Source organism: Colias eurytheme, chromosome 2, assembly GCF_061535395.1.
Source record: "Colias eurytheme isolate Ceu_HAF_F1 chromosome 2, ilColEury1 Martin Lab GWU primary, whole genome shotgun sequence".
Taxonomy (NCBI): domain Eukaryota; kingdom Metazoa; phylum Arthropoda; class Insecta; order Lepidoptera; family Pieridae; genus Colias; species Colias eurytheme.
This window is the reverse complement of record NC_142981.1, coordinates 2143728-2267189: the sequence shown is the minus strand read 5'-3', so window position 1 is coordinate 2267189 and position 123462 is coordinate 2143728. Positions and strand designations below refer to the sequence as shown.

The window sequence follows — 123462 nt, the reverse complement described above, 5'->3', positions numbered from 1 at the left end:
AGAACAACAAAACACACTAATTATTATCTAATAAAAAAAACAGTTACTTCACATTAATAATAATATAATAATTATGACCATAATAAAATACCACGAGATTTCCAAAAAAGAATATGTGTACCCATAAGCTATAAATTAGCTTCTTTACAATACAACACTAACACTTCTTACCCAAAATCATGTATAAACAAATCCCCATATTAACAAACATACAAAAACGAATATAATAGCGCAACTGCAGCGAAGAAGTAGCCTGTAGATCCGGCTGTAAATTACGAGCTCGTAACAGAACGGATGTGGTCGCGCCTGGACCTCGGCTCATGATTCAATAGAACAATGATACTGTCTTATTGTTTTTTGGTAGCGATTCGTATTCAGTGTAGCTGGGTTGAAAACTTGTGAGACTGAAAATTGCGAATTAAAGTTGTGGGTTTCTATGTTTTATGTGTGATTTTATGACATTTTGACTGCATTGGGCCTATATATATCTGATAACTAGCCGCTCGTTTCGGTCTCGCCCTGGATAAATCTATACAATATACATATAATAAATCTGTAGAAGGGTTAATTCTGTACATTGAAAATATTGAAAAAATAAATAGTAGGGGGTGTTACTGGATCGATACCAAACCCAAATATGTGATAAAAAAAATTTTTGTCTGTCTGTCTGTCTGTATGTGAAGGCATCACGTGAAAACTAACGGTTCGATTTCGATGAAACTTGGTATAATTATACCTTATTATCCTGGGCATAAAATAGGATACTTTTAATCCCGGAAAAATACGTAGAAAAAAAAAATCTTAATTTTTCCGCGCGGACGGAGTCGCGGGCGGAAGCTAGTACGAAATAAATATAGACTTTGGAAAATATAACTTTCTGTTTATGAAAGAATTTTTAAAATCGGTGCAATCAGTATGTAGTTTGTGTGTACAAACATAGATGCAAGAACACAAATGTTTCCCGTTTATAATATTAGTTTGGATAAATAATAGACCTCGATCTTGCTTAAAAGATCAATACGGTATGAGCAGTGAAATTGCTGCTTTTTTAATTTTCATTTTTAGGGTTCCGTAGCCAAAATGGCAAAAACGGAACCCTTATAGTTTCGTCATGTCCGTCTGTCCGTCTGTCCGTCTGTCACAGCCGATTTACTCGGAAACTATAAGTACTACAGTGATGAAATTTGATGGGAATATGTGTTGTATGAACCGCTACAAAAATATGACACTAAATAGTAAAAAAAAGAATTGGGGGTGGGGCCCCCCATACATGTAACTGAGGGATGAAATTTTTTTTTTCGATGTACATACCCGTGTGGGGTATCAATGGAAAGGTCTTTTAAAATGATATAAAGTTTTCTAAAAAACATTTTTCTTAAAGTGAACGGTTTTTGAGATATCAGCTCTCAAAGTCGTAAAAAGTATGTCCCCCCCCCTCTATTTTTATAACTACGGGGTATAAAATTCTAAAAAAAATAGAGGTGATGCATGCTAATTAACTCTTTCAACGATTTTTGGTTTGATCAAAGTATCTCTTATAGTTTTTGAGATAGGTTGATTTAACTGTAATTTATTATATTTGCTGCTACGGAACCCTTTGTGCGCGAGCCCGACTCGCACTTGGCCGGTTTATTAAATACTACTCTACTCTCGTTTTCTTACGGAAACCTTGTGAAATAGGCAGAAGGCCATTTTTACAAGTTATTTTTTTTTGTAAGTGGAGACTGCTAGAGATTGTAAGCCTACTTCTTACTTTTCCTCGTTGTAATTTTGTAAGTGAAGGCCTTTAGGCAGGTTAAGCAGCAATCATAATATTTTCCATTTGTTTTCGCTTTTATTTTCCAAATACCAGGAAAATTTTATATGCGTCCAAAATAGACTGGATCTATTGGAATAACAGAATACGAGTCATTAAATTGGGTGAAAAGGGTTTTTAAATAAGACAAAATATTTCCAAGACAACCTTTAATCTCGTCCAAAATAAATAACAGTAGGGCGAACTCTTTGAGTTTTAAACTTTATATTAACAAATCACTTATAATTATAGCTACCTAAATTATGTCTAAGCTAAGTTTCTGAGACCAATCGTTCGATGATAAAATAAGTTCGATAGATACAATTTGTTTTGTGTACAACTAACTAGTAATAAATAAAATAATTTGAAATAATCAATATATAATTATTATGATGATCATTATCGTTTTGTTGATATTCATTCAAAATATTAGCATCGGCACATTTACTAAATTTATATAAGCATAGGTACATATTATAATTTGTGTCATATAATTTTTCAAAGAAAAGAAGTAAACAAAACCGAATACCACATAATACAATTATTTATCTAATTTCTATGAATCCTGAAACAATGACACATAATAGCCATACGTAATTTTGTTAATTATTTTAGAGATATGAAAAGCAAGTTCTTCATTGAATAATATCTGGAATAATAGAGCAAATATATAACAAATATAATAAAACATTTTTCTGATGTAATAATTTACTTATTAACTTTAGTAATTTGTGAACACAAAGATAGTGTGACAGGATATGTAAAAAGTGATATGTCCTATTTAAAATTCACTCATTTTAAACTACTCTTTGTCATTTCTAAAAATGATATGTTTTCAAACAAAAAGTATATCTATATACATGAGTCGAGTTATTTTACCGTCGAACCGAATACGAAATTCAAATCTATACAAGATACATACAACACGCCATGTTCCAAAGACCGGATCTTTCCAGATTATTTACAACTGTCACACACGAGTCCAATTAATTATTATTATCTTTTACATTTATTCTAAGTCGTAGACATGTAAAAAAGTGGCAAAGACTCAGTCACTTACAACCTACTATGTACATCACAGTAACGAAACGTTTAAGAGAACTATCGACTTAGGAAGGTTCTTGAATATCCGATTTTTCGTGAATTGGCAAAAATTAAAAATTGCAAATTCGCCGTTCAAATGCACTCGATAAATGAAACGTAAAATCGGTTTTCGGTTTAACTTAATTAAAGCTGTTTGAAAGTTTACTGTTTCACTTCTGATTCGTTTGTATGACATGAAATTAGTCATTGGTTCTTTCAAAATCGGATATTCGGCTTATTGACGAAAATTTTTCATTAACTACTATTTTTATTATTGGAGAGCAAATCATATTTGACACATTACGCTTTGAACAAAGTTTGGATTATGAAAATGGAGAAAATAAAAGAAGGCGATTATTTTTGAAGGAGATATTTCATTCAAGCTTTGCACTATATACATTGCATTTATACATTATGTGTCGAATATTGAAATATTAATTTTGTATTCAGTCTGGTTTTTATATATTATTTTATATAGTGCTATATTCTATTGACTCTATGGATATTTTGAAGCGAGTAATCGATTTAGTGGCTGTCGTAGAAAGTAGTAAATTTAGTGTACAAAGTACCTTTTTGAAATATCTCCTTTGGTAAATAATAATTATTATCAATGACATTTTACAGAGAAAATGAAAATAATAATCTAATTAAATTGTTACTTTGAAAATTTATTTCATTACCACATTCATAATTTAGATTTTTCCGTTATCATGTGCTGACTGGAAATAAGTTTTTAAGAAAATCCTTTTTGTAACAATTTTAATAATATAAAAAAGATATAAATTTATAATTGAATGCCATAAAACCAAAAATATCAAATTCAATTTTAATATTGTTGTTACATCAAACTTAATTATAGAGTTCACACAAATTTGATTACATTTCCGAATTAACAATAAAACAGTCTGAAGAATCGCATTGAATATTACATAACATTTCACTAGTCACAAAGAACACAATATACAAAAAACATAACATTTCCACGTGTCACATTAAAAAACAACTAAACAATCATAAAAAAAAAACATGTGTCAATAATCAAGTCCAACGCCAGAAACAAGAGAAGTTAGGCCATATTGCGTCACAGAGTATATTCTGGACAACCGCGATCTAACCTGATGTTAAGGCTACACGGTACAGTTAAGGCTGATTTACGCCACACCGTGTTACGAACGGGCCGTGCCCTGTCCGGCACTCGATCAAACATTATTGTATACTTAGTATTTTCTTGTGTTTGATTTTACGCTTGTATACATTTAGAAATTAAAGATTTTAACGGATTCTTAGTCTCCCCGTGACCACACTCGCTGCAAAGCGAAACTTCGGGATAATATTACCATGAATAAATCCCGCTTAAAATCCGTTAAAATCTTTAATTTCTAAATTATTGTATAGTTTTTTATATGAAGTGATCTATGTGGCCCGGACGAGTCCCAGCGTTGAAATGTATATGTATATTGTTTCATTTGTCGGCACGATGTAGCGTGAATCATGCTTTTCTCCAATTCTAAACACAAGACTCCGGGATACGGTTATCTAGCAGCTTCTCCTTAATGGCGTCCACATTGAGGTCGGTCGCCGGTGTGACGCGGAGGGACGCGGAGGCGCTTCTACCGAGCGTGACTCCGGGAGTCGTGGCTCGCGCGCCCCACGTCCACGACGCGCCCGGGCCGTTGCAGGCCTGTGGACAGAGATACATCTATACTAACATTATACAAAAGAAAGCTTTGTAATTATATATATATGTATGTATGGTGTTCACGCATAAACTACTGGACTGATTTTGATGAAATTTGGCACAGACAATCTTTAGACCCTGAGAAAGATCATAGGCTACTTTTTAATGCGAAATATGTACCACGGGCGAAGCCGGGGCGGACAGCTAGTTTTAAATAATAGTGATAAATCTGCTATTAATCCACTGTTTAGACTTGTTTATTAAACGACAATTTTAATAAAGAGGGTAGGCTTGAAAAGCTCAGTTAATTGGCTGCGATAAATGCATAAAAACTTTCAATTTATTGTGCTATTGAAACATTTTGATGTTTCTTATGATATCAGACAATACGTAATCTAATAATACTAGCAGGAGAAGTTATATAATAAACTTCATCTGCTACGTAAGTAGATGAAGTTTATTATATGTGTAAAATTGTTGCTACCTCGATTATTACGGGAAAAATTTATTGTCAACACCCACAATTTCAAAAATTTTACACTCAAGTCTTTTTTTGCTCTACAAACGAGGCTCAAGTTCTACAAATAAAGTTATTGCGACCAGAAGTAAATATGTTGAAACAGCAGGTATCATTGTTCCAGTGATAAATGGCCAATGAATTAGTTACCTTAACTATCATTTATCAACCGCACTTGGCTACGAAACGAGCGAACTTTCAGCGTGTTACATTACATCTGTAATTCTGTTGGCAGATGTGGGACGTACAGCTAGTTTCCATGTTCTTCGGCAACTTATATATTCTCTCTTAAATGAATTTAACAGTTTGGATTTCAATTATTTAAAACTGAGGATAATGTTAATTTTGCTGTCATGTTAATATCTAAATTACTTTGGTAAACCAAATCATCCATCAAAAAATTAAGGATATTTTTCCAAAATAACGCATCAATTTAGCTCTAGTCTAGTATCGCCGAATAAAATCCCCAAGACCTATTTAAAAATTGATAATTCTAAATTACTCTCAATCCTCACGGTGCAATTAATAAGAAAATTGGATCAAATTAATCATGGAGATCGGATTTCGCCCGTTTGCAGGTCGTACTTCTACCTCAAGGGGTGTGGACAAAGGAACAGTCTGATAAAACTATCGCGTTAATTAAAAAGCGCCCTCGAGCCGTCGAGGCGACACGGTTAATCAGCAGACAGGTGGATTTATCGCACTTACTCGAATCCGGCTTAATGCTCTATTTGAGACGTCCGATGGTACTTATGAAACGATCATGTGAGTTCTTTTGTTTTATTATATGGATACAATTATAATTTGATAGTATCGCAAAAAGTGGCTAAAGGTAATTACATTAATTACTGTATGTTTCTGAAATACTTATCTCCTCATAATAAGGTTTAGGAAATATTATTATTATTAGAATAAAATGTCCAAGGCTTCAGATAAAATTTGAGCAAAGCTAGTTAATGTTGAATGAATAATTGACTTTTAACAAACAATTTGTCGTTCTTCATCAGTCTATCGCTAAACTTACAAGCCTGCTTTTGTAAAAACTATTTACTGTTCACTTGAACTATAGCTGCAATAAAGGGAGCATGCAGATAAAGCTATCAAGGAATAAAATCGCAATATCCACTAATATATGTTGGAAAATTGTAATAATGGATGCGATATCGACGTAACAGATGCATTTTAGCGATTCTGTGCGTGATCTGCGAGGCGGGTGTAAAATACCCAGTTGAAAATTAAAGGCACAAATCAATTGGACATCTTGTTCCATTCCTGAATTTAGAACACTCGGCACCAGAGTTATGTCGTGACCCTCACAAGTTTATGTAGTGTCCAAGAAGAGAGGGTAATAATCGAAAATATCTGGATATATGCGTTTGATATAGCTTTATGGAATGAATCTGTAAATGTGTTCCAATTTATAAGATTTCGTTTTTAGTAAACGTAGATTGAATTAGAATAAAGTTGGAATCTGACCAAACTATATTCCAGTTTTTATGCAGATATATTTTGATGCCAGTAGCTTTATTAAAAATAGTAAAAAATACGCTCGTGATAATCACACTTCTTGCTGCTTTTCGAGAATTTGCTTAGTTTTCAGCATTGCCTTTGCATTAAAGTGTTAGTTCATTTAAAATTTTAATAACTACAACATAAAAGTACAAATAACTAGATATGGACAACATTCGATCAATTTAGTTTTTTACGAGAACAGTCAATAATAAAACCTAGGGCTGTGACAATCACTCTGCGTAGATTAGATTTGCCTGAAAAATGCGCAGTCAGTTATACCCCACATTTGATATAGGTCTTTGTTTTACGACCACGATTGAGTCCGTCAGTGGGCAGTCCGCGGTATCTTTACGGTTGACGGCCAATAACTTCTTTTTACGAGCCATTCTTGATACGAGCTCTTAAGATCTTCGCGAATGCGAACATTTAATATAGAAATGTGTGTCTTTGTAAATGCTAACGTAGATGTTGACATAGGTGATTTGTTGAAACCAAATGATTTTTATTGGGTAGTGTTTATCATAATTTTTTTATTATATCGGGTTTCTAGTAGTGTTTAATGATATTTGAAACTGTAATGAAAATTGATAATTATTGGAAATATAACTTTTTTTGAAACATTGAAATAAACAGATATCACAACTGATAGCTTTTACAAGCTTTTATTATCCTTATAAACAGTGTAATAACAATTTACAAAACATAAATTAATTCAAAAAACCTTTGATAGCAAATATCACATCAATTAGAAATTACCAAGAAACACCCAACATTTGGATTTAATAATGATACAACAAGTCAAACAAGTCAACTCAAGCCTAAAACTAATTTCGAGTTACTAATTTCCTACAAGAAAACTCCATACCTGCTCGCGTCAAAGTTCTGCTATTTGTACTGTGAATCATTTACTTTAGCAAGTCCTCATCAAACAGAACTGTTAACCGAGTTACTAAACGATAAAGCAAAACGAGAGGAATTTTAATACGAACTCGTCAAAAGTCTGATCGCGAAGGTTAATTCGGTCGCAGTATAAATTTGCTGATACTTTTGCAATTTTGGCGGCAAGCACTTGGATTCTAATGACGTTGCTTTTATTTTAATTAGTGGAATAAAACTAATTTAATATTATGAAACTAAGTTAAAATCAAATTTGACAATAGGAGGTTTGGTTTGATTGAAATCTTGCTTCAAATTTCTTCAAAGAAGTTATATGATATAAAATAACTATTGTTAGTTTATACAAATATTGTTCTCTGTATTTCGTAATATTTGGAAGGTAAAAGCTCAAACATTTAGCCTCAAAATTATTTAGTTCTATACAGACCCAGATCAGTCTTTGAGCCTATAGAAATCACTAGTAACTTTTACTGTACTGATTCGGGATTCACAATTACGGTACAATTTCCTCCAAGACATTGCGAAAAATGAAATGTTATTACGGAGTGATAAAAACGTTTCACTGAGCCTATAATCCTTTTGATCTTACAAATCCTCTTACGTTTTTAATATAACGCGCTATTTATTCTGTCTTGACCGATTTCGAGATTTCACTCCATTTTATTAAAGCCTGCATGAGAAATGTTTTATTTCGATAGGCTTGTTTATTTCGATCTTGAATAGGTAATTGTTTAAAAGAATTTATTATAATAACGTAAACTATAGCAGGTACCTATTTATCAAAAATTTAATGAATCAAAAATCTAAATTCATATTTATAATATCCCTTTGAAGTAAAAGCTACTGCAGACACATTAAAATGATAGTTAATAATTGTAGTTCAACTAAAGAATGCATCAAAAAGTCATTGAATATGCAAATAATTTACATTCCATCGTCCGTGCAAATACTTCAAAGACATACAATTTCCAATACCATTTCTGAGATCACCTTACAAGATTAGTAAACATAAACCACAGTTACACATCCAAAGCAACATTACCAAGGAAATGTGCCCAAGACAGTGGTAGCATTGCCACAGTTAATAGCCGTGCTAATGCGGCCATAATGCAGGCCAGACCTTGTATTACCTCTGCACTAAACTAAGCGAAATTAACAGATGCAACTATGTATCTATTAGGTCGCTAATTGCAAGTACTGCAGTGTGCTTTAAGTATAGATAAGTTATAAGGAGGTGGTAAAAATTGTAATCCCTTTAAAGTGTTCTTTGCCAATCTCCATATCTTTCGTGTTTAAATATATTTCTTTGAACCGAACAGACCGGTATTAGAATTAAAGATATTCTCAACTTTTAAAACAGTATAATAAATAACTTATATCCAAGAAAACACGTGAACGCACTTCACAGGGCATTTAGCTCCAGAGCATAGACTTTTTAACTAAATTACCATAAGAACTAGTACCAAAATCTAATAAATAAAGCATACTAACTGGTGTGGAAATCGGCACCGGTCCAGATCTGCTCGGAGACGATACAGCCAAACACGGCGCACTCGATGTTTCACCTGTCAGGAACAAAATAAATTGGATAAGCAGGTGGACTTAGACAAAGATATTACGCGCCATTTTGGTTTGGCATTTGTGCACAATGTGTAATTAGATTTAAGAGACAATTTATATTTCTTCACTTGCTTTTAACTATGACACCATAGACAATGGTAAATTAGACTATAATATATATAACCTTTATTGCAAGAAAATTTACAAGTAACAATAATTTAATAGCTTAACTAGGTTTCTTCTGGGTATCTTGCTTGCCTTTCGACAAAAGCCTCCTCCAAACTCTTCCACGATTGCCTTTGAAGTGCTGTTCTTCTCCAAATTAGACTATAATATCAGTTAAATAATATTTATGAAGTCTAGGTTTACTACGAGAAAACATATTCTTGGCCATAAACATACTTCAGAAATCTGTATTATTTACAGCTTCAAATTAAGGCGATACGTAGCACCATAATTAATAAAACTTTAAAAGTAAAATTGCAGCAGTAAAGCCCCGTCGCAAAAACTAGATCCGCTGACAAAACTGAACGTTTCGCTCATTAGTTCCCGTTCCCAGCAGTCTTGAAGCGTTTTTAACATTTAAAACAGCCAGATGAAGTTCCGCGGTCAACAATTAACCGTCAAATTTATTACTGTTTGCTGTCGGAATGGACTGCATAAATCTTACCCGGTTTCCTTGCAGCACGCGGGATTTGCCCATCCCGGAGAAAAAAGATTGATTAACGAGCAAGGCCAAAGCGACAGATTAAGCTGTGAGCTCGGATATACGTAATTGAACATTTTGATCTAGGGTTGTTCTCATAAATATCTGGCATCATTTGGCCTAGCCTAATTTAGCTTCTGCTCCTGGACACTACGTTTGTTACTGTGACATGTGCTTTATGTGGAATTCTTCGAAGATTAATGTCTCTTAGACGAAATTGAAACAACCTGTTTGGATTAAGCAATATTTGAAATCTTATTTTCACAGAAATTTCTCAGAAACAACGAAGCAATAAAAAGTAGAAAGTGTAGAAGAACTTAAGGAAGATTATTTAAATTATGTCTACAGTTATAAAGAAAACATAAATAGGTTTCTACGTAAAATAATCTTGTTAATATTATTATCACCAAGAGCAAATAAAGCTAACTTTTAGGAAAAAACATCGATTTCCACGTATGATAAATGATTGCTACGGCAAATGTCACCCAAAAAAGCTGCGAATTTATTCATTAATAACCTCGAGCAACTAATTTTGAAAATGAAATATATACTAACAAAATAAAAAGCTTTGCTAGGCTAGAGGAAAACCTTGATTGATCAGGGAAATGGGGGTGTGTGACAAATAATTAATTGGAGTCCTGCTTCGTCACACCCTCCTTCATTAGACTCACAATCTTTCTGATAAAACCCTTGAGAACTTTCCTTTTTGCAATCAGGGAGGTGAAACCCTATGTAATAGAACTAGGCTCGAACCTATCTAATTTCCAATTGAAGCTACAGATTTTTGCTATCGAAGGATTATGTGAGCACTCCGAGGATTAGCAATTATTGGATAAAAGCTAATGCTCGTCTTCACGTTATATTACGTATTAATCAAATGATGCTGATATTTTAAACAAGAGTTATTGAATATTTTTTATTTTAGTATAAAATAGGTACATCAAATAATCTCTCTGTTAACAAAACCCCTCCTCTTTTAAATATAAAATATAAGTGAGTAGTCCAAAATTGAATATCGTATTTCAAATATTAATTTATGTAGTTAAATATTAGGTTATAAAAATAAATAAATGATTATATATTTCAAAAAGTGTAATAAACACATTCCGCAATAAAGAGGAACATTAAAATTTAATATTGATGCAACACTTGAGCTGTTTTAGTTTAACAAATAAATAATTAAGATTCATGACGGTAGGCACACAGCACGGCAAAGTAGAGCTATTAATGAAAGCAATTTGAATAAAGTTGGGCACATTAGTGAAGCTACCCGCTCTGCGCTGCGTCGATTCATTATTTCTTGTAGTCTTAGTTGTTTTCCTCCTTCGTGCGGTCTACGACCACCTGATTCGTTGCAGGAATAATTTTCTATTTTATTGTAGATTATTTCGCTAATGACCGGCCATTATTTCGGCTTCTTGATTATTTTCAGTGAGATACAGACTGGAATAGCGTTGAAGCCATTTTTAGGGCAATTTCTTTTCGCGATTCACTGCCAAATATACTTTTTAGAGAAGCGATTTATGGAGAACGCTGACATAAATATTATTTATTGGTATAGGTATTCATTTAGTTCGGCACTGACGACAGTAACGTTCATTTAAATTTTTAATCTTATGGTATATGTTCAAGCTTTAAGTAGTGCACAAAATCAGAGAACACAATAATTATTAAAACCATAACACGACCTTACTATAACACAGTGCGACAGAGTTACAACTGGTTCAAGCCCTATAAGCTTTTTTGTGCACATTTTAACGAGGTAACGCAAAAACTGCCAAATGAAGATGATAACGGCTCACAACGGGGACAAGATCTGCGATCAATCGGCTGACTTTTAAATGCTGATTCCGTATTGGAATATTTGGCGGGATTCGGACTGCGGTTGCGGGCGACGCGACAATCGGAGCCCTCCAGCATGTTTTCAATTGCTAGTGTCGTCCCTGAATATTCAACACGACATAAATATTCATGAATACGGTCGGCGTCGAGCTTTATGAAAATATTTTTCAATAAACTCCTTCGACGCCTGTCGCAATGGATTTATCCTCCAATCAGCCCGGCGCGGCTTAGAAATAGAAACTATTGTATCGGCAAGCTTATCTAATTATCTCCGGCTCTGATTAAATATACGATTTAGTGCTGTCGCACTGAAGTATAAATAAATTAACATTTCTTTTAATTAAATTCAGTGAAGGGTTTTATATGGAAAATTTTGTATTTGTAATTGTATTGTCAATGCTACGCAATGTGACCTTTTTACGTATTACCATAAAATATTTTAATTTTTATGAGACAATAGAAATCTAATTATTTAGTCATTAGTGTGTCTTACACATATTATCAAACATAAGAAAATTATCGCAACCTACATTCAGCATTCACTATTAAACGCTATAAAATTTTCCCGTTGGTAAACTAATATTTTACCGCACTAAACCATTTGGCAAACACGCATAGTGTAAGAGACACTGGTCATGTTCTGCGTCAAATAATAGTCCACACTTCGGCGTCCAAAACCGCGAATTACGCGTCATTCGCACGGCAACGTTAAAATTTCCAGGAGGCGATGCGGCGCCATAAATCCCCCTGTATCATATAATGTGGGAGTTTTTATTGGCGGGAACATTCATTACTGAACAATTTATAGCCCGCTCCGGCGTTATGAATATGAGATGGCCTTTTATTCATCGGTTGTTAAGTTTCGAAACTGGTATACTAAATGCTGATACGGCATGCGTTGTGTTAGTTAGAAGTATGGGTTTTCTGTTCTTTTTGTTTGGTTGAAAGAAATTTAACAACGAAGACTTTGATCTTAGAATCATTTTCTTTTCAACATGCTATATTAGGTTATGACGTCGTTGATTTTACTCATACAAAAATAAATTCTAAAGTGGTTAGAATATATTTTCAACATGCCAACGAATGCTATGATGAAAGTCTTACCAGGCCTTTTGTTATGTATTTTGAATTTCACAAAGAAACCTAACAAATTACAAAAATAATTATTCATTCAGACTTCCATGTCCAATATAAATATTACAACGAGGGCTCCTTTCACTCATTGCTTTTTCTGCAAATTAGTCCACGTTCGCGCAATTCGTCACACGTAAGTAGGACGATTTTTTCATTTATATTTTGGAGCCTGTGTCCGCGGGGTACACCGAGTTATGACAGATATATTTCAACCCACGCATTATAATAAAGGGAATTTAAAAGCGTCAGTTGAAATGGCGGATTTAGCCTGGGAAATTACAATTGTCCCACAGAATGTGACAATTATAATCATTTTACAGGACTCTGGATTTCATCTGTTCGCTGGAGTGATAAAGGACTAATTATATTCCATTCAACTGTGTACGACTAGATTTTTAAAAAGCTTTAAAAACAATCACATTTTTTTTTCTCATCTTTTGTAGACTACATTATAATTAGGTACATCGTGATCGTGATTTCGTATTTTTAGTTGTTATAGGATGATAATTTTCACATTTTTGTTGCTGGTAGTTAATATTCCTTGTGGCTCTAAAAGCAGAACTTTTTTCATTTTAATTGCGCCGGCTACTGAACTACTTAGTACCCTCTAGACCTCTCGGATCTACGCATAAAGAATTAAAGATTAAGAATACAAAAAAAATATGAAATGTGACGTCAATAAGACCCAACCAAGATTTTGAATAGAATAGAAGGCAAGAGTCATCTCTATAATAAATAGTATTGTGTGTAATTTTTTAAATACCAACGATATTGTAATTTAAGCTTTAAAAACATAAAAGTCAGAATATCGGTAAAATTCCAATACGTTGGATACGCTCCCCCAACATTAATTTGATTTACAGGCCTCTTTAATTGTTAACTCGTTTTTGCGATATCGATAGATAAATATCCTGATAATGGCATGCCATTTTAATTAAAATGTATGTTGACTTAAAATAAATGAACACATGTGAAATTTCGCGGAAAAGCTTTTGTAATAACATTTAGATTGTAGAATGATTTTGCAAATAATTCTGTGTATTCATCACATAATTATTAATTATGTGAAATTAATAATTTGAAAACTAAATTTTATATGTTTGTTGCTATATTTGTAAAAAAAGCTTACGTAAATTTTTCTACGAGATAGTTTTGTGCTACGAATATTGATACCATTATTATGTAAGAAATTATTACGTAAGACTCCCTTTTTAACAAAGTATATAAAGATTTTGAAGACTTTCGAGGTTACTACTTCAGAGTTAAGCAGCTCTTAAGCTACCTCTCTCTATTTAACGCATCGCTTAGACTATGACGTCATTTTCCTATGCGTGTGATCTAATCATAGACGTAGGTCTAAAGAAATTGCAAGTATTAATAGTATCGAGTAGATACTATTAATACTTGCAATTTCTTTAGAAAAATAATCATTTAATACGTTTGTAAGAAGGTTGAACGTTTATTCATCGATCGAGCGGTTTGCTGGCAGCGAGTGAGCACCGGAGATGCACTTTAGCGTTTAATTATCGCGCATCGTTAGTACGTTGTGGCTCTGAAAAAAGCGTTTATTGAAGGACATGCAATATTTTTAGGTTTATGGTACCGGCTGGAAAAAGGGACGCCTTGTTACATGTTTGTAGTGACTGATAATATTCTATCGTATTTTTGATAGTATTGGAAGGCAAACGAGCAGATGGCCGATGTTGATGGCAAAGTGCGTCGCCCATAGACGTCCATAACATACGTTATGGGTGTTGTCTACCATAGAGGGGAATGGGATGGGATAAAAACGGTCTTATGGAGAAAGGTGGAGCTAACCGTGAATTAGGTAGCGATGTGCTTTTGGCCTTTAAGAAACACATATGCTTTTTTCTTAAATATATTCGATTTTTTGAGGAAATATTATAATTAAAACAAATAGTACAAGGAATAGGCTATCTTTTCAGAGATTGCTCTCTGAAAAGATTCTTTCCATCACTCTCACGAAAAATCCTGTTTTAAATACTTTTCTCATTATGTTTTTGTAGTAGCGTGAGCACTGAGCATTGAATTCAAGAGTTTTTCGATCCCAGTGGGAACTAACAAAATAAAAATTTTCTGTCCACAGGACACAAAAGGTTAACTTCTCTTGGCTGTGTTGTATGCACAATAAATAATAGTAATAGTCATTCATTCACTTGTTCAATAAATAAATGAACCAATCCGCTCATTCCCTAGCCTAACCCGCGACCGCGTGTCGCGTGCCGCACACCACACCTCTTTTCACTTACAGTCGCGTGAACGGCCACCCGTCGATGATTGACAAATTATTGTGTGACGTACATTGATTTTAATTAGGGCTATATTTGCTTGAAGTTTGACACGCTTGCCGTGGAGTAAGAGCGTGTTTTATTAATTTTATTTATTTATTTATTACTCTTCAATAAAACTATACATATAAAACTTATTGCTAATATAAGTATACAAAACAAAAAAAAACAGTATAGTTTATTAGGCGGCCTTATCACTTAGAAGTGATCTCTTCCAGGCAACCTGGGCAAAAGGTAACAAGCTTACTGAAATGACAATGGTAGGTGGTAGAAAAAAAAAGAAAGGATAAAAAAATCAAAACAAAAAAAGAATTAAATAAAATAAAATTAATAATTAAAATAGATTTACGGATAGATATATAAATAAAGATACTTAAGGATAAATATACTGCACTCGAATATACACAATTATATTATACATTAATAATATATATACATCATACAAATTACACATATACTTATATGACTATGATTTATATATATATATATACATGATACTATATAATATTATTAAATACATACATACTACATATAACAAAATATAAAATACTATAAATACATACATACATACATATCTGTGTATAAATACATATATTTAAAAACATAGTTAATGTGCCGAGTTGAAAGCAGTGGTGAGAAAGTGTCGTCGCAAAAGGTTTTTAAAGGAAGATACATTTTTAGCTTTTCTAATAGGTAGTGGCAAAGAATTCCAAAGATTGACAGCAATGGCAACAAATGATTTAGCGAAGAAGTGAGTACGTCGAACTGGAACACTCAAGGTGAGTCTATCAGCCGAGCGAAGAGTATAGTTTTCATTGTGCAGGAAGGAAAAATTGTTTTTGAGATAAATAGGAGTAGAAGGATCAAAAAGGATACGGAACAGTAATTGCAACAAATGAAGATTCCGGCGAAAACGGATGGGGAGCCACTTGAGCTTTTTTCTGTAAATAGAAACGTGATCGTATTTTCGAAGGCCGAAAATAAATCTAATACAAAAATTTTGGAGTCGCTCAAGTTTATCAGTTAGCTCTACTGATAAATCAGGAAAGCATGCATCAGCGTAGTCAAGAATAGGGAGTAGAAGGGATTGTGCTAGCATAATTTTTGTGGGAATGGGCAAAAAGTTACGGAGTCTTCGGAGCGTAGCGGAAGCGGCATAAATCCTACGGCTCAATTCCTGGATATGATTAGACCAGGACAACGTTTGATCAAACAGAACACCTAAGTTTTTGACTACCTTTTGGTAAGGCAAGACTACGCCACCGATTTTGACGCTAGGCAAAATACCCCAGTCGATTTCAGAAATAAGATAAGGACTACCGATTATGATGACATTGCTTTTAGAAGGATTTAGTTTAAGTCCAAAATCATCGCACCAACTAAGTATAGAAGCTAATTCAATATTACAAAAATCTATTGCCTTAGGTAAGTCATTGATAGTAGAACGGGTGTAAATCTGTAAATCGTCTGCATACATATGGTACAGAGCCGTCAATCGGGAACATAAGGAATTGATAAAAATGGAGAAGAGGAGAGGAGACAGGACACCGCCTTGCGGAACACCAGCAGAGACTGCGCGCCAAGACGAGTGTTTAGAACCTATCATGATACGCTGCCTCCGACCGGTAAGGTAGGAACGAAACCAGTCAGTTACCGAAGGAGATATGTTAATTAAACGCAGCAAACCCAACAGTATGTCGAAGTCAACGGTGGTAAAGGCATTGCTGAAATCCAGCAGAGTCAGTACTGTGAGCTGCTTATTGTCAATACCAGCACGAATGTCGTCAGTAACCTTGATAAGAGCTGTAGTCGTACTATGACCAGGACGGAAACCAGATTGGAAATCACTAAGGATATTGTGTGTATTAAGGAAAGAGGTGAGTTGGTTATGAAGAAGACGTTCAAGGACTTTGGAGAGGAAAGGTAATATAGAGATGGGACGGTAATCAGAAAAGGAATTAGGATTAGATTTTTTAGGCAATGGAATAACTTGTGCATCTCTCCAAACACTTGGAAAGACGCTAGTGGAAATGGAGGTATTGAATATGTGAGTGATAATGGGTACAATGAGGTCAAGGATAGGAATGATCATATTACGGCTAACAAGGTCACAGCCAACTGCGTTTGATGATATTGACAATATCGCTTTACCAACATTCCGTTATTATTTTCGTAAGAGTTAAATAAAATTATTAAAGGCACATAAAACTTTCATACATAAAAAAAAAAAGAAATATACTATGCACAAAGGGCAGCCTTATTGATAGCTAGTTAGTGATCTCTTTCATACAGTTTCATGATGAATGAAGCGCTTTTCATTCCTTAAGCATTGTTTGTAAGCAGTCATTTGGAAAATCAATTTATTTAATTTCTAGGAACTACTGCGGTTAGAATAAGAATGCAATGGCCATTAGACAGTAGGTACGTAGCCGTTGTACAATATTGTGTTTAGCTATAATCGTAGTCGAACTCTATTTTTGTAGTCATTCTTGATTATCTTAAACATATTTGCGAGTTTGAGAAAGCTGCAATTTTAGCACTTATTTGGCTTGCGTAGCGGTCTAGCAAAATGTGTCCATATCACAGTATTATTCGTATTAACCTTAGATCAAACAAGTGTGTTTTCTAAAATGTTTTAAGCACTTTGCAATATACAACACAATATAAATATATCTAATTGAAAAGATTAATTTAAATTGATATAAGGGACATTTGGTAAAAAGGGTGACTGGTCACTAAAAGTCGTTTAATATAAATCCATCACCAATAATAATTACAAAAGGAGTCACAAAATGTAAAAAGGGATATTTTATATTATTATTTCGACAAATTGAAAAGAACAGAATGAAAGCGATAAAAGAATATATTTACTAAATATCTTATTATCTTTGTTACGTATTCAATATTTTAATGTCTATATCGTTTGTAGGTACAATTACGTAAAGAAACAAATCAAAACGTAGCGACTCAGCGACTATATTTATTAATAAATCGTGGCCTTTCTGCTACGCACTTGATACGCACTTGCCCGACATTCGAGTTAAAATCGAAAATAATATAGATTGTTTTCACTCCGTATAAATAACAAAATATTTTCATTCACGAGCAACTTTGTCTCCGCAACTATTTTGTCTCTCCCAAATTTGTATGGGGAGTTGCGTCGCTACGTGCGCGCACTTTCATACTAGCCCATGGGTGGAGAGACAAAATAGTTGCGGAGACAAAGTTGCTCGTGAGCACTAGCTCTTAAAAAGGAAAATCGACTTTTTAACTGACTGTCACCATAGTTTACCATGCTGTCACAGTATATTACAAACTAGAGAAATTTAAATTTTGTAAGATAATTAATATCTTCTCTAATTGATAAAGTAAGGTCGATTTTCCAAAAAAATCTTTCTTAGGACTCTTCCAGTTTCCTAGGAAATTTTAATGAGTGTGCGGCTGTTGGTCAATATAATATTATGTGTTTAGGACACTTTTTTCTAAATTCCAATACGACAATAATTAAAATTAAACAGAAATTATTTCACGACTATTCAGTCAAATTAGCAAAAAATTAGACTAAGACAGTGCGCGCACGAGCAACTTTGTCTCCGCAACTATTTTGTCTCTCCCATCTATGGGCTAGTATGAAAGTGCGCGCACGTAGCGACGCAACTCCCCATACAAATTGATGGGAGAGACTTAAAATAGTTGCGGAGACAAAGTTGCTCGTGCGCGCTAGCTCTTAATAATAATGAATTGAAATGTCTAATGTGTTCCTAGAATTTATTTTATTCTATTGTTTGTATTGAAATCAATCTCAATAATCTTCATGGAAAAACGAAACGTGAGAACTAATAATGGGGAAGCAAATACCTAAACATTTAATTGTACGAAATACATTTTAGTATGTTTTATATTTTAATTTTTAGACATATAATACTTTGGAATAGATTTCAAAGGATTTTTGTATAAATAACGTAATTAACAAGACAATATAGCCTATTAAATTAAAGTTTTATTTTCAACGTAGGTATGAGTTTTAAGTTGTAAAATCTTATTACTAGTTCTACGTCATTACTATAAATTGTTATGAAAAGCTCATAGAGTGTTTACCTAATATAGGTAAGTAATAACTTTGCAAAAAGAAAATCTTGTCCATTTCAGTAATTTCATACATGATACCGACATTCATGAGAATTGTATGTCTATTCTTATATCACCCATTTAACGATAACATAACAAAAGACAGGTAGGTTTCTAAAGAGATTACAGGCTCCATAGAGCTTCGTAAAGTCTGAAACGATAAAGACGGCATTCGATAACTTCCCGTTAACAGACGGATTAAAACTTGAATATGCTCAATGTGATTATCTTTATACTGCTTTAGTTCTGACTGAAATTATTGTATGCAGCTTCTTCTATTTTCAACCGACTGCAAAAAAGGAGGAGGTTCGCAATTTGACTGTTTTCTCTTTTGGGTTTGTTATCTAAGAAATTTAGACTGCGCGAACCGATTTTGATGATTCTTGTTTTTTAAATTAATGCCTTCAAGGTTGTCCCATTCAATTTTGTATAGTTCAGACCATTTGAAAGCATTTTAGTTATTTGTTAAAAAATAATGATAGTTCAATAAATTTTTACAACAAATTTACAATTGATCCAGTAGTATTTTATTGAAAGCACTTCACTGTTTTGTGATACAAACATTTCAATAGAATTAATGTAAATTGGATTAATTGTTCGCTTCATAATTCGTAAATATTTCCAAATACACTTGTAATCATAATAATTATTAAACTGCTGAATTTTCTCCTCGTCTACCTATTACGCATTTACAAAATATTATAATGCACAGAATATTCACCATACCAGTGAACTCACAATAAACACAAAAAATGATTTGGAAAATCCAAAAGTGCACGCCTCATAATTTTTTTTTAATAATTATTTATTAATTATTATTTTTGTTTATTTAATAACAATTAAACCACATCGAATCAGACCCTGAAAAATGAAAGGGTTCTATTCCTGAGCATACTCAAGCGTAAGAGAAAAAAAAAGTTTGAAAAATCAGATGTTTTGCGCGAAGCGACAGTAGTACCCACCTCAACGCTTCGCTTATGAGGCGTGCAAAAGACTCGATTAGTAAAGTATTTCGGTCGCTATCGTGTTAACAAGAAAATCCTCCGCACATACAGACACACGGACGTCCAAGACAGAACTTTTTTAAACTGTTTTTTAACTAGTTTATATAACAAAAATGACATCAAAAATATCATGAATGTTAAAAATAGTGTTTTTTCTTAAGATGTGTGTGTATGTATTATCTTACAAGTGCAATGTATGATACATAAAGACATTTTAAGTTTGAAAAATCAGATGTTTTGCGCGAAGTGACAGTAGTACCCACCTCAACGCTTCGCTTATGAGGCGTGCAAAAGTTGAATAATTATAAACACTACTATTTGAATATTTTTTTAATATCGTACTACAAGGAAGCGACACTTTGCTGACACGATATTTTTTCCCATTGCGTTTCACTTATTCATTAAAAAACGCAAAAATATTTCACTATAAAAGTGCCCGAGGCGTTTGTTTTCAATCCCACAAATAATTTCTCAAAAAAAGTTGCTGGCTTTCATCGGTCATAATATGAATATTTGAAAGGGGATACCAGTTAGTATTGGCGCGGCCTGAAATTTTATTTTTAAAAGGAAATGTATTTTAGCCGATTGCGATGGCCGTTCGATTTTTACGAGTCAAAGATAATGCTGGAGTTAAGCCCTGTTTCCTCTTGTGGGTAGGGCGGATGGAACGTGTAATTCGTTGTTATGTGGGGTTTTCTTTTGTATTTTATTAGCATGTACCTAACAGGATTATTATTCCATAGGTACTAAAAACTAAATTAAACGTCACGTTTTCTGACTAGTTAAAATCTTTAATTGAACTTGAACACTTCGTAAAGTCTTCTAAGTTATGGAAGTGTGGTCTCTAGTTAGGTATCTAGTTAGGTTCTCTCTCGACAGAACAATTTTATAAGATGCGATCTTCAAAAACAATTCGAGAAATAGCAGCCTGGCGTATTGCCCGCACATTGCAATTTAATTAAATGTCAACATCAATGTCAATGGCTTTTAAATAATGTCAGTGAAGTTAATCTTAATGGCTTAAATTTTAACGTTTACGTATTATTTATATCATTTACCTTCATATACGAATACATTAAAATGAATTCAAATATATTATTGATATATTAAGAACTAGCTTTCCACCCGCGTCTTCGCCCGCGTTTTAAAGAAAAATCCGTATAGTTCACGTTCCTGTGGGATTGCCAGGATAAAACTATCCTATGTGTTAATCCAAGTTATTCTCTATGTGTGTGTCAAGTTTCATGAAAATCAATTCAGCAGTTTTGCGTGAAGGAGCAACAAATAAACAAACATACAAACCTACGTAGCATCTTTTCCCTCCCCTTTATTTATAAAAGTTTTATAAAAAATCTCGAGTTTACAAAAAAATATCAGACGTTTTCGGTCGACATGTAAAGTGCTCTAATAAAACTTATCAGGAGTCGGTCTGTATTATCAAATACGAAGCCATGTGGATGAAATTGTGATTTGGATTATAAATGAACGCAACTTGTGAAAGGGACAAATTTTCCAACAAACACGTACAAATGTTTTACTAAAAAGGTCTACCTTTCCTTAATAGAATATTAAACAACTTTTGTTTTCACAGTTTACGCGTGAATATTTTATTTACACGAAACCAAGCTTAAAACATTTTATCAATTTGTGCCTATACGACCCGTGTTCATATATCTACGGCGCGACATTCGTTTTTGTTTCATTCTTTTTAATGAGGGACCTTATTACCAACTCTAGCTTACGCAATTTACAAGTTTACAAGTAAGGTATAGCTAATGAAAATAAAATATAAAAGCTTACCAGTATAACTACTAAAATAAATCCAACTTCCACATGAAAATGCTTATCACTAATTAAAATATTTTTTACGTGACCGTGAGTAGATCTAAAATATCAACTTGCTGATATTTCCTCAAGTTTAAGAGCTGATGGAGTTAATGTTAGCTTTAATGTAAATTCTATAATTCTAAATTCTAATTTACATATTACCTACCTTTTCATACCTTCTATCTTTGTTACAACAGTTACAATATTAGCGAAAGTATATTACCTTAGGGCTGCTACAACAGTTTTATACCCATAAAGCTACCGAATTGCACGACCCTATATCTAGTAAATACAGAAACTATCTTCGCCATTCTCAGTCGCCCGTTGAAAGAATAATGCTCTAAACTGCAAAGAGGACTCGACAGCTCCACGTATCCTCTATTTAAATCTTTAATACCCTCTGTTTATATCCCTTACGTACGAGTATAAATTGGCTTAACAACTTATAGTGCATGCTTGACAAAATACGATGCTACGCTTGGTACGATTTTGTTCTTTGGATTGTTACTTCGTTGTGTTTATCTCTTTGTGGAGGACGAATTTTTAGTGTTGGTTTGCGTAATATGTGAATATGAAAATAAAAACATCACCAATTATGAATCATCAGTAAGTTTATAGTCAAGTTGGTCAAGTCTAAAAAAACTTCTATTCTTTACTTGACTTGGAATGTTTTTTATTTTCAGTAAAATGAAACCACGAACTTTCGGTGCTACGATAATTAAGTAACATAACTTAAATAACAAAAACGATACGATAAATACTACGAGAAATTTCTAATGTTAGACTTAAATGATCAAAGTCTCAGAATGTTTGATAAGACCGCTTGGGTCGTACAAAAAGTGTATCTTAATAGAACAATAAATTTCGATCTTATCTTAATGCAAAAAATTATAATAATATCGCATATTTTTAGACGTTCCCGTATTTCATGACACAACACGATAGGACCACATTTTTATGTTAGCCAGCACGGATTTTCTGTCCGAATTTTCAAGGCTCGTTTCGAAGCATTTTATGGGCGTTATTTTTTTTTGAAAAACTTTATTAAAACAATAGTAGCGACAGCTATACGACTAGATGGCTTCAAATTTTCAACTATATTTTCGTTTGAAAAATAATATACCTAGTGGAATTTTGATAGGCGACTAGTCAAGTTTTAATTTCGGCCATATTGAATTATGATCCACTAACCTGTCCTATTGACGTCACTCAGGTAGAAAAAAGCGTTTACCGGTGAAAATTCTGCTTTTAATTAATTTAGTAAAAACTAGAATTTTACTGAAATTAAGCGTATTTAAGTGTAAAACTTTACACAACTTTCCCTTACGTACCTACAATAAAGTTAATTAGGTTTTTCTCCTGTATTTGAAATCCTATATCATATTGAACGTTATAAATAAGCTATAGGAAAAAAAAACTATTTATATGCGTTATATATTTTATACTAAAGGTATATATAATTATATAATATACTAGCGGTCCGCCCCGGCTTCGCCCGTGGTACATATTTACGTTTTCTCTACATAAAAACCATCCTCGTACTTCAAGGAATATAATAAAAAAAGAATTATCGAAATCGGTTCAGCTGTTCTCGAGTTATGCGCTTACCAACACATTTTGCGATTCATTTTTATATATAAGAAGATAAAGAAGAAGATAATTTACTTTTTATAACCCTCTGATTGCAGTCGAATCAAAACATTTTCCTTATTAGTTTAATTGCAAGACAATATCAAATTAAATCTAATCTAATAATAATGCTATTTTAGTTTTAATAAAAAATTGGTTGTTTGTAAAGTAGGCTTCGATCGAGATGTTTACATGATAACGTCTTATTGGTGGCAGCGCTCGAGATGAGACGGGAGATCGGTCTGTCTCTCTCTCGTTATACCTGCGATCGCGCTCGTGAGGTTTTGGTGTGACACCAGTTTCTGAACATGTCACCCGACTAAAACGATTTTAAAAACGTTATCACGTTAAAAAGGTAATCTCAGCAATTAAAAGAAACAGAAAACACTAACTAAAAGTTACATATACGTTAAACCTTTATCCGATGGTATAATACGGTAAAATCTATTCAGAACACTTATTTCTTACGCTTGCTATCATAGTAAATTACGTTAGCGCGGTCTGTGTCCGGGATAATACCTATTCCCTCGGATTTCGTTCACATTCCTTGAACTGTGTTTATTTTATGTATTCTTATTCTGATTCAATCCCAATGTGTATGATGAAATTGGCTGTCGCGGTGTTAGCGAATTATTTTCAGAATATATCCGCGGTAAATCTGTATTTAATATCGTTTGCGTAATTTTAACGTACACCAATCTTAGGGTTTTATTATGTTCGTGGTATTTAGGAAAATTGTTTATAGTGAAATGAATTTTTTCATTTTCTTTGTAATAATGTTTTAGCTAGCAGACTAATCCACAAGGATTTCTTCAATAATATAAAAACATATTAGGTACTTTTGAATGTTATACATTGTGTTGAAACGAAATCTAATATAATATTTATAGGTAACTTTGAGACTAAAAAATTCTTTTGCTACATTACCTATATTATATTAATTTAGTTTAGATAAATAGTTCAATATATTTGTATTTTTTTAATAATTTCTCAACACAAGTGAATTTACATGAATTAAACGTAGTATCTTAATCTTCTTAACTAAACTATCACTATGTTCTTCACGAGATTCGTTAAAATAAAACGAGATTCTTCATGATGATGGTTCGCTCTATCATTCACCATCATCACAAAGAACCATAATATTATTCGTCGTATCAGCCATGAGAAGTCCACTGCTGCACAAAGGCCTTTCTATTTTTTAGAACTTAATATTAGTACTTATACTCACAATAATTATTAGGTATAAGGTCAGGCTCCGCGTCATCATGCTCCACAGGCTTATCAAGTTGAGCGGACGGCGGGGCCTTCCTCGGTGCCCGTCGCCGGCGCGCCGCCCGCCACGCGGCCACCGCGAGTGCGAGCGCTGCCCCCGCGCCGATGACGGTCGCACCGGCAGCGCCCGCGGCACCCGCGCCGAGAGATGTTTCTGATGCTGCAATAGGGAGTTCGTGTGAGTAGTGCTGTAGATTATCACAATTAGGTACTATGTAATAATGGTACGTGATTGATGAGTAAGTTTTTTGCTTATCTTTGACAAAAGTGCTTCTAGAAGAAGTCAAATTGAATAAATAGATGAATTAGTTCTGAATTTTGTTTTTCTAGATTTTTTTTAAACATTGAAAGTATGTTAAACCAATGTATTGGGAGAGTACGGATATGAAACGCTTAATATTAAATGGTAAATCTTGTAGAAATTTTATATCTAAATACGATTAAGGCTAACCTAACCTAAACCATATTTCGCAAATTCGAAATAATAATAACACATTAATTAGCTTAGCGAAAACACAACACAACACTGCTTTAAAAATTATAAATATAAAGACGTGTGGCACTCGGGGACTGCCGTGGTAAAGCTATTGCATAGCATGCCTTCAAGCCACACCTCCGTGTCCGTCGGAGTGGGGAGCGTGAGGTTTTTTCGTTACGGAATTTCTCGATTCGGTCCCCGCGCTCAAGGCCCGCGATAGAAGCAATGCAATAGCTTAAAAATATATTTACGTTCATACACCAAATAAAACTAAAACAATAAATCAAGAAAGGAAAATAATATAAAACCCAACTTCTTGATTGCACACGTCATATTCCGGTAATGGTGGAAGAAATGGTATAACATCTGGATTTCAAAATGAAACCAACACCGCAGCGGGCAATAAAAATATAATAAACGTTAATATCATAAAACATGCCATTTGAATAAAAATACGCTCGCTGCACTATAATTTAGTGATCCAATTACGGGTTAAGCTTATCGAGCGCATAATTACGTCTGCGAGAGGTTAATTTATGTTATAAGGAATAAATAATATTATTTTCATACTCAAAAGAACGTAACGTTTTCTTTTACAGTGGACGATATAGTTAAAGAGCAGGAAGTCGGGTCGCTAACATAAAATACATTTATATTGTAATAACTGTCAAGTAAAAACACAAACAACTTCATATTTTACCGGTATTAGTATAGAAGATAAAATTAATAAATCAAATATAGATGCTAGATGTTTCCCTTTATCAGTCCAGTACGGACTTTAAGAAAAAATCTTAACTTGTAACCCTACAATCATATTATGGAGTATAGTTATCAGTTATCAACGATACTATCATTATTGTCAGTTACTTAAAAAACAATACCCTAATACAATGTACACTTTAACCGCTCACCCCGACCTATAAAGTCCAAAACCAAGCACTCGCAAAACTGCAGCGGAATTATTAATAGCCTTTAACTTCGACGGCGATATACAAAAACAGGCGAAACTTTGCAGATGATGCTTGCCAGAATATAATCGGCAGATGGATCGTTAAATAAACAGAAGGACGAATGCAGCAGAGCGGCAACTTTGTGCCGGCATTCTGGTAACTTCCAACTTATGAAATTGCCAGAACTCTGCACTTGCTTAAATTTCGGACGACATTCTTCGACTGTTTAAATATTAATTAGCTGGGCTCTAATAGGGTCCGTAATAGAGGGGGTTATTCTGAGCGTGGTTGTGGAATGTGGTTTGATTTGTTGCTTTTGTGAGGTGCGTTTGCTCTTAGAAGCTTGATTAGAAGTTTAGTTAACTAGACGTAGATTACGCTTTTGATTTTGTCATTAATAGGTACATATTCATTTTCTATATTTCTTGTTACAGTTTACTTGCAAAGTAAAAAGCATTGCAATTCATAATATATACCTTCTAACCTGAAAGAGAAGACAGAGAAGAGAACCTGAAAGAGAACTTAATATTATTGTATACTTAACAAATAGGGCAACACTGAACTGTTTCTTCTTATCATTTTTATTTCAATGGAATAGCAATATTAATCTACCACAAAATTGACTTGTTAAGCCATATTCATTTCACATATTTTTTCGGGGATTAAAGTATTCGATTACAAGCCGATACACCGGTCTCTATAGAATTGTTTCGATATTTTATTACAAAATAATGTCGAAGGCTATTACACTGAAAAACTTAATAATTTATTATAATAACAAATGTTTGTTTCCTGATCACTTTACTATAATAGCGAGAGGGCAACTTATCTTCAAGTCTAGGAATTCTCGGCAATGAGCTATCAACTTAGCATGCTCTAAAGTTGCAGATAATATGAGGCCCTATCGAATAGTGTTTATTATTTAGTTACATGCAAAATCATCTACACACGTGCAATTTAGCAAGTAACAAACGAAGTAAAATGTAATAATTTGCATCTCTTAATCGAATATTCGGGCCAATAATTTAACTAAAGCGTCTGTGGCATTGGACGTGATCATATTGACCACTTTTCCCGATATATTGTGTGCGAATTTCATCCAGGCATGAATGCATGTTGCGACCGCACCGCACCCACGCGGTCCTACGCGGACGCCTGCGATGCGTCACGGAACGTTGGAATTATTTATGTGAATAGGCTAGTTCTAAATTATATTTGATTGAATTAAATGGTGCTATAATTTTGGGCAGATAGAGATAGACGGATAAGTAATTGATACTTTATAAAAACGATACGAATAGTTTTAGTGATAATAAATAAGTGATTTTTGGTATAAAATTACAACTTCACAATTGCTTAGTTCTGTGTGATTCTAATTAGCTTATATTTTTTTAAGCTCTATGTGTAGGGAGCTTTTAAAAACACTGTTGTTTATAATATGATTATTTAAATTAGAAAATTGATTAAGTACACAATTTCTTTACTTTATTAAAATAGTTAACCATAGATAAATTTTCTTCAATTATTCATCCTTTTGTGACACCGTATGCATAATTTTGCTAAATACCACACATAGTTTTAAAACTACAATTTGACGAATAATATTTCAAAGGGTTTAAACGGTTCACTAGCACTCATTAGGGTTCGGATTGGAGTTGTGAACTTTTAATTGTAAAACTGCTTTTGTTTCCTGCATGTAATTATAACTTATATTTTATATTAAATTGGCATGTTAATGGAAAGGGCTTCTTTAAGTACTTTGAGTTGTATAAAGTTTCTTTTAAATGCTGTAATTTTGTTTTATATTCAAATTGTATGAATAAGTGACATCAGTATAATAGTTTGACCTTAAAAACATTCAGCAAACAAATTATTTGTCGTCAAAAACGTGTAAGTATAAACCGACCAAATCATAAACCACACTTCCAAATGAGGTATAACCTGCCCAAATTGAGAGTGACATATACAGGTGTCTTGAAGCACTCTGTCAGAATGGGCACTTCAATAATTAATCCTGTGCGCAGGTGCGTTCAGCCTATGCAAATTTCATTGCTCCAGGCATCATGTCTTTACTGTTCTCATTTGAATTATTTCAAACCCGCCAGGTATTCGGTGTTATTTATTGAAAAAATTAACATCATTTGTCTTGACTTTTGATGTAATTTAATATTTTTCTTATTTTATAATTGTATAATTTCATTATAACAAGTAACTACATAGTTATTATATTTCTTTAGATAATGACCAGTGGCTCAAATACTATATATGAAAAACATACCTTAAACTAATTAAAAAAATAAAGTAGATATTGCTCTGCATTATTGTTCTAACTATGGGTCTAAAAAAATGAACTAGTCAATTCCAGATTCAAGATAATTAATTGTTACTACAAAACACAGCTCCACCTTACACTTATTGATTATAATAATTTTTAGTGCTACGAAATTATGTTTCTTGCACAGAACAACAATCCATATAAAAATGAGCAAACCCTTCTATTTCTATTTCAAACTATAGCTGAACTGAAGAGCTAAGCAAAATGGCTTCGAGAAATTTTCCCACCTTCACCATTCAAACTTCAATTAATATTAGAGCATCCCTTAGGCGCTGCGAAGGCATTGAAATACGAATCCTTTTTAATAAACCAGTACATCGGAAGAAAAAAATACTACTCGAATTTCTTTTTCTAAATACATCCCGTTAAATAATACAGAATAAAAGATAATATTTAACTTGTGGAAATGACTGTTATTTTTTGGTAATGCAAATAGACGTTTCACCTTTGTAGTAATAGATTGTTATATTTAGTACTATTAAAATAGTGAGGGTAAGTGATGTGGATTTGGGATACTCGACCGCGATAAACCTTCTAGCATTTGACACATGTAAGTTCTATGAAGAATTTTTTTACACAACAATACCCAACGCCGCTTGCAAATGCTGAATATGTTAAGACCATTTATCGTTATTAAAAAATAAAATTTATAGCTTAGTAAATGAATAATTTGATTGCTAAAATATCTTTGTCTTGTTTATCATATTAAAAAGAAAAAAAAATACATTTAAAAGATATATCAACATAATAATTTGTCTTGTAAAAGCAGTTCCAATTAAAAAAACCGCGGGAGCGGAAGCCAAGTAATTGGTAACAACTCAAAAATTAAAAATATCCTAAAAATAATAAGGTACAATATGAAATTACTTTGCCGCTGTTAAAACAGGAAAAAGGTTGCTAATAAAAATGTTTTATAATTAAATCAAATCAGAATCATGGTTTTTTGACGCGAATTTTTGTGTACATTTTTTATTTAAGTGGCTTTCACGAAAAAGCTCTCTGTTTGTGAAAGATTACTCAAAAGAAAATGGATCGATTCCAGGTTGTTAATTTTATACAAAATTCTGGGTACATTCTGGCAAATTTTTCTATCAATAACTTTATTACTAAATTGTGATCAGTAACATATTATAAAACAAAGCCCTCGTGCATATCTGTTTGTTCCCGATAAACTCAAAAATTACTGCATCGACTATCATTTTGTTAACCATCGGACAGCGTGATTTTCGCGGAACGATTTAGTGTATAACTTGTGTATATTAAGACTACGCTACGTTACCAAGTTTTTATAAAATAATTAAAAGTGGCCACAACTGTCGAAGTTTAAACAGCCAGGCACGTTCGGCCCGCAGTAATTTGTTCCTTATCAGTTGAAGCAGTTCTTTTCCGAAGCTCCCATTTGTACAACAAAGCGCTTTTACGAGGCCGTTTAGTTCTCAAACAACTAACAATCAGCGCTTAAGTTTCGCTAGTTTATATAATTATATTGTGATGTTATATTTTGACTTGGGGCTCATGGTATAGGAAAATTATGCCTTGCTGTGTTAGTAGCAGGGTGAAACGTGTGAAGAGGATATTTTTATATTGGTAATGTCATGTATAAACATTAGTTCTATCCAGATCTGTTCAGCGGTTTACACACAGTTTCAAAGTTTCGAAATTATAATATAAGCTATTAAACTAGTTTATTGATTTCATATTGAAAAGTTATCATAATCTAAAATTTCGTAGAAATGGAAGCGTCAGACATTCAAAGTTGTATATTATAAAGCTGTAAAGTGCTAAACGATTGAAATATGTATGAAATTAATAACCTTTTATAATAATTATCATCTCTATCGGCACTTAATCGTAATTGCTTTAAGAAAGGCTCGGTCTAGCAAGTCACAGAAGGGCACCTACATACTTTCCCATAAAGCATTAAATATTTAACAAGTAATGGTATTAAAAATAGTATTTTTAGATACACCATGTATCTATGTCAAGCGGCTGCGAGTGGAGCGTGCGTAGCTCGCAAATTGCCACAAATTAACGTCGAACCGGCAGTTTGCATGAAATTATTATAAATATTAATCATGAGCGCGTATTAATGATTGAAGTTGCCCGCGGCTTAAAGCCAGTGTCGGGCTACGAAAGGCGAGATTCGGTGAAGAGGTAGCGGGATAGAGAACATTAATGGATACTGTACTGGTATCTCAAATAGATCTATTTGATACCTAATAAACTGCTATTTTTTTAAATACCGTATATAATTACATAGTGTAAAAAGTCTATGGCGTTTTACGTATGTTGTATTTTTAGATTTATTTCAGCATTAAGCATAAGTGGTCATTTTGCGTGTACTGAATGTGTCAGTCTTTGTTATTTAACTAATTTTTCACAAAATTCAAATAAACTTGGTCACAGATACTATGAATTAACACAGTAAAAAATAAAAAAATACCCGTATTAACATAACAAGTTAGGTTTTTCCCAAAGTAATTGTATAATGTTTAGAGGCGTCAGTAGATTATATTATAATGCGCTTGCTTCATAGCCACACAGTATAATGTATTCATTCAGTAGCACACGCACACCTTGCAAACGAGCGTTTCGTACCGTAGACGGACAGCTTTGACAACGAAATGAATATATTTACTGTGTCACGAAAGAGATGGAATTGAATTAGATCGCTCAGAATATATTACTGTCGTGAAATATTCGGTTGAACGCGGTTTAGGAGTCAGAAACAAACACCTGGAAACGTCATATCCATTATTTTGATTAACTAAGGCCCGATATTTCAAAGCTTGTATAAAACTTATTCGTCGAATAATGTATAAAACTACCATTTTAAAAACGTATTCTAATTGCCCGTATTTGACAGTTTACGTGACATTTTAATATTATTGTGTAATACTTTATTGGACGGATAAGTTTTTCCAAGCATTGAAAAAACGGCCCTAAAAGCGCGAAATTCCGTGTTCCTGTGATATGTATGAGGTTGATGCATTGTATATGTTCCTATATTCGATACCTGATATGAGAATTTCAAATGGTCTATTTTTTATAATATTCTGATAGAATAAATAAGATTAGATATGTTTGAAGATAGAGTTTGGCGTAAGATTAAGCATTCTTTTAGATTATAAAACAAGCAATTTCTGATCCCGACTTCTGTAAAAATAATGAAACATGATTAATATATTTTTTCTCTTCACATCTTTATCTTATACACATCCCCTGGGACAGAATGTCATAAGATTATACCCCAAAAGCTCAGAGCATACATAATAATCGTATCACTTTACGAAATATATCCAATTTGTATGTAAGAGTACATGTCACCTGATTAGTAGAGGGGTGCGGTTAATGAATATATTAGTGCAATCAACAAACACATCTTGTTACACCTCTCATTAATAATAATAACATCTCTTGACTATATTATTAAATTAATTAACAATATTAGGTAAATAGATGTAAATGTTTTGGTGTAATTATATTACTATTCAAAACTGAATATTGCTATTAGGCGTAAGTTTGCAAATCTTGAATAAATAGAAATAATTAATATATTCATTATTTCAATAAATTATAGGTATAGTATAGTAATAATTGTAAATTATAACCAAGTAGTATTAGGTATGCTTGTTGTCAGAAGTACGTACTTGATGCTCAACGTAGAGCATACGTAGACACGTCGTAGACATCTACATTAGCGTAGCTTGTGCTACGATATCAATAAAATTTGCTATGAACAAACGATAAAATCGAATAATATTTGGATAAATTTTAATAAAATTAAACTAGTTATGTAAATTATTACATCTAGAAAATTTTATACAAATACACATGAATTAACCCCGTAAAATCTAACACTTATTCTACGTTCTTGACAATTAATAACAATGTTGTTACAGAACTAGGCTACTCGTTTCTAACTTACACTGATACAGTTAACCTTAACATCACACGGCCCTTGTCTTCATACAACATACACTGTAATTAAAGGTCAACCCGAAATCTTGTAAAATTACTTCCAACAGACTTATTCATAGCCTTGTCTTGTACAAGCCCAACGTGTACATATGTTTATCAATTCATTATTATTCACATGGTAGGTTCTAGATATTTCGTGTACAAATCAATCAATCTATGTGGATGTATACAGTATGTTAATTGAGATGAAAATTTATCCTCGAATGCGCTGCCTTGAAATAATTGTGAGCTAGCTTTGCGCCCGTGGTTATGTTCTCTTGCATTTTGCTTAATTCCGTATTACAAGAAGTGTTGTGAATTTCTTATATTCGCGGCTGTTTTATTTTTGTTGTGGTTTATTTTGATTGACGTATTTTATTGTTAAAATGTTTGCATTTAATAATCAGGGAAAAAAACGCACTAAATCTTAGTTTTCAGTTACTTTTATACACTTCCTTCAGCAATTCGAATGATAAAACATTCACTAACTGGACAAACATCAAATAATTATTATAATAGCATTGTTGTGATTTCATTACTCAATGTGTCGAAAACATAAACGAAATCGAATCATTCAATTACTTGGTGACGTCAACATTAAATAATCATCCACATGAATTATGTAGTAACCAAAACCGAAGCTTGAAGATAAAACCTCCGAACTTACAGCGGATCGATATAATACCACCGCTAACGTCGACACCTTTTTATATGATAATTTAGCAAGCAATAACGATCATGATCCAAAGTTTAAAGCGATTGAAAGCTGATGAATATTCCATCAATATCACGTCATATAACCGTAAAGCGCTGCAGCGCTGAATTATAAATGCCATATTTCCGTGGATCTGTCGGATTAATTACTGCGCGGAAAAATACAATGGCCCGAAATAAATCATCGATGAAGCTCAATAAGCTGTGATCGTTTCACCATTTTTTCTTGTTTTTATTTTTGACATGCACGCTACGTACGGCTCGGCATTTCCAGATAACGGAATAGAAACGTCTGGTTTATTCGTAGTGTATGGCAGACGTATTCTGTGCGTTTATTTAGTAGAGTTATACTTTGAAAATATGTAAAGCGTGGCGTAATATTCATTGCAATTTGGGATGAAAATGTCTTAAAGATTTATAAGCATTATAAGCATATATTTCAATACGTTAGATATTACAGCGAACGGGATCAATATCTTTAAAATAAAATCATGATCGCTTTGCTATATTGTCAAATACATTATAATGGAAAAACACTAATTCTAAAATTTTACTCAGAATACCTAAGAAATACAAATTTGTATGAAAAGATTTACCTATACGAAAGCTAATAATTTATTATTGTCTCTTAGGCATTTAGAAATAGAATTTAAAAAAAAATTCCAAGCGTAACAAAATCGTCTCTTTCACAGTAATATAAAAAAGAATTAGATGTTTATTTTCCTTACGCTGTTTAAAAATTTTCCACTGAATCCGGTTTTAGTTTCTCTTAAATATTTTTCATCTTATAATTCTTTATCTTAGTGCGATAACTCATAATTACGTGTATACGCTAAAATATTTTATATTTAGTGAGTGTACATAGTGTGCTCTTATCTCACTAGTTAAGGCTCGTTCACACGTAATCCAACTAAGCCTCAATAAACTGTTCATACAAATAATATTTACTTGATCTTATAATCATTGTAGTAAAGCTTCTTACTCAAACTATAATTCCCATATTTGCATTATAAAAGGAACTTAATTGCTACGAAGTAAATAAATAAATATTATATTATTCAAACTAGCTAGAAGAAACTACAGAAACAGCTTTAAGTCTCGGAGCTGCATGATTATGTTAAATTTCATTAACTAAACGATAAGCATTATGTTAAATCGCTTGTTCCATCAAGAAAAAATAAACCGTGCGGCTCCACACATTCTAAACTTGGTGTACTATAAAATCGTGCGACTCCGCACGTTTCTGTTCGACTAGCCTTAACTAGAACAGCGCTTCTCATTTGGCTCTAATGTAGTGCACCGGTTGTTTATTAGTCCAGCCATTAACACGGTATGTTTTAAAGAATTAAAACTCCCGAATACGGAATTTTCTGACGTAAGCTGCTGGTTTTATTATACGTATAATTTTATATATAATATCATTAACAGGTTTATTAAATAGTATATTTTGGTTAATTAAATAATAAATAGGTTTTACATATAATAATAATCACTACATGCAGTCGCTTTCTCTGTCCCTATGTCCCTATGTATGCTTAAATCTTTAAAACTACGCAACTGATTTTGATGCGGTTTTTACTAATAGATAGAGTGATTCAAGAGGAAGGTTTTAGTATATAATTTATTATGTTTTAGACAAAGCGGGCGAAGCCGCGGGCGGAAAGCTAGTTAATAATAATATACTATGGAAAACTTTAAATTTATAAGATTTGTTATTGGGAAGACTAAAAAATTAAATATATAAGCTAATCAATAAATTATATCGTTATAGAGCGTTCGTTTAAAATGATTTGATCGCTATTATCAATATTTTTAGTTTAAGTTTTCATTAATATAAAACATCGCTATCAATTTACATTTGAAAATCTATTTCCATTTAGAATGATTAACAAATTGAAATGAAAATGCATTTTCATTATAGTTTTATTAGCAAAGTGCTATAAAACAATAACTCCATTAAAAATGTGATATTTCAATGTAACAAAGAATTTTGATAATATATTCAATATTTAGCTGATTTGTTTTCACAGTTATAATAAAATAATTGACATTAATGAAAAAGCAATCGATACCAATATTTTAGGAAGAGTAGGCAAAGGAGTAGACGTGTCAACTAACATCATTTCAACGATATTTAGTCACTTATGGCATCATTTAGTATTGATAGCGCGTAGTAAAAGGAAACTCTCATGTGATAACTGATAACTGATGTGCTACCGCGGAAAAAGTAAAATTTATCTAGCTTCGTAACTAAATCCAGTGTCCAAAATATAATCCATCCTACTAATATTATAAATGCGAAAGTTTGTGAGGATGTGTGTGTGTTTGTTACTCTTTCACGCAAATATTACTGAACCGATTACAATGAAATTAAGCACACATATAGAGGGTAACTTGGATTAACACATAGGATAGGTTTTATCCCGGAAATCCCACGGGAACGGGAACTATGAGGGTTTTTCTTTGAAAACGCGGGCGAAGCCGCGGGCGGAAAGCTAGTATCATATAATCGCTCCCTTGCTTCGTTAATGAAAGATAAACAAAGAATCCTTCCGCATTTATAATATTAGTAAGGGCGTATTGCACCCTCATAGTAGATTTAAGCTCTCGAGACAGATGGACAGTTACTCATATAATTTATCTCAGGTGGATAATAAAAGCAAAGTACAAGTAAATTTACTCGCATGGCCCTCATTAGGGACTGTTACCGTTGTATTGTGTATATGAAATAACTAGATTTCCGCCCGCGGCTTCGCCCGCGTTTTCAAAGGAAAACCCGCATAGTTACCGTTCCCGTGGGATTTCCGGGATAAAACCTATCCTATGTGTTAATCCAAGTTACCCTCTATATGTGTGCTAAATTTCATTGTAATCGGTTCAGTAGTATTTGCGTGAAAGAGTAACAAACACACACACATCCTCACAAACTTTCGCATTTATAATATTAGTAGGATAGTATTAACTGGCAAAACTCAGTATTATCACTTGATATTATAATAGCTCTTATAAATTAATATATTTTGCATTGAGAACCTAGCAGACAGTTTTTATAAGTAAACACTACTTATTAAATGTCAACTGATCGTTTTGTAGTATAATTTATTATTTTACAAAATGTAAAAGATAAATTTGGATGATTGAAATACTTTTTATAAACAGCTTGACTCAACTAATGCTGAGATCAAAGGCCACAAACATCAATTGATATTTAACAAGATTTGATAAAAAATATGAACAATAGAGTGTACTCTACTGTAAATTAAATATGTATTTAATTTACAATAGAAATTGCGTCGCTTATACCGTTATATACCATTGCTTTCGATCTAATTTATGTAAATAAGATTTATATATTTTTAATTGTCTACTTTTAAATATTTTAACGGGCAAAAATGTGTTAATAGGCTTCTGTTACTTTATATAGGGGCTTTACTTTTGTACTTTTAAATTAATTATGTATCTTAATTTTCATAAATCGAAAATACAAAAAGAACAAGGAGCTATATAATAAGTCTTTCATAAATAATTAATTAAATACATAATATTAATGTTTGTGAATAAATTACAAACCACGGTTATTTAATAAGCAATCATTTGGAAAGAGATCAAAGATTCCATTCAAATGGATGATACGGAAATTAAATGGTAAATTGATGAAAATTCATTGTTAAATAGGCAAATAAGCTACAAGATGAAAAGGTATCTGACATCTTTTTCATGTTGTTAATATTAAATGGCTTTGAACAAATACCATTTGTACTATATTATTCTCATTAGCAAATGCCACACTTTAAACATTAAAAATACTAACATTATTGTAATTTAGGAAAACTAATTTGACGCAGATGCGGCGATCTAAAAGAGTTAAGAGTAGAATGTCAGAAGAATAAGAATATGTATTATATTAACTATAGTTGTTAAAAAATATTGTTTCAAATTAAATAAAAATACACTAATCAATAAGAACTTAATCACCCATTATTATTGAATGTTCAGTTTCAAATATGTTCCCCTTGTATTTTTAAAACAATGTACCTCATAGAAGATGTCTTCATAAATAATAGAACTATTTACCAGCCTCCGATTCTCTATCACGCGGTTAGAGGTTACCCACAAGGGGATCGGCGTAATATTCATTCAAAGACCTTCAACATAGTTTACGACGTTACCCATAAGGGTTTATAGATCAACACCTTGATATATTTTGTAAGAACTAAGCCACTGTTAGCTGTCTTCAACTATTTTGAGAAGCCTAATGTTTCGGCTTGTTTCAATCCTTGGATAAATCTTACCCGTCCAATAAAGTATTACACGATAATATTAAAATGTCACCTGTAAACTGTCAAATATGGGCAATTAGAATACCTTTCATAAATGGTAGTTTAATACGTTATTCGACGAATAAGTTTTAACCAAGGATTGAAAAATCGGCCCTTAAAAGTTTATTCACTTCTATTAAGACCAGATAAATTATCCAGATATTAGATGATTTGACAATAAAAATTACTTAGTTTAATAGATGCTATAATGTGTGTTTACAAAATATTATTTTCTAAACATGGTACGATGGTGATATTGTTACAGTTTAATTATGTTAAACCATACCGAACAAAAAGCAATGGGGCCTATGGCGGTCGACTTGACCCATGGGTTTTTGTGTGACTTAGAACCCTTTCTTCTTCGTCAAACCATTATAATATCTTATTGTTCAAAATTCCCATCTTAAGTCAGCAAAATGTGAAGTCCTTGTTGCGGCAACACCTAGGCTTAACTTGCTTGCCGAAGGATCACGTGTTTATATCATAAATAGACAATATATAATTATGAGTTTAAACTATAATATAATACAAAAATGTTATTACTGTATTAAGGACTATATTAATGATAAATCACTCGCTGATGTGTAATAACGACTTATTAATGTATATTTATTTTATTAATGTATTTGACTCAAATTTAAAATAATTTTGGACCTTAAAGATAAAATTATTATTTGTTTAGCTGTAAGATTATGTATTTGTAATTTCATATGCCTAACAGGCAGATTATGGCGGGACTTATGTTTGTATAAGATCTGAATTGTACCCATATTCATGAATAAAAATATTTGAATTTGAATTTGAATTTGAATTAGACTTCAGATACATACTATACACTAAAGTATTTTATTTCCATTCATATTGTCATCCTACGCTTCAACTTACAATTTAAAAGTCGTCTACAAATATCAATTATGTGATGTTGTTATCATAAACATCACTCGCGAAATTTACGTTTGAAACGAATGCTCTCCGAAGTACATTTCACTCAGCGCTCGAATACCTGGATCGAACTGTTTGTTTTCAATTTCCTTCAAAAATTATTGGCGTCTGTTTATTTGTGCCCTGTACAAGTGTAGATAGAGACTCGCCCGAGCGACGTAATCCTTTGGGTTCTTACGAAAATTGGTTTTAACGAAATTGAACAAAAGTCACGGAGCCATTTTTCATTTATATTTAATGTCTTGAGTACTTTCGCGATTGATTAAGTAAATATACATATAGGTAACGACCTATCGCAACGGCTAATACTCGATAGATAAACTGAGTTTATTTGGGAATTCATCGGGATAGGAAATAATTAATCATCGTTGTACAAAGGTACGAGAAATTATCTGTAATAAGAGTACAATAGTGTAATTTATCATGAAAGAGCTACTGAGGTTTTCTTAGAAATATAAGGGAGTTGATTTGATTTATATTATTAAGTATGTGAACAGATTTGCGGTTCGTCTAGTGAGGTGGTTGTTTGTTGTGGCAAAGGGGTTTGAAAAACTTTACCCTAGTAAAGACATCTTGAAATACCACAAACCATTATGGGATAAGACTGTGGTAGACAGGTTTAAGGCATTAAGGTAGGTATACTATTAACGAATGTGACAGTTGTAGGTAAAGAACAGGAGCAGACAGAACATTAATTTAACAACGAATACATTACATTGACTTTCACGTCAAATTTTTTGTACGAACAACAATTCCGATCTAAATCAATCCTGGCCTTCTGTGCCCAATATTTATCGAAGCCTAACGGTCCGATGGGCCACCCAAAATCCATGAGCCAGCTAAACGAGATCAAACGTGCGATATTAAAACCTTCCAAACAAGTTCTGTAAGGAGTTTTGGCGGCTGTCAGGCGAGAAATTAAAGGTCCGATATCTTAAAGGCTGGTCATGTGACTGATAGCCTATTTTTCGGGATCACTTGCGAATTTCGCTTCAACGAATGCGAAGTAATAAGTGCTAATGTTATGTTTGATTTTCGTTTGCTGTGATGGATTGAAACAATTTATTTTTATATATGAAACCTTTGTACCTTTTTCACTTCCTTGAATGTTTTGTAAAAAAGGAATAATGAATTTTTAAAAAATGTTGTTTTTATATTGGAAATAGTAATTATTTACCACAAACCAATTTCTGGAATCTAATTTTCTTTTGGTTTTAAGTTATGTTTTCTGTTAGATGTATGGTATAATATTTGAACATATTTTATGATATAGGTCTATTGCTTCTTCGGCATATAACGCTTTCAGTAACATGCCGTGTTGACGCAAAAATCAACTTGTAAAATGTACACATTGATAGTTTGGCTAGAAGTTAGAACTACACGCTCTTTATATCAATACATAACCTCACGACATTCCATTACTCCAGTATATAAGTCCATAATTGGTGAATGTATTGCCGCAAGCATACAACGCTTCAATAGATATTGTTGCTGCCAATTTAGCTAAAGCTTAAGGTCAAATTCGGTAAGCAAACAAGTCTCATCCAAGGCATCCTGAGAGGCTCTTGATTAATCTCGCCGCTGGATTGAGGGAGTTTAATTAAAAAGGGATTATACGGAGGTTGCACTCGGCCTACATGTGCCGTGCTATCTGAGTGGCTTTAGAGGAAGAATTAATCCTTAACTTGAGCTGTGCGCTCCTTGGACTTTTAACGTTTTTGCGTTTACGACGTTTTGCTCGTGGCTTATATGTGGCGTAAGAGATGACCTCGTTACTGTACAGCAAGTTTATTTATGAATTTTGTAATTTATTTTGTGTTTTAGGTTGAACTGGGCCATCAACTATTTAGACAATCAAAATAAATATTATGAATCTTAGGCCGCAATGGCAATTAATATTAAAACAACTATAATCGATTAACTCCATTAGCCTGCAAATTTGTAGGACTAGGCCGGTCTCATTTTATTTCAAAAAAGGCTCGGCTAAAAAATACAAGGCTCGTTGGCGCAAATGTTTGCGGAGCATAAAGAAAATCACGGTTCCACGAAGGCATCAAATCTTCGGAACATTTTAGCCGCCACTTTTCTCGTAACTTATATTCTCCCGGCGAGCCTAATGTTTTTCCTTGGGCTAATAATTGTAAGGATAAGGGAGTAAGCGCCAACCATCACTTAGTGTGGCCCGCTATCCCAAGAGACGGCCATGCTATAAATTGAGTTGTGCAAATTGAATCGAGAGTATTCACGGGCTGTTTTAAATTGTAATACGACTGACTAGACATTTGTAAATAGGTTTCGGATAAATCGCCGCGAAATGGTTCTGCGAAAAACGAATTCGTGGAAACAATATGTGATAAAATCATTTACATATTATAGCGTATTCAAATCCCATTAAATGAAACATTCCACACGTCTAATATATCGTGGGTGTTTGTGACAGCGATATTAAATGTAAGTGAAGTCCTGCGTCAACAAGTGGGGCATGGGACAGGCATTTCAAATGTGTTTCACAGAGGGATTGCAAAAAGCTTACAAGCATGGTCGTTATATAATTTCTCTTTTTTTATATCAAAACGTATATAGAAACTTGAAACTCTCGTTGGAGTGTAATCAATTAAATTTAGAGAGTACCTAAAAGAATCTGTACCTGACCAAATTAACTTATGCGTCATGATTTGCTTCTTATTGCAGGATCAATATGACTTAAACCTAGCCAGATGTCACGAAATAAACTCACAGAAATTGACCTTCACACGCTATTTCAATGTATCTTAACCCTAACTCAAACATTTATTTATTCAATTAGACTTCTTCTGGAAGCACTTTTGAATCGTCATTACACATTTTTAACATTTAGGTACCACCGATTCGGAAAGCAGTATATAGATACTTCGTTACTTGCCGGCAAGAAACTCCGTAGTTGCTCTTTTAAAATCATGTCAATATACAATTTAATTTTACATAATATGTAACTACATAATATATCATAATATGCCAAAGAAATGTCATGTAGTTCTTACGCGACAAAACTCCATGGATTTTCATCTCCCATATAATTATATAACTTCTAAACACTATTACATACCTGTTCGTTTCTCAGGATCCCTAAAGAGGATATCTTCTAAGGGCGTGGGGGGAGACCTCCCCTTACTGTTCACGGCTACAGCTGTCAGTCGGAACCGAACGTCCCACTCCAGGCCCCGGACTGTCCATATGGGCTCTTCTGATGTTAGGTTTATCCTGGAGACAAAATTTAGTTATGGTAATTCAATTTTAATTATGGATGTAATAGTTTCAATAGACATGCCTAAAAGATCGGGTAGTAGAAATTTCAGCAGTGAATGATTAAATAATTATAGGAAGTACAAATAAATGATAACCTAAAATTGAAAAATTAAATTTGTCTACATTTGTTAATTGTGAAAATATACGAAGAAAACATAATTTTCTGTATGACAGTTTATTTGAAAGGCCCTGCAAGATATAAAAAAATAGACCAATAAAATAAAATGATCGTGTAAAAGATCTAAAATTACGAAGTTATGACACATAAAACTGTAACAAATCGTTTATAATGTTACCCAAGAAGAATTACTGCTAATTACAGGCTTTAATTAAAACGTTGAATAAAGATGTCCCAGTATATTAGATATTCCGTTAGTCAGAGGCATTTTGAAATAATTAGTTTATAATGACGATGTCGCAGGAACCTACTGTTACCTGGAAGTTTGTAAAATTAATTCATATTTTATTATAATAATATTAAAATTAAATTGCGTAATTTTCACTGGTCAGGATATAATATTACAATTATGAAACGTGCTCAATTTAAGTTGTATTTTTTACTTTTGTTTATTGCTTCACTTATATAAAATTATTGATTGATTGATACAATTAAATATTGTTTTGACCTTAAAAAAATAAATATTACTTTCTGCTTTTTTTATCATTACTTAAAATAAATGCATTATATTTGTTCAAATCTCAAAATATCGACACCCGTTTGACAGTTGATTAATGACTGAGATCGGAACCGGAGGGTGTGGGTTCGATCCTTCGTCTAGGAAAAAACAGTGTTGAAAATATATTTTTCTTCCCTGTATAAAAATATATGAGTATGATTAATATGAGTTTAGTTTTCATATTATAATTGTAATTGAGCCTATAAAGTGAAAAATATCAATCAACTTTCTAAAAAGTCCTTCGTAGCGACTGTTTGTATTTAAACGACAAATTCAAAAACAACTTACCGATTTTAATTTTTTTTTATCAATGAATCTCTTTGAATATTTTAGTATATACATATATAATAATAATATGTTAAGTTTCATTCCCTGCAGGCGAAACCGCAGTAAACTAGTAACAACTGCAACGTCCCATAATATATTTAACTATGAAAAATATTAAGTCAATATTAACACATTAATTAATTCACATTACAAGTAAATCAGCGTTTTAATCTTTAATAATTAAACCACAGAAAGTTTTCCTTCCAAGACGTCTTTTTCGGTGCGGTAAAATATTATTATTAATGAGATTCAGCCTGTCTCTTTAGTGTACTTTTGGGTATTGTTCTAAAACATTGTAACGAGCCTTGAAATCTAGTTCGTATAAGTAATATTTGATTTTTAACATTAAACAAAAAAAAAACTTACATTAATTCACCGCCAACAGTATTAAAAAACTTAAATTAAAAATCACATTATAAAATTAACTAATCGATTGTCTTCTGTTTTTAAACGCGCGCGTTCGATTTTTGTTTTTTTTTTCTTACAACTGGCCAGTACCAAAAATAAATCATTCATATGAAAACTTTTTCGTTGAGTGCCAAGGAGTTCGTATATGTTTTAATTTTGTTCCGTCAGCAGCCATTTTGTAGAATACGCTCGCAAATAAACATAAAGTAGCTGATTACTATCGTTTATTGCTGCAAATGTTATTACGTATACATTTCTCCTCAATAGGCAATTTCACTCCATTACTGTTTTTATGATCGCAATAGAGACATATTCCCGTCTCCACTCTGTACATAATGTATGTGTTTCAATTTATAGTAGTTTTTGTAAAGGCAAATGTGGTTTAGGATGTTATAACAATTTGCGGTAAGTAGATATTATAGTCATATTTTCTTATTATTTGACATTTACTTAACATGTAGATATAGTCATATTTTATTATTATTTGACATTTACTTAACATGCAAATTACCATTTTTGTGTTTGACAGTTAATATTTATTATTTTTTATACTAGCAATAATTCACATATTTACATAGGATACCCATGTATAATTATTAGTTGATGTTTTGTTAGAATATGACCATTTAATTAAAACTATGTAAGTAGTATATTATTAATTCATATTATGTTGCTTTAAAATAATCTATTTGTTTATTGAAAACTTAATTGTTAATAACGTTAATACAGCTAATCACATTGCGAGAAAATTCGACAAAAATAAAGATTTTCTACATTATAATAACCTCTACATTAATTTATTTAATTTTTTAACAAAAGATAAAAACAAACATTTCCCACATAGGACGAGAGATCTTATAAGATACAAAGGGTGTCCAAATATACAGCCATACAATATGTAGTCTTGTTAACTGCGATTGTCCGAGCCCCTCTCCATTGTTCCCTTCCCTAACACCCTGTAGCTAAACCCTTTTTTGGGTCATTACCTTTAATGAATTATTTTTTATATTGTACGTCGGTGTACGTTTACATTGACATAGATTGAAATGTGTGCTATTTTGGGTTTTTAGGTTACTATTTTTGTATACAGATGTTCATAATGTCACGCGGCGTTTGTCAAAAATTTTCCTCTTTTTCGCGTTTTAATTTTACAAGTAAAAATAGCTTGTTTGTAAAAAATCTAATATGCCTTTTAGCTAAAGTTCATTAAATTTGGTTTAAATATTTTACTCTGTATACGGACCAGCAAAGGGACCAGCAGTATGTTTTTTACATGATTGTGAAGTGTGTATCGAGTTAGCAAGGTTTTAATTTTAAGTCAAAATTATCAAAATAAAATAATAATAAATAAATATTTCGGGACAATTTTCACACACGGCACGATCTGATCCCATACTAAGCTTTCGCTTGTGATATGGAAACCAGATGGCTGATAAACATACATATATAATTTTAAATAAATACTTATATAGATAATTAACACCCAGACACAGCGCAATTACTATGTTCATCACACAAATATTTGCCCCGGGTGGGAATCGAACCCACGACCTCTGGCTTGGAAGGCAGGGCCACTACCAACCAAGCCAAGCGGCCAGTCTAAAGAAAAAGATAATAAAGTCCAAAATAAATACGACAAAAGCAGATATTTCCACGAATTTTAACGGGAAACGTTCCCGAATTTCCTATAATATTGTTTCACATTCCGCATTCTGCTGACTCCTTCATGTTATTACATTATGCTGGGTTTTAATGTATAATGAACGTACGTTGTTCAGCGCTTAATGAGTGTACCGTGTTTACAGCTCATCTCACTTTCTGATATTTGGTGACGAACCTACAGCTATTATATTATTCGCGAAGTTCGATAATGGTGAAACAGTCTTTTCAAAAGACTTGAGCTATTTTTAAATGCGTGAACATAATCTCAAAAAAGTGTAACGGTATGCTTGATATTATCCATACTAATATTATAAAGGCGAAAGTAATTCTGTCTGTCTGTCTGTTACTCAATCACGCCTAAACTACTGAACCAATTTTCATGAAATTTGGTATGCAGATATTTTGATACCCGAGGAAGGACATAGGCTACTTTTTATCTCGAGAAAATGACGCAATCCCGGAAATCCCACGGGAACGGGAACTATGCGGGATTTTCTTTGACTGCGCGGGCGGAGCCGCGGGCGAAAACCTAGTATTCTATATCTTATCTGGATATAAAATTTATAGTGAATAAAAACGGATAGCCAATTAATTATATTAAATGGAAATGAAACATCCTAGTTTCTAGCAATTTTTGTTGTTAATTTTTGATACTAAACCTAACCTAAAAAGAAGAGTAAATAATTTTTCTATACGAGTATTGGATGTAATTTTCTTTATTCACCATGTATCTTAATACAACCAAAAGCCACATAAAAGAAACTTACTCACTTTATAGGATTTTCTAACCATTTCGAAGATTACCAAACGTGCTCTAGTAATCTGTTTACTGTTAAATCGCATTTGTTATGCTCAAACTAGTATAAGAATAGGCTTTAGTGAAAATTTGTTTGTATGAAGACACAAATCCCCTGTCTATGTGAAGATCAGGATAACTTCAAAGATTTTGACTGTAGTGTTTTTTGAAGTGAAACTTCTTTATCGGGGTTGGACAAAAATTTAGTGTAACATTTTTGCGTTACGCCGTACGCGTAACATTTTTGCGTTACGCCGTACGCGTGACATTTTTGCGTTACGCTATACTCGTGACATTTTTAAGGTCATAAAGAAGTTTCACTTATTACGTGTGTAGTACAAGCATACATTTTTTTATTCACAGCTATTGTTCCAGTGAATTAAATTCTATTGTTTTTATGTAGTACAAGCTTAAGGGCTTGGTCTAGTAGTGCAAACAAATGCATCCTGTCATCCTATATGTAAATAATACAAATGTACTAAGGGAAAGTTGCTCCACATAATTTTTAAAAATTAAATCATTCGTATGTATAATTTAATATTCGTATTAAGTACCAAAAATGACAATTTGAAACAATTTTCGTGAAAATTACACCGGGTGATTTTTTTTTATCAGTACACAAAATTTGCGAATACTTTCTATTGATATCTTTAACTTCATGTTTATATAACTGATCAACTTTTACAAAGAAATTTGGACGAAATATAAAAAAAAATAAGCTTTCCATACAAAATGCATAACTCTATACATTTTTTTCGACCTAAGTTTCTTAGTGAAAGTTGTTCAGTTTAACTAATAAAACGGATAAACAAATTTTGTATATAATAAAAAAATGTAATGTTTGTGTTAAAAAATTATAAAATAGAAAAATACGCAAATGAAAACAAAAGATATTTATTTCTGACTAGCTTCCGCCCGCGACTCCGTCCGCGCGGATGTCAGTCTTCGCGTCTTCTACAGATTTATTATATTATGTGTAATATATAGATTTATATTGATAAAACTAATAAATCTTTTGCTAGCATTCTGATGCTTTATCGGTTGCACTGGATTTATCTCTTTTTTTTCAATCGCTTGAATGATATAGGATGGGTCCTTGATGGGCATCGAATGCTGAAGTCTCGAATCAATCAATTCTGACAGTAGGCAATTTATGTAAAATCTTGATAATGGTCCATCATTTTATTTTGCCTAAACGTTACATACTTTTTTATAATTATATTCTATTTTTAACGAATTATTCACTCCAGTCCAAACAGCAAATAAGCAGACTTCTGCTTCTGCAACGTTTAGTTGTCCCTGAATTTAGAAAAAATAGTCATGATTCTTATCTATGACAAAAGTGTTATTTTTTGCATTGTATTTCAAATATTAAATTTTTTTTTAACCGCATCTTCCGCATTCATGTCTTGCCGGAATTAGACATTTAACTTCTACTAGTCCCATTTTCCCTTTTTGATATGGGAGTGTATAAAGTAAATTTTTTAGATATTTCTCGTTATACTTTTAAAAAGTTATTATTGTCATTTTGCTCATTAGGTAAAGTAATTTCGATATCAGTTTTAAGTTTTTTGATACCTGCAATAATAACGTCATAATCGCCTGCACATACTTATCGATTACACCCTGTATACAATCCACCATCCACATTCATAATGTTTTCCTGTCCTCCTCTCTTTTACGCTGTTCACCGATACATTTGAAATGAGTAAATCTGCTACAACTGAAGGATGTTTCATTATGATCAGCAAATTTTCACCACTGTTGTCGATTATTTGTTTTTCATTTTTAATCAGCAATTGGGAATCATCAGTTTTGTTTTTTGCAGATTGGTGATGTACCCTAACAATACGTCGAAAAGGGAAAGTATCAACGAATTATCGTTTTCGTCCTCTTTTTTTATTCTTCGCGTCTCTGTTACTTCTGTTTGTTTAGTTCTCAACACCCACTGAATTTTCTATGTTATTGTGATCTTCCATTACATCTGAGTTTTGATGATGTGATGATAATCCATTCGTTTTAATATTGGTACTTAGAGTAGGTAGACTAAACTAGAAATGGCGGACTAAATTTGTCAGCGCGTCTGTAAGATCAGAATATAAAACCAACATCCTGTATTTAAGTTACAAAATTAATAATCAAACAACATGCCGCTACGTTGAAAATGACTAGAAGAAAAAATTTAAAAACCTCGGATGAATTTTGGAGTAAACAAATCATTTTCCCCGTATGGGGATTTCCCCGGATGAACTTGGGAAGTTCAAGTTCTCAATACAAGTTTATATTATATTTCGTATTTCTCAAACGAAAAATAAACATTTTTGGAACTTCAAAAAAAAATATATTATAAGAAAATGTATGAGCTTACTTTAGTTTTAAAGAAATATACATCCCTTTACTGACACCCCGTAAAATAAAGAAATTGTTGCCAATTACCTTTGCAATCTATTTGGTTTCATTAACTTTATGTTCGAAGATAATTTTTTTTCTAGTAGTTACACGCGTATTTTTTTCGTTTATTTCCATATCGAAATCAAATGTTTAAAAATACGAATATTTGCACAAAACTAAGATAAAAATAATCAATTAACAAAAATATTAAATTTAATGAAGTAGAGCAACTTTCACTTCGGTATGAAGGAAAATCGAGCGTAGAGCACACGTCAGAACGCTCCGGCCCAAGGAGCGCGACAAGAAATTCGCTAGGATTTTTCCTAATTATTTTAAATATATTTTAATATTTAAATAATTATAAAAATTCAAAAAAAAAATTTTTTAAACGATTAATACTCATTGGTCTTCAACCAACTCGAATAAATTAATGGAAAAAATAACTTTTAGCAGTATTTATCAATAGATTTTGTAAGGCAAAAAATGGGAAATTTAATGAATTTATAACGTTCTAATTAAGAAAATCATAAGTTTTTCGGCAATTGTATTCAGCAGTTTTTAATAACGACTATATAAGGATAATAATGCGCTGATCAGATTGTGTAAATTGTAATCGGTTGCAACGTAGTGAGTGCACAAACTTAGCTTATGTCTTTGGGGGAAAGAGACTTATCTTGAAGGCCTGATTAAGGTAACATAAAGTAACTTTACAAATGTGAAAAAATTCACGCGCATTGCGTATATAACACTTATTGATAACAAGAAAAAAAAATTCAGTTTATCATTTCATTAGCCGGGAAAAAATTGTCAAATAACTTGTTCAAAACGCAATTTTGCTAGACTGCAGCCTTAAGTCTGCTGCTTTGTAGAATGTAAAATCATGACTCTACGTTTGTGTTAAATTCCATCCAGATCTGGTAAGCCTATTTTGCGTTATTGAATTATATTTCATACATACATATTACACATTTCTTATTATTTTATATTTTCAGATGATCAAGTTTGTTGTTGGAGATGAAAATATTCACACAATTACGTTTATTTTTTTATGAAATCTATGTAATAACAATTCATATCAATTACAAAAAAGTAAAACGGGTGGAGAAAGCGAAAACATCGCTTTGTCACAGAGCAACAGCATGCGCAACCAAAAAATGCGCGATATTAAAAACTCCCCCAGCTCTTGACAAACGCTGCTTATTAGTCAAATCTTGTTTTAGAGTTCCGTAGTTCAAAGGCCCTTACAACTGTTCGTCCATATAGCTGATGTGATGTCATTTGAGTTACTTCCAATGTTATAAATAATTTCAGATACATGGTAATTAATCTAAATAAATAATAACTAGTTACTACCCCAATTACTTCTCCTATTTTTAATTCGCTAGGAAAACAATTTATTGTTCTCTAAACTTGTTTTATTGTTCTCTATTTCTTAATTAAATTGTAATCTAAATACATAATAACTATATGGAGTAGTAACTCCAATTACTTCTCCAATTTTTTATATCGCTGGGAAAACAATTTATTGTTTACTAAAGTTCTATTCTACTCTCATTCTTAATAAGAATTCCTTTCTACGGAACCCTGTGCTATAGTTCCGAAACGTTCTTATTAGATTTTATTGCGCACAAGAAGTATGATTAGAGTCTTCATTAGCTTACTTTGAGCTCACGTAATTAAGTGGACGTAATGTCTATTTAACGCTGCTGTTATTAATATTTTATAATTAAGGCGAGGCATTTTTAATTTTTGTCTTGTTGAATATGTTCGATGTTCCGAAGAGTTTACTGTTGGAGAATGGATCTATAGTTCGTATAAGAGTGATAGTCAAAAATAGTATAGGTCCAAAGTTTCGCTTATTCGGTACGGTTATTTTTTTATATTAAGAAGAATCTATTTATTCTTCTTTATACACATAAAGGAGGTTCTTAATTGGACTGTATTTTTGACAACAAACACTCACGTGTTGTTAGATTTTTGTACTTCTGTTCGTAATGGATAAACAAAAACGGATTTGCAAAAAGTACCATCACGATTTTTACAGAACGATTAATTTAATTTTATTATTTCTTACCGAGGTTTCCTATCATCCCCAGAGTAGACTTCCAATAGGAAATGCTGCGGCAGGCCACCGTCGAAGCCAGCGACGCAGGACACCTCCACTGAGTCGGAGGTTTGATTCCATAATGTGCAGTTGCGGAGCGCGTGTGGCTTACCTATCAAACAAAAATGAAGGTATTTTTTTAATATGATAATAATAAAAAGGCCATTTGATTTTACATAAAAAAAATAAATTATTAGCTTAATTCAGATACCAAGATAAGATACATATAAGCCATTACGAGGGTGCTAAAAGTATTATCATCATGATTGTGTGAACATTTAGATCCAGTATCAGTCATAAATGTTCACACAATAATTTTCCATCCTCGTAGGTGATCATTGTAAAAGCTTTGCTTAGGTTTAAAATAAGTTGTTTGTTTTACAAGACGTTAGTGATTATTACTGATGACTCATTACTTTAGTAGACCTCTGTTTATTCTTGATTCATGCTAAAATATTTCTAGAAGATTTATTTTTATCCGTTAAATAATATAACTTACCAGCTGCCACCATTTGGAAGACGCACGGCGTGATCTGACTACCTACTTCATTAGACGCTGAACACGATAATGTGCCGTAGTCCAAATCTGCTACCGGCGTGTATCTAAAAAAAAATTATAACTGAGCAACTTATAAAAATTCAAAGAAGTATAAACAAATATATTAAGAAGTTGATTATTGTAAAAGATTGTTTTTATAAAATAGGATTCGATTACTTAAAATACAAAAAATACTTATGATGTAGAGCTACGTATTTATTATTTAATATCACTTCATGTTCGTCTCAATTAGTTACCCTTAGCCGAAACACGGCTCGAACAGCTTAAGGTGCAGTCAACATAACCACGTGGACACCGCTTAAATATTTTAGGTGTCTGCATACGGTAAGATAAACGGAGACCAACTTGTAGGCTGTTATTAGTCAAATTCATATGGGCCTTAATTTATTTCAACGATTTTTTTACGTTTATTTAGTTAATTATTGTGTATTTCTGTTAATCATCATTAAAAATGAATGTTTATTTCTTTTCTTTCTCTTTTTATATTTAAAAAATACTTTCTGTATTTTAAAATGTTCCGTAAAATAAGTATTTCCCCTTCTTATTTCATAGCATACAACTATAAATTTAATATGCTATAAAACAAGTATTCCCCTACTTATATCTACTAGTATTTCGACCAGTTTTGATTCCAGCATACCCCACACTTACTTCAAACTAGACGCGCTGCCATTCGACGTATACCGGTCAGCTGGAACGTCGAGGGTCTCTCCGGAGTTGTTGAACTTCCACTTGAAGACTGCGGCTGGTGGGTCCGCGTCCACCTCGCACACGATCACCACGGACTCCCCCCGCGCTGCGCCCACCACGGATACCCCCGTGGCACTACCACTGCGACAGGAGGGGGCATCTGTGAAGCAAGAAATAGGAGTTATATCTGTATTATTTTGAATAGGTACGAAATATCCTTTAAAATTTTTAAATACGATGGTACCACGTATTTTTACACGTTATAACATAAATAATTATATTGTTAATTAAGTACATAACTGTACGAAATGTTTTCTGTGGTGTTAACTAAAATTATAACAGACTAGCTGTGCCCTGCGATTTTACCCGCAGTGCTCCACTCCTGATGGTCGTAGCGTGATGATAATATTATATAATAGCCTTCCTCGATAAATGGGCTATCTAACACCGAAAGAATTTTTCAAATCAGACCTGAGATTAGCGCGTTCAAACAAACAAACTCATCAGCTTTATAATATTAGTATAGATATTAAAAATTGGGCTTTAAATTATACGCTCTAACGTTGTTTTTTACTTGTAAGAGGAAGGTAAAATCCATTACATGATTCATAATGGATGTAGGAAGCAACTACATATGTACGCTTACATAATTAAAGAGAAACTGAAAGCAGACTCTTTTTAATTCATTTTGATATTTTAAAGTACCTAACTGCAGAATAATTTAATTTAATGGTAATAGTTGTTTATCTACGGTAATGTCAGTTATTGCTTTTTCTTGATTGGATCCTCTTGACTTCACAATTTTGAAAACTTAAATATAAGTTTTATTTACGACAATTTACTATAAATAATATTGTGATGTTACCTAGAAATATTCAGTTAGGTATTTGTATTTATTGCAATACAGCTGTGCAAATGAGAAAACATTATCGTATTCCAATCTCGCAATGGAACTGTCTCTGTAATAGTTCATTCGTTGTGAAGATTGAAACGGAGACATCACGATTTAGGTGGGCCAGATAGTATCGAAAAGGAATCACTGGGTACAATAGTTGTACGCAATTCCGACCTCTCAGGTGTGGTGGCATGGTTTATTTTAGCGTATACGTATACGTTTGATATAATTTGTGGTGTTTCGGAGGGCTGTAGAGCAATTTGATAGAAATGAGTACGGTTGGAGTGGAATCGAAGGTGAAATGCATTAAGTGGAGCCGACCCGGTGACACGCGATGCTTGAGATATTGGTCAACGGTTTTATGATGTTACTAGAAGGACCGTGGCTTTGTCCGTCTTAAATGAGTAACTTCTTATATGATTAGCTCTATCTCGAAGAGTACTATCAAAATAGCTGTAAATAAATAAAATAGGCCGACATAATTTATGCATATGACGGCGCGCCGATAATTATACTGTACTAAATAATAATTATCTAGCATAGTTGATTTCACGTAGTTAAATTGTTTGTTTTGATTGTCAATGTCAAAGTATTATGTTGTGTTGCCAGTAATGAAAATATTGTGAAGTAAGGTAGACACATGACATGATAAAAATAAGAGCGGGTAGTCCCGAATAGGGTAGTGGGTTGGCACGATGGTGACAGCTGACATTCTACTGTCAGTTGTGCACAGAGGCGCACGCGTACTAACCTATTGGCTCTTAATCTGTTTCCATCTTGATTGTTACGCAAAATTGTGAAGTACTGTAAACTTTAATAAACTATCTGATTGGCGTTTGAGAAAATAGTGAGTTTATTTCGGTGTTCCCATCACTACTAAACCACCGCTATGTCTGATAACGGAGATCATACCGCCGAGCCTTCCGACGTTCCGTTACATATTAAAAGTATTACAACTTGTCGACTTGCTTGATTGTAAAGTTGATAGAAAACTGTCGAGTTTACTATATAGTTTTATCAAATATCAAAATTATACACTGTTTTACTTGGTTTCTCTTTTTGAGGTCTTTTCTAATCGTTTATCATACATTTTATTTCGCTCTACATTATATTAATTATTATATACTATACAGAAATACAACAATCGTATAACTTCATCGAAGTATTAGAAAAATTAAACGTTAATAACTACCTACCAATAAGCTTTCCAGTAAATTGTTAGCACAATTTTCTTCGAACTAAGAAAGACGAAAGCGTTAAAATTAAAAGCGTTTTCATTGAGTTTAATCTTGTAGAAATATTTTATTATTGAGCTTTATATAGATAGAAACACCTATTTAATTCTTGGAAAGGTGGAGAGCTTTCGAAATGAGAGCTATTCTCTAATAAAATTTCATTGTTCTTCGTAAAATACTTTTCTTTACTTTTATTTAGGAAATACAAGGAAATGCACTCCGTTGATTGTACTTGTAGCACGTTTGTATTGTAATTTGAAAGTATTGCGTGGGTATAAAGTTCGGATAAATGGATTCAACGCATCGAATGTTCGCGAAGGATGTCGTCTAAATCCTGGTACTATACGCAGTATAGGTGATACTTAGTAACTTGGATGTAGGAAGAAATTTAAAAATATACGAATCGTCTAAAACATATTAACGATACGCCTATCATTTGTGAACATAATTTTATCAGTATCTGTAACATCAATACTATAAAAATAAAGACTTATTGAGTGCAGCCAGAAAATGAAAATGTGCAATCTTGTATCAAGCCTAATAATTATTATAATATACCATAATATTATATTCTATCATCTATTTTACCAAGTATCTATGTACCTGAATACCTACACATTATTATTAAATTTTACCTTGTAATTTTATAAAATATTAAACATTTGAATGTTTTCCCCCGAAAAAAGTTGCACAAATTTTAAACCTAGAAAAAAAGCAATGTGAAAAGGACAGCTGTTGGGATCATGCGCTTTTTTATTCCAGTGTAAGCTGTGAGTTTCGGCGCAAATATTGGTTCCGATTCCGAAACATTGCCATTGTTTATTAGGACAAACCGGAGCCTTGTTCGGACATACATACGGATTTTTAAACGAAATATCGCTAGTTGAGATTGCGCTTGATATCAAATGTGTGGCACAGTTGTGAATTAATTTATGAATTAGATATGATTGCAATAATGTACTAGATTATCCATTATGTGAATTGCAGATACGTCTTTTTATAAAAAGCATACAAATTTAATGCAGAATTGTGTAAAGTAGAAGTAAAATACATTCTTTCTAGAATTGTAAATTCATCTCTGTATTAAAAGCATATTATATAAATTTAAAACAGAATTGATAATAAATAGTAAAGGAAATCTGAAACTCTATTCTATATTGGAAAATCGTAGGGGTTTTGGTGTTGTTGTTTGAGGTGCATTACTAATTTTACTTTTATACTGATCCTTTGTTCAAATATAAACTAGTTTAAAATTCCAAGTTAATCTTATGTTATCCATACTAATATTATAAATGCGAAAGTAACTCTGTCTGTCTGTCTGTTACTCAATCACGCCTTAACTACTGAACCAATTTGCATGAAATTTGGTATAGAGATATTTTGATACCCGAGAAAGGACATAGGCTACTTTTTACCCCGGGACATAGGATAGGTTTTATCCCGGAAATCCCACGGGAACGGGAACTATGCGGGTTTTTCTTTGACTGCGCAGGCGAAGCCGCGGGTGGAAAGCTAGTCGTATATAAATAAAATAGCTCATAAAAACGGGAGAATACATAGCAAGTCATCCAAACACCACGAATAATTTAAAGATTAATTTAAACCCTTTAATACTAGATAATAAACCATCATGTCGTATGGCCGTATAAAATTAGAATTTCGCAAATGGGTACAGTAATTACGCACGTGGTCGTGTCGTGATTAATAATAGACCAGGTATAGTACTGAATGAGCACCTGCGGATTCGGAGACTAAAATCCTATCCTACTAATATTATAAATGCGAAAGTTTGTGAGAATTGATGTGTGTGTGTGTATGTTTGTTACTCTTTCACGCAAATATAACTGAACCGATTACAATGAAATTTAGCACACATAGAGAGGGTAACGTGGATTACTTAACACATAGGATAGGTTTTATCCCGGAAATACCACGGGAACGGAACTATGCGGATTTTTCTTTGAAAAAGCGGGCAAAGCCGCGGGCGGAAAGCTAGTTATGTTATAAATAGCGTATGAGGTTAAATATAAACACTGTTCGAGATTAAAGTTTCGTTCGAGAGTAATTTGGTTGTATCTGGCTATAAGTAGTATTTTTATTGAAAGTATATAATAGAAGTAAGACAGTTCTAGAAGGGACGTAAAAAATGTTGGTTGATCATACCTATATATAGTGTATAGCTGATAATATACTGCAGTGGTGATAAAATGAACATTTTGTAAAAATTATAATTATTAATAGGTGAACAATTATTTGTACGATAATATAAATTACATATTTCCGTAACGACTAACTTACTGCTGAAAGAAGCCAAATAGTATTAAATATCAATATAAAATATCACGTTTCCATCTGGAACAATCGATCCAACAATCCAATAGAACACATCTTAAGTTATCTTAAGTGTGCACTTAACCCTCACTAACATTACAATTTAAGCGACATTTTAAATTGAAACAAAAGCTACGGAGTCGCAAGTCGCAACTTCATTCCGAAACAATTTTCTTTCGGAGCAGAAATTTATTGCAACATTTCCCGCTATGGGTCCATTAAAAATTCCTGTCTTGTTTCGTCTTGGGACGCGGGTGTGACGTCACCAGGCACCTGGGGCCTGCAGTCAATAGTTAATTTACGTTAGATATAACTGTGTCAGTTTAATTAAGATGAAAGTTGAGAAAAGTATTGCATGTGCTCTTTGTGTTATGAGGTATTCGAGAATAAGTTTGTTTAGAAACTTATTTGGTAAATATATATTTGACTGTATGTTTTACACACGGAACGCTGTTTTCTTTGCATCATTATTACTTGGTATTAAAGTAACATGACTCGAATAGAGAAAGTATCTCGTCGGATTTTCTTTGTAGAAACTTTCTGATCTATACTTAGGTAATATTATAAAGCTGATGAGTTTGTTTGTTTGAACGCGCTAATCTCAGGAAATACTGGTCCGATTTGAAAAATTCTTTCGGTGTTATTATCGAGGAAGGCTATAGGCTATATATTATTACGCTAAGACCAATAGGAGCCACGCAGATGAATTCAAAAATTCTATGGCTTTTCAAAATTTCCAGTTGTAAAAGTTTTGCTGAATATTTGGTTTGAATTAAAAAAAATGGCATTGAAATTATATAGGTCGAAACTAAACCATTAATTAGAAAATTATCACGTTTCCATCTGAAATAATCGATTATTATCTGAAATAATCGAATATTTGGTTTGAATTTAAAAAAATGGCATTGAAATTATATAGGTCGAATGTTCGAGAACTCTACACGCACTAACAAAAACCTTCAAAGTTAACGAAGTGAAATTTGCGTTAGTTGCGATAAACGATACAAGTTTCATCGACAAGTTTTAATGATCGTCTTCAAGGTAGTTAGTTTATCTAAGAATTTAAATTTTGCAGATTTATTACGGTTTTCGTAAACATTAATAATTCACGTTTAGTATTTCGAAAATTATAACGAAAGTGGTAAATTAATACTAACTATTAAATTCAGTCAAAGTCAGTAAAGATTAATCACGAAATCATTAAATAATTTTGAATTTAAATAGAGAAATAGTTAAATTAAAGAAGGATAATTCGAATCTTCACATATAAAGGACGTACAAAATGTTAAAAAGACTATCAGAAAAATGTATGCCGGAGCCGGGACAAATAGTTAGTTTATATTAAAATTGAATTTTTATCCGATTTACAAGTATGATAATAACTAGCTTTTTGCCCGCGGCTTCGCCCGCGTTTTGAAAGAAAAATGCGCATAGTTCCCGTTCCCGTGGCATATCCGAGATAAAATCTATTCTATGTGTTAATCCAAGTTACTCTCTTTATGTGTGCTAAATGCTGTATAATCGATTCAGTAGTATTTGCGTGAAGAGTAACATACATACACATAGACATCCATCCTCACAAACTTTCGCATTTATAATCTTAGTAGGATTAGTAGGATAGGACATGTACCTCATAAATATCGAATAAGGATAAAAAAAAAACATTATCCTAAACGCGCCTTCTTGAATGTCAGTAAAATATAAACGTGCAGTGAGAAATTCTACATCATCATTATTCACATGAAGGCGCCTGTAATCACATTTTATTAATATTTCAATAAATCGAGAGCTAAAAGATGAACTTCTGAGAAATGTGTATTTGTACCGTTCGAGTTATCATTTCAGAGTAATATTTTATAATTTATGTTGCTTTTGAGATTAACACACATTAATATTTCTGTTAATTTATATTACTTAAACAAATACCTATACTTAATATATGAATCCCTTATTCTCTTAGGCTCGCCATAACATTGAGAATCTAATACAAAACCAATCATACAAGAAAGTTTTAATATTGACATCTACATTTTAAATTCTACAAAAAATAAAATTTTCAGAAAACTATTACAATAGATATGTACATATAAAGAATTGGATTAGCTTGTATGTATCTTCAGGACCTTTACTACAGATTATTAAAAAGTTACTACATGACTTATAACTGTTTTAAATCTATTTTTTTTGCCCATCCTATTAACCAACAGAAAGTAAGTCGATGTAAAGCTTCTAGAAGTTTCTCACATATAAATATCTCTATTCAAATCTATTTCTAGATACTTCTACCATATTTGAATATATTGAAATCTATTTCAAAGATTGCAGGACGTATTTCTCATCAGCTTAATTAGTGCATTACGAACTGAAATTCCAATCAAATTCAATACCGTTCTGTTTACAATACTGCAGTTCAATTAAATCTAAATTCAGCTGGAAACATTTATTGGACTGAATATTTGTATGTATTTGAAGGTAAAGGGAAGATTCCACAATTTTGGGATAGTAGGTATATTAATAAACACCCGTATGGACAAAATATAGTTTTTCAGAAGTTGTAGAAGAAGGCAAATTGTATCACTTTATTATTTTTCGAGTAGGTTATATGTTTAAAATTGCATTCACATACTATACAAAAACATGTACTTTGATGTTAGGCGTACTGTGTGACTATACTGAGCTAAATGGGGAACATTGGTATAGGATAGGTAATAATAGTAATAAAATTTTTGGTGTATAATATTTGCATTGAAATAAATAATATGTGTTCTAGGTTCGAATTTATTATTAGTTTGTGCGAAGATAGCGTCGTTTATGCGGTTAGTATCCTCCTTTTAGGTTCCTTAAAATAATTTTGAAATCCACCATCCATTGCACACAAATATAACAATATTTCACCAACAATATAATTTTTTATAATTATAAATTAGCAGGGATGACTCCGCGTTTATAATAATTATAATTTATATGTCCGTGCCTTAATTATTAATCCTGAGGCGCCATTGTTGGTTCCAACTGATTGTTTCGAATGAGCTCCAAGTTTAAATGAACCGGGCTTTTTCAAAACAGGCCTCCACGCGAATGAAATTCTATGATTGTGTTCGCGATTTGGGCGGAACAAGCCGTATTCAGATATTTTCGGAATTTAGACGTTTAAGGCGGGTGCATTCGTATAGTGACCAATGGGCGACGGGATTTGTCTTGTTTTGGGAGAATATTCGATTGAAAAGTGAATTAAATTCGCTTTGCATAGGATGAGTGTTAATTTTTTATGTATACCAGATATGCAGTTGGTTCTACATTTATGATATTAAAGCTAAAAATACATAATATGTATATAAATAAATGCACATAACATATGACATGAAACAAACATAATGTATCAATTAGAATATCATCAAAAATCAGAGTCAAAATTAAATATTTTCCTTCCCCAAAATGACACCAACATTAGCACAACAAAGTTGTAGTAACTTACCAAATAGTCACATAAAATTCAACATATTAACTACAACGAAATATTATAATAACATCACGTTGTAAGAAGCTTTGTATTATTATTTTGTACCATTTATTTGCACATCAACATCTTAGTAAACCCTAAAATGCAGTCGTATATCTATCTATTATTATATTTCAATACTCACATTTAACTCTAAAATGCAGTTCGTTGGACACGGTCTCGCCCTCCCCATTGAGCGCGGAGCAGGCGTACCTGCCGCTGCTTTGCCTCGTCACCTTCTGCAGCACCAGGCTCTGGTTGCTGTGGAACACGCGAGCTGTCGCGTTGTGCGCGAGCGGTCGGTCCTGGAGGGTTAAGTGGTTAGAGATTTATATGTATGTACTATTATAAAACTGAAGAGTTTGTTTTGATGTATGAGGTAATAAGAAAAACTACAAATACGAATTGAAGAATGTAATTCATATCGGAGAAGGCTTCTAGGCTGTAAACCTTGTATTACAAGCAGTGCAGTAAGGAAAGTGTTTCAAAATTATTCCTTTTTAGTGGAATATTCAGCAATCAATAAAGGCTGTTCAGTTGATATAAAAATTGTTGAGTTGTTTCATCTTAGATACTTGATTTATTTTTATATACATTAGAATTTTATATTAATTCCTATACTTATATTATGTTGTTATCATCCTGGTTGAAACTTGGCTGTCTACTTCCATCTTTGACTCAGAGTTACAGACTGACACTTATTTTACATTTCGTAGGGACCGAATTTTGAGCTCAACTGGTAAGAAAAGGGGCGGAGGCATATTAGTATTTGTAAAAAAGTCCATAGACGTCTTGAGACGACTCGATTTAGAGGCTCACGATCTTGAGGAGATATTTCTACACTTTCCTTCATATTCTAACTTACTTTTATGTGCTTGTTACATTCCCCCGGCTTCCAAAGCTTCAATATATGACAAATATTTTTATAAACTGCATGATATTTATATGAATGGTATATTCTCAGATGTTGTTTTACTTGGCGATTTTAATTTACCTTATCTTAGCTGGTTGCCTAATCTCCCCTCTTTACACCCAATCACTTCTGATACAGATGTGTCTAAATTATTAACTTATACCATGGCTTTTCTGAACATGAAACAATTCAACATAATTTTAAATGAAAACAATAGAATACTTGATCTCATTCTCTGTACTCTTGATGAAACTAGTGTTAGTATTGCAGATGATCCTTTACTAAACCCAGTTCCACATCACCCTCCCTTGGAGGTAACATTATGCTTTTCATATCATGTGGACTATATGTGTAGTTCTCCTAAAATAAAAAGAAATTTTTATAGTGCTAATTATGATTTAATTAACAAAGAATTGTCAAACATAGATTGGAAATCTCAAATTGGTCAACTTAACTCCGAGGCTGCAGTTGAATATTTCTATAAAGTTTTAAATAACCTTATTGAAACACATGTTCCGGTCATTAAACCAAAATCAACTCACTACCCTATATGGTTTTCCAGACCTTTAATCTCTACTCTCAGGCGTAAAATAAAAATATGGACACGCTGGAAAACCTATAGTTCGTTACGGGACTATCAAGAGTTTAGTTTACTTAGAAACAGAGTTAAATTACTGATTAAGAAGTGTTATACAAAATATATAGAAAGCGTGGAGAATTCACTTCGGGACAATATCAAACACTTTTGGAAATATACATCAGACTTAAAGGAAACCAATTCTGGATATCCTAAAGTTATGAAACTATATGAAAACACATCTAATGACCCCATTATAATATGTAATATGTTCTCTACATACTTCAAGTCAGTATTTGAACCGTTGACTCCTGGAGCATACAACATTGATAATCACTTGCATTCAGACAATGCCCACAGCTCACTATGTTTAAATCACATAACACTTTCACAGTTTGATATATATAAAGCACTAACAGACCTTGACCCTAACAAAGGCCCTGGTCCTGACAACTTAAGCCCTATTTTCTTGAAAAAACTCAGTAAAACTTTATCGGTACCTCTCGAGATTATCTTCAATAAATGCCTCATAAATGGTGAATTCCCTAGTCACTGGAAAAAAGCCTACATAACACCTGTATTTAAATCTGGCTCAAAAGATGATATAACAAATTACCGTCCTATTTCAATTCTTTCAGTTATCTCAAAAGTGTTTGAAAAATTGGTCCACCACCACATATCTACCAGCCTTAAGCACACTATTATTGAAGAACAACATGGCTTCGTTAAGGATAGGTCTACACTTTCTAATCTTCTTGTCTTCACCAACTTTCTTTTCAATGGTTTGGATAAAAAGGCTCAAATAGAGACTATCTATACAGACTTTCAAAAAGCTTTTGACAAGGTGGATCATCTTTTACTATTAAAAAAGCTGTCCTATAATGGCATCAAGGGCAATCTTTTTCGATGGTTCTCCTCATACTTACAGAGTAGAGTCCAAGTTGTTGTTATGAACGGTTATATGTCGTCGTCTGTAGTTGTTTCATCTGGTATTCCACAAGGGTCCATCCTTGGGCCCTTATTATTTGTCCTATTCATAAACGACATTTCGTCATGTTTTCAAAACACAAAATTTCTCTTGTACGCAGATGACTTAAAAATTTACTCCTCTGTGTCAAGTGAAAGTGACATATGTCTAATTCAGGAGGATCTCGATAGACTGTCAAATTATTGCCAGAATAATAAATTATTTCTTTCACATAACAAATGTAAACATATGCGTTTTACAAAAAACATTAAAATTATACCGTCAACATTTAAATTGGGGGATCACACACTTGACACCGATACATGCATACGTGATTTAGGTGTTTTCCTAGACACTAAACTAACATTAGATAATCACATAGACTACATTATAAAAAAAGCTTACCGTATGTTGGGCTTTATCAGCCGTATAACAAAAAAATTCAGGCATAAAGAAACATTCATTTATCTATTTCAAAGTTTAGTAAGATCGCAACTTGAGTACGTTTCGCCCATATGGAATCCCTTCTATGACATTTACAAAAGTAAATTAGAAATGGTTCAAAAAAAATTCTTACGGTCTCTTAACTTCCGTCTACATTTGCCTCGTTGTTCTTATGATAATCTGTTGGTCAGGTACAATATGATGTCCCTGTCTGACAGGCGCTCATTAAGTGACGCACTTACTCTCAGAAAAATTTGCTTGGGTGAAATCGATTCTCCATATCTACTCGAGTCATTGTACTTTCGGGCCCCAACAAGACCTTGTCGTTCCAAAAATCTTTTTCACGTAGGGCACACAAGAACTAATGCCGGTCAACGAGCGCCACTCCATAGAATGTGTAATTTGCATAATTCTCTACTTAATGACACTGATATGTTTTCATGCTCTAAAATTAGTTTTAAGAATAATTTAAAGAAGTTGTTTATTTAATTAATAGCAGGAGTTGTTAAGATAACTGTTTGCTGTAGATTCTGATTTGTTTTGTTATTTTATGTATTTAATATGTACACAGTGAGACGTTGAGGGTGCAATTTAGATTTAATAGCCGAATGTTACAATAATGTTATCTTATTATGTTTGTAATTGTACCTGTGTGTTCTCCAAATAAATAAATAAATAAATAAATAAATATTCCTTGGTAAAGAGTATCCCAAGCAACAATAGAACGTATACATCGATTTGTTCATGGAAAATTTCCTAATAGGTTAGTTCTCGTAGCGACTGAAACATTTGCCAGTCTCATTTAAAAACATACATTTTAAGCTGAGTAAGTAGTCTTGTATTGAGTACTACAATCGTAAACCGGGATGTAAACTAAAAACGCTTAAACCGAAACGATCTTACGTGAACTTAGCATAATTTTGCTGACACGAAAAGCTTTTTAGCGCAAAAATAGAACAGCGGTACAATTATTGCAATTTCATACATTTATATGATATTGAAAACGGGTCTAATTAGTCTGAGAGAGAAAGTTTCATATATTTTCAATATATCACATATTGTACCCATAAAATATGTTAAACTAATAACTAGAAGCTGGTAACTATATTAATAATTGTTGAATAAGATAGATGAATCTTTAACGAGATTTTATTAATTAATTTGTTATTTAAGCTATTCTTCTACGAAATAGAAGGTGATTGTAATTTTGAACTTTTTACGAATATGGTTTATATATTATATCGAGATTGATTATACAATTATATCGAGGAAATAAAAATTACTGTACGTTAAGTAACCTTTTATGTACTTGATTGTACAAGAAGGATATAAAATATACAATTATTAACACCTAGATCGAGGATAAAGATGAATAATAATAATTTTTTGTAAATTCAGAGCTAGAGGAAACATCAAAATAACTATGAATTAGTATTAACTTCCCCGTCTTCTAACAAATAAAGCGCAAACCTTTTTAAAACAAGTACCAAGCTAAGGGCCCTGTTTAGGGGAATATGATTATATACACAAAGGGATGCCCATTAACTGCGTTCTATAAAAGATCCTCGTTGGACAAAGGCTGGTGCTCTGAAGGCTGGGTTATTTCTTTTAACAAAAGCCTGTCTAATTATTAAAGATAAGTGGTGGAGATTTAGAAGCAGTGACGGTGTGATGCTGTGTGATTAGAGTTGTCTTTATTAAGATAACTGTGTATGCTTGGGAATTGTAATATAGTATGTAAAAGAGGAAGTATTTTGCTGTTTTAGCTTATATGCCGAATTTTGTGTGCAAATAGGCAAGAGTAACAGATATTTATTTATTTATTTATTTATTTATTTTACAAGGATAGCCAACAATTGTTAACACTAATTATAGATATACAAGGAGAATGCAATTTAACAAATCAAGTGCAACAAATTAATTATAGGCTAACACCACATGCCTTCAAAAACGGTTATGATTTAAGAACAAAAAAAAAAACCTGATAGGTACACAAAATAACGTTTAACAATTATCAATAAAATATCTACCTATTTAAAAAAAAATAATAATGTCAGTCATATTAAAATAAAATCGGAATACAAAATTACAATTTTAAAATATTAAATTAAAATACATAAAAACCAACTTAAAAATTCATTTTTTTTTTTATATAAATAATATCTAGTTACATAAAAATAAAGTTCGACAGACATAATTAATTAACAATGTAAACATTCATATTAAAAATAAAATCGGCATTCAGAAACAATTTTAAAGTATAAAATTAAAATACATAAAAACCAAGACAAAAATTGAAATTTTTTTTATATAACTATAATAATCTCTAAAATTGTTTTATTTCAGGACAAATGTGTGTGTTCCCATATGCAAGTTACAATGTAATAGAATTGTACAAAATTAAAATTAAAGACAATTAGAACATCATTTATATTTTTCTTGGCTTCATAGTTTTATCCCTAACATAATATGAGGCGTGAACATTGCACCAGTACAGAAAGTAAAGGATTGTCACAATAGTTAGAGAGAGCCACCAGAATACCATTACTGGAGCGTCTTAAAGCTTCAAATTTTCTTCATATTATGTCTATTCACTTATTTACCAATACCTAAGGTTGCATACATCTGCCTAAAAATTATAGTGGGTAATTTAAATAATATTCCAAAACATCTATTCAGTCCTGAAATTCAACGTCAAACTGTGTGTTATGTTCTTGCTACTGATGAGTATGATTCTTATTACTCAATTATTTAAAGAATATTCAACTCATAATCATAAAGCAGAAAAGTGGATCTACCTTAATATCACCCGTTTGCAAAAAGAAATTCGCATCGAATTCTATTTCCTCAGTCCGAATGTATCTAAAATTAAAAGGACATTTTAAACCGGCAATACGAAAGAAGCTTTGTGAGAATTGAAAATACAAAATTTCCCGTGACTATTGTCAGCCCGTCGCTTTGTCAGTCCGTTTAAAAACAGTTACATTATGGTCTTGTTTTTTTTTTGTTTTTCAATTTTTTTTGACGCGAATTTTAGCTGCCACATTTATAGTTCTTCGTTTTGTATTACTAATACGATTGCTAGAAAATAATAAGTTAATCTATACTTTAAGGGCCGATTTTTCAATGCTTGGATAAAACTTATCCGTCCAATATAGTATTACACGATAACATTCAAATGTCACGTAAACTGTCAAATCCGGGCAATTAGAATACGTTTTTAAAATGGTAGTTTAATACATTATTCGATGAATAAGTTTTATCCAAGCATTGAAAAATCGGCCCTAAGTGAAATTAATCTTTGCATCTTTTTTTTCTTTAGTAGTTTGGTGTTTAGTAGTTGAGGAACAACATCAATATAATATTTCGAATTGAACAAAATAACGTTTGTGTGAGTTTGTGATATAAACATAATCCTACCTCATAAAGATATAATTTAAACATCAAAATTAAACATTAATGAATAAATAATTTAAGACGTTTTGTACCAAATAATAATATGAGTTGAAGCGTTATTAAATGTGCGAATGGAATTTAATTTGATAAAGTATTGCGTCTGAATACTTAGACTGTGTTTATAGAGGTAGTAACGATAAAATTATTAATATATTATGTACTTAGGTACTCTAAGCAATAAACTACATTAATTTTATATTATTGTATTATTAATTCAAATTCCATGTCGACATATTTATGAGAACATTGAAAAAGTATGAAAAAATTACATTATTATCTATTCAAAGGTGATAAAGATTATAGTTTAGTAGAACCTTTTTTTAACTCGGGTCTCGAATAATATTATATAAAATATGTTTCATAACACTACTTCGTAATATCATTAATATTTTGAAATGAATGAAAAGTATACTTCTAAGTTCTTTACGTAGCTGTAGTAATGAGTATGCGTAGTGTTTACAATAGTTTTTAATCACGTAATTTTGATGACAGTTCACAGTACAATACAGTACAGTATAGAACATATTGTTATCTATAAGCTAAAACTCAAGAGTTGCAATCCTGTCCTACCTCACATTAAGACACTGCCAGGATACATAACCATTAGTATATTATCATTATAAAAGTTTTTGTATCTAATCGCTTGCTCTCACACCATAACCGCAACCTTACAAACGACCTTGTTTCTCTCTGCAGACGACTTCAAAGTTAAAACGTTCCGGCTTAGTTTGAACATGGAAATAGGCTTTAGTTTCACTCGTTTTGTGTTGGACATATTACTTTATCTGTCTTGTATTTTTGCTTATGAAAGTCAAAGTAAAAAGACAAAAGTATGTCAAAAGGAGGAAGCTATTTTTACGAAGTGAACTAAATATATTCAAAATCATACACATTTGAACAACTAGGCAAAAATGAATAGTGTTCATAAGTCATGACTTTACTATTTGAAAATCTAATCGAACGTTCCCGTTGCTGCTCGATGTCATCTCGATAAGCATATTATTATCATAATACAAATTTCCCAAATCCCATATTATTATTATAATAGTTAAGAAAGCGACAAGTAGATGTTGCCTCAAGAAGCCTAACCTACCTTTAGCGCTTACCTTACTTCAAATTTTATATCTATTTAAGGCACCTTAATCCTAAGCGAATCGAAAATCTCAGTGAATCAATTCCAGCTGAAAGGAGTATAAATTGAATCGTGAGTGTCGATTAGAGTGTACCGGATAATAATAGGAGATCATCAGGAAGACTGCGGGGTGCCGGGTTAGTAGAAATAACTATCGGAAATCCGTGAGGAAAGGTACGTTATTTTGTGAATTATGTGCAGTTTGGTGTGCTACAAGGTAAGAGATTTAAAGTGATTTAAATTGTTTGGTAAATGAAAAGGTTAGACTGATTTGTTAGAGAAAAATTTATACTTATATCAGCACGGTAAATTTAATGAAATTTTAAATCAATTTTTGTCTTATGAGTTTTTTTAAAGGGTTGACGATCATAATTATGTGAAAAACCCTGTTATTGTCCTTTCCTTATAAAAAGTAACTAAGAATTAATATGATACAGACAATTAATAATTAAGAGCCGCATCAGGCTATAATTTTTTTTAATTCGTTAACCAAATTACATCTGTACTTTAGGAAATTACACATTATTGTATGTAACATACACGCCTGACATTTTGAATTAGATTTCAAGGGAAAATAATAGAATTATGTCCATCTGTTTTATGATAATATTGTCTGAGATACTCGGTTTTATCAAATAATATCTTTACGGTTACGTTACAGGTAAAGTGGGTAAGGAAAATCTTTGAGGAAAAGGACCCAGGCATTACTAGTTTTGTTTTGTGGTTTCACTCTTGAGAATTCATTGCAATCTACTTTCTATATTAACTTGATTATTATTTTTAATTTTGCATAGACTTTTCCCAAGTGCAGTGTGAATTGTTATGGATCCTTTTTCTGGTTTAATCTAGCATATTTATTTTATATTTAATTAATATGATACGAAACCTTTGAAACATTAATTTTGTAATTCACGTTAACACATTTTACAGCATAACATAACGTGAAGTTTCAACATCGTTTTAGTTTATAGAAACTCCTACACGCGGATTAATGACGAAAATTATCTAAATGTATTAAATAAATAATATATTAAAAGTAATAAATCAGATTTATGCCTAGAACAATGTTGGTTATTTATATAAATAATTTAAATTAAATCTAATAACTTAATTATCTCGGAGGTTAAATATCATTACTTATTTTAATGTAAACGAACAAAACTATTATACGTCTAAAACAATGGAGCATACAACACTAGTAAAATAAATTTGTCTATATCACAAAAGGTTAAAAAATATTATACACTAGCGGCCCCGGCTTCGCCCGTGGTACATATTTATGTTTTCTCTACATAAGAACCATCCTGGTACTTCAAGGAATATAATAAAAAAAGAATTATCGAAATCGGTCCACCCGTTCTCGAGTTATGCGCTTACCAACACATTTTGCGATTCATTTTTATATTATAGAAGAAGAAGATAAGATAGGAAAGATAATTAACCGCCATCTAAAGCCCCATAAAGTTCTCTATGTAATTAGATACGCGAGCGGGCTGAATACGAAAGTAAGCGCATATTATATTTTTTCATATGAAAAATGTTAGATTTTTAGCCGATAGAACGTGCAAAGGATAGGTCAAAGTCCGAGGTGAATAGCATTTTAGGATTCTTTTATATTCTGACTTTTAAAGGGACAAGTGAACAGGCAAGTCAACGAATAAAATGATAAGTGAGTGTGTGTATTGTAAACTGGTAAAATGATTGTGAGCCTATTGGTAAAATGTCTAGAACGTTCTATATTTTATTTATTTGAGAACAGCACAAAGTTAATTCTTAGGTCTGTATGAAATATTACAATTACAAGCTTATATCCACGACACCACCATCAGGACCGAAATTAATGGTTAGTCGAACTATTATTTGTTAAAATTTTCTTTATTCAATGTCAGCTTATTGTGACATTAACAAAAATTATTCGCTTCAAAAACTTCTATGTTTATCACATAAATCCAAACAGAAAAAACTAAAACTTTAGTAAAAGCAAAAAAATATTCATTACATAGTAATAAAGTGGCAAAAGTTGGAACAGAACGGGAATATTTGCGTCAAGGACAACAGATGTAGGCCAGGTAAGTAATATAAATCAAGATCTGAGCCCCGCTTTAATATAATTTTTGAAATGAAATGACAATTCATATAATTTATGGTCTTGGGTTTTTAGAAATTAACGTAAGAATACGTAATTAATGTAGTATTTAGGTTGGTACTCTTTGTCTAAGAAATGATTCAAGATTTGGATAATATTTTATCATATTAAATGAAATTGAATATGATTGGGAAGATAAATCTAAATTATCTTAATTGGTATAATAAGTACCAAAATAGTAGCAGTTCAGAAGTTACGCATGAGTAGGTACGCATGTTTCGCATGAGAAGTAAATAATTCTCCATTCGTATGAAAAGTTCGAACAACCTCTAGCATATATTGTGAAGAATTGAAATTTCTCAGAATTAGTATGAACTGACAAATTCAAAATTAAAACATTCACTCATATACATACATACATACACATACATACTGAATTATTACTGACATACCCTACGAGATCCTATATCTTATACACGGACCCCGTTTCATAGAAAATTAAACCACAGTCATCAATATAGTTTCAAATTGTGCGCCGAAATATATTATATGCCGTATTATTTTGACGTCTCATTCGTGGGTGGTTAATATTCCGGGCGATGTTTTGGTCGCCCTCACGAGCCTAATTGATGAGAGTAATTTACGCTCAGGATTGAAGTGAGCGACAAAGGGAAACCTTCTCGAACATTCTTGAATGTTTAGAATTTTTGAAAGGAAATTTTCCAGTCGTTTGTCGAATCTCTGTGATATTCTTGTTCGTTGAACGCGTTATATTTATGTGTATCGAGGGAGGAAATATTCATAAAAAGATGAGAAGCTAGATTACTCAGGATACGTTTTAATCAAAGTCTTGATACAAATTGTGTTAGATTTTTATTATAGAGAAGCAATTAACAAACAAAATGTTGAAAAAAATAATAGCAGCCGACAGGCTGCAAGTTGGCATGTGACAACATGTCGTCTTGCAAAACCTTATATCCCTTACAAATTATAAGAAATCCAGTTGCGAGATTCTCAAAAACAGAGCAATCTTATTATTCAGAACGCTAAAATTCGTCACCGGGGTACGTGAGCGCACCACGGAGGTAGCACTAATATAAGCAAGGAGGCGGCGGGAATTTTAATAAAGAGCACGAACAAGGCACGTCTGAATTTAATAATTCCTTGATTGACGAGTGCTCGGATTTGTGTTTTGAGTCGACCTTTTACATGGTTTTGATACTGGATGATGTTTTATTTACCTAGATATCGAAATGTTTATAAACTGTTCCGTTACTAAACGTGTGGTGAGTACGAGGAATTTTTTTTATTATAGCCGTTGACCGAGCGACCAGATGCTAAGATACTGTCAAATATTTTCACCAGTGCAGTGGTATGTTTCTTCTTCTATAATATATAAAACTTCTTTCAGAATGTTTATCATCTTAAGAAAGTTTTTTTTTTCATCATCACTAAGATCATAACATTACCTATCTACTAAATTGACAAAACTTTATCCATTCAATCTATTTATCACTCAATTTACTAAATTGTATTTAACGAAAGAACTAGATCGATGTTTTAAAAATTTCCATTTCTATTTTACTGGAAAATTATCGTTAAATTCCATCAATTGAAACGATAGTTTTCTCACAAGTTTTTCTTTAATTTTCTCGTTTGTTAGTACAAGACTTTCTAGGAATGAAATTAATTAAACTATTACTGGAATTTTCTGTTTTATTTACGTTCAGATTTCAATATTGATGACTATAAGAACTATCTAACAAAAGTAAAAAAAAAAAACTCAATTTACAAACTTCTTCCAACAAATCGAAAAATATTTGTTATCTGTAGAAAAATATGGCGGGCTCGCTATAGTCTGTATTCTGTAACATAGATAAACTATATAATAGTATGTAATCTGTTTACATCACTAATACCAAACAATAAACAAAATGCCTGATTCCATAAAGCAATCTCATTTCCAAGTACATCTCGCTTCATCGATAAAGTATCTTAGCAGTTTCGTTAAAATTTTGAGCGGCAAAATTACGCGGGGACATCAAAGTAGGATTATTCAAAGTCCCTCAGCGATAATCCTTGAAAACAGCGTCTTTCGGTGTACTCATTCAATTTCCATGTTTTCACTTCATTGCGTTGTAAGGCGTTATGTGAATTAGGATTGTTGCTTTGCGGCTTTCTATTTAAAGTATCGGGGGGGTATTTTTGTAAAACTCGATATATTTAGTTTTGCACGGATGACTTTGTGTACTGAAAAATATCTGGTATTTATTAGTCGAATAATTGAGATAATTTGTACTACACTTTGCAACATGGAATTATTACTATACCTACACATCTCCATAATATCTACCCAATACTAGAACAAGACCTTTAGTTGTCGGAAAGTATCATAATATAGCTTCATCATATCTAGATTCCACGACTTCCTTCTTAATCAACGCTGCATTAATACATAAACTTGCTTACCGATTTTCTCGAATATTCCACACACTCAACATTAACTAAAATAATCAAGAACATAATATACTGCATTGAACGCATTCGCAAGTTATAATTGCTGGACAGAATTCAATCTAAAGCAGAATCATTTATGGAATATTGGAAATGCTTTGAAGCCAGCGTGTACCTCTCAGCGGGGAACAATATTCTCCAAATTTCCTTCATAACTACCAAGTACCGAACTAGTGTTTTCTGCTACACAATTACAGGGTTCGCTGTGGAAAACTTCTAGAATGTTCTAGATGCTTCTATTGGGACGAGCGAGGAATTTACTGCAATAGTTAATGAATATTTGCAATTGCTAGGGATTTGTAGAAAAGACAAAGGAAAACCAACAAGTTATGAGCAATCTGAAATACCTTCAAAAGGTAAGGAATTCGATACGTTAAAAAAACGTTCTGAAACTTAGTAACTTACTCAGAAAATAAATTATAATCGACTATCAACAAATGAAAAACTTTTGCGTCAATTCGTACAAAAAACAATTTAGAAAGTACAGACTTTTCTTGAAATGATAACATGCAAGTATATTATTTCTTATTCAGATACCATAAACGTCTGTTTATGTTTTTAGCGCAATGTTTCTTCAGTTTACATTATCTCCAGAGTTTCGAGCAATAATAAACAATACCTTAATGGCAATAAAAACTTCACTCAAAGAAATTGTTACGGAAAAAATTCCTCACTTCTGTCGCATAAAGGAATTTCTTAGACTGAATACCTTATAATTTTCACTGAATTTCTTGTGCTCGAAATCTTGGGGACATTAAATCCAACGTGAGTTGTAATAAAACAAATAACACGCCGCATACGGTAGGGAAATAATTCATTATAATATAATACAGGCAAAGAGCCGCTGCTTAAGATTTAACCATATTCCTTACTCGGAAATCCGCTTAAATTATTATTAATGTTTGCACATTGAAGAACACGTGAAGGTTTGATTGCAATTTGCGAATAGTTCTACAATTAATTTGTGGTTAGGTTAGATTGAGTTTAGGTTGTGTTGATTCGGTTGTTGAAAGGTACAGAATATATTCACTTCCTTGGGTTTTTTCGTAGAGACTTTGACTCGTTGGCATTCTTTTTACTTTAGCTAGAGTTTAACAGAATTCGAAATATTATTATTACTAAGCACAATTTTTTTCTCCTTTTAGGTCCAAAATTTAAATGATAATGATTACCCACTAAATAAGAGTGACCCAGTAGATTTAAATAGCTACAATGAGTTCCAGTAAAGCTACATAATTTATTCATACTTTCTATTTGACAACAGAATAACCCAGATACGCTATTCAATTTACAAAGCCATCCAGCGTCCGGCTCTTAGGCTAGAATATGTTTTGCTACGATGTGATCCCATAGGAGTCGTATCGCAAAAAGCATTATGTGGGTAAAGGGGTAAGTTGTTGAAACAAGGCTTATTACGAGATGAGAGCTAATATTGAATGTGAGATGCTGTATAATGTTTCAATTATGTACATTAAGTTCTGCTGATGTATTAGAGATGAATGTATTGATAATTGCTGATTTGTATGTTATCTTCTTTTATATATAAAAATGAATCGCAAAATGTGTTGGTAAGCGCATAACTCGAGAACGGCTGAATCGATTTCGATAATTCTTTTTTTATTATATTCCTGGAAGTACGCGGATGGTTCTTATGTAAAGAAAACGTAAACATGTACCACGGGCGAAGCCGGGGCGGACCGCTAGTTAATTATAGAATGATGTAGTAATTTTGAGTTTAAAGAATTGGAAACTTAGTGACTTAACTATTAATGTTTACAGGATTCTGGTGAAAGAATTTAAATTAGAAATTGGTTAAACTAAAAACTTAAGTTAATCTTTATACTTAATCATACAAAACAAACAGACTCATTGCTCTTTATAATACAAGTATAGATACGATTTTAATAGCCTAGTTAACATATTTTGGCGGTTCCATTTTTCAATAATTCCACCAAATATACTTTAAACAAAATTCCATCTAAACTAAAATCGAAATATATGGAGTTTCTTGTCGGTTCTTCTCCGTAGATACTGCTTTCCGAATCGGTGGTACCTAATTGTTAAAAATATGTAATGACGTTTCAAAAGTGCTTCTAGAAGAAGTCTAATTGAATAAATAAATGTTTGAGTTTGAGTTTTGAGTTTCAGAAATATTCAATACTCCAATATCAATAGAATACAAACATCGTCACAGCAATTTGGCCGTAAATGTATGAGGCTCCGGTGGTGCATGAAAATAGACTAGCCTTGGGAAATCTAGACTGTCTTGGAGTGACGGGAGAGTACAAGTGGAGTGTACAAACAATGTATAGTATCTTGTAGACTTAACGCAAGTCAATTGTTGAGAATTTAGGGTTTATAAAATGTGTTATTAAAAAGATTTCGACTGTGGTTTCAATGCCTCTAAAGATTTAGAGGTTGTAAATTGTATCGAAGTTGATTTTATATTTGAGGTTCTTAATTAAAATCTGTGTAAGTAAAACACTAGCCTTGTATTAATGACTTATTGTGTTTACTTACTTATTACTTGTTTTTTATTTAAATTATTTGTAAATAATATGATATACATCAGACGATTGATTATCAATGAAATGCACAGTTTTTAATTGAAATATTACATATATATATTTGAGATTATTTATACCGAAAAATTCTGTGTATCGCTTACCACAGAGCCTATCAAAACACATACAAAAATCCATGAATATACTAACATCATTCTGTTGTTGTTAATGCCTCATCATTTTAAATGTAAAAATGTATCGCAAAATGTGTTGGTATGTGCATAACAACAACGCCTGGACCAATTTGGCCAATTATTTTTTATAAAATACCTTGAAGTACGAGGATGGTTCTTATAGAGAGAAAACGTCAACATGTACCACGGGCGAAGCCGGAGCTGACCGCTAGTCATTCTATATTTTTGTTAAAACTCAAAAAATATTAAACAAGATGTCGTGTTCCAGTCAACATTTTCATTTCCAACCGTCACTCGACGTTGCACTTATAAATAATTTGGAAAATCCAAAAGTGCACGCCTCATAATTTTTTTTTAATAAATATTTATTAATTTTTATTTTTGTTTATTTAATAACAATTAAACCACATCGAATCAGACCCTGAAAAATGAAAGGGTTCTATTCCTGAGCATACTCAAGCGTAAGAGAAAAAAAAAGACTCGATTAGTAAAGTATTTCGGTCGCTATCGTGTTAACAAGAAAAAGGATCCGCACATACAGACACACGGACGTCCAAGACAGAACTTTTTTAAACTGTTTTTTAACTAGTTTAAATAACAAAAATGACATCAAAAATATCATGAACGTTAAAAATAGTGTTTTTTCTTAATATGTGTGTGTATGTATTATCTTACAAGTGCAATGTATGATACATAAAGACATTTTAAGTTTGAAAAATCAGATGTTTTGCGCGAAGCGACAGTAGTACCCACCTCAACGCTTCGCTTATGAGGCGTGCAATAACTTGTTTGCACATTCTTCGCATTTCTTCGGGACTTTACAACATTTTTCATTAAGTTGTCATATTATATCATGATGGGAATGTACCCTTACAGTTTCGCAAAGGATATAATGTGTGCACGTACCTTTTACTTTACCTATATGTAGTTTGGTTCATGCCATCCAAATGTTTGGAAAGTTTTCTTTCGATTACTATAGATAAATAAGTTAAAAAAAGACGTGTGGCACTCGAGGACTACCGCGGTAAAGCTATTGCATAGCATGCCTTCAAGCCACACCTCCGTGCCCGTCGGAGTGGGGAGCGTGAGGTTTTTTCGTTACGGAATTTCTCGATTCGGTCCCCGCGCTCAAGGCCCGCGATAGAAGCTATGCAATAGCTTAAAAATCTAATTTGTAAATAAACCGTAGAGTTTCCATAAACACGTTCAATATAGGTAGTAGTTTTACATTTCTTTTGCATATGTGTGTTCATATATTTTCAGATATTTCGTCAATATTTTATTTAATCGCTCATATTTGTTATCAAAATATACCTGATATAGTGTTAAGATATCTAACTAGATATCCATATTATCAGGTGAATACTCCTCTAATTCACACTGCAACATCACAAACAACAAACAAACAAACACTCTACATTATAAAACCTGACACATGTTTATAAATATAAAACGTCGCATATAACGATTTATTGCTGAGTTCTGCAAAATGCGCGTACATTTATATTATTCAGAATTCAAGTCTCGTCTGTACTTACTAATGCTAGCTTTTCGTAAGCGGCATTTTGATGTGATACGTTAATATTTAAATGTGGGGATGTTATCTAGTGGAGGGAGCAGATTTTTTGATATTATAGTAATATTTTTTTGGTTTGTAAGAACTGTTTTGTAGGGTATATAGTAGTAGTTATTACATTATTTGTGGTACAGGTTGGTTTTATCTACTCATGATGTAGGATACTGTTTTTAATTGTTTAGTACGTAATGGTGAGATATTTGAGCATAATTGGAAAATGTAAACATATTATTTAATAAAACAAAGAGACGATTAATTTATATGTGTGTTGTTTGTAAAACTTTATGGTATTTATTAACTTAACATTATATAATATTAAGTAAATAATAATTCATTAACAAATAAAATTATAACTCTTACATATTTCAATTAGAAAGCGAAGTTAACCCTTTTCCACGACAAAAAACGAACATTCCAGAACATTTTGATTTCGCAAATGAAATTATATTACCGTTAATAACGAAAAATATCCTTTGAGGGGTATGGGGGCGTCAGAAAAGCTTTCGAGTGGCTCTCTTGAGATGGCCGCCATTAGGATCCAACAATTAGTATGCCATTAGAGGCCGGCCCACGGTATTAGGGTGCCAATTTATATAGGTTGTATGATAGTTTTCGTGTTGAAAATAATATTTTTGAAGGAAATTTATAAGGTTTGATTTCGGTTTTTATTTTAGGTGAACGACCCGTTAATTCAATCATGAGTTTAGGATTATTCATTTAATGATTGATTTGACGGGATGCAGATTTAAATGAGGGTATAATTTATAATATTTAATATATGTAGTCAGTATTTATATTTAGCCCAGACATAGACGGAAAGTGTAACACCTTGACGGGTCTCACAGACCGTTTTTAGATATCAGTTTTTCAAATATTTTATAAAAAGAAAATATACCTAAGCTACTATATATTTTTAATAATAACTAAACTACAGGAGAAATAAAATGTACCTATCAGGTCTCTCACACCCTATCAATCTTGACACCGCGTAATTATGATACGACCTCTTGATAAAAAAAAATAAGTAGGTATATGAATATTTAATATTGTGAGTAAAAAATATTATGACAATTTAGTAGTTAGGAATTCTACGAAATCTAATCGTAATCATGAAGCCTCGGTAATAAAATGAGCGGTTTCTGAGTGAAAGAGAAACAAACTTTCGCTTACCCCAAAAATAAACTAAATGAAAAGAAAAATTTTTGTAACAATTTTCCTGGTCAAGTCAAGAAAAATTGCGAATTTAACATGAAAATTGACAAAGTAGGTATAAATTTTGCATGTAACATCATTTTAAAAGAAATGTTTAAGTAGATGTTTTCCTGGAAATTAATATGTTTATAAAGATACTGCCTTATATTAATTTTATCTACGATGAAAGATGATAAAATTATAAATATAAAAATTTTAATTTTATCACTAAATGTTTGAATCATTATAACTGAGTCACCCAAAACGACTGCACCAATAATGATAAAATTTATAACACAGATAGATGTTAAATCCTAGACTACTAAAATATTATTAAAATAGTAACGAAGTAAAAATTATAAAAACACTTCAACGAAAACCTACAGTTGTCTTCATAAATTTTAACAACTTATTTATTTAATTACCGGTCTATAAATTGTAGCGAGGAGATCCTCCAAAACTTTCGACTAATTGTTCTTTTCGGAACAAAATGGCAACAACAATACAATCTTAAACAAATATCTTGTTGAAAGGTCTTAGAAACGAAAATGTCTTACGAAAGTAGCAGTATCTGATGAGGACAGAATCTGTCCTCATCAGATACTGCTTCTTGCAAAAGAGCCTCGAGACGACACTGATTACTTTCGTAAGACATGCTGAAACAGTGTTCACAATTTGAACAAAAGACACGGAATTTCTTGTAAAATATCGATCAAATCTAGCAAAACGCTTCCTAATAATAGAATTATATGATTAAACTATAAATTACAACAATAGCTTTATCAAAATAAGTAAAATAAAAAAAATACACAGTAACCATTTTACTTACTTAGTTGGTGACGCCGGTCTCACGCACCGGGTTGGGGCCAAAACTCAGTAACGTGCGCCCGCGTCGCTGTCGTGGGGTAGGGGTAGGGTAGGGGGCGCGAAATTAGGCAGCTACTCGAAATCACAGTGCAATTCGATAAACGGTGACAAAAATATTTGGGTTTCTTTAACTGCCCGGTCTCACAGACATATGAGGTCACCAATGGCGGGTTAATACTTGAAAGAGTTTTGAAATCATTTACATATTTTTGTCCATTAAACTAACCTATAAGCTGTCTAAGAATAAAAAAAATGTGTGCGTGTACTAGTGTACACACGTAAGAAGTAAAACTTCTTTATGACCTTATTTTTCAAAAAATAATTTACTATAATTTACTCCGTCTCAATACAGAATTTGCCCCGGCAGCTAGTTTCAGTTAGGGCCGATTTTTCAATCCCTGGTTAAAACTTACCCGTCCAATAAAGTATTACACGATAAAATTAAAATGTCACCTGTAAACTGTCAAATACGGGCAATTAGAATACATTTTGAAATGGTAGTTTCATACGTTATTCGACGAATAAGTTTTAACCAAGGATTGAAAAATTAGCCCTTACAGAACAGTATAAAAATGATTTTAAAACCTGTTATCTCACCAAAGTCTTAACAATAACAATGTCTAGCTGACAGGCAAAAGGACATGATATTTTGTTGTGTTTAAAAATCCGTTTTGAAAGCCCGAGCTGTAAATTCAGTATATTATTCGAGCGTGTCGCGAGAACGGAGCCATTTTTCAAAAACAATCACATATAAAACAATGAGGCATGTCCACGCGATTCGGACAAATGGCCGCTTGTATGTCAAAATTCGAAATACATTGCGGGTGCGACGTCGGGAGATATCAATAATTTGGCGAACGCAAATGATTATAAATTAGATGCTAAATGGGGCGTAGAGTAATTCATAAAATCTCATAAAATATCAGACTGTAAACATTTCTAGATTGATGGCTGTGAAGTGACGAAAGGGCAAAAATAAATTGCAAACATTGACAGGAATAAAAAAAAAATGTAGCAGCCGAATTGAGGACCTCCTTTTTTTGCTGTCGCTTAAAAACAATCAATTTGAAACAATGTGCAGCCTCTTTGGAGAGGTTTTATTATGACTAGTGCAAGATTTAGGTCTTTTAATAGTCAAAATAAAACACATTCATATCATAGCATTATAGTTGTACTATATTTGAAATTTCCATACCTTCGAATCATTCTACTGCTTTTTATTTCACTACTACACCATAATCACATAAAAAATATCATGTCCCTACTACAACGAAAACCCTCGCAAAATCGCATTAAAAATATAAAATGTCTCTACACAAAACCCGGTCCAAACCAATTAAAATACAAAATTTACAACCCCATGATCATTTGCAAAGCGACCGCAGCTGAAGCACTATGTACCTCGACTGATTGCCCCTGATTCTCAGAACGTAACAACAAAAATAAAAGTTGCTGATTAAAACGCGGGTACAAAGTGATTATCAGAGCGTGCACTGTCATCTATTACTTGCTATTGTTGCATCGATGGAAGCTTTGATATTGTAAATCTTTTCGCCGTGGATGCAGGAGTGCTTTAGAGTACAAATTTTTGTTATTTTAAGAGGATTGGTTAGTGTACAATACATGGGCGTAGCTAGCCATGGGCTCAGGGTGGGGCAACAATAAAAAAACCGGCCAAGCGCGAGTCGGACTCGCGCACCGAGGGCTCCGAACAAACCTATTTTTTGTTATGTTGTAACTTTAAATTTATGTTTTTAAATTTTTTTCCTTTATCTGTGCTATAAGACATTGCTTTTAACCAAATTTCAAGACTCTGTGATCACGGAATGCACCCTGTAGGTTTTGATTCCCTTGTTAATGTCGAAATTTGCGATTGCAGAATAAATGGCTGTATCATTTGATTGCGTTAGCTTATAAGTTTGATTTTTACTCAGCTTAAGGGGACTATAGACAGTAGACTTGAGTATTCGATATAAATTTCAGCTTCATATCTTCACGCGTTTCTGAGAAAAAGGTCTTAACCGACAGACAAACTTTAAATTAAAAGATTTTGTTTTTATATGAGGTATTTTTTGCTTTTGTTCCTCTATCTGTGCTACAAGATGTTGCTTCGTAGCTGTCCAGGATTTTTCCAGCAAACCCATCTTTAATAGATTTTTTAATAGACTACATTTATTATAAAATTGGTCTCATTCTATTATCACGCCGGTGAAGGTCGACCTATGTTCGGATCTTCTACTAATGATAGAAGTTTGATTTTATTACAGCTCAAAAGTATGTGAATATCAATTTAATACATGTAAGCATTCATGAGTAAAGGGGTGGTAAGTTTAAAATTAGGTATTAAAATGTTTTTTTTTAATGTAATGTAATTAAAAATTCATGTTTTTCGAAATTATTCCTGTGTGTGTTATAAAACGTTACTTTGTACCTTTCAAGACTGTGTTCATGTTGAAATTTGCGAAAATTTTCAGCATTTACGGCTGTATAAATTTCAGCTTGATATCTCTACGCGTTTCTGAGAAAAAGGGTGTTAGACAGACGGACTGACGGACAACCTAAAAAGAAAAAAAACGAAACTCTACAGCCATTTAATTTGCGAATTTTCACAAATTTCGACATTTGAAAGAAAGAAGAAAGAAAACAGATTTAATTTGCAAGGGAATCAAAACCTATGAAATTTGGTACCAAGCTACGCCTTATAGTACAGACAAAGGAAAAATTGTGAAAAGTTCAAATATACAGTAACAACATATAAAGAAACGGTTTTATACGAAACCATCAGTGCGCGAGTCTGAATGACACTTGGGCGGTTTTTATTTCATAAAAAAACTGTTACCTGCACCTGGTATCTATGACTATGTAGGTATATGTACACGGATACACAAACAGTTGTGTCTTCTATACTACATGGATGTAGTTAATAGTAGAAACAACCAAAAAACCGGCCAAGGGCGAATCTAAAATTTTCAACAAAAATATATAACTGCGGTATACCTATTTTTTTATTATCAACCGTAGTCGGATTTTTACCACATTTTTACGGAATTAATGAAGACCAAGAAGAGATGAGATGTAAGTGAATTTCCGCCGTTTCCGAAACGGCTCAAAATTTTGAAAAAAAAAAATAGATTTATTTTTTAATAGAAAATGACTTTTTTATACATTTTTCAAAATATTCTCCTTTCGTTTTCTTTTATTTTATTCTGGCATCCAAATATAAAATAATAACTTAATATTATTAAGTCCATTACAGCAACGTCACATTAGCAGGTGAGGAAATAAACTACCTAATTTTTATGTACGGACATAATTTTTAATAAGTTTTTTGAATTTGTACCATTATATGCCATTCATACCTTGAAATTTACTATGTTATCCCTGGTAATCCAACATTAAACATTAAATAACTCAAAAAGTGTGGGCATTACAAAAAAAAGTTTAAAACAGAAGTTGTACAGAATAGAGCTCTCTTAAAAATTGATATTTTCGTTTTATCGATTAATCCAATATTTTAAGAGTTATCAGTCAAAAACGATGAACCGGTTCATTAAATAGGCCATAAATCGTAAACGGTAAATTTTACAAAAAAGTTTTCAGGGTATAAAAGATGCGAAATTTTACTCTCTACAAAAAAGTCTGAATAACTTTTGCCCTAAAGTGGATAGTTTTTTTGCGAGCGAAGTTCCACCTAGATCCGTCAGCATTTTGTGTTTTTATGGTCAGTAAGTGACCCTTAACCTAAAACAAAAATAAAATTTTATCGGAAATTTTGTGCGAGGTTGGCCAAAAAACAGCGCTTGGCGTATGACAATTTGTTAATCCGTCAATTTAGAGGTAAATAATTGCACATAGGTACTTGACTCATACACGCAAAGAAAAATAAAACGATTACGTTTGTGTACGTGATACGTATGGGGCCAATCATGCCAAAGCATTTTTTACACATTTTTTTGTGTCGACTGACGATTTTCGAGTGTGAATTTTCTTCCGGATGTTTGGTTTTGTAGTTAGTACCTAGATAATTTAGTTTTTTAGATTTCGTTAGGTACCTTCCAGGTCAGAGCCAGGGTGGGGCAAGCGCCCCACCCTGCCCCACCGTGGCTACGCCCATGGTACAATATGTTTCATTTAATAATATCATTGTAAGTCGTCGTATTTTAATTATTTGAATTTGCATTGTGATATCAATTTTTATTGTTACTGTTTGTTCTGGTTAATGTCAGGAAGTATTGTTGCAATTTTGAATTTGATTATTTATAAACTCACAACCCCACCAAAAAGGCAATCCAGCGTTATTTAAATAATATATTAAAAATTACAAAAGATCGTAATAAGAGAGACATTCAACAAAAATATTTCAGCAAATACCATCTCAATTATAATAAAATTACTCATCACACTGCGTAAAGCCAACAATATAATTTCATACATAATATTCACGGTTTCAGTACATTTATAAGCCGCGATAGAGTCGGATAAAATTGGACGGCATAATTAACTCAATATCATTAGGCTAGACCAAACAAAAGTCCCTCCCTTCTAATTAAAGCAAATATTGTGTTTTGTTTTTCTTTATTGGGACTTGTTAAAACAATTTTATTTAATTACAACTTGGGCCAAATTGTTCGATGAGCGAGTACCTATTTTGGTGAGTTTCGTCTGGTTTTAATAAAATTGTTGTGAGGAGCTCGCATCGGTGCCGTACCACGCTATTATTATATTTTAATATAGTTTTTCGCGAAATTTCGTAATATTCATGCTGGATGCGAATATTATATCGTATATTGCATGAGAAATTAAATTGTCGTTTAATGTGAGAGCGGCGTAGTTACATTTTAGGCTACTTGTAAACTGTCACATTGATGTTATAAAGAGGAAAATTTATATCCTAGGTGCATTTACGGGTGTGCTAGTTTCTCTTATACACGAAATAGACTTATATTTAAATACCAGTTACCTTTTCCAGTATGACTTATCAAATTATAGTTAGAGAAAGAACGTACGTTTACCTTACGATTTATTTATTTTATTTTTAACATTAATCACGTATTCGTCCGAGGCTATGCCTGGTACTAAGCTTAATTACAAATAATTTGGAAAATCCAAAAGTGCACGCCTCATAATTTTTTTTTAATAAATATTTATTAATTATTATTTTTGTTTATTTAATAACAATTAAACCACATCGAATCAGACCCTGAAAAATGAAAGGGTTCTATTCCTGAGCATACTCAAGCGTAAGAGAAAAAAAAAGTCTCGATTAGTAAAGTATTTCGGTCGCTATCGTGTTAACAAGAAAAAGGATCCGCACATACAGACACACGGACGTCCAAGACAGAACTTTTTTAAGCTGTTTTTTAACTAGTTTAAATAACAAAAATATCATGAACGTTAAAAATAGTGTTTTTTCTTAATATGTGTGTGTATGTATTATGTTACAAGTGCAATGTATGATACATAAAGACATTTTAAGTTTGAAAAATCAGATGTTTTGCGCGAAGTGACAGTAGTACCCACCGGCCACCTCAACGCTTCGCTTATAAGGCGAGCAATAGACTAGAATATTACCTTAACAAGTCCTATAGGTACTAGAGAGAGATATACCTCAAACACAAAATTTTTTGTTCATGTAAATATATACAATCGAATAGTCATTTTTGTAAAACTATCATTAATTTAAAATATCAAACGTATAGTAATAATAATTCAAAATTGACTCACATCATGAAGCCACGACAGCTTCCTGGCCGGTGGGTTTGCTCGCACGTGGCATTCGAAGTAGACATCATCCCCTTCCTTGATGTCTCCAGCTGCTAGAGAACTTCCTAATCTTAATTTAACTACAGGCGGATCTGTAAAGGAATGTTTTATTTAACAGATTTTAATGTAGTTGTAGGTATTTAGATGGAAAAGTAGTGAAATGAAGATAGGTATCCTAATTTTATATAGTTTTTCTGAATCCGAACGTTTCCGGGCCTAACAATAAACTTACGAAAATAGTGAGCAAATGAATTTACAAATATATTAAATCAAATAAAAATGAATTTCTGTGAATCTTTTAGTATTTTTTGACCAATACAGGAAGTAATTTATGAAAATTTTCCAATAAATCATTAGAATTTACGATCTATGAAAACATGGTCGCAATAACATTATAGCATCCACTATAACAAAATTGTGAAACTACAGTACTTATTACGTTATTGTATCTAACATAAAGCTACTTACACACGACATTTATAGTCCACGATGTCTCCATAAAAAGTGTCGTGACGTTAGGATTCTCGGCACGACACGTTATCGGCTTGCTGTCGTCATCCAAAGTAGGAACAAAGCTCATTACACTTATTGTCAGGTTGTCTCTCAACTCCTCCTGTAAAAGAAACAGTTATTTAAGTTTAGAAGATTCTGTTTAGGTATATAGACAATCAATTACTAGATTATTAAGGAATTTAAATTTTTTTAAATATTGGATAAACTTAATAAACATTTTCAGCCGTATTGGTAAACCTACTGCCGATTTAAAAAAAAAAGATAAAAGTAGATCTTACATACATTTAATTATATTTTTACATACAATTTTAACGATGGCGAATAAACTTAATCACCATTTTCGGCTCTATATCTGGAATTTGAGCCCTAGAAAAACATGTTTGAAATTCTATTCCTTACGATGATGTGTATTTCTTAGATCTAACATATTCCGTATGATTCAACCATCTAAACCACTTCAGGGAGCGCACCATGAAATGTTTTTGCAATTCAAATTTATACATTTTTCTTTATGCTGTGAGATGTTGATACTCAAAACATTTGGCATAAATATCTGGGAAAGGCGAAACATGAGATTGTATGTTTATCAGCACTGTACAAAATGTGACTATATTTAAAATAAAACAGAAAATCTCCTAACGAAATTTCGAACCACATTGAATAGCGGAACGCTCATAGACAGAGGTGAGAAAACTGGTAGTTATTATAAGTATACCGTACAAAAATATTTTACAAGCATTTAAGAAGCTTACAGTGATTAGGCAGGGATATACAAAGAGCCCCGTGTGTTTTTGTTCCGTTTGGAGCTGTTGAATCTGAAGCTACTTTCAAATAAAATATTCGACAGTCTCAAGGCCAAATTTCATGACAGTAACTCATTCCACAGACAAATAATTCAACCATTAAAATTACCGATAACACAAATAAAACAAACCGATTTAACGCTGAAAACCGAGCAAATTACTCACGTCACGTTACTGGCCAATGAAACAATAATTCGGATCGCGTCAATGGCAATACAGGGAACGCATAAACATGTCAAAATGCACATGAACGATTCAATCGTAAAATATCATCGAGAAGCGACGTGCAACAAATTCCGTCAGAATGCACTGAATGCACGCACTATGCTTAGTTTCAGGTCCCTGTGATATATCGTGGAATGCCTGTCGTGAACGCTTTACGCACAGGTGTAAAATCAAGTTGGTCATGATTTTCGAGTGTAGAGTTTCATCTGTTAGTACGGTTTTATCAAAGACACTGCTCTGAACTTCGATAAATGCCGTTACCAATTACGTTCTCTTATCTTTATTATATTTATTTCTCATCATCCTAGTCAATGAATGGGCGGAGAAAGATGTAAATATAACTATGGTTATGGCAGAATCAGTATTTCTGATAAAATTTTTAGATTTCCATTGAATAAACGTTTATTTTTTCAAATCACAACGACGAGGTCATCGCTAATGAACCAAAACTTTAAATAGGTACATAATATACCGTAGCCGAAGTCCGTAACCCCCTAATCACTAATTACAACTATCCTACAACGAACATTTTGGACAAACAGCGTATTTAATAACGCGCTAGATAAAACTGAATATCGGAGTTCATAATTACATTCACGTTGTTCGTAAACAGCAGTTTTAGTTATAGTTCTGTTCAAAGGCTTTGTTTGAAGTTGTGGACTGTCGTTGCTTGTTCGGTTTGCACCTGAATGCAATGCGGAGTCTGCATAAAACGCTTGCGGTTTTAATGTGAATGGAATAATAATACGATAGGGCTTCGTGTGTTAACGGTTTAGATGAAAACTTTTAGTATAGATGCAGATGGCGTGTGACATAGAAGGAATGGTCGAATTTTTGTAACTGTCTATGTTGTTTTTGTAATAATATGAACTTCTGTCATTATTATGATAGAATAAGATAAAAGTATAGTCTTACTGCTAAAAGTACAAAAGTTTCATATCAACTTATGGACTAAACTCTTGCGTGTCAATCAAAGATTTATAGTGTATAAACTACCTACACTACAAATATTCGATTTATACAATTGTTTCATGAATACTTGAGAAAGCGTACATACAAATTACTGTTTACACATTTCATGAATATTTCAGTGGTACACCAGAGTTATAAGGTCTTTTAGAAGATCACTTCGGAAACCTATTAAGGGCCCCATTGTTCGGGCCTATATCGAAACTTCGCACATAATTCGGTATCGATTATGTAAGCTTAAGCAAATAGTTGTCCGGTCACACGCCGCGTGATCTCTCACCGCAGATTAATGGCTCCTACACACTGCGGGACACTATGGAGAGATAGGGCTGTCAATGAAATAAAATTTCCGATGTTTACAAATGAGTACCTACTCATCGTATTATATCTATTATACAGAATGGTGAAAGAAAACATCATGAGGAAACAGACATGTAAAATAATCAAAAGTTCGACGACATTTGACTGTGAACTGATATGAACGTGGCTGATGATGATGATATTACACCTGTATAATAGCTATGATCTCTTACTGCAGAATATTGGCTAAGCTGGACATGAAATAAGGTGGTTGCATAAAAGTTGTAATATGAATGCAAATGTTACGACAACAATAATTGTCCGTATTTATGCAAAATGGAACCACTCGACAAATTTCGTTTTTTGCTTTTATTGAAGAATACTCATCCAAAAGTGGTCTAAATTCTTATACAAACAAGAACCACATGATTTTTACGTTGGAAACAAGGTATACTAAAAGCAGAAAGGAACCACCAGCAACAACGAATAATACCATATTAAGCAAAACCGAACCACAGCACCACGGGACTGCTTTGTTCAAACAAATAAACGATATTACTATCATGTCATTTTATACAAAACAGATCCACACCTACTTGGTACCATTATACATTACTCATATTTCTATTAATAACAATTATTTTTAATACACAAAATGGAACCAGGTTTCTGTGGTATGGTTATGCGTAAAATAAATACATAATTTAATTGTAATTTTTTATTGCAAAATAAAACCACAAGCATTCGGTTCTATTATGCATAAATAAACATTGTAAAACATTCTGAAACCCATCATCGCTATATGGAACCAAATGCCTTGACTTGTTACAATGCTTCTCATCTTTAAACAACGTATTTCATTACTTAAATAGCTCAAAGTGCAAAACTCCAATTTTTAAAGTAAAACGTCGAACATCTGTCAATATAGGTGACATTCAGCGAAGTAGTTCGAATACGTGACGGTGTTTTTTTCCTCCGCGAAGTAAGTTCTATTGTTTTTGTTAATTACCTTCAAAATTAAATGTGAAAATGTTTAGTAATAAATACATAAGCAAGCAATGGATAAGAAAAGCATTGGAGATGAACACCGAAGATAATAATGAAGATACAACGGGTAAGTAGTTTTATTTAATGCATTTAAGTACTTATTGAATCTGAGATGCAGGTACGCTTTATCCACTTTTGATTCATTCCCGATTGTGGTGTGATTTTAAGAAGATAGTTCATTAAGTAAGTACAAGAGGAATCCTCTGTGGATTTACGTATTTTAACGACAATGTCGTTGTTCACGAAGGCGCGGCGAGTCGAATTAAGAGATCATTTTGTTACGATTCATCTGTATTGTGAGATGAAACTACTAAAGTCTAAACCCTGTTTTAAAAATAACTGTCGATGATCTAGGTACCTACCTACTATTTTGGTAAAATACGTTTAGATGTATTTCTGATGCCGCTGTAACAACAAATACTAAAAAACAGAATAAAAAAAGACGTGTGGCACTCGGGGACTGCCGCGGTAAAGCTATTGCATAGCATGCCTTCAAGCCACACCTCCGAGCCCGTCGGAGTGAGGTTTTTTCGTTACGGAATTTCTCGATTCAGTCCCCGCGCTCAAGGCCCGCGATAGAAGCTATGCAATAGCTTAATAAATATTTAAGAAGCTCCCATACAATAAGCCGTGATTTTTTTGCCGTTTTTATAGATAATGGTACGGAACTCTTCGTTGCGCGAGTCCGACTCGCACTTAGCCAGTTTTTTGTACATGGCGCATGTACATACAACATACTTAGTCGTCTAGTAGGGACACGGCTTTATAAGAACTAATAATATTTTGCTGTCGCCATATACCTACGTATAAAAGCCACGCGGCTTTATTGTTTTGATTTAAAGCTTTTTTTCTTTTTATTACAGAAGATGACGAAGAACCTTATACGTCGCTGCCTCTGGAGAAGCTTTCTTCACCTTCTAGCGATATTCAGTCCATATTACATCTCATTCCACAAGATGCACAGTTTTTATAACGGTCTCATTAGTGATGATGCAATAGAAGACCACATAGATGGACTAGACACGGTGGATTTCGAAATCCAATTTGATGATAACGTCGAATAAACGTCCTATATAAGTATTATTTTATATATTTTATTAATTAAAGCTTTAATTACGATATTATAAATACATAGTTTCATTTATATCATTAAATCCCTGGGATGTGATTCCTTTTTGTATAAGAGAAAACCTATCAATTGATAAATGTTAAAAGGAACCACATGCACATTTTCTTAATTATCTAGAAAGTTTAAGAATATTCAGAGCAAATTTATATACACATACTTAAATAAGTAATTTATCAATGAATTTAAATAAAATAAATTTTAATTTTACTTCATCTGACAGAGCTGCAAATGTTTTTGTAAATCCTTTAATATCTCAGAAGTGCGTTTTTGCTGGGTGGTTCCTTTTTGCTTAAATACGGACAATTTTTCTGTGGTACAATAGGACTTTTAGGAAATTAAAATACTTGGTGTGTTAGAGATATAGATTCGACAATAATAGCTCCATCTGTGTCTCAAAACTTCTTAACGTCACTTGATCAAAGTATAGTAGCAGTTTAGTTATAAGAGCATAATAATACATTTCAGTTATGAGGGCTATATTATGCTTAATGATAAAAGTTTTTAACTAAATTAAGGTACATACAGGTAACTACTGTATGTTATCATTGTATTTTATGAATTATGAGGTAATAAAATAAATGAACAGACAATAGAGCCTTAAAACCACAATAGTAGAATCGCTGCAATAAATAACTTCTATTTCATTTCTTATGAAACCATAAAAGTCTGTGACGGCAGCCCTGATTAAACATTTGGTATTGTGTTAATATATTATACAATTTATACGATCCTAAACTTCAATACGCATACCTTTGGCGATAATGACTGAATTCCTAAGACCTAATAGTATAGGTAATAGACCGTCAATATATTTACTTCATGTCTTTACCTAATTTGTTTCATTAATTAATTATTATTATATCTACCAAGAGAAATACAAGTAAATCATAAATGCCCAAACACTTGATCGAATCGAAAACGTCTACCTAATCACTAGTACCTACATCCACAACAAGTTTAACTTCTGTGCTATTTATTTTGATATAACTATTGATTAATCACACCTTTTTCTCCCGACCCGATTCAAAAACTGTACTGTAAGCATGTTCACAAACAGTTTTTAGTTGAATTATACGCATCCTAGGCCTATAAAACATAAGCCATCGCTCGAGGAATCATAATACGTCATGGTGAAAACTCAATCCATTTACCATTCACAAATAAACCGACTTTTTCCCAGCGAATTAACTCGGCACATAAACACAATCGCGGTTGAAACGTTCTTTTCGAATAAGCACCAATCCGCTTAGCGGATTTATGCACGTTTGGCCGCGATTTGTCAACTGCTATCAATAATGCAACGATTATATCGCTCGTTCGTACTCGACTGGCTTAGGGTGATTTTCCACGAAAGATGTTGCTGTAGATGTGACATTAATCATGCAATCATATTTCTTGATGCATAATATAGCTTAGCATTGGTGGATTCAACTCAGATGTGTTTTATGGGAAGCGATGCGTGCTATGGAAGGTCGCGAGTGGTGTAAATGCGCAGCTTGAGCTATGCGATGACGTATTGATAGTGGAGAATATAATTCTCCGTTCTACACATCATAGCTACATCACTCACGACCATTCATAGCACACTTCAATATAAAAAAGAACCGAACACCGTGTGAGAAGTGAAACTTCTTTGGCAAGATTCAAAGATACCTCCCAAAACCTTCGCCTTATTCCATGACGTGACGGTATTGCCATGACATGACCTTGAAATTTTACTCTCAACGCGCCTAAAGAAGTTTCACTTCAAAACACATCATAGTTAAATCTGTTTACTCTAGCGCAAAGCTATATGCCATCAATGAATATGATTGTTGGATATAGTACCCATATACAAAGCATAGAACAAGTTGATAAGCAGCCTTATCCTACCCTTTTTCATCGCAGCGATCACGTATGAACGATAAATCGTAAGTGCGACCCCCTCCGCGATTGTCACGTACGCTTCAATGGATGTTATAATTCTAGGAATAATTTTGAATTCTTTCCCGTTGTCACTGTAAAGCAGCTATTGTTACGCCTTTTGCTAGTATTTGTAGCTTTCTGGAGTGTTAGGTTAAGCACGAGTAAGTTCCATAATACGGTGTAGGTGAGATTGTAATTTAAGCAGTAGGTATACATTTGTTGAATTGAACTGAATGAATTTTTGTGTGGTGTATTACCTTTTATTTATGCTCATTTATCAAACTAGTTATACAATTAAACATTACTTATAATTGTATCATTTTTATGAATTTCTATTTTTTTAATCTCTCCATGTTATGTATTTTTCTTTTCAGCGTTACGTAGAATTATTCCTCTTGTATATCATACTATTCACTACATTCATACTATGTACATTTAATTGGAGACGGCAAGACAATTTCGACACTGAATATCTTAATTGCTATCTTAGCTATCGAATAACATCCCAAAATACCATTCCCATCAGATATCACAAAAGCATGTACCATAAACCAAAAGCGTCAAAGTCCACTAAATGCCAGAAATAGATGCTCAGTTTGCTTAGGCCTTAACATCGATAGGGAATTTAGGCAGACTATACAACAGTTATAATTGGAGGAAATATTATATCTATACTAATCACTACATAGTATAAAACATAGTCCCTTTTTTCCCATTTTCCTATGTCCCTTTGTATGCTTAATGCTTAAATCTTTAAAACTACGCAACGGACTTTGATGCGGTTTTTTTTAATAGATAGAGTGATTCAAGAGGAAGGTTTTAGTATATAATTTATTAGGTTTTAGACAAAGCGGGCGAAGCCGCGGGCGGTAAGCTAGTAATATTATAAAGCTGAAGAGTTTGTTTGAAAGCGCTAATCTCTGGAACTACTGGTCCAATTTGAAAAATTCTTTCGGTGTTTGATAGCCCATTTACCGAGGAAGGCTATTGGCTATATATCATCATGATAAGATCAACAGGAGCGGAGCAATGTGAGTGAAACCGCGGGGAACACCTAGTTGATAATATTTCTTTTACGAGTAATGAGTACTATAAATCTTATAATCTTTTCATTTTCCTATATCCCAAGGTTGCCTGGAAGAAATCGCTTCAAAGCGATAAGGCCGCCAATTTGTACGGTGAAGATTCATTTTGTATATTATTGTTTTTTTTTTTATATCTGTGCATTGTACAATAAAGTGTTTTTTATTATTATTTATTTATTTATAAAGTATGTACGTATCTATAAGTCTGTTACGTTAAATGTGTCTAGATTTAGGCGATGATATTATTCTATACTAACCGTTCAACCGTTTATTGTCCCAAATAAAAACAAAATCTTTTTACATTTTCCGATATAGTAATTTTAAAGATACGTTTTGTGACGATAATACTTTTGAATGTGTTTATGAATATTGATTTATTGTGTTTATTCATGGACGTATAAAAAAAGACGGACGGTATATCGCCTAAACATTGAGTGAAGCCTAGTAATGGCGGCGAAACATCCATGTGTGTGTGCCATGTTGCCATGGCAACAGCTGTCCTGTTGACAATGGCGGCTGTATTTTTTTCTATAAATTTTGCCGTAATAATTTTGTCATTAAAACATAAAATCTTAGATTACAAAATAAAAGACAGATGGAGCGTTGCCGAACTAAACCGAATGATTTATCGTCATTTTCAATAAAGCTATGTGTGCTGTCATTTCGCCGCTGCACTGTACGTACAAGGTGCTTCTGTGTGCGTGTAATGTTACCAAATATTGAAAAATTTCCCAAATTTTTCCCCGACTACGGAAAAAAGAGGGTTATGTTTTTCGAGTTTATGTATGTATGTATAATATTTCTTTGACACCTTTCTATAAACCGTTGGACCGATTTTGAGTTGTGCGGTTTCATTGCAATCATCTGAATTATTATGTTAGTGGCGGTCGCGGTAGTGACGTAGGCTATAAACATAAATAAGCAGTCAAGTTTTAATTTTTATTTTAATATTATTTCGGGTTTGTTGATATTTTTTTTATAATATTATAAAAAATTCTTTTATTATATAAAGTACCTGCCTACTACAGTTATATATATAGACAAAATAATTGTGTACAATTTTTAATTAAATAAATTACATAAAAAAATGTGTGCGTATAAGTACTAGTGTACACACGTAAGAAGTGAAACTTCTTTATGACCTTACTAGATTTCCACCCGCGGCTTCGCCCGCGTTTTCAAAGGAAAACCCGCATAGTTCCCGTTCCCGTGGGATTTCCGGGATAAAACCTATCCTATGTGTTAACCCAAGTTACCCTCTATATGTGTGCTAAATTTCATTGTAATCGGTTCAGTAGTTTTTACGTGAAAGAGTAACAAACATCCATACATCCATACATCCATACATCCATACATCCATACATCCATACAAACTTTCGCCTTTATAATAGTATTAAGATTAAGATTAAGATTATTCAAAAAATAATTTGCAACTTTACAGAAATACGTCGAATCACGCGTGGTAGGGACAAGAAAAAGATGGCACGTAACGAAACGAAAAAATGTTACACTAAATTTTTTTCCAACCCCGATAAAGAAGTTTCACTTCAAAAATTTTCAATATTAACTATAATAGGTAATTATATTATTTTTAATTTTTCAAAATACATACCTATATAAATGCAAATAGCGGTAGTTTTTAGTCGAGAATACGGCACATTTTATTTTCATCATAACCATCATGGAGTTCACATAAATTAAATCGCTAGCGAAAACGACTATGGCGTTTTTAAGCTTTATAAAAGTAACAAAATAATGTATTATGCTTATTAAAATAATCTAATAATGATCATGAACCTTTAGTGCACTTTACAAATAATCACATTCACGATCGAAAAATCCAACAGCATTACCCTGAAGATCTTTTAACCGTTTTACCAATAAAAATGGCAAATTAATTTTCAAAATACTGGCAACATACGTTGAAGTTTTGTATTCCTTCATATCTGTAAAATTATTATTCGTATAAAGAAATAAATCAGCCAAATAATCTACAGAAAACCTGTGAAACGATGTTTTATCTTTTTTTTTGTTTTCGGGAACAAATTTTACAGCGTTTTATTATCACAAGACAGCATTTTTTTACTAAAATTGCAAACCCTTTTTGACGTATTGCATGACACTATATGCGCTATAGCACTGGAGCAGCGACGTATTTGCTTTTGATTTCGTATTTTCTTTGACAAGGGCGACGGGCGGTTGTCATGCTCCATCTGTATTTTATTTTGTAATCTAAGCATAAAATAAATAACTTGCTTCCCTGTGGAATGTAATCCCTCGTGTTTTGTTATTTAAAATTGTACTGTTGCGATACCATTTAACCACGCAAGACGGCATTTTAAATATTTTTTGTGAAACAGTGACGCAGTTAATCAGTCGGTAGTTCACGACGTAATGGCGGCCGACTAGCTTACTATGGTGAGAGTGTGTGCTTGTTTATTGTCTTTACACGATCGCTAGCTTACTATGGTGGCTTCACGTTGTTTGTTCGTAATACGGTGTCCGTCTTTTTTTATACGTCCATGTGTTTATTGTAAAGGCAAAACAACACATGGCTCTTTTCTTACATTGATATTTTATCCCAAATTCAGTCTACAAAACTATAGTTAAACAAACAAATGCTATGTTTGTGTAACTTTAGATATCTTATAGCCATTTCTTTTGTGTTTTATCGATAAGCGCTTCTATACGTAGTTCTAGTTGACGATACAAATGTTTGATTTGCAGCTACATAGCCGTGTATAGCCAGCCTTAAACATAGCTATTACAGTGGCATATTGAAGTACAATCCCGGGAGGTATCGAGTTGGTACACACTCGACATACTGTTAACTCAGCGAGGTTTACGGCTGTCGAGCTAAATGTCCAAATGCTTAGTGTTGATCGAACGCCAGTACATTCCGGTTATCAAGAAGTTTCTAGAAGTTTTTTGGAACTAGATTCCAACATAAGAAGTGTGCAAAAGTGACAATCATGTGTTATCGATTAGAAGATGAATTTCAATGCTCTTGTAGAAAAAACTACTAATAAGTATGTTTGAAATAAGTATTGTGGCTTTATGTTAAAAAACTTGAGTAAATAGTAAAGCATCTTCGCCAATTTATTTTATAGTAAGATTTTGGGTGGTTCTGGTTTAGCAGATTTATTCTTATTCACACAATAAGGCTTATTGAGTGAGGTAGAATACTGATAATACAGTAAATATTTTATAGAATCTATGTTATTTTCAGCAATATTATGTTCAGAAATACAACTTTAAAAAGCCCTATTTTAGTGTAAATACCGTAAATATCACAATAAACATATTACAGGTCAATAAAAGAGGTATTTCTTCAGGTCGTAACCTGAACAAGACTGCTAAGGACATTCGCAGAAGACTCGGCTTAGTACAAAAAACCTGGCTCCATTCTAGCGAATAATGCGAACCATTTACTTGTCTGTGAAGAAAATCAATAGGTAAACCTGATGTAGGTACTTTTTATTTAATTGCTTTCTTACTTTGTACGATTTAAAGTTTAACCTCAATCTTTTAATACTTAAAATACGGAGGTTGACTTTCAAGCAACAGCTTAAGAAAGTCAACAGGGTTTCCGACACCATTTAATAAGGTCTTTCAAAATTAACATGACTACTGAAATCTCTGCTGGACATAATATTTGTTATCTAGTATAAGACAGCCATTTTAGTTTGATTTTTAAATGCAATCTTCAACTAGTAAGTTTCTGCTTACGATAATCTTTGTAGAAAGTATCTATAGGACTTTTGAACCAAAATTTAATATTCTTTCAGAAGTAAGAAATACAAGTGACATATTATGGCATACATTCCTTAGTTTTTAATTCTATTGTAATTTTAACACTAATCAGTTACATAATTTTGAACAATATCTGAACGGTTACATTCATTTTGATATTATCACCAAAATATGGACCTTTTTCCGCCAAAGTGAAGGAGGGTAAACACTCATGGAAATTTGTATGGGGAATGTCAAACGATAACGTGACATGCGTGCGAGAGAAGTCGAGTAGAAATATATAACTTGTATCTTTCTTTAATAAAGTGCTTTGGGGTAAGTTATTACGGGGTTATCCTAATGATATATTGATATGTAAATGGTGATTGTTGTAATAAATGTGACTGATTACTCAACTCTATTTTCATCACGATTTTTTGTTGTATGACATGTAAATGCGAAAGTAAATCTGTTTGTCTGTCCCTTCTTCATACCTCAACCACTCAACCGATTTAAATAGAACTTTACAGTGATAGATAGCCTGAAACCTTACATCATGGGACTCGAAAATCATACGGAAACAAGAAATAAGCCGTTAGAATTTAGGGTTTTTTTTCTGTGAATACAATATTCGCAGTTACTACGCATCGAAATTTAAGATTTTCAATTAATTCGTAGTTATCTATTTGTTATAATAACACGTTTTATAAAAATTGTTATAAATCGGTGAAAATTTAGGTTAATTTATTTGTTTATTTACTATCGATAAACTTAAAATATACATTTTAGACTCTTTTTGTGCACAACGTTCTAATAACCCCGCATCGCAGCCTCTTCGTGGCAAATGAGCATCATTATTCTGAGAGGTGATTCAGTCAGTTGGGAACATGCCAGATGGAGGAATTTGCTAGATTTTTTTGAATATTTGGTGGGTTTAAAGTTTGATATAGTTTATATAAAATGTATTCAAAATCTTGATAGGAATCGATACTCAAAGTATATCATTTATCAATAATTGTGTTTATACGAAAATAAAAACAAATTACTCTTTTTCAATTTTATTTTTCTTTCTTCCTATTTTAATTAAATACATACCGTATTTATATCATAATTTTGAAAGTAGTGTATAAATAATAAATATGGAGATTGTTGTTCAAATATGAGCTTTTTCTTGTGTGGATATGGCGAAAAATTCGTGTAAGGTGCGGGAAGGAGGTATATTAGTGGCAATTTTCTATAACGAATCTTGTATTAGAGAAAGACCCATATTAAGTTACCTATAGCTGCATAACATCTTTACAAGATCAATAAAACGTAACAGAACAAAGAAATCTCAACATAATATACCTATTTTAAAGTAAACTGAAACCATCAACAATGACAAAACCCACATTTTATCCAACCTCATAAATACTAGAGATAGCGAAGACCTTAATCGAAGTGCTTTCATAGAACGTGTCATAAACTGGAGACTTTACAACATGGTCGGATAATAGGGTCCCTGAAGCTCAAGTGGACACCACTTTAAGTTCCACAGTCCACTGGCCATACAAGGTTATTGAGTTTTGTTATAAACCGGACGAATTATGTGTTGCATAACTCGGCGCTAACCAGAAGGCACGCGGTGTCGCATTGAGTACGAGAGCTCGCGGTTAAATGTTTGATTGTAGTTTTTAATGTGATTCGCTAGGGTCCAACTGGAAAAGTTATGTATTTGTATGAAGGTTATTACTATTATGACAACGATTATTCACTGAAAAACGTCTCGAGATCTTATCTATATAATGATAAACAAAAGTATTCGACATCTTCCAAACTGGGAAATCTTTGATATCAAGGTTTTCCTACGACAAATATTGCCGTTAAGTTAATTCCAAGTTGTTTCTTTCTTATTCCGTTATTAGGTAAGAAATGTCTCAAGTCTAATCTATAACATCCTTATTGTTATTTAATTTACATTTTTAATGAATACACAATTTCTTTTTAATGCTTTTGAACTAAAAAGATAGGTTTAAACATTGAAACTATAAAAATGGTTGTATAACAGCAGCACTTGATAATAATAGTATAGAGATTAAACTATAACCTACAACTTCATGAACACAATAAACATACGTTTTTTTTATTTCTTTTAAATGACAATGATCACGCATAAAACTACATCTCTCAAGCTAACACGCAAGGGATGCGGGTGAGAGGCTATGCGAGGTGATCTCGCAGCTTATTAACTGTGGCATTGGCCGGCTGCCAGGGCTGCCGAATTATGAGACTGCGAAACTCGGCTCTGATTAAGATTTGCATGCAACCCTATGCGGGATTTTTTTAGCCTTACAACGTTACGGATGTTGTTTGGAAGTTCAATTTGATAAATTGTAATGAAGTAGATAAATAGAGACTCTTTTTTTATAAATTTTTACGTAGTTTGAAGACAGGAACTTGACGATATAAAATAACTGTAATAACTGACTGTATTATGTTTGATTTTAAATAGATGGTAATACGTATATCAGATAGAACAAAATTCAGAGAGGTATTACGGACTAAATATGAATTCATTGGAAACGAAAAATTTTGAATTAGTTTTAACATAATTGAGCTTGTACAAACAGCCAAAAACAGAATGTAGATACAAATATAAAAATAAGTGTTTACTAAACCACATTCTCAGTTACCGAGGTTAGTTACAAAATCGCCAATGAACAAAGGGAAGGAATCGATTTTTCAACAGGCAATTAAATTGATGTGTTACAAGCGTCCAGTAATCGCAAACATTTGCAGTTTAACGCCTTCCGAGCCGATATAGCTGTTAAAGTGTTGTATAACTTACTAGTAAATGTTCCAAAACAAATTTCTAATCACGCTACATTTCACATGCTTTAAGTTATTTTATAGCTAAATCTCGGACTAGTTTAGTACGCTTTAGAATTTATTGCTGTAGATTTTTTCGTTTATATTGTGTACTAATGTTACAAAGCACAGTTGTATTAAATTGGATATGTAAGTCTATGATATGAGATGGGTTGCGTAAACCCTACCTCATTGTAAAAAGACGGGTTGCACTCCGGGAGTGCCGGCAGAAGTGAAAACTTGATTATTAACGTTCAGCATGTTTGATAATTTGGAATGGTATCCGTCTTACGCATGGAATATAAGGGCTTAAAAAAAAACATCCGTCTTACGCTTTTTCGATCAGGCCACGTATCCTGACGCGAGTTTAAGATTTTATACCCAACGCCGCTAAAGAAGTTTTCACTTCAAAAAATCTGTACAAAATAATGAACTAATTCAATAAGCAACGTTAATACTAATAATACTTGTTTCGCTCATGTATTTTGTTTCTGATTTAAATGGAAATAAAATATAATTTAGTTCTGTCTTATTCACACTTTGTGACCTCCTTTATCCAATCATACGCTGCAGCTGTCAATATCTATTTCTGACTAAAATTAACGCTATAGGTATCTTCATCTATTAACATATTTCTATATCTCTGTATCTTACTAATTGGTTTTTCAATAATAAACATCATTGGAAACTTTTCCTTTGTACGATTATTACAATACAATACAAAATTCTTTATTTAACACACACATAGGTACAGAAGATAATAAAAAGAAAAGAGAAAAACATATAAAATAGGTACACATGTTAAATAGGCGGCCTTATCGCTTTCAAGCGGTCTGTGCTAGGCAACCTTTGGATAGGATTAGTTTATTAATTAAAACATATCATTTACTAGCTTTCCGCCCGCGGCTTCGCCCGGGATTTCCGGGATAAAACCTATCCTATGTCCTTTCTCGGGTATCAAAATATGTCTATACCAAAGGACATGTCCAAAAATGTATGAACCAAAAACCCAGAATCGACAGGAATGAAACGTATACCAATGGATTGGCATTGAAGTATAATATAATATTACCAAGGGGGCAACTCTGAAATCGTTATAGTATAGGAGCTAGGAGCAAAATAAAATAACTAAGAAATTCCTTAAAAAAACATAATATACATAAGTTTCCGTTATGTTGTGGCTTAATATGACGATGTTATAATGTTTTATAACTTGTGTTACACATAGGGCTGATTTTTCAATCCTTGGTTAATACTTATTCGTCGAATAACGTATTAAACTACCATTTCAAAAATGTATTCTTTGCCCGTCTTTGACAATTTACGGGTGACATTTTAATATTATCGTGTAATACTTTATTAGGCGGATAAGTTTTAACCATGGATTGAAAAATCGGCCCATAATAAATATCATATTTTACAAGCAACGAAACAAAAACGTTAAAGCACAACATAACAAAAACTCTCGATTTTGTAGTTTTGTTCTTTTAGTTTATAGATACTACGATTGTTATATTACTATATTATGTATTATTGGTAATTCTAAGGCTAAAGATTGAAAAAAAAATCTGTATAGTATAGGAGCTAAGAGCCAAAAAAACAAAGTGAAAAATCGTTTGAAAATAATAAAAACTCGTTATGTTGTGTATTAGAATATCGTTGTTATTCATTTATTTTTATAATTAGGTCTAATTTTGTTAATTTTTAATCATATTATAATGTACCTATCTATAATAACAACTACATTCGAATCTACAACAAATTGTGTTACACATGAATGTACAAGCAAAAGCAATTAATCAATTAAAAATTAAAATTATAATAACAACGATAATCTCATCCACATCATAATAATTTTCAAACGATTTTTTATTCAGTTCTATTGTGTTTTAACTCCTATACTATGCCTATTATTATTTTTTAATTCCAATCCACAGAATTAGGCACCAATAATACACACAGTAATATAGCAATTGTAGTATCTTGAACCAAAATAAAAACTACTAAAAACGGAATCTTTAGTCAGTTATGTTGTGATTGAACATTATTATGTTGCTGTTGCTTTTAAAATGTGTTGATGATAATTATCATATATAACACAAGTGATACAACATTATTATAACGTCATATTAAGCTACAACATGACGTAAACTTATTTTTTTATTTTTTTAAACGAATTTCTTACTTATTTTATTTTGCTCCTAGCTCCTATACTATAACGATTTCAGGATTACTGATTTTGCTACATTATATTATATTTAATTATCAATCCATTGGTATGCATTTCATTCCTGTCGATTCTGGGTCATTTTTTGGACATCTCCTTTGGCACAGACAATTTTTAGACCCTGAGAAAGAACATAGGCTACCTTTTATTGCGAAAACACAACACGTGGGTAAAGCCGCGGGCAGAAGCTAGTACGGAATAAACATAATCTATACTAATATTATAAAGCTACAGAGTTTGTTTGTTTGAACGCGCTAATCTCAAGAACTACTGGTCCGATTTGAAAAATTCTTTCAGTGTTTGATAACCTATTTATCGATGAAGGCTATAGGCTATATATCATCACGCTAAGACCAACAGAAGCGGAGCCACACGGGTGAAACCGCAGAGCGCAGGTAGAGTCTTGATATGTATGACAATCTGCGAAGTAAAGTGACTTACAGTGAGAGTGGCTTCTGATGAGGATTGGACCACAGTAGGTATAATATGCTAAACATTATATTCCAAAAATACATTACTATTATATTATTTGTTCTTACAAGGACTCGCTGACTTGGCTGGTGATACGCTAATAGATAAGATATTATTAGCAGAATTATGTTACAAATATACACTCATACATCCTACTATCACATTGATAAAATAAGTGGGATAGTATAATTACATACAAACGATACAAAATCTACTGATGAATACAGTTAATTTAGAATTTAATACACAACATCTAGTTTCGGAATAATTACCCGAAACGCATGTTTCTGGAACATTACAACATTCTATAACATCCCGCGTATTTTGATATTTGAATCATGTTGTATCTATACATTACGTACACAGTTATATACCTAATCTCCTAAATTAGACGAAAGGTACGCAGCAATGTATCTAATTTAATTATTGTGGACTGCGCCTAATGAATTGCCCTAAAATAGAGCACCTTGAATTTAAAATTAAATAAATCTTTAACTGGCTTAATTACATAATAAAATTCGGGTTAAATATGGATTGCGTTGTTTAATCGAGTTCAAAAGATAATATTTATTATATTAACTCGAATTATGCCTATAGTTATCCTTACTCAAATATTTTTTTTAATTCGGCGATTATAATAAGATAAATACTTACTTACTTAACTAGCTCTGCGACCCAAACAGAGTCTTGGCTTCCGACACGAGTTTACGCCACTTTCCTCGATCGCGCGCAGTTTCTTGCCAATTGACGGCCTCCAAGTTTCGTAAATCGGCTACTGTTGCGTCGCTCCATCGATATCTGGGGCGGCCAACGGGGCGTCGGCCAGTTGGAATACCCAGATATGCCTTCCGGCCCGATCATCCCCCATTCTTAAAACGTGACCGAGCCATCGGAGGCGTTGCGCCTTTGTCTGGCCAATGATGTTGGGCTCGGCCACGAGGTGTTGAATTTCCGCGTTCCTACGAATTCTGAAGCTACCATCTGGCTCTTTAACGGGACCTAGGATTTTGCGTAGAATCTTTCGTTCGGCCACGAGTAGCTTATTTTCTTCCTTTAGCGTCAGCGTCCAAGTCTCACAACCGTACATAAAAATAGGCTTAATTACTGTTGAGTAAATTCTTAGTTTGGTCTGCCTGCTCAGGAGCTTTGACACTAACGCGTAACGAAAAAACCTCACGCTCCCCACTCCGACGGGCACGGAGGTGTGGCTTAAAGGTATGCAATAGCTTTACCGCGGCAGTCCCCGAGTGCCACACGTCTTTTTTTTATTCAACAAACAAATATGTAAGAATCATTTTTATTACAAGAAAAAAAATACAGAATAAGATAATAACACAAGTTCTTCTGTTGATATTAACCAAAAACCTCAAATCAAATACTTTCTCAGCCTTTTTACTCCCGAATTATTTTCCAAAGCCTCCTGTTGCTACGTTGTAATTAAAATACCTGACTATATCAGAATAACTTCTTTATTAAAATTTGCATCAAATATTATAGTGAAGACTTATCTTTATCGATGAAACAAAGAAATATAATATCTCTCTAGGTGAAGCAAATTATTATCTTATTAAAATAATAGAATAGGTTAATTAAACGGATATACAGATATTTAATTAAATTTATAAGGCTTCAATAAAACTATTATATTGTTACATTTCTTTCATTACATAGTTTTATAAACTGGCTTGAATTGACAGTAATACTGTTAAAATATTTTAAAATTACTTTAACCAATGTAATAAAATATTGAATAAAAATATTATTCATTCTATAATAATTTGAATACCTATTTTTAGCGAATGATACTCAGTTTCTCGTAACGAAATTTCCGTTCAATTAATAAATTGCTATTTTCAGCGACCACTTCACTAGAAGCACTATATGAAAGTTTCTGCGAAAATACGCACAATAATAAAGGTAAAGTTAAATTGAGAATATTAGGAAAATCGACAAGTCAATAGAATTTAATCGTACCATTTATCGACCTTCACACAACACTATAGCCGGGTAAAAGGCCCAATTTGGTCGCAGCTCACCGTAAGCCATCTGGTTATTTGCCTTTTTCGTTACTAGGGGACATTCCCGTATCTTTTAATTTGGTCTTAATTACTTTCAATGTAATTAGTATTTGCATTAATTAGGTTGCTATAACGAGCTCTCGTCGTTCCAAAAGTTTCCAATGAAGACATTATTTACATACTGTTCGTTTGAGATAAAATTTTAGTATGTATGTATTGTGTACTCAATGTTAAGTTATTATAGGCTTTATTGACGTAATAGTATACACTATACAAGTGTAGTTATGAAACTATACGCTCCTGAACTAGTTTAAATATAGTGTTAGGCGATATTAGCTTCTCCTATTTGATTTTATAAGATAAAATAATATAATAAGTTAATTAATATCTGAATAAAATAATATAATATTCAGTAACAAATAATACAAAATAGTGCTGATAATATTACAGTTTACATAAATACACTAGCCAACCTCAAAATGTATTCAAAATGATCCGATGATAAATTAATTAATACGTCCCATTTAAAAATCAATAAAATTATAACTATTATTCATATCATCTTGATTTTGTCATGTCTTTATCACATTTTAAAATAACGTTGTACATTCTCAAGCCGTTTGGCAGGCTACCAACGTCTTGGTTGCAAAACTACGTCAATGCTGAGTTGAGCCTTTTCCTGTTTATTCTCAGAATAAAATATGAAATAGAGAAAAAACGATTTATATCTAGGACATGATATCAAATGTGGGAATAATCCGTGATATTTTTTTTAAAGAATAGAAAAAATTCGATCACGAGGTGGGATTCGAACCCGCGTCTTTCTACCAATCCCGGGCGGATAGGTTACGTATTCCAAAGTTTAATCTATCTCTGTGGCAAATTTAATCTAGATCTAATGAGCTGTTTTACATAAAAAAGACGTGTGGCACTCGGGGACTGTCGCGGTAAATGCTATGCCTTCAAGCCACACCTCCGTGCCCGTCGGAAAGGGGAGCGTGAGGTTTTTTCGTTACGGAATTTCTGGATTCGGTGCCCGCGCTCAAGGCCCGCGATAGAAGCTATGTAATAGCTTAAAAATAACAAGCGTCTACTCATCCATCAATCAATCCTCAAAAACTTTCGCGTTTATATTATCCAGCCTACATTTAAACTGTAATTAAGGTTAGTAATGATTAGTTTGTCCCTAATTGGTTAAACTCAATGTTTCTAATTAAGTTCTATAAACTAAATACTTACTATAATTAATTTATTGTTCTGTTTTCTTTGTAAGACTTAACAAGATTAACATTAATCAGTCCTTGGGCAAGTCGCAAAGACGAAGTTTTGTAATTTTATTAAAGGTTTACTACGGATGGCAGTTAAAATAATATTTTATTTAAGTGCTTGGAAACAGTAATTGTAAAACCTCCGTTATTAGGAATTTATAACTAAAAGTTTTGATTATGAATAAATATGGATATAAATAGACGGTAGACCTATTCAAATATTAACCCGCAGATATTTGCCAAAACACGGCTTTGTTTGAAATGTTATTGACGAGTATAATAATCCATACTAATATTATAAATGCGAAAGTAACTCTGTCTGTCTGTCTGTTACTCAATCACGCCTTAACTACTGAACCAATTTGCATGTTTCATCAAAATCAGTTGATAGGTTTAAGCGGGAAAGCGTAACAGATAGACAGACAGAGTTCCTTTCGCATTTATAATATTAGTAGGGATTACACAAAGAATATAGGTATTGAATAAGGATCCATCTCACAGGCGTAACGTAACAAAGGGGAACTTTGCGCCAACGTTACAGCAACTTCGGGAGTGTGAAGTACCCCATTGTTCCTGAACGTCGCACAAGTTATGCACGAGCTATGAATAGAGTGGCTACACGTTGTGTGTTGGGACGGACATATTAGTTAATAGGTAATGCAATTAATGTATTAAAAGATACAATACAATTAAAGTAATTCTGTATTCAAACTTGGCTTCATAATGCCTGAGGTAAAAATGTTTAGCAATAAAAATTCTGCATATTTCACTTTCAATTTTCCCTTCCAATTAGAATTGCTTGAATTGATATGTGAACATGCATACAAATAATAATGCATTTAACAATTCATAATATAACCAATTGTGATATGGAGAGCATTATAATATTTCATTTGTAAGGAATGCATGAAATACTATTTTATAAAACATCAACTCTAACCAAAAGCATGGACACTCTTCGGACGTTAGACATGGGCACCTGTAGGCTCTATTATTTATGGATAGGACGCCTTACGACCTGCCCGTAGGCCTTGAACAAACGACTGAGATCGTATGAACTGTGAAACCTACAAAGACAATTTATAATACTAATTACTTAGTAAGAACTTAATCCTATTGTAATTGATAAGATGGGTTACATTTTGTAGTCAAATTTTGTTATCAATATCTATCTAAAATATAAAAAAATGTTGTGTGGTTTTATGAAACCACGGTAAAAGTGAAACTTTCCGAACACTGCTTTATACCTACTCGGCAACCGACCGTCACGTGACATGCGCTACACAGACCAAAAAGTTTGAGACGATGTAATAAAAGTTTCACTTTAATACATATTATATCTATGTTATTTGTAACAAAAAAGCCGACATCCAAAATGTGCTTAACATTTAAAAATGTTGTGTGGTTTTATGAAACCACGGTAAAAGTGAAACTTAGGCACAAAATTATCGTATTTGTACGATAATTATCGTACGGTTCCGAACACTGCTTTATACCTACTCGGCAGCCGACCATCACGCGACATGCGCTACACAAACCAAAAAGTTTGAGACGATGTAATAAAAGTTTTTTTCTATGTCTTTAAAAATCATTAAAAAGTTTTTAATTCGAGTCCTATTCTTTATCACACAGGCTTACAAATCCATAATAATATTTTTAATACGAATTCTGTTTGTTACGATATCACACCTGCAATTTGGATAAAATGTGTACTAGAATTAGTTGAAGAAGCAAGGTCAAAATATATTACCTACCTTCTTTATTTGTCAAAAGTCTAATGGATTGAAATAGGCGATGCAAGATCTTATCCGTAGATGAAACCGAGAGTAATAACTAGTATAAAAAAAGTCGCTTTCTCTGTCCCTATGTCCCTATATCCCTATGTCCCTATGTATGCTTAAATCTTTAAAAGTACGCAACGGATTTTGATGCGGTTTTTTTAATAGATAGAGTGATTCAAGAGGGAGGTTTTAGTATATAATTTATTATGTTTTAGACAAAGCGGGCGAAGCCGCGGGCGGAAAGCTAGTATTATTATAATTTAATCAACCAAAAGCATAAAATCCATATTGCATGCTAAACTTACTGGTCGTTAAGATTCGTGCAACGCTAGACGTTCACTTAACATAGTTATGTTACTCCGCATATAGAATGATCATTTATGTACTTAATTTACAATTCATTGCCTAATTAAGAGAGAATTGGCGGTTCTATTTGCAAATTATTTAATATTGAACAACGTGTGGTTTGAAAGGATTAAAATAGACGTGTTAATTTATACTAATATTATAAAGCTGAAGAATTTGTTTGTTTGCTTGAATACACTAATCTCAGGAACCGAGTTGAAAAATTGTTTCACTGTTAGATAGTCCATTTACCGAGGATTATATCATCGCTTTATGACCAAGTAGTGGGTAAAACCGCTAGTAATAAATATAATGCTAATTTTGTAAGTGGAAAAAGAAGTGTTGGTCGAGAAGTCAGGTTGATGATTAGTAAAATATCAGGAAAACATTGTACGGCAACTTTTACTGATAAGGAAAAAAAGGTTGGAAGAAGCTTTTGGAATCATTAATGTGTAAGTAAAGCTTGTAAGAAATTAAATCTTGTATTTTTTTTATGAAATATAATAAGCAAGGGTCCTATAATATCAATTTTCTTAAATTTTCAGCTTACATATTAAGATAACTATAGGAAAAAAAAATAACGTGAACATGAATTAGCACTTGGGTTTACAACATAAAATAAATCCATACTAATATTATAAATGCGAAAGTAACTCTGTCTGTCTGTCTGTCTGTTACTCAATCACGCCTTAACTACTGAACCAATTTGCATGAAATTTGGTATAGAGATATTTTGATACCCGAGAAAGGACATAGGATTGGTTTTATCCCGGAAATCCTACGGGAACGGGTTTTTCTTTGAAAACGCGGGCGAAGCCGCGGGCGGAAACTAGTAATTCATAAAATAACAACTATCAAATGACATACTAATATTATAAATGCGAAAGTAACTCTGTCTGTCTGTCTGTCTGTTACTCAATCACGCCTTAACTACTGAACCAATTTGCATGAAATTTGGTATAGAGATATTTTGATACCCGAGAAAGGACATAGGATTGGTTTTATCCCGGAAATCCTACGGGAACGGGTTTTTCTTTGAAAACGCGGGCGAAGCCGCGGGCGGAAACTAGTAATTCATAAAATAACAACTATCAAATGATTTTCCTTATAAAATGCTATGCACTCGCAAGATACGCGTAGACGTCGTCCGTTAAAATTGTGCGCTCATTGAAGTGAGTTGAGTTTATTTCTTGAATCCGTTTTCATATTTGCAAAATTTCCAGCTTCGCTTACTTTGTAAGTTTACGGGCCGCTGGCTGCATTCTACGAAAATGTATTTTATCGTGTTACTGAGTTTTGAAATGATACTTTTACGCGAGATTGGCGTTATCAGATGATTGAGTAATAATAATTAATGGTTATCAACAGCTTATGTTATTTACTTATAATAAATAACAGTACATGTGAATCTACGTAGAAAGAAAAGATGTATATAAAAATATGTGCGTAAATAATTAATAAATGCTATTGTCGTAATGAAAACATTATTAGAAGAAATCCTGATCTTCCAAAACTTGTATTGAACATATTATTTTAATTGTATAGTTCTATGTACCTTAAAATAAATTACACATTGATCGACGAGAAGCACATGTGCAGCAAAAACGCACCAAGGCTGTTCCCTTAAGGCGCTTCTAAATCGGATACTAGATAGCGTGCAAAAAGCCGCAAGCGTGCAAAAACCAGCGAGTCGCAAACACGTAAAAAGTGGCACGTCACTGCATAGACCACGCTATGTACGTGACACGGTACTGGAGCGAGCCATGTCCCAATCTTTTAATGGGATCAGTTTTTTGGATGGACTTTATGGAACTATTCTGGGTACTTATAGGTGTCTAGTTTAACTGGTATATTTCTTTCGGTGAAATTTGGTTGCCACAGTCGAATAGAGACTTCGTATTGGAAGGGTTTAGAAATGGAACGAAAGGCTTGGTTGTTATTTATGGTAACTTTTCAAATACCTGTAATTAAATCCTGTAATTAATTTGTATAGATTTTTTAATTTTATTGTTAAAATTTATTACAATTTACAATTTATATTCATGTTAAAGTATAAAAATAAAAAAGGGCAATAAAACAATTTGTACAAGCCAATTAAAAAAAAATGTTGTGTGGTTTTATGAAACCACGGTAAAAGTGAAACTGTTCGAACGGTTCCGAACACTGCTTTGTGTAGCGCATGTCGCGTGACGGTCGGCTGCCGAGTAGGTATACCAACTCGGCAGCCGCGATACACGCGACATGCGCTACACAGACCAAAAGGTTGAAACGATGTAATAAAAGTTTCACTTTAAAAATTCTAGGTTACTGGGCAACCTGTATTTAGGAGAAAAAGCTTGCCATATGCCAATACAATAGCTAAGTTGTGATCGTAGTGAAACTGTAAGAAATAAAACCGTTAGAATGTATAATGCTTACCATTAAATAATTGAACGTGCTGAACCGTGCTTGTATTATCAAACAGCTATAATAAAAGACAATGAAAAATTCTATTTTAATTTGCATCTGGAAAATAAGGCAGATAAAGTTAAGATCAAATAAACTTCACGGCACAGCTTTGTTCAGAAAATGCAGGCACGAGACAAAAAGTTAAATTATTTGATGTTACTTTAATTAGAATGTCGAGGTTCATTGTTTCCCTTTTCACTTGAATTTAATGCTTAATTTGTTCGAACGTATTTTTATAAAGTTTTTAATGTTCTGCGGTGTTGCGGAAAATGTTTAATTTCTAATGTTAGTTGGATTTAATAAAAGCCTTTATATTATTTGTTAATTAGTTTTTTGCAATTCAAAGTAGGTATGAATATTATTCAAGATAGAGGGTAAGATATTCCAATAAATTTAAGAAGAAGAAGAATAAAGGAGTTTTTAATTAAATTAGTAATTCCTATAATGATAAGGAAACAAAGTGTAATTAAAATAATATTCCCAGAACCCCTTACACAGCTCATTCCTCCAAGATCTTTCATTAATCCATATAACCATTTCACACACTGCAGTGTACTCACACATAAACAAGGACATAGAGCTATAACAAATAGACCATCCACTAGAACGAGAGGTCACGCTCAAACGATAAATTCTAAGAATTCCTTACCAGTGTAAACAGATAGCAACGTCCAGATACAGTTGCTATGTCACTGATGTGTTATACGTTCGTTACATTCTTCATCAACTCGTGTACGTTAAATTGTTTCTGAGGGCATGTCTATTTGTTTCGTGTGTCTTGAAAGTATTTTTATTTAGACAGGGAGCGGAATTTTAGAATTTTTGTGAGCATTATCTTGAAGATGAAATAACTAATATCTGAAAATACAACTTTTTGTTTTGAAATTCTTCTTTTCTTGAAAGCAAATACATAATTGGTTTCAATGTTTGCCTCTAATTTAAATAATAAAAAAAACTTCTTCTTTTTGTTATTTTCTTTTGCGCATTCCAATCAGCAAAATATATTATACTTACACGCGTCCCCTTATCATCTTCTGTTTTCACTGTAATAATATGAATAAACTAGATTCCTATTAAAGATGTAATAGAATTTGTACATTTTCTGTATAATGTCAATTTAAACACACTTACTTTAATCAAATAAAAATGTAATACGCTCCCAGAAATCTTTCGGCCAAGTTTCTTTTTTAGAGAAAACATGATATTGAAGGTAATCCTGGTAGAAGCAGTGACGCAAACAGCTGTATTGGCTCTTTGGACGTGCAAACACAAACAACGCAGGGGAAATTGGACTTTCCACTGTAGTAAATTGAATTCTTATTCGCAAAACGCCCCGCCAGCAATCGCTGAAAAGCTCGACTCAAAATTTATTGTTTATATCATGTCAAAGACATCTGCCTCGTCAGTGAAGATTATTTTGTAGGGAATTCCATTGATCATGTTTTCATCGATTGTTCTGTTTAGTTGTTTGTGTGGCACTTCAAAGAGGAATAGGAAATAAATTAATTAACAGTCGTTGTGTAAAATAGTACCTAATAAAACTTTCAATCTTAATGTACATAATATTTTACGATCTATTAATTTAAACCGACTACTCACGTACCTGCAGCAAGGGCAATTTTGAAATTTGACCCTTAATTGGCTCCTTAATTGTGATATTGTGTATAGGCAGGCAGGAACAATTTAGAGAACAACTGAAATTGCTCTGACCGCCGACCAACCGAGATTGTTCCAATATTGCCCATGCGGCCTTATAACATGTATTGTATTGTTATTATAATTACAGTAAAATAAATGACTTGCAAAACTGCCCGTTAATTTAAATAATCCTACAGATGCTATAACACTTATTACAGCAGTTATCGCATAATTCGGACACATGGTAAAACAATGCATGCGTGTTAAACAAGAACATTTTAACGACTATTCGGTTATTTTAACACGCCTCATCTGTATATTTGTATGTAACCGACTCCGTTAGACTCGATTTTGACCCATTTTAAACGGATAGATTTAATTCAAGCTTTGTACCCTTATAAAGCATCGGTGACAATTCAATACTTTCATTAGTTTATCACTTATAATACCACAAGAGCTTTCCGTCCCAAATGTCGGCCAATAATTTCACAATTGAATTCAACCTGTCAGTTTGACGTCAACGACCAGAGAAAATTTTCAAAAAATTATCAGTATAATACCATGTAGATTGTACCACGTGACGTCGAATGGTGCAATTCTATTGGTCGATATTTGGGTCGGAAAAATAATCATAATAAAGCGTCTTTTGAACTACATCTTCTCTATGATATACAGTATACAAATCTTGTATCACAATGTAAGTTACTCTTCCGAAATGAATGGACCGATTCTCATGAAATTTTGTATGCCTATTGGATAGTTCTGAGAATCGGCTAACATCTAGTTTTCATACCCTTGTCGTAGAAGAAAGAAGAGTACGGCAGAATATCGTTTGCCTGTACAGCTAGTAATTTATTTAACTATTTATCTATACTAATATTATAAAGCTGAAGAGTTTGTTTATTTGAACGCGCTAATCTCAGGGACTACTGGTCCGATTTGAAAAATTCTATCGGTGTTAGATAGCCCATTTATCGAGGTAGGCTATATATTAGTACGCTATGACCAATAGAAGCGGAGCAATGCGGGTGAAACCGCGGAGCATAGCTAGTATTATACATAGAGAAAGATATATCACAATGTCCATTGACAGTCACCGCTGACCAATATAATATCGATGTAACGGGACACGCAATCGATCACGTTTTACCAAATTCATTTTATTTACATTTGCCGATGCCGTATTTACTGCGGTTTCGTTTTAACTTATGTTTTTACAACTTCTGGATATGTTTAAATGATATGTCACAGCTCCCTGATTTGTTATGTTTAGCTTATCTCTGAGTTAAAATGACACATAATATTTGAAAATGTACATAGGTACATAGGTACATAGGGAGTAAGGGATATTTTTGTGGCATATCTCCTTTTATTGACCTTTAGGTTGTTATATGAAGTTTTTAAAAGAAGGAATAGGGTATTGATAGAAGCTGTTTATTATGAGATAGCAATTACCAATAATTTTACGTATTTTTTTAGGAGAATAAAAATTCAACACATCTTATACCATTTTATACGAAAATATTCGTGCATAAATATTAATTACAAAAAAGCAATATCTTATTCGAATAAAATAGACATCAACTTAAAGCTCCACAAACTTATTTTTCAAACATTGCTTACTCAATAATCCATTTTACAAAAATTACACCCAAGATTTACCCCAAAAATGTTCTAAAAATTGCAAACAACTCTATACTCGGATACAGTGAGTACTGATCGTTATCTCCTCAGAATAGCCAAGAGGGCCCTCCAAGATTGCGCCTCTCTCGTTAGTTTAATGCAATACTTGGTCACTTTAAAAACCTGATAAAGAGGCGCCTTGGTGCAGTGTAATATGTACTTTATAACTATAAGCATGTCAAGATTATTAAAGGAAAAAGAGAATACTGCTGCATTGAAATGATAAAATTTTAATTTGTTTCGTTGATGCATAATATTGACTTTTAAATAATGAACTACTGTCCATTGATGTAAAAAAACAATCCCTTTTTAATGATAAAGATTACATCAATGATGTAATCACTGATGAAATATCACTGTAATTATTACCTTAAAAATAATTAATACTACGTTTAAATTAACATTCAACGAACGTTTTATATCACGTAATTCTGATATCGATATATCAATACAGAATGAGTTCATCTATTGGCAATAAAAGTAATGATAACTTTTAATAGCTACTGCAAAATATTTACACTGAAATATTAAACCCAATACCAAGCTGAAAGATTACATTTGCAGTGCAACGTAAAAACTCAAAGGTATTTTAAATTGCAATACGGAAAGAGCAAAGAAAATGAAACTGTACTAATTAAACGAGCCCGGGTGACGAAATGGGTTAAAAAGGGAAATAATAAAAACTTTAAATGCCAACGACAAGAGGAGAGCAGTTGAAAATAAATATCTGAAACGGTTTTAATTCTAGGGAAGGTAACTTTGACGCGTTCTGATGAGAAGCGTCCCGGAGGAAGGCACCTGACTGTTACTAATGGGCCTGTTTTGCGGTAGTCATCAACCGACTTCCAAAAAGAGGTATTTTTGGGTTTGATACTTCTGAACTTTCCACAAGGTGAATCGATTTTTAAGTTGGTGCATCCTGTGTGGTGCCATTAAAATTTGTTCTTGTTCTGACACTTTGAAGGCGGTTTAGTTTTTTGTGATTGATTATTTTGTAAAATCGAATATATTATAACATTCTTGTGTCGCAGTGTTTGAAGTGAAATTCCTGCGAAACGGCTAGATCCTCTTGAAATTTTGTGTGCATATTGGGTAGGTCTTAGAATCAGCCTAAGTCTATTTTTATACCCCTAAATGATAAGAGTAAGGCAAAACAACGTTTGCCGGAACATCTAGTAATTATATAACTTACGGGACTACATGGGAGCTACTGCTATTCTGAGCTTAGGGCTAGTGATTTGTCAATAGTGGCTTGTATGATTTTGGCCATTGTTTGTAACGAATTTGCGGTGGCTCTTAGTCGTTTGTTTTCGTTTGTGTAGTAGCCGTGCTGGAACAAACGCTGCTATTGATTATCAGTCAGCCTTTGTGAAGTTCGTACCATCACAATACCATTGTACTAAGTGTGGTGAATTTTATAGATGACAGGCATTTTTTTGTATCAGCTCAGAATGGGTTTTAATTTAAGGACTTGTGATTGAATGAAAAATTAATGAATGTAATGTGGGTAAGTTAATTACAAAATAGCGTAGTTCAGTTTAGTTAGGTTATAGTATTTTATGTCGAAGGATGTGTAAAATAATTTGTATGTTTGTTTGTTGTTCATGTACATTATTAATTACGTGATTAAATACGTAGTACGATGTATAACATTATTAACTGTGAGAACACACATTTCACATAAAAGAGCATTGAATGTAAATGCTAATCCTATTCCAAAATTACATAATAATATGTAAAATACATTTCTTTTGAACATTATCTTATATATAAAATTCTCGTGTCACAATGTTAGTCTGCATACTCCTCCGAAACGGGCGGACCGATTCTCATGAAATTTTCTGTGCATATCGGGTAAGTCTGAGAATCGGCCAACATCTATTTTTCATATGTACCACGGGCGAAGCCGGGGCGGACCGCTAGTTTACAATATAAGTCTCAATAAATCAGTACGCTGGCTGCTGACCTCTTAATCTTTGAAGAGTCCACTTCTAGGAAGGAGTATTTAGTTTAGAAATAAACTTTATTCTAGAAGACAGTATGCACTAGTAGTTGCTGCGGCGTTGTCTGTATTTTATTCTATTTAAAGCGAGTTAATGAAAATAAAAAATGCTAACAAACTGTTTCTTTTTATTTCTCTGTGGGTGATTGTAATCGTATTCATATTACAGTGAAAAACTTTTCTGACGTTACAAAAAAATTGAGTCTCTTTATTTTTATACACATCATTAATAATTGTTATGGATCTATGAATAAAATCTATTATTGTATTATCATGATTGAGAACACTACTAAAGCAATGATTTCGCAAAATCATAATTTAAAATAAAAAAAATATGGAATCGTGGTAATTAAGTAGCAGAAGAACAAAAATTACGTACTAGTGTACACCAACAATACTTGGATTTTGTCGAGAACCTAAAACAACATTGACATATTGATATAGCACACAATAATGGAGGGCTTCGACCAACACAGCTCCAGAAGTAATTGCACGACGTTGTACAGTCAGGTAGATGGCGCTTAATTTGCTTTGTGAACAAATGGCATTGTATGAACACTGCTAATAAATTCAAAATTAGAGAACCAAACAATAAAGATTTTAAAGAACTCAAAGCTTTGCATATAAGGGAGGCTACAGAATTACTGCGCTCATTCCATTGTATGAATTTAGTGTAATAAAGTACTTTAATAATTCCTGGAGTATACTAACCAGTTATTCCAGCTTAATACGACGAAGCTGCAAGCGAAAGCCAAAGTAATCCCATTTCACCGAATTCTCTATGCACAAAAAGCACTGAACAAAATGTTCGCCTATTTTTCTCTAGGAGATATTAAGTTTATCTTCCAAAGTTTTTTCAACGGCATAGTGGACGGGTAAAGCGCTAACGGCTCACAAGTGGCCAAACTGGGTGCCGTAAATCTTTTTATGTGATCGTAAGAGTCGCTTAGTTTTACGGCAGTTTCATTATCGTACTTAAAACGGACTATCTGAACGTCAGTGGAACTTGAACATTGCGCATTATGGGGGTTTTCAATTTGCCTTTTTGGCAGACTTTTTGACTATCTGTAATTGTGGTAATTTATGGTGAAATAACGTGTGATGTCGCTATTATCACTAGTGTTCTTAATGTTTACCGTTTACAGTTTTTGGAACATAGTGAAGGCTTATCTATAGCTTACTCCTTCGTACGATTTATTTACGTCATTAATTTATCCCTTGGTAACCTGTTATATTATATAATAACGCAGTTATACAAATTGTTTTAACTTTCACTAAAACAATTGAATAGTATTATTCTCAAGGGATAAATAACATAGTTTTTTCCCAGAGATAAAAATATAAGTTCAACATACCTAAAAGTGTAGCATAATGATCCAGAGCATGTTAATAATAAAACAAGTCTAGGCAGTAATATACCTGCAAAGTTTTCCCGTTGGACAAAGAGTTAGATAATTACATTAGCAGAACTCTAGAGAACATCTAGGCTAAATATTTTACTTAGTCAGTGACTGTATGCCTGAATTTTTAGTACTTTCGAAGGCATTTCGGGAGAGTACCGAATACCCTGAAGTCGAATTTCAGAAAGTTCTGGAATCTGTGTATTCAATCGAGCGAAATTGTACATTCCGAAAATGTTTATAGAAAATTGTTGAAATTGTTGTATGGAAAGATTGGAAGGCAGATTTTATTGTATTAATGAGTTTCAAATGACAATTATTGTAACTAGGGACATATTTCCTGTCCAATTAATTTTCTATGTAGATATTTATATCTTTCCGCTTTGTAGGAATCTTCAGTCACTAAAAGTAGACCAAAATGAGATTATATTTTTTTGCGACGGCTCCACCAGGGGAGTTAGAAATGGCCAGGTAATTTGCCCGAAAACGGCGCAAAATGTCTAAGTGACATGGGCCATGCATCATTTCGGAAACTTCCCAGAGGAATTATGGTGAAATATTATACTTTTTACTGAACATAAAAATGTTTTTGTTTTTCTATGACAATCTTCAATTGTATTTTTGTGAATTTAGTTATTTATTACTCTTGAGAGAAAATTTTAAGATCAGGAGATTCCTTATTTTTGTATCATGCATTACATTTTTAAAAGATAAACATAGTTACTATTAATTATAGAAAATGTGCAAATCTAGCATAATTATGTGTGTGTCCAATCCTTTATTACGAAATACTCATTCCCTATATAAAGTTAGGATATAAATATCCTCGTAGCTTTAGTACATAGTAAATCCAGTATTGGATATGAAAATGGAATTAAAACGGCACACGTTGGGCAGCTAATGCAGTGCGACGGACTGGCGTGACGCCAGCCGCTGCAAGGAATGTCCGAGCTCAGCGTAATCAACTCCTGAAAACGCGCTTTGAATTTCCTAATTAGAAACAGTTGGCCAGGAAGTTGATGTGGCTGATGTTGTGGTGACAAAACTGGGTCTGGGTACTGATTGCTGAAATGTGTTCTGTCAGTTTGAGTTATGTGATTTGGTCCTGGATTTAATTTAGGCGCAATGTTGGTGAGACAACGCAAATGTGTATAACTGATATAATTAAAGAATTTTATACAACATGCAAAGCTGTCGAAAGAAGTATGCCTTAAGAATATTTCAGTAATACCTTATGACTAACTGATATTATGTAGAGTTATGATCGACAATATATTGAAAGTAGCAAAGAAATTTGGATAGAAAATCTTCTAGATTGTCCTACATAATTTATTCATTATGTTCTTGTTGGAATAAGAATAGAAGAAATAATAATAATTCGTTTAATATTTATTCCATGTTTTAACAATTTTGTAACCTTGAACTATTCAAATATGGAAAATTTATCTTATTACTTAAAGCAGAAAATTATGATAATACATTCAATTCCCTTTGTCCCCGAAAATGATATAACTGCTTGTGACACATAAATTATTATTTGTTACAAAATCAAAAATTTATTGTACCAAAGAAACTTACCGTAATAAAAAAATATACCAGCAAAGATAGCTCAAATCTCTTAAAAGTATCGGAATTAAGCTATTCCCTTTGCCCGTTCTGGGTTCTTTGCGAATGGATTGGCAAACACACTGGGGCTGTTTGCTTCACAAACTGAGCTTCACGAGAATACAGGGCCGGATTGTAACAGTTGAGGCCCCACGGAGGCCTTATAATTACTCGAATAATAATATAAGGGCCCCATAAGACTATAAAGTATGTGAATGTCGGATGTTTATATCGTAAAATGCAGATTTTAAAGACGAACAGGAAAAAATATTAAAAATTGATGTAAGATTTACTTTCCTAATATGGTAAATTCAATAATTTTGGCAGAGTCTTTTTAGAAAAAAAGATTTGATGTTTTGATTATTATTCTATCCATCATATTGAATGATATACATTATATTTTGGTTTAAATACAGATTCAATTCAATTAGATTTTGTTTTTCATGTTAATGTATTAGTCAATAGCCATTAGCCATCTATTATCGGGCCTCAGTATTCAAATAAGTGCCTGGATAGCTAAACTACTTTCACGCTATACCGTCATGTCTATCCCTTAATGTATAAAGCCCACCCTTTAATATAGACTTACTCTTAAACCTTACACAAATACTACGTTGAATAAATGAAAACTCGTAAGGGAAGTGAATTATTTTAGTACTGCTGTTTTATATGCAAATTCTTGAGTCTTATGTAACATGTTTTAAGTAGAATTGCTGCACCTTATGAAAAAAATATTAAACCATTTGGAAGGTACGTTATTTGGGTTCGATAAGTACTTTTAAATATTGTTCAATTTTGTTTTGTGACATTAAGACAGTGAACTATTTGGGCGGATTTCATTATAAAGATAATAAGTGCCGAGATATACAGTACATTTCGTTTTAAGCATTTAATTTGACAACATTTACAATTGAACATTAAACACACAATCGAAGAAATTAATTTATTTCAGTATTCGCAAATAAAGTCTTATTAAGATTATTTGCGTTCATAAACAAAAAGCGAGGAAAATCAAAAATGAGGGTGAAGCAAATTCTAAATTTCACGAAAGTGCGGTAGGCGAGGATCAAAGAGAATTCTGTATTTGTGATATTCAAATTTATCAAAAATTTGCTTTTATTTCCTGCTCAGAGATGTTCGCTTCGGAATGCAATATTGTTTATAACAAGTTTTTTGTATTCCCGTTATTGTTTATGCAATTAAAACTTTTCGATGTTACGCTTCTGAAACTTGAACGTGTAATGAAAGTAATATGAATATTTTTAATTGTAAACCAACGTTTCGTAGGTTATAAATGAAAATCTAGTATTTTTACGATGAAAACAGCTGCACTATGAAAAGTGAGGTAATTCATGTAATATTGTATCCATTGTAGTATTCGTAAAAACTGTAAGTAGTAGCATTCACATTAATACAAAATATCTGACACTTATTTCAATAAAATTCATTTTACGGGGAAGCGCTAAGTTACGCAACTGCTAAACAAGTCCATCATCAGACTAATTTATTCTACACAAGAGACTTAAAGACACAATTATCCAAATAAACAGGACCAATGCACATTGAATCCGTCGCAACCCTGATACAACAATTAGGATGGTCCACACAGAGCGAGCAGCCTCGCGATGTAATTGCTACGTGTGGACGTGCCTTGGTCGAGGATATCATGTGTGCCGCATTCCCCAGTTAAGCCTTACCCACATTGACCGAGCTGCTTCGCAATTTCTTCGCGAGGCAGTTCGCTCTGTGTGCACCCGCCCATTACCAAGCAACTAGTGAGAACAGTACTCAAGGGAAATCGGACAAGTTTCAGTTGAGGGCTTCGGATGGGTCTGACTCGAATAGGGTCGACTAGTGTAGTCTATTAAGCGGAGTACACAATGCCGTCTGCGCCCAACTTGCTCTTGAGAACGCTTCCTTAGACCGGAATCTAGTGACAATCAAGATCTCGCGTCTTCTCGCCGTGAAGATTCCGTTTAATTAAATTTAACTGGAAGTTTTTAAGATCGATCACTTTGTAGTTTTGGATGTTAAAGATTGTCTTGGAAATATGTTTATTCAAAGCATGTTAAATAGCTCGAAGAATTATTGAAAATTCGATTCTTGTCATGAATATTCAAAATTTTATAGACACAAATTAAAACTGAAATTATTTTATAAATTCATGATCCTCTAATGCCTAAATTACTAATTATTTTGGACCCTAGCCAAGAATTTAATAAATAAATATCTCTAACAAAATATATACCTCCAAAATTCGATATCTTAATCTTGTTGTCAAGCATGATCTTTCGCCTCATATAAGAAAAATTTATCTACAAGGAAACGCGTATAAAATTACGTTCTAATGAAATGAAAAGTACGCAGTGAGGTTACATCAATTTGCCTTTGATGCGACCACTCACGGAGCAGCATGCATAAGTTGTCAATAAAAAATGCCATAAGTTTCTTTGTGTTGGCTGTAATTTGCGTGACCCAGCGCCATGCAATTACATTTGGCCTGGAGTAATGAAGTGAAAAATCTCTCAAACGCGTCTGCACTAAGCTAATGAGGTCATGTGGCATCTAAGCACCAACGCGTACAAAGTTTCCTACTATTTTCCAGTTAGTTACAACGGAATAATTGATTGTCTCCATATAACCTAAATGAGTTACAGCTCTCACGAGTATATTCTCTAATTATTCCTGGCCTTTTTGGGTGAATAACGAGTTCATTTGTTTTATAAGAGGAGAGTAATAACAGGACAAAAGAGCTGATTATTATATGAGCATTTATTTTGCGCGGTTCTAAAAGGAATTCTGGGGTTAGTGCTCGTATAATTTATTTGCTTTTGCGTCGACCGTCTTATAGTTCTGCGTTCATAAATATTATATTTCCCACCGATATTTGGAGGTACTACCATTTTTTCACCAAGATATTTGGTGTATGTACACAGGGTTTTGTCGAAAGTTTTCTTATTGTACAAACACTGAGAAGACATTTCTAAAGGAATGTAAACATATTGACAATAGACCTTCAACGTAGAGTTTGTTAAAGCGGATGTAGAATCAATACGATCATTCGAGTAAAATCAGATGGGCTTTATTGTCAGATGTAACGCACCATTTTTGTAATGAGGTTGTCTGCTAGAAGATTCTATGTATTATGTTACCTCAATGTAACGAAAGCACAGTATAAAATCTTAGGTTTCAAACATATGCCTGTTTCAGCACGAAAGTCTTACTCCCCAGAGACAAAAATTGTGACCGCAAGGTTACGAACATCACATAAACGTAAATGAATGTCAATATTTATGCCTATATCCTGAATATTAAGCCAAATTATAACGAGCAAGACTAGTGTAACCCTTCCATCACGATCCAATGGGAAATGACTACAGCATCTCAATCCATTCCTGATCCAACATACTTGACTGGATTCATTGTGAGTCAGAATCATTTACATTACAGCAAGCCCGGTCGGCTTGGCGGGGCGCCAGTTAAACCACCGCAGATGCACTTTATGAGGCATACCTAGAATATATAAAATCTTTGACAAAAATGTTGCTTTATTTTAAGACTGGAATCTGTGTGAGTCGCGAGGTAACCTTTCACTCTCATAAAAAGAAGCCAATGCTCTAAAATAGATAGTAAATTATCTCTGTAAGGAGGTAAACTGACAAAAAAAGCCTATGTGCTAATCCAGACAATAATCTACGTCTGTACGAAATTTCATTATGACATACCTATAACTTTCAAATCCTCTAGAAATTAAAAACTTTTTAACAGGTTTGAAACGCGTTTTCATTATAATATGTATTATTTAAACCGAGTATTATACACTCGTGTCAAACCAAACACGAGAAAATACTATTCTTATAACTTCTTCTTTCAATCCTTAAATAAATTCATCAATTGCATAATCATTTATTGAATAAACTTGATAAAATTCAAACAGCTTTGTAAGACGCTATCTAGCTGATAACAGCCCACATTATACAAAAACTAAAACAAGAACAAACTATCGGGAGATACAAAGTTTCCTCCATAGCTGCTGAGATCGTTCCCCGCGGGTCTATTGTGCTGCTATCATATCATACACGAAGCTAGAACCTGACGTGATAGACGCTTTTAGATATTTGAAACGGTACTGTCACTCATCATTCTATGGTGGTGTCGTTGTTTAACGCAGATAGCTTGATAGTGTTTCTATACAGTTATTTGCACATTAAAATGAACGTTTTATCCCGCTACGTTTAGTGGAACACAGCGAGGATTGTCGTCAAGCCCTTACATATTGTGCGTAATAAAAAGATCAAATGTCGTTAATTGAGCGATCCTGGGACTAGTAAAAAAAAAATTGGTTGTCGGTAAAGTCGGTTTACTGACGATAGTTGAACGTGACAACGTCCGATTGTGCTTCTTTTTCGCTCGTTCCGCGCTCTCGCTTGCACTTCAAACCATGGAACGCCTCAGAGCGAGGTAACGCCGTATGAGTCATGTTTTTTCGTGCGTGCAGCCGGCTCTGTCGAATTATAAGACGTTGTCACGTCAAAAAGTATAATTGAAGTATTGGTTGAAAATTTTGAAATAAGCGGTCTAGCTGTTTTATTAAACTTAAATACCACTAAAGATTATTATACTAACTGGCTAGCTGTTTCTTGATTAATTTTATGCTCAAATATTTTGCACCTGGTCATCATGTTCTTTTGATTTTATTGAAGTGAAACTTCTTTATCGGGGTTGGAAAAAATTTAGTGTAACATTTTTCCGTTACGCGCCATCTTTTTCTTATCCCTACCACGCATGATTCGACGTATATCTGTAAAGTTGTATATAGTAAATTATTTTTTGAAAAATAAGGTCATTAAGAAGTTTCACTTCTTACGTGTGTACACACTAGTACACGCACATATTCTTTGAAGTGAAACTTCTTTAACGGGGTTGGACAAAAATTTATTGTAACATTTTTGCGTTACGCCGTACGCGTGACATTTTTGCGTTACGCCGTACGCGTGACATTTTTGCGTTACGCGGTACGCCATACTCGTGACATTTTTAAGGTCGTGTGTACACTAGTACACGCACACATTTTTTTTTGAGACACATCAAAAAATAAATATTGCACATAATTTATATAATTGAAAGCGTGTAGGTTTGCCAAAACTTCTTCATATTTACCGTGAATATAAGAACTATCATAAGTTTAATTTTGAGAAGATGTCACGAGAACTTTTGAAAATTGAAGCAACTTTCATCGCAGTCACTTGAACTTATTTGGAGTTGTGTTGTCGTAAAGAAAGTAATTTGAAAAATATAAAAGAGAAATATTTTTGTTTTGTGGAAGAAATTCCGCTGGCACATTACTTTTATTATATTTCTAAATAAAATTTTTATTTAACGAAAAAATATCGTTCCAAATTAGAATGGATATTAATCAATATTAATTATTACTCAGAACTTTCCTAGCACTGCTTTTACTTAAGAAAATAAAAAGTCAAATTTAAGGTTAAATAGAACAGTGAATTCCCACAACCCATCTAACGTTAAAAAAAAAAGGTTATCTTCATTGAAACTGGCTAGTTAAATAATTGTTCCAAAGGACAAACTTTCGCATAAAGTGGCTTCGCAGAAACATTTTACACGTGTAAAAATGACTTTGTTCGTGATCGTGAAAAAATAAACAGACCCTCTTCAAAGAGAACTGCCTATTATGATCTCGAAACTGCTTATCTAAACTTTATTACAAAGAAGTTTTTAATGAACCCACTAGAAACTCAGATTGAGCCTGCGACTCCGCTATGGAACCAATTAGTTTAGGAGATTAAATGGTGAGGCGACGATGGAAAATTCTCGAAAAGTTTTTCTCTTGAGCTAGGCTCATTTACCTCGGCCGATTTAGCTCTTAAGGGAAGTTATGAGTTTCTGAAAGATTAACCTTAACAGTTTTACTAAATTCCATTTTAATCGAGCCAGTCGTTTCGGCGACACACCTGCTTAGGCAATGTTTTAAACACCTATAAGGTTCTTGGGCCTATTAATGAGGTACGCTTCGATGTAATCGAGCTAGTAAGATTTATTTTCACTTTTTGTTTTGTTTCTTTTTTTTTCCACATTTTATGAAGATAAGTGTTTGCGGAAGTGTTGTCGTCGTCTTCTTAAGATTATGATTATTAATCGAAAGTCGAACATTTTCTAATCTAATCAACTAATATTATTTATTCCTCGAACATACGCAAAAAGAGGACAACATCATCAATCAAGTAGTTGTCTTTACTTCACAGTACAAAACGAAAATAAACGCCACTATATTTTATAACAGTTCAAGTAATGGAGCATTGCACCGTAAATATTTACGAATAGGCAGTAATTTTGTCATCTATTATAAAGGCTATTTGGCCATAA

General features: G+C 32.8%; 2 protein-coding genes across 2 annotated transcripts; both read right to left on the bottom strand.

Moving 5' to 3' along the window:
* Positions 1 to 4385: 4385 nt before the first annotated feature.
* On the bottom strand, positions 4386 to 51758 carry LOC149910106 (uncharacterized). Its single transcript, XM_090108715.1, has 7 exons — positions 51455 to 51758; positions 50744 to 50847; positions 50215 to 50356; positions 41680 to 41834; positions 24853 to 25056; positions 8974 to 9047; positions 4386 to 4559 (listed from the first exon to the last, which is right to left on the bottom strand). Exons 2-7 carry the CDS (start codon positions 50754 to 50756, stop codon positions 4386 to 4388), a joined length of 762 nt encoding a protein of 253 aa, XP_089964841.1. The 5' UTR covers positions 50757 to 50847; positions 51455 to 51758.
* Positions 24836 to 84653, bottom strand: LOC149910105 (neural cell adhesion molecule 2-like). Its single transcript, XM_090108701.1, has 9 exons — positions 84576 to 84653; positions 84106 to 84250; positions 83599 to 83729; positions 59599 to 59758; positions 51455 to 51653; positions 50744 to 50847; positions 50215 to 50356; positions 41680 to 41834; positions 24836 to 25056 (listed from the first exon to the last, which is right to left on the bottom strand). Exons 1-9 carry the CDS (start codon positions 84651 to 84653, stop codon positions 24836 to 24838), a joined length of 1335 nt encoding a protein of 444 aa, XP_089964827.1.
* Between the last annotated feature and the right edge of the window lie 38809 nt (positions 84654 to 123462).

Excerpts from the sequence above, each read along its gene's own strand:
- LOC149910106 (XM_090108715.1), bottom strand. Across the intron at positions 41,835-50,214 it reads GGGGATGATAGGAAACCTCG|GATAAACCTAACATCAGAAG; the intron begins GTAAGAAATAAT and ends TTTTGTCTCCAG. Across the intron at positions 9,048-24,852 it reads CCTTATACCTAATAATTATT|GTGAAACATCGAGTGCGCCG; the intron begins GTGAGTATAAGT and ends TGTTCCTGACAG.
- LOC149910105 (XM_090108701.1), bottom strand. The coding sequence starts at position 84,653 with ATGTATAAATTTGAATTGCAAAAACATTTCATGGTGCGCTCCCTGAAG. Across the intron at positions 59,759-83,598 it reads AGCTGTCGTGGCTTCATGAT|GACCGACCGCTCGCGCACAA; the intron begins GTGAGTCAATTT and ends TTAACCCTCCAG. Across the intron at positions 41,835-50,214 it reads GGGGATGATAGGAAACCTCG|GATAAACCTAACATCAGAAG; the intron begins GTAAGAAATAAT and ends TTTTGTCTCCAG.